Consider the following 144,179-nt stretch of genomic DNA (forward strand, 5'->3'; position numbering starts at 1 on the left):
TGGGAGTGATAACTCTCTATCTCTTAGGTAGGCTATTCTGGAGCTTTCAGCACATGGTTTTGGAGTCGTGGAACAACTGACTTCTAAATTCCAGACCCCGTTTGCTTATATAGGGAGGGTATTCTAGGATCTCTTTTAATGCTCACCTTTTTTCACATGGGTTTATGTCATATGATATCATGTATCATTTAGCTGAAGATTAAGGATGGATGGTGGCAAGCTCATGTTGTAGGAATATGTACAAGTACTTACATAAACAAGTATGGCTTCAAGATTGAATCGGGTTCTGGCCCAGATGTAATCATCGTCAAGCTGAAGGAAAAAGTTAGAAGTGGAGTTTGGTGCAAGGTTTTCCTGTTATCCTTATAATGGTGGACAATATTCAAGGGCTATTTAGGGTGAGCTTCAAAGTAATGCATTCACACTTGTCAAATGCTTTTAAAGAATATGTTTTGAGAATTCTACTTTCATAAGATCTATATGCACATGTAGACCCACTTGCCCATGTGCATGCACACCCCCGCATACCAACACTTGCAAGCACTAAAGAAAACCGTAATTTCATTATTACTTTTGAACATTCATGATTTCATGCCCCAAGTTGCATTATTACTTGTCAACATTTATCACTTGATGCCTCGAATTTGGATATCAGCTTTTGAAGAAGCTTAAAAGGATAGAACTATGGGCATTTAAAACTATAAACTTGAAAGTTCAATGTTACAACAAAAGCAAGTCCACATGTTTCATTGTAATAAGCATAAGAACTAGGCTTGTGTTCTTGTGGATCCCATTCATAGTGAACACACTTTCGTAAAACTTACTCTTTTATCAATTGGATTCCCATGCAAAAACTAGTATCCGTAGGCAGTCTATGAGGTTTTTGCAAATCTTGATGGGGTGCATAGGCTTTGTGCTCTTGACTCGTAGTTGTGTTTGTTCATAAATTCACATTTCTTTGCATTCATCTATTTATTTATGTATTTATTTGGTTAGCTATTTATTGTACCAATATTTTATACATTTTTAGGACATAAATACAACTTGAATTGATTAGCTTCTCACAACAAAAGTATAGATAATCACAAGAAAATATTTAATTTTATGTTTTTTGCTCCTCAAATTCCATGATGCAAGTAAACGCATGCTTCCTCTCGATAAATTTATAAGCCGTATCATTAAGAGGGTCCTAGATAATAGAGTCATCATGGCAAGTAAAAGAATCAACGTAATGAGTAAAAGAGTCATCATACTAAGAAATGGTGTTGAACTTTGCTAATTCCAAGGAATCTTACTACTATAAATAATCTCTTATATGCCTTGGCTTGGTCTTTAATAGGGAAACATCGACACTGCCTATTCAAACACCTACCTCGCCACGAGCACATAAGCATTAAAGATGAGACAAACTCTCGAAAAGATAGAAATGTTGATACTTCAAATCAAGCGTACACTTAATTCATCCTATGCAAAACATCAAAAAGCTATGTGAGCCAAAATACAAGAAGTGAATCTTTGAACATCAAGGCCCTTCAAAAACACCTATAGTGACACGATCGCGCAATTATTAGATATCTCTAAGTGAGACTAACAAACTCTTGAAAAGATAGAAATGGGACACGAAAGAAGAACGACAAAGCATGAAGAGCCACCCAAAACACAAGAAAAGAGAGCCAAAAGAGTGAGAAATGTTTACTCCCACGCAAACATGCAACAGACAGACCCTTGGCCTTCGAACCCAATCGAAGAGTGAATCCCCTCCAGAAAATCTTATGGGCGGCTGTAGAAGGGGTTGGACGCACTTATGCTAAATGATACAAAAGTGTTTCGGATAGATCAGATCGAGATCAAATCGCGTTTCGGATCTACTGCCTTGTCAAATTTTTGAGCTTATCGCGGATTGATCGTATTTTTGCTCAATCGAAGTATGGGCACAAACGCTCGGAACTGAGCCTGTGCGTTCAATTGTCCCCAGCAACTCCCCTCAACACGCGTTGTTTGCATAAACACTCCTGAAAATCTTGAATCACCTGAAAAAATGTCACCAAACCATGATATCACTTGGCATTGGTGTCAGATGTTAGACGACGGGAATCAAATTTCTCTGCAACTGAATATCTTGGGACCGCTTGTCCAAATTCCATCTCAAAAGGGAGCAAGATCAACGACAGGGCTTGAAGGCTTGAATCACAGCTTGTGCTTCGCCATCCTTTTCGTACTCTCGTTTCCATACATCGTGCGCCTTGTCGTACAATCACAGTGAGTTCAAATGCTGAGCAGGTGCCCTCAGAGTTCTCTATTGCAATCACCTTTGTTGTCTCTCACGATTGTCAAGTCTTGTCTGCGGTTCCCCAAACTTCCAACCCAATCGCTTTCTTGCCATTCGATCCTCTCTCCTTCCCTCCCTCGGAGCCCCTCCCTCAAATTTTTGATAGTCGAAGACAAACCACCTCGCATTCAATACCTTCCCTTCAACCGCCGTATCCTTCGCTCACAGCCTGCTGCTGCTGCGTGGCCCTTGGTCAACGTACTCCTTCGTCCTCAGGTCCTCGCGCAACAAGGCAATTTTCATCGTCTTTGCCAAAAGCCTATAGATCAATCTGCTAAACATATGTGCCGGATCTACGCTGTGATTTCAATACAACACCCCAGAGAATGGAAATTGCTTGGCTTTTTGCCCGGTGGCACTGCTTGGATGATTTTTTTGGTTTTAATAATTTTGATTTTAATAAATTACGATGTGGTCGTTTTTTTTTTTAAATTGTGATTTTTATACGAGAAATGAAGGTGTGTTTGTATTTTGTTTAATTTTTAGAGTCGAATAACGTGTAGCACGATGCGAAAGTCATTGCCTTATTATGCACGTATTTATGTTATGGATTGATCCATCCAATATACATACGTTGTTCCACAGTAAGTACTTGGCTATCTTTGGTATGTTGCTCCAAATGTGATCTAATTGTGTTCCATATATTGTTGTGATATGATCGCACTGTAGGTCGTATTTAAAGGTAGTCATAATTTCTTTTAATGTACTTGATTGTTTTGTTTTTTGTATCAATGTTGAAATCTCCTAATAGTATAGCGTTGTTCCCTTTATCGATGGTTGATAATTTTGTTTTGATACGGATAGTTATAATTTCACTTCCAAATTGTGCAATTGTGTTTGTCTATACTTCTATACTTCTATACTATCTATTAAGGAGAGGATCCACGTGCCCTTCAAAGGCTACGCCACGTGGAGACATTTCCACGCTTGGTGAAGCTCCTTGGAGATTTGGCGGAGGATCGGGAAGAGGAAGAGGAAGAGGCAAGAGAGGTTGAGCATCATGATGATGATCCCGGGAAAGGGGGGTCGACGCCACAGTTGCTGAAGTGCAATGTGCAAATCCAGGGCAGACGCAGATGTATAGTGGCTCGCAATGGTGTGTAGCAGTGTTTGCAGCCTTCTTCCTTTGTCTCATCTTCCTCAGCTCATCGACAGTGGCTACGCCTAGCCCAACACAACCGATTCAAAGGTCCCCAAGTTGCCCAAGATGTTCATGCTCGACTGTAGCTCCAGGAAGCAGTTGACAGAATTGGGCAACGACAGCGCCTCCCATTGCTTGAGATGATGCAACAGCCCCAGCTCTGCTGGTATAGATTTGTGGACACCAGCAAAGCTCCCGTCTCTTGGCTACGCTGGTGGTACAGATCCTTGACCTTCTCCATGAATTCAAGCTCCCCTGTGATGTCCAAATAGTCGATAGTAGACTCCACACAGGACGTGACTATTAGTTCTCCATAGAGGCAATAAGGTCATATCAAATTTACATTTGGGCCTTTTTCCTTGCTTGGTTTGCGCTCTTTGCTCATGATTTAAGAACTTCCGTCTTCCCGATGCGGTTTTTGTCCATCATCTACAGGATTTTTGCTTCCGCCATGCTAAAGAACAAAGGAAAGGGAGGCCCCTACACAGCTGAGTAGAAGCCGGGTCTGACTGCAGAGGTCACAAGGGTGGTTGACATTGGCTTGAATGAGGGGCAAGGGCACGGGTGGATGGGGAGCCGTAGCCCATTCGAGAGCTACAACGAGCTTTGTCCAACGAGGGTGATGCATCAAGGGAAGCCATCAGAGCACTAGCCGTGTTGAGAGAGAGAGGGGGGGGGGATATATATATATATATATAAAAAAAGGTAGCCTTAACATATGTATACACCCTAACATATTTGGAGGTCATCTGAAATAAGGCTTGAGATGACATCAAATATTGGAAAAGGGCATTGATGGGGAAAAAGAACAATAGGCAATGTTTTTCATCGCCACTCTAGCCATTTGGGCTATCTTAGGTTCAAGATTACTATGGCACCCTAACCTCACTTTTAAGCACTATTAGTTGGAGGAAATGGCCTTAATGAAGTGAGAATTCATATATGAGGATATCGTCTAGTAAAATGGAGATAGAAACATGTTAAAGGCGTGAAAGCGAGTACTTCGGTAGTTGAGAGTCTATACAAAGGCATCATTTCTCCATAAAGGGGAGCTTAACATGCCAACCATTTCATAATTTCTCTATGACCAATATTCAATCTCGAGGTGGATAATACTGGGGGGGTACTTACCTCCCTACTCATGATCACCCCTTTACTAGCCCATCTACCCTATGTAAAACTAGAAACTGGGACAAGTTCGAGTAGGGGTGACCTTGAAAAGATTTTGTTTATTTCTTTTGCAAAAATTGGTATGTGAGAATGGACATCTATAAATCAGATAGGGGTAGTTGGGGCTTAGGCCATAAGGTCACCAAGATGAACATCTGGGCATGTGCAAATAAGTGTTGAGGACCATTAGGGGATAGATCAATAGGTTGCAATGATACCATGTTAGATTTGGGACAAATGTTGGAAGGCAAGCCAAGAAATTCAAGAAAGTTCTAATTCTGTGATATGGACACAGAGATTGTATTGATCGATCATTTTGCTACATGGATAGTTACATATTTTTTAAGAAGAGTGGTTATATAACCAGTTATTTAGGACACCCATTGTGTGTGAATGTATCTATGGTGTGAGGACTCAATGTCTTTTCAATGAAGCATGCAAACATTGCAAATGTGATCTTTTGGAGATCTTTGCCACAAAATAATGCTCTTTGAAGTTGCTTAAAATTGCATTGCTCTAACAGTGCATCCTAGATTTTCTCTTCTCCCTGATGGTGCAACAGGCTATAGCATTCTTTAAGTGCTGAGTTCGAATTTTCATTTTGGTGGGCAATCTTGATGAATTTCATGAGAGAAAGGCTATAGCGGTCTTTAAGTGCTGAGTTCAAATTTTAATTTTGGCAAGCAATCTTGATGAATTTCATGAGAGAAAGACAGCTTTCTTGCTATAGTCGAATACAGTGGTCACAATGGTATTAGATATTGCAACAGTGATTAACATGATCTCATACGTAGAAGCACTCAATCGAAAAGAAACTTTAGTCACAAGCACCCAGACAAATTGTCATGAGAGACAAAGGATTTGTATTTCAATGTGCATTGGATGCAATAGAGAGGCTAGGTTGCCACGTTTGGTGAACTTGGCAAGCATCTAGGTGAGGAGATCTTGATTGGTCAGAGGTATGGCATGTATGGTGTTGCTCAGCTCAGGGTAGGTATCTCCTCCATGATCAGAGGGTAATCAATTGCACCAGTAGGATGGAGGATACAGAATCTGAAACTCAAGAAGTTTTTTAGATTTTTGTAACACCAGAGAAACATTGGGTTGCCCATGCATCTAAACAAATGCACAATTGTGCACATGCATGCACACACACATAGGCACATACATAAACATAGACATGCACATGCATAGAGACACATGTATAGCCATACCACATGCACACATACATGGATGCACTCACAAATGTCAAGACATACACATGTTAAATACATTTGAAGTGCTTATCCCCCTTCCCTATCGATTTTTTGCTCTTGCTCCCATTGGATGATGGCTTTTGCCCTAGACATGATGAATTTCTGGCATGAAACCCATGGTTTTCACTTGGGGCATTCAAAATTCTACTAAACCATGATGCATAACACATAATATTCCAAGCATTTGAGAGGAATAAAGGTCCCTATAACTACTCAAAATTTTTGCTTCCTCTATTTCCTAAGTAGCACCACAATGAGATTGATACTAAATTTATGGCACAATCACAACTCTCGCAACTAACAAATTAAAGAGATAGAGGGGTCTTGAAACTTGAAATTTTATGTTCTTAAAATTTAGATCCCACCTTGAGACCCAACGGAGTGGGGGTCTCTAGCCCGTCTATGCTTAAAATTTAGATCCCACCTTGAGACCCAGCGGAGTGGGACTCTAGCCTGTCGTAGACGGGTCATGCTACTGATTTGTTAAATGGTGATGCTATTTCGTATCAATGTGCAAGTGGAGCGGTTGTTAATGCATTTGAAATTTGAAGGGAGATGTGTTTCACATTGTTCAGTCTTGGTTTCTTGTAAACAAATAATGTCTGAACTCATAAGTGTTTGAGTGGCTATAATGTCAAGGATCTTGTGTTTAAAGATTTGACGAGAATAGTTGATTCCTTATGTTTGTGTATTCTATTGTTGAGGTTTTCCCATCTTAATCGAGTGACTAGTCCTTGCATTTCTTCATGGACGTCTTTGTCTACAAGGAAATGTTATTGTTGTAGCAGTTGTAGCAAGAACAGGTTTTCTAATTTTTTGACCCGTGATAGGGATGTGTATGTCACACTATGCATTCGAATCCCTATTGTCCATTTGCGATTAATAGTTGCTGTGTATGCATGGAAATTGCTTTGTCTTGTTTCTTTTCCTATTTGTGGATTTTGAAATAAAAAACTGTCTCGTACAGGTTTGGCTTGGTGATTTCTTTTGAATGTACGCATGCAAAGGTCTGCAAAATCTAAAGTTCGCCTGCCAACTAATGAGATCTCATTGAACACAATGAGTTGCACTTGTTCATAGAGATGGATGAGTGTGTCTAGCTTTCCCTAGCCAAGCCTGTCAAGTTCTTTGTTTGTAATGGTAAATGCAATGCAGAGTGAATGGTGAGCCCATTTATGTTGTACGCAGCTTTTCCTGTGTAAGCTAACATTAGCACATGTAGTAATTCGTAATCTATGTTTTGAATTGTTTAGTTGTAAAATCGCATAGTAAACCTTGTACTATGAGCAATAGAAGATATGTTTTCCCTATTCCAGCTCCACCTATTAGGAACAAGTGTATTTTTTTATTTGCTTTGATTCGTTTTCATAACTTAACATCATCGAACAGCTGTCTTTGTTCAAAGTTCAACGATTAAATCATTTTGAAGTATTCATCATTTTGCATGAGTATTTGTTTTTTTAATAGGAATGATGAATTTGTCGTTTAATGTCTTTCGTTGTTTTGTTTTCATGTCTAATGTGATGTCGTATTTGGGAAAGTCGTGCTCTTGTGTGGCTTAATTTTTTATTGTTCTATTGCAATTGTTGTTAATTAATAGACCGTCGCTTGCATTTGTTGTTTGATCATTGTCATCATCTTTTGTATACAAATCCTTATTTTGTATAATTGTTTGATATCAATAATTGTAAGCTTCTTCCCAAGATCCATGTGTTAATAATTTATGGTCCTCATCATTCTTGAAAGGATAGTATAATAATAATTGTTCAGGGTAATAATTATCTGGATCTTTTGTTATGTTGAACTTTACAAATCTTATGATTCTTGTTTTTTTGTTTTTTCGATTGTGTTGTCTTTTTTGTCGTATTCTACAACAAATGTTGTGAGGCAAATGTTGTTCATATTTTCTCTTTTTTTGTATTTGTCTATAATAGTTTGACATGTAATTTCTGTTGATTCAATGGGGAGTTGTTGCAATTGTTGTTTTCCTTTAAGAATGAGAGCTCTATTTTGTTGTTTATTTGTATTTATGAAGTAAAAGTCTCTTGCTATTCTATGTAATGGTAAAGATAAAGTAATAAAAGATGCTAATTGTGCACTCATTTGCTATGCATATTGCCCATTGCTCATAATCTATCCTGTGTGCTATTGTCTATCTTCATTATTTGTCGGAGGCTTGTTGTTATTTTGTTATCCATTTTTGTGATGTATGAAGTACAATGTGTTGTAGCTGAGTATGGATCAATAAGATATTGTATATCCATGTTTGATTGCCATAAGAAACTCATTTCATGATTGAAAGCATTTGTGAAAACGTCTTTTGGTTGTCTTTTTAAGAATAGAGTTGGTTTTGATATTGATGAACATAGTGCTAGTATATATGTTGGTATGCCTACTCCAATATTGTCTATCCATTCAACAAACATCATCTGTGAGTCAGGTTCTATGCAATCTATATTTGTGGGGATGGTTTGGTATGTTTGCTTGTAACTATGCATCATGTTTTGTTGTAGAGGTTCTAGTATCATTGTTTCATGTAGTGGAGGCTTTGGATAGTGGAATCTGCAATTGTTGTTGTTTTTTTTTTTGTAAGTAAATGTGTGTGTGTGTTTGGATGTCTAATATATTTGATTGTAGAAGGTTTTTGTCACATGTTATGTCTTTGTCAATGAAGAAGATGATTTTTTCATTCTCATGAATACCATATATAGGTGCATGTTGTACCCACAAAATCACATGTTCATGCTCGCTTCCTCTATTTTGAATTTCTGTAATGAAAAGTAGTCTGTTACATTTTCAAGTAATTCTTTGTCTTTCATTATTAAATTTAGGAAATTTTGGAGTTTGTGCGTATAATATCTTGCACATGTTGTCGGATTGTCTTTTATCAATTCTCTTAATTCGATGATTGAGTCTTTGTGTCCTGCATGTTTTTTGTTATTGTTTGAATACATTTGTTGTAGATATTTTGTCAAAGGTTCCCATAGTCTCTCTGCACATGAGAGTGTCATAAAAAAGGTTGGGCGGCCCAATTGTCTCATCATTGCAAATGCATCTTTTCTGAGTTTCTCTTTATGATCGGGGAAGTGCACAAGTTCTCCAAGTCTCTGTACCCAATTTTGGATTTAAAAATACCTTCAATATTGGTGCCATTCATAACATCATTTGCATGTATTATTTTATTATGTAGTGCCCATTTACACAAACGAACCCAAATCGATTTCATCACCTGATTGATTAAAACTTTTATTGATTTGAAGACCAGATTTGGTAGATTTTGTGAGAAATGAAGGGATGTGTGTGTTAATTCCCATTTTGCTATGTCGGTATGTTAGTTGGCATTTCCAAAATTTTTTACATGTTCGAAGATGAGTGTTGGAAAGTTTTCTTACTGTGCTTGTCTTGGAAAAAACCCAATGGTCTATTGCCTTCACAAGGAGCAATGTACCCGATGTCTGTTTCATAATCTATGACTTGCTCAATCGTAAATAAGATTATAAATTAGTGTGTCTGTATAGGTATCGCCATTATGTTCGTCATCAGCTTCATCGTTATTGTTGTCTTCCTCTATTGTTTGGTCATCATGTATTATTTGTTGCAAATGTTTAGCCCATTGGTTGTTTATTTTGACGTGGTTAGCTCTGTAAAGTGGTGTTTGAATGAGTGTGTGTAGCGCTTGCATTAAAACATTCGGACGAACTTTTTCGAGGAGGTATGTGCTCTTATATTGTAGTTTTTCCTTGATTCCAAGAATTATGGATGACTCCTCGTTAATGAATCGTGGCAAGATATGCTGCACTTTACTTGTGTTGGACACAACATTAACAATGATGCCTTGCATGTCGTATTGTCCATAGTGTAGTGGTTCTTTGATTTGAGTAAATGCTATTCTAGGGGCAACCAATCACTCTTTGATATCATTTACAAATGCTCACAGGATATGCATGCATGTGTTGGAGTATCTTCAATTGCGTTAATGTATGCACGTACGTACTTTGTAGGAGTTTTGAATGTTTCTGAGTACTTTGCTAATGTTATACAATCATTTGTTGCACGTGCACATTTTCTTTTCTCTGTTGTTAAAGATGTTTTTGTAGTTAGATTTTGCTTTGCTGGTGTTGTTTTTGGAATGCAAGGATGATGGTTGATTTTCTCATTGTCGCCATTGTTTTGGGTTTTAGGCTCCTGTCGATATTAGAATTGCATTGTGGATTCTTTTTTAAAGGTTTGAGATTTTGCATCTAGTAGTATCAATGCGTATTGTGGTTGAAGGAAAATATTCACGTAAGGTATACACTACATTGTTTGTTGAAGTGGAGATATATTTTTTAACAATGTCCTCCAATGTAATCAAGCTTTTGTCCAATGAGTGTTGTTCTTCTTGATTGGTTGTACTGTGCCTATAAAGGTAAACATTTCAAGGTGTTTTATTACAAGTTGTATTTGTTTTGGCTGCTTTGGGAGCTTCATAGGTACTGAAGTATCGTAGTTTATTTTGTCATGAAAATGATAAATTGGAACTGAAAATATCGAACAGAATGTGTTGTAAGAATAGATCTTCAGCACAATAGTAATAACCATCCTCTAGAAATCCTTCAAAGTATTCTTTAGTATTGTTGATGTTCGAGTAAAGCTGCTTGAAAAGTTACGATTCAAAAAATTGTTGTCCCCATTTGTCATGTGCAAATGTAGTTGTTTGTAGTAATTTGTTTCCTTCAGATTAAACCATCTTTTTAAGTGTTGCAGGCATGATATGAAATTGCAACATGTAAAATATACATGTAAATATGCATTTGTTTTGGGATAAAGCTCATAGAAGTTGTTAATGTGTTTCTTTTCGAAGTATTGGAGATCCTTATTTGCGAGTATTGATTTTCCACAACTCGAGCTTCAGGAAAGGTTTAATTATAATATCTTGATGTTTTGGAAATAGGAAGTATGATGTTAGTGGCTTTGGCATTGATGTTAGTGCTAATGAGTTGTCCTACATTGTAGAATGTATGTAAGCACTAATGCATCTGTGTTGCTTGTTTGTATAGTGTGATGCATTTGTAGTTTATTTGTTAAAATGGTTGTTTTTGTCCTCTTATCTTATAGACAATGTAGAGAGAATTTTTGTCATGGTTGCAATTACAAAGTTGCGTGCATGAATTGTTTTTGCTTGTAGGAATATGTTTCAAAAGCATGCAATAGGGTAGGAGAGGGGCTGCTCAAGAATTAATTTCTTTATCACAATAGTATTGAGATTTTGTAGAATTTCCACATGAAGCAAGAGAGTAGGTTGCTAGCATTGTGTAATGAAGCAAGGGAGTTGATCGCAGATATTGTGAGATGGCTTTTGTGATTGTTTTACGAATGTATGCAGTATCTTTTGAATATTGTATGAAAGTAGTAAAGTAAAATGATCAATTGTATTGTAGCATGCTATCTGAAAATAACATGGTAATGAATTTTAATTTAGAAATGTATTCTCGATATATATGTTCTTTGCGACAAAGTGAGAATTTTCTACTTAAAATGTGTAGTGAACTTGTCTTGGAGTATAAACAAAATACTCTAGACAAATCATATAATAGTACGCATTAGAAGCAGGGACGATATCAATGCAATTGTATAATTATATGTTGCAAATGGTTTTTTATGTGGCTATTTTTGCCTATGTGAGTTTTGGAAACCAATGTGTGGTTCTTAAATTTTGAGGTAAGCACAACCAGAGGATCCTCCAATTCATGAGGATCCAGAAGCATCATTTGTGCCTTAAGAGGTTGATTTAGCGAGCCAACTAAATCACGTTGAAGCTTAAGCTATCTTGCAGGCCCAAAGAAAAATGTTGGGAAGGGAGGGGTTGGGTATGTTCCCTACTGGTCCAGTGGATGACGACACCATGCAAGGTGGCCCACTCTCTCTTTGGCAAGTACAAAGGATTTGTCCATTGATTTACGAAACATCTTGTTTCTTCGATTTGGAAATGCTAGAAACAAATATGCACAACCCAAGTTGTCAAACCTGTGGCACAAAACCCCCCTTTCCCACATCCTTCTCAAGTGATTCATAGAGGTGGAAGGGAGCATCCCCAACAACCACCAGCACAAATACCCATATTCTTCAGCAGGTGTATGTCCGCGACATCTTGCATCAACATGTGGATTGGAATAACAAGCATCACCTGTCAAGAACAGGAAAGGGACATCCTGCGTGGAGCGCAAGTGAGCAACAATACAGAACAGAGAGCCCATGTCTTTAAGGCCTCGCGTGCTAACTCCCTAGGGACATTGTGACCTTGTTGACTTGGCAACATTTTCCATACCTCTTGTCAGCAGGGTGTTATTGCCAATGAAGTACAAGCTAACCTTGCATCTCAAGCCAAAGAGATTGAGGACTTGTGAGCATGCGCATACACATTGGAGGCTGAGCTTGCGCACTACAGAGATGCTTTTTGGGACTTGGATACCACTCAAGATATTGACACAATTGATTTTGAGAACCTCACCAATCTAGATTCTCAGGCTGCAGGACCAAGCACTCAGGGAACGGCAGACGTGGGACCTAATACATCTAGCCCCACTGAGGATTTTGTGTACTAATTGTAATACAAACCGATTGTACTTCATACGTAGCTCTATAAAGTTCATCTTGAAATATAATGATTCGAACTAAGTACATAGTGCAGATTAATGTAGTTTAAGTGGTTAGAATTGATTAAGTGGTTTAAGTGGATTTTGTGGACTTTGTAAAGCTAATGTAAAGTTATACTGATCCGGATTACGTGCATAATGTGGATTAAGCAAATTATGTGGATTAAGATGGATTAAGCGATTTAAGTGGATTAAGCGGATTAAGATGGATTAAGTAGTTTAAGTGATTTAAGTGTATTAAGTGGTTTGAGTGAATTAGTTGGATTAAGTGGATTAAGTGGTTTAAGTGGATTAAGTGGATTAAGCGGATTAAGTGGATTAAGTAGTTTAAGTGGTTTAAGTGGATGATGTGGACTTTGTAAAGTTAATGTTGAGATGTTGAAATATATTGATGTGGAATAGTGCACATGATAGCTAAATCAACACTTGCGACTTGAAAATATAAACTTCGATTGTGCATATATGATTGTTCTTCCCTTTTTCTTGATGTTGCCTTAAAAGCATTTGCAAGTCACAAGGTTGGCTCTAGCTATTATTTATACCAAATCATCCAAAAACTATATAATTACTATATAACAACATAACTCGTAGCCCATAAGTCATTAGCTTTCAAGTACAAAATGAGACGAGATGGATATGAGCACATGCGCTTTTCCATCACTTAACATATTCTTTTATCCATCCCCTCACATGCAACATACCAACCTACATATTTAGAGCTTCATCCCTGTGCTTTCAAGTACAAAATGATACAATATGGATACGAGCATATGCACTCTTCCATTGCTTAACATATTCTCCTATCTGTCCCCTCACGAGCAACATACCAACCTACATATTTAGAGCTTCATCCCTTCGTTTTCAAGTACAAAATGAGATGAGATGGATATGAGCATATGGCTCTTCCATCACCTAACATATTCTCCTATCCATTCCCTCATGTCTAACATACAAAACTCTATATTGTATTTAACGCAGGTACAATATCGTCTATCTCTTTGACTTCACTATTATCAGTGAGTAGCTCAAGCTCGTATTCTTCTTCACTAAATGCACCCTCAGCAACTATTTTTGTAGTCAATCATTGCCCAGCAATTCTCATTACATTGGCTTTGCTTGCTTCCCTAGCTGCAACATTGAACTCTTTCTACAATCGTAGATTCCCAAAGCAAAAACAAAATCTATAGCTCCCGGGGGATTCACAAGGGGAAACTTATGATATCACGTGAGTGTACAATAGGGGGGTTTTTTGAGATGAGGCATAAGCTTATACATTAGGGGTGGGGGCCCTTTTTAATTTTTCTCTATCTTAAATTTAAGTTAGGGGGCCTTGACATCTTTGGGGAGGAAGAGGGAGGGGTATAGGGAAATACAAGTTTTTACCCCCTAAACATAAAAATCACACACACATACACATTTGACTAGTGACAATTGGTCATGTACCAATTGCACATGAACTAAGCCTGAGCTATAGCTAAATGTAGGCCATGGTAGGGAAACAAATGAATACTACCCATTGGTGAATATTTGAAGATGGTCTAATCTATGTCATCTAAACTTTCTTATGATGTAATCCAAATAATTGAGAAAGAACATAGATTTAAGGAAGGGGGGGACATAGTCTACTTTTGGTGGTATCCTTATAAGCTTAAATAGGGGTGTTTTATTATGTTACATGGACCGTATATAGGGGGTTTTCTTGAAGTTGATGCACGCAGGTGACGTCCCCCTTGTACTAAGAGTGAATCCCCTGGGCTATAGCTCTTGATGGCTTTAAATGATTGCATCTCTTCGAATAAATAAAATCGTATGCATTAATTTTGCTCACATGCACCCGATGATGCAGCAATAGAGAGCACACATGTTGCAAATCCAATGTCTCTCCACCATATTCCTTCCACCAAGTAGGTGCAATCATCATCTTAATAGCATCAAGATTTTAGGGATCTCCAAAAGAGCCTTCACAGTTCGTATACCTCACTCATTGTTGGTAGGACAATTTGCCTTGATATCCCAAAAGCAAGTTCTTACAAAGCTCTCGAAAGTAGGCTTATGACTTCTAGATTCTGCGATTGAGCATGCATTTGATATTATGGATGTATTGCAAATGAGGCTCCATGCAAAAGGGTGTGCATTTGCTTCCATCTCTTATCAGCTAAATATACAACGTGTTGCTTTTCCCTAGGTGCAAAGTGCACCAATTCTTTAACCTGTTGTATTGCTTGGGACATCTTCCAATACACTTTACCCATAACAAAGGCATCGGCGTCAACCATCCTCAACACTGTAACAAATGGCTCTACACCTTCTTTTATTCTTTCTACATTTTTTCACAATGTTGATGATTGCACAAGATGTACACATTTACTGCTTGTGGTATTGCGTACTGCATCTTTTTTTCGAGCCAATTTTCCCATCGTCTATTAGCAACAGTCTTGACTAAAGCATGATGCACTTCCAACAATCTAGCAAGAACCAGAAAAGAAGTGGAAAATCTAGTTTGACAAAATTGCCTCAGTTGCTTCACAGAGTGCTCTTTGAATACCGCATGCAAGTGTTGATGACTCTTTATAAAACTCACTACAACATTAGCATCTTATAGTACTAGTTGCATAAATGGCAATTGTCCAATATCTTTCAACATAAGTTGAGAGTATGAGCACCATATAGCACCCATGTCAGAGTGGGATACTTTGCCATAATAATCTCACCTGTGGTCTTATAATTCCATGCATTACCTATTACTAACACAATAACATTTTCACTACCACCAACTTTATGAATTGCTCTTTTGTATATTTTTACAATATAAGTTGAAGTTTTTTCTTTTAGAGACGTATCAATACTCTCCAAAAACATTGTTTGGTGGATTTTGAGGAAGCTAGGCTTCTCAACCCTTTTCTTCGGGCAAAAAAAAGACTACAGAACAACGAGAACAAGAACATACCAGGACATTGCCAAGTGGGAGCTTAGGCACAAGGACTGCAGATTTGCACTGTGCATTGAAAGCTTGTTCTTCAAAACCATGAAGGTGCTTGTCCAACAAATAGGTTTCCTCGAGTTGGGTTAGAATGCGCAAGGGCTAGCTCCAAGGAATATGTTTAAAAATGCAAGCGGCACTTGTCGATACAAACATAGAGCAATGCACTCATGAATTGGTTATCGCGACTTCAAATGTTTGCGTACATCTACCGATTACAAGCGTAGAATGAAGTAGAACATCTTCATGATGCTCAGGCAGCTGGGGCCACCGACATTCTTCGTCACATTCTCTGCCGGTGGAGAAAAGATGGGAACCATTGTTGTCTTGCCTGCGCAAGCTCCATAGTAGCGCAGAGAGGGAAGAGGAAAGAGAGGTTCTGATTCAAGATCAGAACATAGTCCGATCAACCCCTGTAACAACCGCTCAGTATTATGCACACAAATTCTATGCCATGAAGACCCTGCTACGCCAGGAAAATAGCATTCTGGGACCCTTGGTAGATTTTTTCTTCATCACTGAGTTCCATAACAAAGGAAGCCAGCATGACTACAGGCTTATATGGTCGCACGGTGTGCCCATGTACGATGGTAGCAACGCAAAAATTATGGAGAAATATGTGGATGAGCACATTTCAATAGATGCCTCACAACTACCATTGCATCTAAGAGACACACAAACACATAGGCATAGGAAAACATGCTCCAAAATAAACAAAAGTGTCGCTTTGGTTTTCTGTGTCTACCTCTTAGAAAGACGCAAGTGCTACTCCCCCTGTATAGCAAGAGCCATGAAGGGCAGCACAAGAAAAATGCAAAAAAGGTTTTTGCAATGCTAGGCAACAACAACCCAGAGACACTAGGCTTCGACAAATTCTTGGCAAAGCTAGAGCTACGTGAGGTGGAATACACATTGGCACTACGGAGCACCATTTTAGAACTGTCACTTTTTTTACGAAGGCATCCTAAAGACAATTATACAAACAACTTTAAACCAACAATATCGACATTGTGGGAAGCAAACAAGGATGTCCAATTTGTAATAAATCTGCATGGGGCGGCATCTTACTGTACATCCTACATAATGAAGATCGGCAAAGAAACAAACAACATAGTAAAAGAGGTAATCAAGCTAAGCATTGAGAACAACATGCCCGCTAATGAGCGCATTCAAAAAGTCAGCAATGCCATACTTAACACTCAACATATCAGTGCACAGCAAGCTGTTTACCTATGTTTTTCACTACCACTCATAGCTTGAGAGTAATGCACATTACATTTATCAAGGGTCTGGCTTGCTTGCTAGTCCATCCATCAAAAGCAAGAGTGCACCCATATGTAGGAATAAAAGCCAATATTTTTTTCTTTAAGCAGTCCATCATAGTTTGTTTAACTCTATCAAGATGATCCATATGCATTTTATTATAATCCAACAAAATAAATCCTAATCTAGCACATGACTTCAAGGCATTATGAAACGTCTCCTCTCATGACATTGAATGGTATACCATTTAATTTTGTCCATCTTAAGTGCTCTTCGTGCACTTGTTGTCGAAGAAAACCATCCTCCATAGATGATTGTTCTCCCCTTTTTCTCTTCTTTACCAGACTAACATTAGTCACATCAAAACTCACCTTTGACCCGCTTGCTAGCAAATCTACATCACCTTCATGTACTGATGCACCCCTCACATTTATTGGTGATTCTCCTTCAATAGTCTAATCAACCTCAACACTCACATTCGGACTTGGATGATTCCTTATCACGGTCGTGTTAACCACTTTTGTTACTTTCTCTAAATATGATTTGCGTAATGAAAGAACATCAGATGGAGTGCATGAGCAAGCTTCAACGTCACTGCCAATTCTGAGAGAATGTTGCTTGATGCGAGTAGAATCACCCATCAAAAACAAACATTTGTGTCTGTATCAACACAATCACCTATTGAATACCTTTTAAAAATCTAGTCAATCATCTCATCCAAATACTGGTTCTAGGCATCATCCCCTTAATAGACACAAAGGCAAGACAATCTACAAATAAGCATGCCTCAAAGACATTAGCTACCTACACATCCAACTCACAATCCTCAAGCAAAAAACGCCGATCAACATCCTACACCTCATGAAATCTAGCTTGCACATTCACCAGCATATCCTCATTAGATGAAGGCATATCCAAATGCATACCAAAATTTTATGCTACCTGATACAATTCATGGCTTGTAACTATAGAAGAATCCCTCACACCCCATCATGGTACTAAATCAATTAAAAAACATGATGAAAATTATACTAAATTAGTATGTGCCCAAGTTACATTCGCATATAGTTCTCTTTACTATCATGCACCTCACAACGAAATGTTTGCCAATATCTCTTCATGCACCTCCCCAAGGGGGCATGGTACACTTCTTTGCAGCCTTTAACCTAGTGCTTTACTTGCAACATCTAGAACTTGATTGCCAACATTGCATCAGCATGCACTATAGTAGGTGGTGCCCCATCACAGAGGAAATAACTGGTTCTTCCAATAGGTAGCTTGGCATAGAATATTCCATAAAGCAACTCATCTCCTATGTTGAACAAATTGCCCCAGCCATCCTTGACTTACTCTAATAGGACTTTGGGTTGCTTGCATAGCACCATGTAATAATCCTCATCATCGTCATTTAAAGGGGATGTGAGCACTACAAAATGGTCAACCATCTCAAGCATGTTTGCCACCTGGTCTCTGTCCATTGAGTATGCTATATTATCCTCTATGGATCTTGCATTCAGTCCATTGATGGGCTCAAGCCTATTTAAGGCCCATGTACCTGCATGAGATAAATTTGTGCACTTGTCCCATGATTCAGTCATGTAGGATGAACAAAAGCATGATCAACCTTTGGTTAAGGCTTGTGTAGGATATTTGTGACTAAAACCCAATATGCAGTGTCTTGACCAAGTCCCTTTGATGGTCTGGCAATCCCATGCTTTAGTCCTATCTACATCCCCCACCTTTACTTCCACAAAGATTCTTTTCTTCACATCTTCTCCCATCTTCCAAGTCAACCAATCCACACCCTCATGAGCATACTATAGCTTCACACCTTTTGCATCCAATTGTTCAATAGTTAATGTATGCTTTGTCGTTGCACCAACACTATCATGTTCTCCCTTGCTATGTCCACCACCAAAAAAGCTCCACATCATCTGAATACCAATCAAAGAGCAATACCTAGTATAGCCAAAAGAGGAAGAATTTTGTTATCTAGCACTTCAAAATGTGCAACATCTTCACAATGATGTAGAAAACAACACGGACCTATTACAAATGCCTTACCTTGCAACAAAGTAAAATGGGTGTGCTGCCTTGAACTAATATGATGCCCCATATGACCAAACCCAATGTCTTTTCAACTTCAGGCCTTTGGACAGTAGCCATTGGTAGTGGAGCATAAAGCAATGCTACACAAATAGTGTGTCATGATGTTTGCCATATAAAATGTAAAAGATGGATTGATTTGTATTCTCTCCCATCCCCCAATAATAGCAAATTTGAACCATGATGGTACATTGGTCATTATGCCAATGCATTGATTGAATTTCATTCTACACTTAAAAGTAGTTGTCTCTACAAAATCAACTACTAACACCATTGGAAAATTTTTGATACTCTCTTTAAATTGAAAGTTCTACCAGTAACTATAGAAGTTGTGCATGGTAAAGACTTTTAAGTGTTGCTCAAATTGTTGGATGATGGTGGATGGATTTGTTTCCTTGTGTACAAGTTTATTTCTTTTATTTTGATTCTCAATGACATACTCATATGCCTTCCACCTTATCAATGCCCCGTTTGCATCATTTAGTTCAAGTGGGCAAGAGAAAGATTTTGGACATTGTTCGTATTTGCAACATAAGAAGTTAAGATTATGTCAATCAACATCCTCTTTCTTTGGGCATACTATTGACCTCCATATTTCAAACACAAAAGAGTAGGTGCTAGTGTAGGCAGTACATGTTTCTTTGCCTGCTAGCCTACAAATTTTGCATAAGTAATCACACATAGGCCCATGCAAAGATGCCGTATCTTGTCTCAGGGCATTCACTCCTACTCACAACAAATCTATCCTTGTATGATAAATGGAGCAACAAGTATTCCTTTCCTTTCGTTTTGTAACACAATATGGCTTAAGATTCTGAAATGCGTGGAAGCCAATGTTTACATCTAGATCAATCTCTTTGAAATTCATGAAGAATTCAGCTTGTGCATTCAATCATCAAACATTCAATTGCAGTGGAGAGAATAAGTATTTATGACTCTTAAATAGTACTATTTAGTACAAATAAAAAGCCTATAGATATACACATTTAGGCATGACACTATGCATATATTTACCAGTAAAACTGCTTGAATTTCATTGGCCTTTCATGAAATTACAAATATCACCCAATACAGTTCAAAGATAGAAAATATCTTTGAAATTCCTCTTTTGATCGTGATCTTGTTACAATGGACATGGTATTCTTGTATTGGGAAATATTTATATTTTTATTAAAGGCCATTGTGCACCAAAAGCAAACGCCTTATATATGAAAGTGGTGCTTAGCTAAATAGTACTAAATATGATAGTGGTACTTAAATAGTACTAAGTCATACCTAGAAAGTAGTGCTAAGTATGACAATAGTACCTAAATAGTACAAATAGTGAAACATGAGCCCATGATCAATGCACGATAGAACACTACAAATGTAATGGTTGATGATTCTCATAACCAATTAAAAATGGCAAAAGTGTAAACATATCACCTCTACTTTCAAATTGGAAACAAAATCCACATGCCAAAAAGCTGTTGTTCCCAAAGAGAATCAATTTATACATGCAAATTGTAAATACAATAGCACCAAAGAGAATCCATTTATAGCATGAAAGCATAACTGTAAATGGTAATACACAAGCTAAATTTTATTCTTAGTAAAAAAATGTAATTTATAACATGCAATTTGTAGCTGAAATAAAATCTACATGCCAGTCATTTTTTGTCAGCAAAAACAAATGTACCATATGACATTTAGGCATAAGAACATACTTGCTATTCTCAAAATTTTCTTTTAATGTCTATCATATATATGAATTAAAAGTCTAGTCTTGTGTACAAAATTCTCCAACAAGCTTCAAAAAGCTCTCCCACAAAAGTGCTTCAAAAAGATCTCCCAAAAAATTTCGCATCTTCAAAAAGCTCTCCCACCAAATTTCACATCAGCAGACACCACAATAGGCATCCCATTTTCTCTATACAATGACTGTTTATGTTTAAAACATGTTATTGGAGAAATAATGTATTGTCTAGTTATATATATTGTTTTTCTAATTGTTCCTATGATATAATAAGATGGAGATCTTGATGGTAAAGAAAGGACAATGTCAATTCAAAAAGTTATGGATTTGACATGCAAGGTGCATATTGGCTACATATTGCTTTAGTTGTGTAATCTTATTAATTAAATGTTTTGCAAGTACATTCAGGGCAAGTGCTTCAACATTTAATTCTTTGAGATACTAGTGATTTGTAGGTTTCTCAAGGGCATACAAGTTTAAAAAGGAAAGATAGAAACAAAAGATCCAAATCTCTTAAATTATCCAATGCACAAGAGGTTCATTTCAATCTTCATATATTGCTATTTAGAAAACAAGAAAGGGTGACATAATTATTATATATTGATCTTATGTATTTTACAATGCTAGGAAGAAAACAACCTAGGTGTCCGAGTGGACAGTTTAGAGGTACATTTTTATTTTATAGCTTTTATTTTCATGAGATTTGTGAATTTGAGATGTTTTTATGCTGCATATAAAATATGTTTTAATATATGCTGAATTTTGTAACGTAGATTAATGATCTAACAACAGAAGATCTAGAAACTACAGCAATGATGCTGTTACAAGAAGATAGTAAGGAGGTGGATGAGGAAAAGGCTATCTAGCACTTCGTCTAGAAGTTCAAAATGATAGATCACTGTAACATGCAGAGGACTTTTGACCTAGTTAAACAACCTGAGGCTAACTGCAATTAAAGACTAGATAAGAGAGAGATAGAGATAATGTTGGAGGTCAGCATCTCCTGATGCCATATGGTTAGGTTAGGTCAGGAGTGAGGACCTAATTGTGGGTGTGTCCACCCTCATGAGGTTAGCCTAGTGTAGAGTAGGTCAAATCAGCCTATGTGGAGGAGGCTCGAGGTCTGATGGGAGTCCTATGGTGGTGCACTACTGCGAGGTCTTCCCAAGAGTGTATGGGCCAAATATGGCTTTGTTTGGGGCCCTTATTGTCCTATTTGCTGCTGCGTGGCAGCACATCATGCTGTGGGGTCTAGAGGGCCTGTGTGGCTACCTTGAGGTGCTATAAATCAACCCCTTGGAGGCCATTTGTAGGCAAAGGTGGGCCGAACTACTACTGGTCGACCACCTAGGCTGCTGTTTGTCCTAGTTGGGGCCCTATATGGCTGTCGAGAAGCCCTCTTATAGGGCAAGAGGGGGTTGGCCACTAGGAGCATATTAGTCGACCCTTTAAGTAGTGATTCAACCCCTTTATAGGGTTGTGTACCAACCCCCATGTATAGTAGGTGTGAGAAGTGTAGCAGATTTGGAAAAAAATGGAGAGAGAGCACACCACACATGTAACTGGTCAGGAGAGGAGAAAGAGAGAGACCAAGAGGAATGCAAGGGATCTCAGTATAAAACCCCTAAATGGTGGGGAAAACGTCTTTTATAGGTGGGCAAAGCTACTCCACAAGGAGATGCCAACATATGAGGGAAGGAGGGCCTATATAAAGGTAGCCTCCCCCTCCATACTCAGTTGCAACAAGGTGGCCGACCCTTGCTCTCAGGGCTAACCAACCATCAAGGTGGGCCGACCCACCTCCAACCTACAAGGGCTACCACAGACAGCCCTATAAGAGGGGTCTCCCCTCCTCCTGTAAATGAGGGTTGCTAGCCGACTGGCCTACCTCACCTTGCACCCCTATAAGGGGCTACCAAGTAGTCTATAGGGGCTCCTCCCTGCCACACATATCTCGACCACCAGACCTAGGTGGTCGACCAGCAGGTTGGCCCATCTCTGCTTACAAATGGTTTCCCAAGGGGTTGGATACCAGCAGATATGCTGCCTTAAGAAGAGCCACATAGGGCCATCACAATGACCTACATAGGCAACTCCAAGGGGTTTGCCACATGGCACAATAATTGCTCCTGCCTAACCCATAGCCTATTTGCATGGCACCATAGACAGCGTATCATCTTGGGCTGCTAAGGTGGCAAGCCATCAGATCTATGAATGGAAGTTAATGGTCCAAGTAACATTGATTTATGCTTGGGATTTGAGTTCTTGAGTATGTTGTTTTGTTATAGATCTTGTCAGACTAACCTGATCTAGTTGTGTTGTGATCCCTTCAGGGCCCAATTTGTAGCTTCATAGGTCACACACTAGCCACCAGACTAGTGCAATAAAAGGCTAGGATTTGAGACCTTTTTCTGCAATGGACCTTAAAATATGGTCCATCTTCATCAACAAGTACTTAGATCCACACAATAGTAGCCATATGTAGCCTCAACAGCTCCCTACTCGATCCTTCATGGACACAACTCCCCTCGATCCTTCCATGGGCATAGCTCCATGCTCAATCCTTCCATGGACATAGCTCCCCTCTATTAGCCTCAACCTTGCAGCAGTCGACTGAATCTCAACCCTAGAGTATAGCCCTTCAATGGGAGTTCCATTATGTAGATACAGCCCTCTTTAATGAAGATCAATATATTGTAAAAAATATATGGTGTTTGCTAGGCCCAAAGCATGAAGAAGACGAATAGTAGCTTAGCATAAACTCCAAATTCATGTCAAATTCAATATGCTTCAATTTATCTATCTTTCTCTTTCAGTTAGCATGTCTTTTAGAAGAGCTTTTTTCTTTGGAAAAATACACAAATATTATAATACCCATCCTACACATTTCTTATCGGTCTTTCTTTCTTCATTGATTTCGAGTGTGTCCGTGAGAACATTTGAAGCCTACACATGAAGACCATTACTTATTAAACTATGACATACAATTGGACTTAAAAATAATCCCAATATCATTTTGTCTAATGCAATTTTACCTGTGGTGGTAAACCATTTAGAAATCATTGAGGAGCCTGAATTATCCTATCACTCACTTTTCTCCTCAGAATTAATTTTGGTTGGGTAACTTACATGTTGCCAGTTGTGTCAAAAATGAAATGGAAGATTAGAACTTCAATAGGACTTAGATTTAGTGTTTACCGTTGTTGACGTTGGAGTATTTATGTGTGGTGATACATCAGTTGTTGAGGAGACATAATTCTCTGGTAATTTTTCTACATTCATCATGATGTTGCACGATGAGCCCTTGAAAACCTACATTCATCACGATGTTGCATGATGAGCCCTTGAAAACCTACACCATATTTCATAATAATAAAATATGAGCAACCTCGCAAGTGTTCGATCATTAAAAAATTTCAAGTTTTTCATCAAATTGGTATTTGGTTTACCTTGGATTTTTTGAAGTATCTGTAAATGGTGAATATTCATTGTCTGAAGCGCTTTCAATCACATTCACATCCTATGCACATGCATAATCATATTTTAAAGCATTAAAATAATCAAACTAATAACAACAATCAAAATCAAAAGCAAAATGTCCAGTGTTTTATCTACCTCGATAGCTTCTCCTAAAATCTGAGACCATGGGGAATCCTCACATGCTAGAGCACTTTCAACAACTTTAGGGTCCTATACACACATCATTTATTATAAGATGCATACGCCTTTGTACACACACACACACACACACTTTTATTCTTTCCCATTTTCATTATCTTATAAGAAACAATCCCAAAAGAAAGGGACAATCAGCCTATAAGCATTAGAAGATGTCACTATTAAGAAGGCAGTAAAATCAAGATATCCCACACACCTTTTTCTTGCTTTTGAAATCCATTTATCATTATTTTGAAACGAAACAGTCCCTAAGAGAGGGATAGCCAATCCCAAGGCTTAGAAAATATCATTATATGATAAGAAGGAAGGATAATCATGATATCACACACACACACACACAAACTCACACACACACATATAGCTCCATAAATTACAAGTAAAAAACAAATTAAATATCTTACTTCATTTGTCTTGGTGGCCTTCGAGATCCACCATGTTTTTTCCAAATATGACTCTGGAAAATCTAAAAGTGACCCTTGCAAGCAACCGGTTTTACATGGTTTAATTTACTAAATCATGCCTACTTTATAACGCAAGGCTAAATCATGTCTATGTTATAATTTACTAAATCATGCCTACTTTATAATGCAAGACTAAAACTATTTACATACCTTTGTTAGTTTTGAAACCTTCTTGTTTCCATTGCCACGTATTTTATTTATAGAGGGATGTTTGTTAAGCCAGATATTCAAACTCAAAGACCCCATCACCTCCAAGATGTGTAGAGCATAGCCATTGACACTTTTCAAGTCCCCTTTTCCATACACCGATTAATTTGGTCAGTAGCTCAAAGTGACACAGGAATCCAAAAGGAGAATTTTTGCCATTTCACACTCCCTCAAGTGAAGTGCATGACTCCTTGTTTCTGAATCCAATGAAGAGAAATGATTGAAGGTATAATCTTGATCGTACAATACACTTCGGTTTCATTTAACCATGGTTAACAAGATGGTGTTTTCATATAGGAGACCCTATTGGAGCATAAATCCTTAGCAAATAAGATGGATACTATGCAAATAAAAAAGGTAGATTTTGACTAATTCATTTGAAGTTTTGCACTTTTTGTATAGGTCAAAGCTCTTGTACATGTAAATTCAATTCATAAACATTAGTTATGCACTATGATACTTTGGAATTTACTTCTTAATTGTTGAAGAGGTACATTTATTTCCCTCCCCCGTGTCATAGGCCACATCTTGTTCCCAACACCAAAAGCACCAACATGGACATGTCATATCAAGATAAGTCTAATCAAGAGATTTTAGAGGATTGTACTGAGAGTATGCAAGTCAAGATTAAACAAGTGGGACACACACCTTGAGAAATGCAAGGGTCTATGAAGAAAAAAGAAGAGAAGAACAAGAAAAGCAAGGGAAAAAATGAAGTTGGAACAAGCAAGAAAGAAGTAGAAGAAGTGAATCTCTTTGAGAGCATGTAAAAGAGTTACAAATCCTTTTAGGATTATGATTATAATAGCTTAAAGGGAGCTTGAAACGTGTAACCATTAGCTTTTATAAGCATCAAGTCACAATGGCTTGGATAATACTTTGGGGATCCCATGCATCGAAGGACACATCATTGTTTTCACCTAACCATGGATCCCAAGTATTAGGGAAGTCCTTGAGTCGGAGAAAAAAAAGGTGGATGCCAAGCGTTACAAGGTCAACGCAGTTACAGACACCACGATACGGGGGTGGGTGCCAACAAACAAAGGTTGGGTTACTGGTGCCTTAAGTCGGTCGAAAAGAAGCTCCCTCCTTTTCAATGAGCTCGCATCGCTTTCTTCGCTCTGACCCTTTGAAGTGCATGGCCCGAAGCCTGAGCATCAGTTTTGAAAATGCAGCTCAATCTAGCACTTGGATGAACAACCTCGAATACCTGCGGGTGAAGCCTCGTGCTTCGAACCTTTGGAAAAGAAAAAGAGAGGCTAGGGACAAAGTCGAACCATCATTCCAAGATTTGCAGTCCAATACATTGCCATTATGTTACCTAGCCAGCAGAGCGCTCCCCTCGTTTCCAAAAAATGAACTGAACTTCTTATTTATGAAGCATCTAGAATAGTGAATTTTCGAGCACTCGACCGATTCCCAATGAAATAATAGAGACTATGCTTTGCACAAACTAAATTGGTGGCAATATTTGCATGGATCTCCATTGTGAGATTTCTAGCTGATGACTTTTTTAAGACTATGAGTTCAATTAAAGCCATTGTAATTATGTACAATGAACAATTTCCACTTCACAAGGTTTTCCCACTGTATTGTTTATAAATTTCTCAACCATATTGATATAACACATTATTATGTATGATGTATGTGTACAATTATGACTCTATTTTGTTATGTTCATGCAATGGGTATAAAACATCTTAGATTTGGAGATCTAGAAACGGTGTTTATCAACACCACATAATACAAGAAATAATTCATTTTCTTATTTGGGTGATATTAATTTGGGGTGCTGTATAATATATGGATTCAAAGACAAATCTTAAAGGGAGGCAAAAAATTCCAAATCTTGGTACTATGATTTATTGAGCATAAGGTTTTACTAGCAAGCCAAATCCATGGCATTCCATTTCTCAATGGTAACCTAGGAAAGTTTAAAAACAAGTCCTATCATTTATCTAACCTTAAGAAAGTACAAATAAAGTAGCTCTTAATTATTTTTTATTTAGAATGATAAATGCAAGATTGTAATTAAAAAATAAGTTTAATAAATTTCTTAATCTTGTTATTAGTATACAAAATGTTATATTCTTCACATTTAGGCTCAAACTTAAGTTAAATTCTCATCAAGCAATTTGTTTAGATTCAACCTTGTTAAGGATACAAGTATGGATACGAGCATGGTACCGATGTTCAACCTTGTGAGTTTGATCATCATGCAATCTTGTTAGGTTCGACCTTTTAAAGCAAAGTAAAAATATATACAATTACAAGTACAATATGCTAAAAGTATGTCCACTTCATTTGTTTAAAGAATACCTTTACAATCACTTTTCCTCAGAATGGTAGAAGGTTTTATGAGAATTTTAAAAATGGCACTTGAATAGGCACCAAAATTCCTAAGTTATAAAGCAAGAAAATATCGTTTGAACCGACTAGGGGTCTATGGAAATATAATTACCTAGATGCTGAGGAGCTCCATCTGCTTGCATCGCTGAGTGTGGGCTGGGCATAAGCAACTGGCGAAGAGGAGTCGTCGACAAAATTCTTGCTTGTGTCCCAGAGCTTGGGTTTTGATCGGTATCCGATCCGATCTGCGAGGACTCCACGAATGTGAAGCTAGCGGTGAGGACATGCTGGCTGAGCTCTGATCATCAGAGCAACAAGGACGATGACAACACTGCCATTCTTCATCTGATAGTGTTAAGCAACACCAGTCATAGTACTATAGTAGGGGAGCTTCATCTGCCAGTGGTTGCAAATACAAAATGGGGTGCATAGCCTCACTTCAGGTTTCACTTGTGGTGGGCGATCCTCATGGGCGAGGTAGTTTACCGTGAGAAGCACAAGCTCGCCATGGCCTCTACATCAAAGTTGGCCTCCCTCCACAAAATTGGGCTCCTCGCATTGCCTCTAGAGCTTGGCAACCAGCTACACTATCTAGGGGTCTAAGATAGCCTATGGGATGTAGTTATTTATTAATGAGATGAGTTTTACACTTTGTTAAATAGAGGAGATTAGAGTGAAATTGGTTAGGGGGTATTATGTCTTCACGGCAGACAGCCTAGGGAGAAGTTTGAGTTTTTTGTGCTATCCTTGAGCCACTTGTCACAAACCTGGGCATTGATTTCACTCAAATCTAACGGTGTGAATTTTAGCTTTATCAATGCTTTTCAAGGTGTGGAATCCAACAGCGATGAATATGGGTTTTACTCTATTGATGATGGATGATCTCCATCACGTGCTTCACAATCCATACTGCCATTAGCATTTTTTCGTTGTTGAGATCGTGCATCATGAGAATTTGTTAGCCTACCAAACCACTCTCGTCAACAATAGCAAAATACTTCAACTCGAGGAAAAGATCGCTCCATGTAGCAAGAGCGCTCGCTTCATTGTTGAGAAGAATAGCCTCTCTGTCACCTCCCTAATTCCTTCAAAGGCACCTAAGATAGCGCTATCAACAATTTTGGCATCCCTCAGTATAGTGGAACCCTCACTAGAAACCTCTGTTCCCAAAGATAATTCCAATGGATGCAAGGATTTTGACTAGGTCCAGTCTCGACAGCATGCCCATTTTCTTCATGGTCATTCATGCGTGATCGTGTTCTCATAGGTTGGCTCTTTCAAATAAATTGCTAGCGTCACTTTGAAAGTTTGGATTCTCAGTAAGCCAGAGCTGCACAGTTGTTCTAGTGGTCGATGACCTTAAATCTCTTCGCTGAGGAGATGGTGGCGGAATTTCGGCAGTAGGAGGGGCAGTAGAATTAAAGAGGGCGATGGCTTCTTGGCCGTCTTTTGCTCGGCCGCAATTGGTTTGCTTTGCCATCGACATGTGAATCTGTGTAAGCAGAGGAGGCCACAGTTCCCAAATCTATGCAATTCGATAGAGTATTGCAAGGCTCTTGTTGCCTACTACCAGAAGTACATGGATGAGCAGTCCAAGAAGGAGAACAGGGGCATTATTGTGAGGTATGATAGGAGGTTGCTTGTCTCACTGACCCTCGTTACTGCGAGCCTAAGAAGTTTGAAGGAAGGTGTGCCCGTGCTCGATTCCAAAAATCTTATCATTGAGTGGTAGTGGGCATGTTTCGCATCCTCTCATTATTCATTCAACTCAAAAACATTCACTTTTCTTTTTTGTAGTCGTCGTCTATTTAGAGCATATGCATAAGTTGTAGTAATCTGTTGAAGTCGTCTCCTCTTTTGGGGCTTCACAACAAACGAGGATTTAGCTTCTAGATTGAGCGAACCTAGCGATGCTTCCAGAGGAGCTTGGGGTAATGCAAGTAACAGCAGCTAGGCAAGAAGACCTAGTTGGGAGGAAGGAGGGATTGGCATCAGGAACCTTTGATGTTGTGGAAGAGGAAATGCTCAAGGCTCAAGAAGCTTGAAAGATGACTGATTGGATTGTCTCGCTAAGAATTAAAACATTCATATTTGGTGCTGTAGTTTTGAAGCTAGAGGTCTACCAGCACACGCACAATGCTACTGCAAACAAAAGTAGTCTCATCTCATCCCAATGCGATGTTCTTTTTCAAATGCTAAGATCTATCTCAGTTGTGGCTCTTCATTGGTTGACCTTTCGACGGCGTTCCTACAATGAAGTGTGTGTCCACTTTTAAATGTGCAAGACGAGATTTGCAAAAGAACCTCATCTGATAATTTCCCCAACCTTTATACTATTGTAAGAGGGGAAGAAAGCAATTGAGACAAGGTTGTAACCTTTTCCTTAGTACTTAATGGAAATTCAAAGAAGCTACAACTAAACGATCAGAAGCTCCGGTTACAAACCATGGTTCACCATTTGAAAGAAGCCCCACTCTTTACATACAGTGCACCACTAGTCAGCCATGCGACTACACTCTTCCTTACTGCGGCAAGAGACAAGCGTAGAGAGATCAAAGGCGAGAAGCTCTAATTCAGGGAGGAAAGCATCATGGGGAACCTAAGGGCAAATTGTTTCGGGAAGGACAAATTGGGGGGCAAAGTTTGGGCAGAGTTAGCAAGGGCAGTGACGTCGCTGAGGCTATTGAGGGAGAACAAAGACACAGAGAGATCAACGTTGGAAGGTCAAAGGTGTGTCATATTCGTGATGCGTAGCTGTAGTTGATGAACGGATGTTTGTTGTTCAAGGCTAGCCTATATGCATTCAAACAAGTAAAAAAGAGTTGAGGATAAAGTAAGGATGAAGTACAAGAAAGGCCTAAGACAATAAGCATTATCTTTTACTGGGTAGCAACCTTTCACAAGAAACTTTATCCTGGAGATGAGCTGAAGAGAGATTCTGTTTGTTTGGTTGACGCTAACTTGAGAACAGTAGGAGATTTTTGATTTGTGCACCCAATGCTCTACACTACAAACATGTCCATGGCCTTAGCCCCATGTTTTACATTGCTTTATTGTAGTATTTAAAAGTTTGTAAATGAAATCAGAATTGCTCACGGTTGAATCTTATTCCTGCCAAATTTGTCGAACACATGAGTAGACTTAGCTGGAAAGAGTAAGTTGCTTCAATGGGAATTTGGTTTGTGAGCCGCATCGAATTGTTGTTTTATCATCAAGGCAAATTTGATAAAACCAACAAATTTGTAAGTCCTCTACCAAATTTGAATTTTAGCACCCTCATGTGCTTTGGTCGTTCTCTATTTGTGTGCACAGGTTAAAATGGGAGTTGTTAGAAAGATGTGGGCTTTATAGCCAACATGCAAAAATACGAGTACGACTATTGACATCCAAGTTATATGCTAGTATCTTATCCATTAGCGAGACTTATTCTCAGCGCTAATATTCTAGGCGTTAATATTCTCGGCACCCAAGGAAGGGTCCATTCCCTCGGATTATAACTCTTTGGGGAAGGAAGCGCACTGCCTCCCCGCCCACACTATGTGTGGTTATAATAATTATATATTATATATTACCATACAAATATTTTTAGTTTGCTTTCAAATTTTCTTATTTTCAATCTGAATTCTTACAACATTTCTCTCTTTTGATGCATGTTCTCGATGCGAGGGAGCAAGGAAATCCAAGCTAGAGGCAACGTAAAAAGATATTGACACCTTTATTCATATGATTATAGTCCATGTGACAATATTATATAGACTACAATAAGGATCACTTATGAGCTCTTGTGAGCATCGCTTTATTCATGTATTTGTTGGGCTTCACCTCCCAAAACACACACACAATATGGCCTAGTCAATAATAAATCACCATCCCTAACATTTGCAGGGAGGATTGGGTCCGTTGTCGTGTGACGTGTCTCATGTCCACATTTTTATTCATTCTCTTTTTTCCTTTAAAAATTTGATAAAATCCTAGGATTCAAGTTCAATTTTGAGTTAGTAGTTATGTGCTCGATGACATAGAAAGGCTACTTGCCGCAACCTAGTTTTTGTTTATGTCGTCTATGAGCTCTTTAGCTTGATCTAATGACTATTTGCTTTTGGGTGTAAATTTGAGTGTATTTGAGCTTTACAAACTAATATGTTTAGCCTAAATGACTATTATTGTTGACTAATATAGTTCAATTCATTTGTTGGGTTAATATGAGGTGTTATGCAATTGGGATTCCTTTGCTGGGTTTTATATGCATCCTTTTTTATAAAAGCTTCCAGAAGTAGGTGTTTTTTTTTTGAAGAATTAGTTTACGAAGATGTGTGAAGAGGTGGGCTTCTTAGTTGAGCTAAAACCACTTATAATAATATGAAGATTTTTATTTAAAAGAAAAAATCGGTTAATTAATTAAGCGCGTGAGGAACGAAGAAACTTCTCTCAAACAGAATTTGTCCAAAGACTTGGCAAAGGGCTATAATGTATTGGATTAAAAGACTAATTAGATGGAATCTTAAGGGAATATTGATTTGAATTGGTCGTCTCCCTCGATGGTGTATCCTCGATTCTGGTGGGTTGCTCACGCTCTTGTTTGCTCGTCAAAGTGTTTGGCCTGTTTTTTATCGTCCACTCAGAGTTTTTCACACCTTCCTGGCTCTCAGGGATTGCTTTGTTACGATCGTTTACTGACTTCAGATGTGCGAAACGAGTATCTTTCCCTTCTTGCGTCTGGCGACTTAGTTCTGGATTGCAAGATAGAGAGTGAGTACAGTGGTAAGGAGCTTGCCCTCCTCTGCATTAAGCACTGGCTATTGGTTAATTGTGATCTCTGCACTCGCTTGGAGAGTTTCTTACGTGCAACTCCATCCTCACGTACGTGTCTGAGGCACTAGCTTTGTCTTCGTCTGAAGATCTCTCGTAATTCCCTTAACTTCATGGGTCCCTTCGAGGCTCGTTATCAGGGCACTTACTCGAGTGTCTATTTCGTGGGGCTGTTCTTTCAGTGAGCCCTTTACTTCTCTTCATCTTCAGATCGCCGTGCATGCGTCCTCAGGAATAACGGTTTTAAAAGGCCTTACTGTGCTCGTTTGAGGAGGCTGTTCGGTTGCCAGTGTCCCTTTCGTCGTCCAGCTCGCTGCCTTTAAGCGACCTTATGCTCTGCTGGACTTGTCCTGGACCAAAAGGTGTTTGGCAACCCTATTGGCACGTTGGCTCTCTTCTGTGCTTGATCTTCATCTGGCCATTGGAAGTCTTGCTCCTCTCCGCTCGCTATAGTTCCTGTTGCTGACGAATACAGATTCTCTCTGTCCTCTACAGGGTCCCGCCTTCCTGGGGTTGTCTGCGACGTTGTTCGCTGGGCAGCCTGCCGGACGAAACGGGGATAAATTCCCTTGATGTCATTTATGCTTGTGGGATTTATCGCCCTTTTTATCCACGTGTCATCACGCGCAAGGGAGCCCCCTCCGACATCCGTTTGCCCACGTCACCCAGGGTTTTCTTGGTTCGCACTGACCGTTGCATTGAGACCTCAATATGTGGAATACATTCGGACGCTTTTGGCATTCTTGAAGCCTAAGCTCTTTCCTTCAATTGCAATTCTTTTGATCTCTTTCCTTTCAGTGTCTGTGTGCACGCTACGATATCCAGTTAGTCCAAAGTACCTTGGAGAGGTTTGGACCACACACAATCCCGATGGTCATAACTCCAACACCCCCCCATGGACCAAACATCCGAAAGAGCAATTCAACGATTGGCAACATTAATGTGACTCCCCAGAAAGGTGTCACTCTTTGTGTGTTGGGTCTTGCACTCTTTGCTTTGAAGTGGGGGGTGGTATCAAAGCCATAATGTGTGTTGGGTCTCACACTCTTTGCTCTGAAGGGGGGTTGACAAATTTCACAAAGCTTGATGAGTATACAGGGGTATTTATATCATCAGTATTATTTCGATTGATATTTAGAAATTTCTCAAAAGAAAGGACTAGAAAACTAAATTTACCATACGATTGAACTACTTCATGACAATTTGAAGCATTGTACTATTATAGAAAATAATGCTTAAAATTTGATTGTTATTGAATCAATATGTTGAATTAAAGTTCAACAGTGTAGAGAAATGGTCTAAACACATATGTTCTGTAAGCGCGCGCACACATCCCCTTTTATTCAACATACATGCGTATGCATGCATGTATACACACACACACACACACACACACATTTATCCAACCTACTTACACCTTTTTAGTCAGATAAAACATCCCCCCCCCCCCTTAGTATATGTAAATTATTAATACCAATAACCCATAAGCTACCCATTCCTTCCCTTCTTCTAAGTGCACTCAGCCCCTAGATCTGACATGGCTATAATTATTAGGTAACCCCCCCTCCCCTTCCTTTCTTTCTCTCATAAACCCCCTCACTTCATGTGCACAAACTTTCAATATTTGCCTATCTTTGCATGTACCCACCCCCCCTCCTAACAACCCTCATATGGTTTCCCCCCCTTATAACCCTCACATGGCTTACATATTTTCTAAACCCAACCTCCAACCCTAACCCCAACCCCAATCCCCCCCTTTCTCCCTTAACTATTTCACCATGTGGAAAACACCCCCCTTGACGGCTGTGCACTCCACTGTCCATGGTCTTTCTTGATTTACTCGTTATCCCCACCATCACCTCTTTATAGCCGAGTGTTGTAATATCTCCCATCATAATCTTGCACCCCTCGTGACTGGGTCTCCTTAGAAGCTTTGCCATAGCCAAACTTCACTTGGAATGATTGCCTCCACCCTCGACTGTAGTCTTTTAGACATCCTGACCTCTTCATGTCTCTTGTTGTCTACTTTGCCTTCACCTCGTATACTACTCTCTACTTGTGTCCCCTTGAACTCATGTGGGTCTTTGTTTGCCTTTTTGCATGGAGTCTTGATCATTGTGGCACCTGATCCTGGTTCCTTTGACTTGGCCCCCTTAACTTGGCTTCTCACCTTCGTAGCCTCCCCTTATTCAGTTACCATGTTGATCAATCCTCCTTCCTTGCAGATCCTTCAAAGAGATTGCAATCCGATTTGCCATTGCTATCATTTTGGCTTTTCCCCCTTGCTCTCAGTCAGCCCTTTGCTACTACTTTCCCTTGCCCAATTTGGGCTTTCTCCATGGTTCAAGGTGTTGGATTGGCCATAACAACTTTAAGTCGATCATAGCATGCCAAGCGCACGGATGTATAGTGTGTAGAAGCAGATTGTGACTTTCCCAGTTTGTTCTTTCACCTTCAATTGATCCAGTGCAGTGTATTGTTTTACGAAGAGTTCTTATGATTTTTGCATTTCTTAGTCTGTATTAACATCATTTCTTGACTTGGCCTTACACCTCCTTGGCTCTTTGAAGTTAGACCACCTTGTTTTACGAAGAGTCCTTATGATTTTTGCATTTCTTATTATGTATTTACATCATTTCTTGACTTGGCCTTACAACTCCTTAGCTCTTTGAAGTTATACCACCTTGTATCTAAGTTATATATATGTATGTATGTATGTGTATACATGTATGTATGGATGTATTTATGAATGTATGTATGGATGTATGTATGCATGCATGTTTATCCGTTCATGTGCATGCGTGTGCACGTGCGTGCGTGTGTGTGTGTGTGTATGTGCGTAATTGTTTACATATCTCTCTCTCTCTCTCTCTCTCTCTCTCTCTCTCTCTCTCTCTCTCTCTCTCTGTCGACATAGTTTTGTTTCTATTTAACTTTTATTATTGTTGCTATTTATTTGTTTGCTTTATCCTTATTAGTTAGTCTCTTTATATCGTTTTGCTCTATAATTTACTTCTTCATAACTAATACACCCCCGTTTTCAACCCCCATATATATATATATATATATATAAACTAATTTATGATAACCAGGGCACCCCCTTTAACTTTAGTATTTACACTCTTTCACCCTATCAAAAAAGTTTTTTGTGACTCCTTGAGTGTTCTTTAAGTGCTTCTTAACTGGTGTAATTTTTTCCCTTTTTGGTTCCTTAGGTTTCCTTTTTATGTAACACTTATACATTTATTTATATATAGGTAGTTATATATATATTGATATACTTTCATATTTTTTATAAACTTAATTTCTTTTTTTTTAACATTTATTTCCTTATTTCCTTCCATAACTGATGATGAGAAGAAAAAGCTAATTAAGGAGGGTAAATGTTTACAAGTTTTTTGAACCTTTTTATTCTCCTTCTCTATGGGCCTAAAAAAACCCCTTTGCTTTTCTTCTTAATTCTTTTAAATTTTATTTGATCTTAGGAGTTCATTCATTTCTAGAATCTGAAATGATAGTTCATGTTCTTAGGTAAAGCAACAACAAGCCAAGGAATACATGCACTACCTGTCTACCCAAACAACTAGTTGGTTTGGTTGGTGATGGGTAACTGGACCCTGACCTCGAAACCTGGGCTATGTGACAGATTTGACATTCTCTTCTATCAAATTTGTGCTCAAACTTTGTAAACGTAATATAAAAAATTTGTACATTTAATTTGAGCTTTAGGTGCCGTGTTGTTAAGGGTTTTTTAAATGTATACACACATACATATGGTTCATTATATACTATTTCATGCCCCCTCTTAACAGGACACATGTGCCACCCCTTTTAGATACATTTATAGATGGATTATGTTCTTTTTTAACCCTTTGTAATAGTCAACACCTTCATGCTATAGTGATTTGCCACCTTTTTTCAAAAGAAAAGAAAAACTTTCCAAGTCACAGCTATGAGCTCTTGGTAAAGACGATGTACTGGTAAAGGGAGGGATGTGTGATACACATTGGTAGATTTTTTTTCTAACAAAACTCGAACAAGAAAGGAACCTCGTACATAATATCAAATCCCTAACATAATTGTAGGGGAGTCACTCTCATAATTTCTGATGGCTCATTGTCCATATTTATTGCTCCTTTTAATCCTAGTAGAAAGGTTTAACAAATATATTTTTGCTTTAACTACCTCATGTTGCTAGGTAAGAAAGCTCACAAAACCTCCAAAACACTCCTAATGAATGGATGAGAGTGGTAGCCATTCACTTCAATAGAATTATGCACATAGAACAATTTAGCTATAGGAGGTGACTTAGAAACCCTTAGTGCATGCCTTGGGCAAATGCAACTAGAATACCTAGCCATTAAAGTTTAAGGTTTGAACGGAATTTCAATGATGTTTGACTTTGAGAACCAAACTTTGAATTTATTTAAAGATTGAATAACATCAAACCCATGACTCCATCACATAATGCTCATAAGTCAAGTGGACTTTTTTGTATTGGTCAACATGCAAGTGCCACTTTGGACAACTAGCAACTTCTCTCAAACGCGATTGGATGCCAGAAAACCATGCAATGAGAGCTCAGTTCTCGCCCCTTCTTCTCATGAATTTTCCAACATTGTTATGTTAAAAACTTGTTGAACCTTGGGACTTTTTTTATCGTTCAACAAATACACCACACTAAAATTTAGCAAGGATCCCAAGTTGCCTAGAGTCTCTCCTCTCTCTTAAATTTGGACAAGGGTTCCTAGCTTTTGATTATGGGTTTCTAGTCAATTTTCAAGGCAACTTCAAGGTAGACACAAAATTACTACATTGTCGATGCTTCTGTGAATTGACAAAGGAGTCGAGCCTATTGAGTCCATCATTTTCTTCATCTTACTTGGGTGGTTTACTTATGAGTATTCAACCCTTCTCTAGAAGTGTCAACAAGGACGTTGTCTTGGAGAGCAACAAAGGCAAGAAAATTTATTTTTGTTAGCCTCAAATGCACTTGATCTCTAGAGACATCTTGACAACTCACTATCATGTTACATTGCATTTGCAACCAATGTTAAGGCAACTCTGAAGGCCCAAAATCTATCTTCTTAAGAGGTACTTGAGGCTATATTTACTCATTGAGCAACAAATCCCTTGGCTAAGCTTACTTTACAAACCCATCAAAAGCCTTGAAAAAGGTCACCATTCCACATTGGGGCGGCAACACAATTGCTAATAAAACATTACTTGACTAGGCCTAAGTTGCGGAGTTACATCGTGTTATAATGGATGGAAGACGAGATGTCAGCTCTTCGACTTATTAATCTTGTTAAGCTCTTGTTACTAGCGCACATACCCCAAATCTCTTTGTTAACAATTATACACTAGGTTGTCATGGTACAACACATATTTTCCTTGATTGTTCTTTGAAGCCAAACAACCCCTTTGCTTTTGTATAAAATCAATTCGTTCTATGAATTTGTACTTCTATTGGATGCAATGGGAAATTTGTATTATTTTGTCAAGAATTGTTGTGAATTCAATATTTTCCAATATCTCTAATGAATGTGGCACATTATGCTCTTGCCCTAACTGGGATGTTTCAAGGCCATCATTTCACACTTACATTTGTTTGCTTTGATGTCTTATGATTTCACTTACATGTGCTTGTTCTCTTGATTACATGTGCTTGTTCTCTTGAAGGTGACAAACCATGCAATCTTTTTTGTGCAAATTTAGTAATGCTACAATCTAATCATCCAAAGGATCCATGTTGCTTATTTGCTAACGCACAAGCGCTCCAAGGCTTTCTTTAGGGACTCTACAAATTTAGGATAACAATAACATTTCATACAATTCATAGATTTGTTATGATGATGTCACCTCTTTTGGTATTTGGCAAAGAACATTCTCTTCTTGAATGATTGTCAAACATAACCATGACTCAAAGAGCGAGCACACAATTAATCCATATGTTCAATTTCGTTGCAATAGAGAGGTCAATGCCTTTTGAAGTATTTTGCCAATAGAAAAGAACTAAATCAAAAGAAAGTCAAGTTCTATACTGCCCTCAGGAAGATCTAAGATGTCACTAGCCTTGTGCTCCATCCTAGCTATCTATGTACTTTCATGAACCTTCGTAATATTGAGATTCCTTTAACATTTTGTCCTTTATCTATTTTTGAGATTGGTACAGTTAATCAAAAGATGCAACACTCTTGATTATTGGCTTTGATTGGTGCATCTTATCTCATAGACTCAACGAGTCCTCATCAAACGTTGCCTCTCTTTTACAATCATAGTGCTTTGCTCGTTTCTTTTGGTATGCTGAGTATGGATCGTGCATGCATGCATTTTATCATAGAATATCAAATTTCCATTAAAAATACATTTTCAAAAGAATAGATCACGCTCTTCTCCCTTCTCAGACGGATAGACAGACATACGTAGCAGCAGCACCAGAGCATGCACAAATGTATGCATAAACTCTTAAGCTGCATTGTTTGACCTCTGGTTATACAGCTAAATCTCCATACATGGTCTTCTTTTCTTGTTTGATCCGTGATTAATTCTACATCAGAACCAACAATACAGCAGACAAAGTAAGAGAAAGGCTAGATATTGCTTCAGAAGGGACAAGGCAAAGAATGAATTGGTTCTGGTTCCTCACCAGTGCGCTAATGCAGCCTGAAATTGAGCTGGAACTCGTAATTTTACAGCCTGTTCACATCCTACTTTTCCCAGCTGTCCGCATGCTGCCATTTGATCATCCCCTCGGCTGTGCCGAATAGATACCACAAGACCTGACTTTGCTATGATATCTCTGAAAGCTAACATCTGCTTTTCCGGACTTCGAAGAAAAGATGCTCCACTATGAGGGTTATATGAAATAAGGTTAACTTTACATGGGATACCATCAACCAGCGTAACCAACCTGTTGGCATCCTCCACACTGCAATCAAAACCCATATAAGCATTGATTGGACCTGCAGTTTCTGGTGGAAATTGCAATAGAGAACTCTCTGTCTCTATTTTCCTCCCTCCCCACCACCTCTCTCTCTCTCTCTTCCCCCCCCCCCTGTACATACGAAAAAAAATTTGCCGTACCTTTAGAAGTAAGAAAATTGGAGGTATTCATGTCATTAAAATATAGTATTTGGAGTTTTAACAGAATTATAAATGGAATGCATGGGCAGGGAAACAGATATTGGGGCACCCTCACGCCACAGAATAAATACAGGAAGGCACACCTTGGAACTGGGACATGGGGATCCTTTTGTGTCATGCTGTTTGGTTTGGTAATTGTTTCAGCCACATTTCAAAGGTTCATGTGCCAGGTGCTCGAACTTTACTTTGGAAAATTAATGCGGGTCTTCATAGATGAGTTTAGCATCTATAGTTCAATTGGGAAGGAGACGATTCCTTTGGCTTTGAAAAGAATAGATGATGCCCATGGGAATTTGAACCCCACTAAAGGCAAAGGATGGGCATGAGAAGGGGACTCATGATCCAAGGGAGCAGGGACATCAAACTCATCTTTGAGGAAAGAGCTAGAGGGCTAGCTTGCAGCCTATGCTGTAACAGCTGCCAAATCAAACACCACCTGAAAGAGAAGAGCTGAACATCTCATTAATGCCTGGAGAGGCCAGGAGGTAAGGCAGAAAGCATCCAATGCCGACCCTAACTATTTAAGAGTCATGAATGTTTGCAAAAAGGGTCGTGGAACTTTTCGGCTCCACATCCTTTTGAATTTGTTGCAAATTCGTCTTTTGAAAATAACCATGTTCTTACGGCCAATGGGATGGAAGAAGGATTGGCTGAATGGGTAGCCATTCGCCAATCTTAGGTGGAAGACCAGCTTGAAAACTTTAGAAAGTCTGCCTGTCACTTTTAAGCATCATCAAGAAACGCCAAACAAGAGGAGAGGTAAAGTGCAGGTAAGTACATCAGCAAGAAGACTGAAAGGGTGGAAAGATAGAAAGAGAGCCTATAAACATTTTGGAAAAACCAAAGGGTCTATGAGCTGAATACAATAAAACATGAGGTGTGATGGGTTGGCAGCAAATCCGACAGTTTCCATAGCTTCGAATTAGAGCAAGAGACAAAGTATTGCACGTCTTCCTTCGTATGGCAATGCCTTGTTCGAGCTGTTGGAGACCATCATAATGCAAATTGGTGAATCCATGCAAGACCTCTCCCCCCTCAAATCCAGGGCACCGAATCCAGAGGAGGGCGCTGCTGGTACTCTGCTATACGACCAAAGGATTGAATGCGCTTTAATCCTTCTGAGACAACAGGTTATGCAGCTGGCACTCACGGAGGCTCTCTGGACTGAAACCTACGACTGTGCACACAGAACGTGTCCTTCAAACTATGCTATGTTGCTCAAACTGCACTGTTGCACTCGATCTGAACTGTCTCACTTGAGCTGTAGTGTTCAGTGCACATTTCGCTGCAGTCCCCGACTGAGTTTGATAGACAGTTATGGAAGAGCCTTCAGCCTTGCTCGAAATCGACTTGAAAAGTCGCACTTCATTCAGACCAGAAGTTTTCAACAGTGTTCTATATCTAGACAACATAGCAGGTCCTATTCAAGATGACGGTAATGTGTCCTGAGATATGCACGCTGACAGGGTAATGCGTTAGTGATATTGCAATATACATACCTGAAGCTCCACATGAAGAGTGCAAAGAAGAACCAACCTACCAAAGGAGTAAACGTACAGAAGAGGAGGAGGTTACACTTCGTATTCCTCCAAGCTATAATGACAATTTAAATGTCTCAAGTCTAATAACAAACAGATCCATGCAGATTATATGGACACTCGCTCCACAGCAAGGATGATACGTCCAGAAGAAGCCCAATGAAATGCAGAGTGGCTACTCCACAGGAAACTCTATGATGCTAAAAAAACTGCAGGGGATGGATCAGAATAAAAAGACTCATAACTTGCTGGTTTGTTAATGCCACATTTCTTTTCAGGCTCTTGCTAACTCAAGAACTGAAAACTTAGTCTCTCTACACTTCAAGCATAATGCAGATATTTTTGCGTACATCGTCAGCTCTACAATCAAGTGAAGCTCATCTAGCTACAGTGGCATGAATATATCTTGACAAGTGTTCTTAAATTTATCATTTATGATAGGATAATAACTGTGTTCACCGTGTTTCTGTCGATGACTCCATCTTTCAGAAAGAAGACTTTATATATATGCATATTGTTATGTCATGTGATAGCTCTTCCAGGGATCAACCATCAGGCTGACCTCAAAGAAGAATAGTTCAACTCTTCAGTTGATGTTTAAAAGAGTTCCTGCTATCATTGACATTATGAGTGAATGTTTGGACCAGCATGATCAAGAATGGTGCTATCCAAAACCCACTGTGGCACCTACTTTGATGAGATGCAATACACTTTGTTTCTGGGAAAACGACAGCTATGCCCATGCTCTTTCAGAATATTCAGGGCATTTTCTTCACGTACTGATTAAAAATGCAGACATTGAGCTATTGCTTTATCCATATGTTCATCAAGATTTGTAAAAAACATCTACTTGAGTTATGTCATGCTTTGTAGATACAATGCCAGGAGGAAGACTCACATCTATGTACTGCACAACAGATTTTGAAGCAAACTGCTATAAACACAGATGACAAAACAGTTGCACAATAGCAGACACAAGTACCTGTCATTAACTCCTGCAAGTAGAACATACTCAAACAACACCTGGTAATTTTTCTTTGCAGATAGCTCCTCTTTCAATACACCTAGCAGCATACTCAAATTATACTTGCGGTTGATAGGCATAATCCAGTTCCTGACCTGTAATAATGAAAACTGATCAGAAAGCAGCACGCACATTTGCATATTTGGCATGTGGATGGTAAGCCTGAGGTCCCAACACACATTGACAAAGGAAAACAAGAGGAAGGAAAGAGAAGAATGAGCATCCAAGGATGTACTTCTTGTGGCAAATTCCACATAGTCAAGTCAGCAAGACAATGAAGCAAGTAATGGAAAAATAGAATAAGAAAAAGAGCTGAAAACAAAAAATAAATACCTCATCAGTAGTGGCGTTCAGGCTTACAGCTAGTGCACAAGGTAGCTCTTGACAGAAACGCCGTATCTGAGGCACAAGCCCACTTGTAGATACTGTTACCTTTTGAGGGCTAAAATGCAAGCCATGCAAATCAACCATGATCTCTACAGACCGTAACACATTGTCGATATTGTGCAGTGGTTCCCCCATGCCCTGCATAGCAGAGGGAACAATCAAACACTCCTTAGGAGTCATCTCATACAGTAACATAAGAGAGAAAATGAAATGAAGAGGCTCTCCCTCTCTCTTTCTTTCTCCCTCTCTCTCCTTTCCGACTTCCTTCCAGCAGTCCCCCACCTCCCTCCTCCCCTCCCTGCCTCCCTTCCTGCTCCCCCCGACACCATTCCCAGCCCCCTTCTTCTTCCCCGATTCCAGCCCTCCCTCTTCCCTTCCTGCTCCCCCACCTCTGAAGGGTCGATAGATGAAAAGAGAGAGAGAGCAAGGTACAAAGAGTCGCAAGAGTCTTAGCCATCACGTCAACTAGGATAGATGAAAAAAGGAGTACAAGGTACTTGTACCTAGACCTAGGACTAAGTGTCCTAGGTGCCACATAGGACTAAGTGTCCTATGTGGCCTAAAAGGCACTAACACTACAAGTGCCTATATTTATGCCTACAAGGCACATACCATGGCCTATAGGGCATTACTAGAACCACCAGGAGATGGCCTACAAACCCCCCTCCATGGGATGGGCTGAAGTACTCTGGAAACGTCTCAGAATACCTAGTATTTTCTGGTCATGGTGGCACATGTTCATCCAAAAGGATATAGCCACCTATCAATGTACAAGGGATGTCACATCATGTAACAAAGGGAACCAAGTGTAAAGCCTGTCGAAAGAGTTCGAACTTGGGACGAGGAAGTACCTTTGTAAACATATCTGCTACGTTGTCCTCTGTGGGAAGATAGGACAACTCTCTGTCTCCTACTAACAACCGCTCCTGAACATAATGATTCCACAAGAGCAGAAGCTGAATGTTCAGCAAAGATTACATCTCTACTGACAATAGTCTTCCCAGTATTTGGTTGGTATAACCAATACCCTCTGCTCTCCTGGCTGTAACCAATAAATTGCCTTGTCATCAAGCTTATGTCTCAGCTGAGATGGTACATGAACATATGCAAGAGACCCAAAAACTCTCATGTGTGAAAGTGAAGGCTTCCTGCCTTTCCATGCTTCATAAGGTGTAACAGTCTTCAATGCCAGTGTAGGTGATCTATTCAGCACATAGTTGGCACACATTACTGCATCAAGCCAAAATTTATTGGGCAAAGACTTGGCCTTAAGCATGCATCTGGCCATCTCCATTGTGGACCTGTTTTTCCTTTCGGAAACAAGATTCTGCTAAGGAGTGTAAGGAGTAGTGCATGAGTGAATAATGCCCCGTGAAGACACAAATGCATCAAACTCCTTTGACATATACTCTCCTCCCCTATCTGTGTTGAGGGTGACAAGCTTGCATCCTGATTCATTCTCAACCATATTCAACCACCTCTGAAAGCATGAGAAAACATCAGATTTGGCTTTTAAAGGATATACCCAGCAATATCTTGTGAAATCATCAATGAGAGTCATGAAATATTTGTACCCCCCAATGGCATTAGTCCTCATTAGAGGAAGAAGCATCAGGAGGAGTACCCCCTGCATAGGGACCAGTAGTAGAGGCAACCACTGTAGCATTGCCTGGCCTCAGATCAACCCTAGAAACGATATTCCACAAATGCTTTGCAACAAGAATATGTTTCATGAGATAAGACCACATCGGATAGTTGGTGCCATCCAACTTATCATCTTCACGAAGAACACCAAATAGATCTTCATTGTTCCCAGCCATAGCAAATGTGATACCCGGAAAAAGATCTAAAAAACCAAAAGCCTCAAGGCTATCACTGCAAAAAGCTGGCTGTCCAAAAATGACAGCAAATATCTGCAAATTTCCAACCCAAAACAAAGGGCAAATGCAGATCTAACCCAAATGTGACTGTGGCAGGCAATGTTCACTGCAAAAACAGCAAATCTGGCAAAAGCCCCAAATTTAATGAGGGCAAATAGGCCAAAAAGAGGGCAAATGCAGAAAAGCCCCAAATTTTGCTGAAATTTTGCAAATGTGACCCAATGTAATTTGACTGAATGTCCTGCAGAAAAGACTCAATGTCTGAAAATCTGACTCAATATTCTGCAAATGTGACTCAATGTTCTCCAATCTGACCCAATGAATTGCAATCAAACGAGAAATTGCAGATCAAATCCCAAAAGAAATAGCCTCAAGGCTTGCAACTGCAAAATTAGGACTGCTGTCCACAAATTGACTACAAAAGTGCACCTGTCCCAAAGTATAGACCTCAAAATATAGGCTTTCCAAACTGTTGAAAAGTTTGATAAACCTTCAAACAGTAAAAGCAAGTTAAGGACAACAAAGATCCTCAAAAACTTCAAATTTTGAGAGAGTCCACACAAGCTGTACGGACAGCTGTTCTATACGGAACAGGTACGATGCAATTGTACAAACATACAGTGCAGGTCCAATGTAGGGTGAACGTACAATTGTACGGATCAGGTACTGAGAGCAGTACGGTACCTTGTACGGGCAAGTACGTAGTGCAGGTACAAATTTGTGCGGATGTATTGTACGGAGCAGAATGTACGACAGAAGTATGGACATAGGTACGTGAACCCAATGTACGGTACGTGAATCCAATGTATGACGCAAGTACGGAGACTGTACAAACCAGTTACTACACCTTCCGTACGCCTGTACGGAAGATGTACTACGATGCATGTACTGATGTGTACGATGGCTCAGGTACGGAACGCTACGGTTGCTGTACGCAACGCAAGCAAGATGTACGACGCAGGTACGTACAAACTGTATGAAAAAGGTTCTCAGGAAGAAAATTTGGGCTCTGATACCACTCAAGGGTCAATAGATGAAAAGAGAGAGAGAGCAAGGTACAAAGAGTCGCAAGAGTCTTAGCCGTCACGTCAACTAGGATAGATGAAAAAAGGAGTACAAGGTACTTGTACCTAGACCTAGGACTAAGTGTCCTAGGTGGCCTACAAGGCACTAACACTACAAGTGCCTATATTTATGCCTACAAGGCACATACCATGGCCTATAGGGCATCACTAGAACCACCAGGAGATGGCCTACAACCTCTATTCCCAGCCCCCCCGCCTCTATTCCCTACTCCCTGCCTCCTTTTCCCAGTCCGCCGCCTCCTTCCCCTGGCCATTCTGCTCCAAGAAAGGTCCCTCACTGTGCCTTTTCAGTCCAAGAAAACCCTCTCACTGCAGCCCCAAAGCTTGCAAAAAAAACAGCAAAACAACATGGCAGAAGGAGAGAGCAAAAGGTGAAAAACTTGACTACCACGTGGGATCGCCCCGCATATTACTGATTTCTCTATCTCCCCACCACCATCACCAAGAGCGGACCACACTTTTCTTAGTGTTGCCATCCCCCATCACACAACACCCACCATGACACCACCCACACACACTACATATCATGACATCCACTTCAATCATAGCCTCTCTCCACACGTCTTACAAATCTCGAGGACATTCCACTGCAAGAAGATCAAGCCACTCTAATCACCCACTCCCTTCATGAGGCCGCCTTGCACACTTTCACACACACCACCTCCCACTCTCCCATAGCCCTTGGCTTAGTACCCTACAATAGCTGGTATGATGACGAGTGCAAGGCCTTACACCATCAACTCACATTCGTGACTATGCGTCATCTTCCGAGCGAGGCGGAGACAATACACAATTATCATCGTCTCGTCCGCCGTGGAATTTTCTCGAGCGACGAGTCCCCCTTTTCTCTCACCGACACCAATCCTAGCACTCTTATGCACACACACTATACGACATTCCCCACCGGCCAACACCTGACCTCTCACAGCTACCCTGCCCCACCTCTTGCCCACTAGCAGACATGCAGCTTTGAACAGCCAAGCCAAAGATCATAAGGCACTACGTGCTGAATACATTGCATATGCACTAAGTACTATGGCCATGACCTTGGCAAAGCTTTTCCACAAAGCAGTCTCCACGGATTTCCCCCACACCTGGAGCCTTAACACCATCACTTCCATTCACAAGGCAAGGGATCCCATGAGCCTGAAAAACTTTAGGACCATTATGATCGGGCATGTCATGTCCAAGATCCCTTAGTGCTCGATACACACAGGTCAAGGGACTCATAGCTAATGGACAAGCAAGCTCCCATGCTAATCATACAATTCTAGATCACATCCTCGCACTCTGAGGAGACTACAGCACGGAGATAGAAGGTTCATTACTGCTTTGTGATTTCCCGTCAGGCTTTTGACACGGCGCTGAGAGCTCACCTCATCAAACCTTGCACGATCTGGGGTACACCCAGGCGATCATTTGAGTAGTCATGGCACTTTATGAGAGGGTCTCAGAAAGGGCTCACATGGCTGCAATTAGTTTGTCCACTATCATCAGCTTTGTTTGGCCTCTACATCGACGAGCCTGAGACCTTCATTGGAACACTGGGACTGACTCTCCTCGCCTCTAGTGACACTTTGGATGCACTGCATACTTTCCATGAGACATATAATCTTAAGGTCAACCTTGGTAAAAGAAATTCAACACATCTAGGGCAGCCATGCACAGACAGCTAACACCCTAAATGGGTTACCATCGCATCCTACACATTTGGGAGCTCTTTTCTCTTGCCCAATTTTCACAATAAGCCCAATGATGCATACCCGACTGAGCTAGGGATATGCCGCACTTGCTAGGCTTGAGCGGAATTGCTTTCACTCTCATTTCTAGGATCCCCGAACCAAGTCTCTTCTCTTTGAGTCCTTGGTCTACCCAGCAGGCATGTATGGTAGTCCTTGCTAGGGACCTAATCTATCATAGGTAGACTGGGCTCAAAGGAGAGGCTAAAGGTCCTCTTCTAGTCACAGGTGATCCATAGTATGCCATTAGTTCCACACCAAATCATTCTGGCTGAGTTTGGGATCCCTCCACTCCAGCTCCACGCAGCGAGGTGATGACATACCTTCACCAAGTCAAAGATTATGGTTCCTCAACCTCAGGCCGACACAAGTTACCATGGCTTGCCCTATCTACATGCATGACAGGGTGATCAGAGGTATTGGTATGCACATACATATAGCTGGTTTGAGAGCCTAGGACTCCACATGGAGAGATTGCTTCTCTTTTAGAATAACCTTGAGTGCCCCTCTATCCCGCTCAATTATAAAGAGGCTAACCAGGTTATTAGGAGGATCTCATACAGCTACACACATACAGGACCTGGTTAGCCTCTAGCGAGCATCATGTGAAGCTCAGCTGGAGCGCTTCATCGACCCACCAGGCTACACACGTCTCCTACTCTTAGATGACCTTGATCGGGTAGTTCTGTGTTTCCTTACACCAAGTACACATTGAGACTGGATGGGCTGAGTGTTACCTCCCCATCTATGAGCCCCCAGATGAGGAGAGCATGGGGAAGGTGCACAAAGAACGGCTTAGACCAAGGGCAAAACATGTTACTAGGAACAACAGCAAAGGTTGCTCAGGAAAAGAAAGGGGAGGACCTGAAATGGAGGCTGCAAGAATATTGCAACGGGTCACACGTACCTTTTGGACCACTGAAGGAGCTGATCAGGCCACACAATCAGGTCGGAATCATGCAGATCAAAGTCATCTGGAGCTTTCAGGCTTTCTGGTGCCTCAATTTGGACTCCCACCATTGCAACAGGGGGTCCAGATCTACAGCAACAAGTCTTCACAACAGGCTGTCTAAACAGCAGCAAGGGAGGATGGCATCAAGGGAGACTTGTGCCTCGCCATTGGCAGCCAACACAGCAGTAAGGAGGTCAACGATCATGGGAGAAAACACTGCCTTTCGATAGGCTGAATAGAGCAGCAAGAAGGTGTGTTTGCTGGGTACCATTACGAAGCCCACACAAGCTCTGGGAGAGCAACGCACGCTCAGTGTTTTGAAGGTGCCACAAGGAGATAGGGTCCATCCTTGGACAAGAATATGTTACTGTTTCTCTTCTCTCTCCCTACAGCATTCTTCATTTACTGTCTGTACCTACTATGTTTTGTAATAGTTGTACTAGGCTTTTTTTTTGCATTCTTATCATTTAGCACTCAGCAAGGGCCTTAGTGTGCCCTTTGCTTCAGCCCACAGTGGCTTGTATGGGTTACATATATCTTGTATCTTGTCTCATAGACCCGCGAGGTCTCCTGAAGACGTTAATACAACTTTCTTTCTTTCTTTCTTTCTCTACACTAGTACACATCATGGAAATAAGTAGGATTTGAAATTGACACTGTCATTTCTGGGCACAATCTTGTTTCATCTATCTTCCGTTGTGGAGAGCATTGGTTGTAGCATGCAACCTCCTCCACTCTATTTTTTCTAACATGGTATCAGAGCCCTGAAGGAGATTCACAAGTATTAGGAGCTCGAAGGCGAGAACCTTGGGAAATGCAAAAATCGACTTTTATGTCTGAAGGATAGGTGCCCTTCATAGAAGAAGGGTGTACACTCCCTAATCCCTTCATTTCCTCATCATGTCCAGCAACTAGACTACCCATTTCCAACTTCGTGGAATCAGGTAAGGTTGACTGAAGTAACTACCCATCATGGAAGATGAAGATCCAAAGTCATTTGGTGGTTTGGACGAGTTGGGAAATCAACATGAGTGGAGCTAAAGCCATAGGCTACCACAAATGCGGCTAGAGTAGTGACACCAGCAAATCCATCTCGTAGTGAGGGATTAGAAACTGCGTGATGCAGAGGCCCTTGCCATTACCAATGGCACAACTACAGATTCAGTCCTCTTATATATTCAGCTTGTGGTTACAACATTTGGTGCATGGACCATCCCGAAGGACATGTACGAGGTGAACAATGATGCAAGGATTCTCGACATCAAGATAGAGTTTTATAGCATGCACATGGATGAGGGGGACTCAATTTACGTGCACATCACCAAGATGAAGGTGGTGAGGGATCAACTCTCCGCGGTTTGTCAAAAGGCGGATTCGCCAAGGACAGGCTTTTGCTTGGCATGCTTCCTAGGAGCTACAAAGGGTTTCTTACAACTATGATTGCAAGGCAGTGGTCTGCACCGGTAACCTTTGCTTTTGTAGGAGGAAGCTTAGGAGAAGAAATATGACGTGTCCAATGACAAGGCCTTTAATGTTAAAGACAAGATCAAAGGCATAGGGAAGGGTAAGCCCAAGAAGAATGGCAAGTATGAGGATGATGGGGACAATTTGATGGTAACAACGAGGAAAAAAGAAAGAACCAAAATAATTTCTTCTACTATGACCAGCCAGGACGATTCCTCAAGGACTGCAGCAAGGAAAAAAATATTAGAAGAAGATGCAGGAGTCCAATAAAGAATCAAACGAGATGAGACCACGGCAGCCGATGTGGTAATCACTGAGGATCTTTTCTTGGTAGTAATTCCTAGTGTTGCTGAGGTCGATCTTGGTACTTCTAGAGAGGAATCAACCTTTGTGAAGGTGAAGGGAAGCAAAGTGTGCTTAGATTGAACTGAGTGCATAGCTAGTATCACTTGCATGAGGGATGTCTCTTTGAAAGGACCACAGGAGTCAAGGTCAAATGGACGCTCGGATACTAAAGAAAGCACTGAAGGATTACACAGGGAAGCTGTGAGTGCCTCCATGACGTACATGGCTTGTTTTAAGAACAAGCAATCAAGCGGGTTGATCTACGGGTATGTATATTCTTTATGTATCCATTTAGACCTTAACAGCATGCTATGGGCAGATTCTTTTGCTTAATGTTTCTTAGATTGTGATAGATTGGAGCTTCCTGAAAGGCAGAGAGGGGGGAGACTTGGTGCTTGCATGCAGGTTGCTACAAGGTGGATATGGTGAACCTGTTGAAACCTTCATGGTGGAGAAAGGACATCTACAAGTGGAAGGAGTATGCTTACCTCCTTGAGAGCTCATAGGGAGCTCATGGTCCAGCTTTTTGGAGATACATTTGGGCTGGCGAATCTATGTGAATCAGCCACTGGGGTCTCATTGCTCAGGTGGTCTACTTGGCTGCATACTTATCCAAAGTGGAGACAAGTCAAAACAGACCTCAGAAGCACGGTGCTTGGAAGACTCTAGGCTGTTCGTTAATTATGAGGGGGCATAGTTGGATGATGGTTGCACCAGGTGTGCTCAAGATCACAAGCAGGTTCGTGACTGAAGATGGTGGTGCCATGGACATGTGGTACTGCCACGATTGTACTTTTGTACCACGGTGGTTCAATTGCAGACGATCAGACCTGGAGGAGCACGAGCTACGGATAGAAAGACCAATGAACAAAGACGAGTCCGAATTGATCCAAAGGCTTCTCCATGGGAGCTAATGGAGCATCTACATTGACATGTGAGGATTGGGAGGGTGAGATCGGAGTAACATAGACACTCCCCATCTGCGATCCCCCAGATGAGGAGAGCATGGGGAGGTGCACCAAGAAAGGCCTCCAGAAGCAGCAGCAAAGGTTGCTCAGGGAAAGAAATGGGAGACCTGAAATGGAGGCTGCAACAACTAGTGGAAGGCTGCACAGCTCACATGTACCTTTTGAAGCACTGCAGTAACTGATCAAGCCACACAATCTGGTTGGAATCATGTGGTCAAAATCATATGGAGCTGGACTGACACGTGATTGTCAGGTGACTGCTTTTGGGATGGAGTGGAGCTGGCCTGCAAGCAGCAAACAGTCATTAAACTCGGCTTCTACAAAGATCATTGCTTACGGATAGTAGAGGGGTCTACCAAACCACTTGGATACACCCACATTCATCTCCCACATGCATTGAGGATCTCAATTGAACAATTCCGAATATCCTCACATAGGCTATGGGTAAAGAGAAGACAGGGAGAGGGCATTCCATGTGACAGACGGATTTCTGCACTTTATTTGATATGCAAGAGCCTGAGACTGAGGATCACTTTGCATTCAGATGCCATTGTCCGTGGACGGTACCTTTCCTCACACATGACTTTTCTAGTTATTGGTGGTTTGACTCCTACATTGGCTCCACAAGACATGAAAGGATATGCTTGGGTCATAAATTCTTACTAGATTGGTCATGGAAGCTGTAGTCATCCTTGTAGTTTTCAAAGGTAATAAACACACACAAGGGTGCATAGGACATCTTTACGATATTAGTATAGATGTGCAACATGTCCCCGCCTAGCTCTTTATGACTTCAATAAAACAAGCATAGCCCTTGACGAAGATGCATTGTTTTGATGAAGGATATTGGGTAGGTAGAGTGCCCATAGCCATTAACTTTTACTATTTAAAAAATGCGAATGATAAGAAATCATTCATAAGGCTTTCCCAAAATCTAAAATACCAAAAGAGAAGACGAATTGGATTTGTAGCGGTGGAGAGATGATGAATTGAAAGGGGGAGAGAGAGAGAGAGAGAGAGAGAGAGAGAGAGAGAGGGAGGGAGGGAGGGAGGGAGGGAGGGAGAGAGAGAGAGAGAGAGTGGCTAAATATATGGAAGATTTGAGAGAAGGAAATACATCATGATTTTTCTTCCGTATCGCCTTTACTTAGACCTACCTCAGGGCAGGCCAAAAATTATAGGAAAAAGGTGTTGATAGCCATTAACTATAGAAGAGAATGGGAGAATTTAACTTGTAGAGGAAAAGGATGCTATGTAGAATCAGCCTCTTCTAGCCTAAGTAAATGACAAAGAATATGGCTTGTAGCCATCATACTTTTGAAAAGAAAAACATTTCACAAAAAGGGTAGAAAAAACTTGGCTGCACCTAGCACAAACACCCTTGTAATCCCTCATGGTAAGCCAATGTTTATTTATACTTAGTCCCTTCCTTTTGATTCTAGGGAGACATGTAAATCAAAAGCATAGGTACAAGCTATTTAATATATTTGGATAATGCTCATTTAGGGTTGTAGCAAAAAATAACATTAATAAAACCCCTTATTTAAGAACTCCTTGTGTATTTAAGATAAGTATTTTCCTCCGCGAAAGTATTTTTCCTCCGCAAGAGGATACTTCGAGCACGGAGGCAGGAGCAGACTTTTTCCTTGGCTGATCCCTCTCAGAGCTCTATCACAAAGTTTTTCCAGCCAGATCACATGGACACCCACGGGACGAAGGCCTCGACATGACCGTGACCTCTGACCTGTGACCCGACAGCTCAGATAGAGGGTTGACACACATATCACACTTGGGGACATCCCCTCCCTGTTAAGAGTCGGGTCCCGCTTGACGAGGGTCACAGTAGCCTTGGTTAGACGCAAAGCTATGACCAAGAGACATGCCACAGCTACACCTTTGAGTGGCCGACAGCACTCTATCCCCATTGCCTCATCCACCCTGATGTCCCGATGTTGATGACGATGATGATGAGATAGTCGACTGCCGACATGACTATGTTGTAATTAGGATTTAGTACTGACATTTTGCATTTTTTGCATTTGCATTGGTGTGGATGCTCGATTTAGCAGCTCCACCACCACAGCTCGTTTGTACCAGGTTTTTCACAGTCTCATAGACCCATCAGTCTTCCGAAGACTTTAATAAACTCTCTCTCTCTCTCTCTCTCTCTCTCTCTCTCTCTCACACACACACACACACACAAAGGAGCTGAAACAAAATCCCAAAAGGTTTTCCAAAAATTGCATGGCCACAAACCTTGAGATAGGAAAGCACATTGGGAAGCCATGATATGGTTCGTCCAAAGCCGCTACAAAAGGGATGGGAAAGAGAGTCAACCACGACTACATTGTAAAGGCAACAAACAACATCATAATGAAGGAAGATGTGGGTAAGGGCCTGAAAAAGCTATCCAATAGAAAGATTCTAGACATGTTGCACTCAAGCTGAGGTAACATGACCTCGAAAGGGCAAGTGGACATTTTACTTTAGAGGACCGACTTTTGTATTATATTTTATTGTGCTTGTTAAAGGAATCAATGTCAAAGTCCTTGGTGAGGGTGAATTGGCACTAACTAGATGGTTCTAAAGGTCAAGGGCCTAGGTGCACCAAAATTGTAATTGCCAAGGGGCAAACGGAATTAAATTGTACTTCAAAAGAGGAGTAAATGATGCACTCAAGGATGGCCCTAGAAATGTGACATGTGGTAAGTGTACCCATCTAGGGAACTGTGGGCTTTGGTATGTAGCATGCAAGAAGAGCACACGTTGGAATTATTCGAGCTTGCTATTACAGAGATTTGGCTGGGTGGATAGTAAGTATGTCATTGCCCGTGATAGTTTGTGTTGGTCGATCAATCCTTTTTATTTGGTATCAGAGCGCAAGGTAGCGCATGTGATGCACAGCTTGACGGAGGTAGTGTAGGACAAACGAACTTGAAAAGTAGAGGAAGAATAGCGGTGTGGAAATCATAAAAGAAAAAGGATCTGGTTATTTGGTGATCAGAAAGGGAGCAAACAAAAGTGACCAAGGAGCTTCCTTTCCTTATTTAGATTTTGATTTGGTTGTGTTAGGGAATTTCTGAGTCTTTTGATTGCAGCAATAGGTATTTCCAGTTATTTCGTGGTGAGGAATTTAGGGAAAAGTATTAGTGGTTTGCAGCTTGATATAGCAGTTGTCTTAAGCATTTGGAGTTTGCAGTTTATAGTTGGAGGTTGGGATTTCCAATTGTAAATGCAATTTCAAGAAGTTTTTAATTTAAAAAACCCAACCAACCCACGTAGGATTAAACCTTTTAGATCTAAGACTCTATGGATAAAGGCAAAGCTGTAGCAATGGAAGTTGAAGAAGAGGCCTCAAGGGTGGATCCCGTAGAATCGGGAGTCCCGCCAACCCAGCAGGTGTTGCACCCAGCAGATAGGATTGCTTTACAACAGATTTTGGCTCAGCAGCAACTGCAAGCAAACTAAAGGCAATCCGAACTTAGAAAAATGGTTCACAGTATGTCGACAAGACCATAACGGGAGGCTAAAGGAAAAGCTCCAATGGAGCCTGAAACCAATGTTCATACGGTCGAGCCTAGGAGGGCAAAAATACCTAATATTGCCAATTATAGGCTAGAAAAGTATTCTGGTCGGAGGACAGACCGTAGCTCTAATGTCATAGAAGCATGGTTGCACAAATGGGAAGAGGCTTTTGCCATTTGTCAAATCAGGAATGACATGAAGAAAATCCATAAGGCCAAGCATATGTTTAATGAGGCAACGGATAGATGGTGGATTAAAAAGCGAAGGGATGGCATCCACTACATGGGAAGGGTTCAAGAAAGAATTTTGAAAACATTTCTTACCTCCTGACGAAGCATCCCAAGCTTGGAATCAGTACAGAAACCTTTGTCAGAGAAATTTGCCAATGGTGGCTGAAACACTGATAAATTTAGAGAATGTGTAATGAAGGTTTATGAACCTCTTTCTCAGTCGGTACAAGTAAAGAACTTTATTTTCAGACTGAATGATAGGATCAAGGTGGAAGTTCGGGCCAAGTATGTGAACACTCTAGATGAAGCAATTGCCATAGCCTTGAACCATGAGGATGCCAAAGGGAACAAACCAAGTGGGCTTGTGCACGCTGGGACTCGGTGTGAATACCCAAGAAAGAGTGGGTCTAAGAAGAAGTGGATAAGCAAAGGGAGTGTCTCACAGCCTAGCGGCCAAGCCAAGCAGGCAGAGCCAACAGAGACTCCTAAACCAAGCACCACCATAGGGGTTTTAAAAAAAGTAACTCCAATGGCAGCCCAGGCTTGGTCAAAATCTCCTTTGACTCCAAACAAAAAGAGAAAGCGAGGAGAGAAGGCTTGTGCTTTGGATGCCTTCAGTCTCATCAATGGAAAGATTGTCCATGGAACAAGGATCGTCCAATGGCTGAGATGGTGATCTAAAATTAAGGGAGTCACAGAGCCCGACCAGATGCAGATTCAACTAGCGATATCTTCTCACAGGTCAATACTTGTTTTATTGTGTGTGTATGTTACTAAGTTAATAAACAGTGCACCTAATAATATCCTATTGAAGCCCGCAGCAATGGGGTATACAGCTTATAGCAATACGTAGACTTCGAAATGACCAAACTTGCTCACGCAAATATAGCCCTAGGGAAGGCTTGGCATCCTAAGAAGAATACAGCCCTTGATTGGAAAAAACACATTTATCAATTCAAGATGAACGATGTGCTATATGTCTTAAGAGGTGAAAAGGATTCGTCTCAAGGACCGTTAGTTTCCGTAATGGAAGTTCGATAAATTCAGGAAGAGTTTTTGTTTCTTTGTTCAACATTTGTTGAGTCGATTGACGGTCATCGACTAGTGCTGCGCTACCTAAGATGGGGAGAAGGCCAAGTTGGTTGATTAGACTGCAGAGGAGTTCTCCAATTGTTTTAGGGATGAGCTACCTTATACTTTTACCTCCAGAGCGGAATGTTCAACATAAGATTGAACTAATCCCAGGGGTAGAACCTGTAAATAGGCCTTCCTATAGTTCGACTTTTACTAAAGAAGCTAAGGTGCGAAGGCAACTCGAAGAATACCTCAAAGCTGAGAGATTCAGCCCAATTTCTCACCTTTTGCTTCGCCAGTGATATTGAAGAAAATAAAAGATGATCCTTTCCGTCTCTATATAGATTACATAGCACTGAACAACATCACTCTTAAGCACAGGTATCCGATGGCTGGGTTGAAGACTTGCTAAAAGCATTACATGGAGCCATAATTTTCAGCAAGATAGATCTTAAGTGTGGCTACCATCAAATCCGGATTAGAGCCGAGGATGTGCATAAACCACTTTTAGAAGCAGATTTGGACATTATGAGTTTTTTGTATCAAGCAAGGCTGTCCCCTATTGCCAACTCTTTTTGTCTCTTTATCAACGACTTGGAAGAGTGGATGAGAAAACACAGCAAGGAGGGTGTCCAGATTGCAAGATATGCTCTAATACTACTTATCTATGCAAATGATGTAGCATTCTCCGCAAAGAGCATGGAGACCTTGCAAGCACATTTGGATGCACTAAGAGAATCCTACAGACACTCACGAATGCAAGTCAACATAGACAAGACAAAAGTAATGGTGATTGAGACACATAATAAACAAGTTGAATGTCACTTTAAAGGAGAGCCCTTGGAAACAGTCAACACGTATAGATACCTAGGACTAGATCTTATGACTACAAATGGAATGCATGTGTGGAGAGGAGGATTTTGGGAGACTTGAAATCTTTATATAGCTTCCACAATAGATGCAGGAAGGGACGTTTGTGGAATTGGGAAATGAGCAGTTTCTATATACCATGCTAGTGCAGATGGTAATCCTTTACGGTGCCCATCATGGGCGCTCGAACTCTCTATGATCTGCTGGGAAATAATGGAAACTTTACCCAATAGGGGAGTTAGGGGTTAAGGCACAGACATCCTACCCCATCCTACTAGCTGAGATAGGCATGACACCTCTAGAAGGGGAGCCATCATATCCATTCAATAGGATACCACACAAGGCAATGAAAACTACGCAAACCACGGGATGGCACACAGAGGAAATGAAGTGGATGAATCATGGGGTATAACAGCTGCGGATATACCAGAAGATGAATGTGAAATGAGGGAGATAGTGATGCAAAAAATGCTACAGAAACTATGAGAACACCCGGGGACAAAAATGCAATTCTACAAATAGGAAACTAACTCGATGGACAGCTACGGAATGCGAAAATACCTCGGCGAAGACATATCAATGTTTAAAAGGCATCTAATCTGCAAAATCAAAACAGTCCGGCAAGTGGATGGCCCTAGATCACCAAAGAAGAAACAACCTGCAAAATCTGCCCCATAGGGGAGGTTGAAAATGAGCAGCATGTACTCCCAAGATGTAGAGCATATGCACACATCAAAGAAGGTTATGGGGATAGCAGATACGATTTGAAAAATCTACTGAAGCAACCATCCAAAAGGCTAGGAAGCTACTTAAAGGAGGTTTTGGAACACCGCAACAAGGTACTAGGACCAGCACACATGCTAGCCCAACAAGTACTCACATAGCAAGGTTTAATATTTTCTTTCACTGGATGTAAGGGGTCACTATTAACAATAGTGATCATGAAGGGTCTCACGTAGACTTTAATACCATCATATCAGCTTGCTCAACCACAAACACCACCTTAAGGGATAGTCCATATGGATTGATTAGTCTATATGCCCAAAAGCTCAAGGAGCTTGAAAAAATCAGAAAAGAAAAAAGGGAAGGAAAAGCATGCATACATGAAAGATGGTAAGGCCGTTATCACAAAAAACAGTAACAAGCATAGGGACTCGAGACCCTCAAGGAACATAGGAGGATCGACCTTGGATAAGGTCATCACACTGGAAGAGGAAATAGCTGAGCAGACATACATAATTATAATGATGGAAACATGGGAGCACAGAAATTCAAGGACAATAGGAGGATGAAGATTTGGTGGAATAGCACGTTACATTCAATGACCTAGGAAAAAACAGTCAAAGTTGTAACACAAGATCCAATAAACAATACGTGTGGATAGAAACAATGCCAAGGGAAAGGAATATAAGATTGGCAGCATGCTATTTTGCACCCCCACAATCACCCATCTATGAAGACATAGTCACATATCCCGAGAAGACTCCTTCATGCATTTAGGGGAAGATATAGACAGATTCTCTAAAGATAACTTGCAGGAGATTTCAATGCATGAGCAGAATCAATGCAAGGCACTATAACAATGAGGGGAGAGACCCCATATAGATGAAGTGGAAGACGACAATAAAGAAAGAAGAGTATGGAAAAGGACATCAAATGATGCCCAAGAATTCACCCATATGGGAAGGTAACTCCTTACACTCTATGGATGTAGTATGTAATGGCACATAAAATTTCCAAAACATGTAATTTTTCTTACCATAATTGTTCAATAATTCTTTGCCATCTTGCTATCTCCCCCTTTATAGATTGGCACAATCATACTGAGCTGCCATTAGAGCCATATTCATAAGCCTGGTTAGCATTTTCTTTGTCTTCTTGCCCCCCCCTGTCAACATTTCAGCTATTAGCCCTTGCGTGTCTAGATCTTTCCCATTAGCTAGCTTTTTTAGGCCTTTATCCACATCTTCCTCAGTTATGATTGCATTTGATGCTTTGAAAGTGTAATTGTGTTTGATTTTCATTTCCTCATTATTTCGTAAAGGCTTTTGACAAACCATATCATTTCCTCCCATTGTCCTTTCTTCTCTTGAGGTTTGTTGCCATGCGAATTCTAAAAGAACTTTCTGGGATTTATTTCAGATCCTCAAAGCTCTCAAGCTGCTTGCTCTTGAGACTTATTCCTCACTATCTATTCATATGTTCACTGTTTTTGCTGTTTCTGCTCTCTATTTGCATCCTTACAATCCTGGTCATACCAGTGATTACATGGCATTCCCACAATCCTCCCCTTGCACGTTTGAGCTGTTGATAGCAGCATATCTGTTATGTATTTGCTCATTCTTGACATGTAGATGGTATTTGTCCATGTGCCATTGCTGCCTCTATCTATATATGCAATCCATTCTTGGGATGTGTGATAATTTTTTGTGTTTTCACGGCAAGTAGCTCCACCCTTTTGCTCACGGTATCAGGTTTTTCTTCGGTCTCATAGACCCATCGGTGTTTAGCATACTTTAATAAGCTCTCTCTCTCTCTCTCTCTCTCTCTCTTTCTCTCTCAGCACATGCAAGTGCGCAATATAAGCATAGGAATTTTATGAAAACGAAAGAGAAGAGGATTTCAAGGATGAACCATGAAGACAACGTTTGTGCTAGGACCAATCTCATCAGCATACTTCCGTTGAGCAATAACAAGCTGCTCCACAATTTGTGCTGTGGTTAGATGCCTCTTCAAACCCATCCTGCATATACACAAGACATGAAGGATCAAAGAAAGTTTCTATCTCTTTCCCTTTATAAACGCACAACAATACTCTTTGTTTTCTCTTTTCTTTTTTTCTTTTCTTTTCTTTTCTTTGTTTTTTACGTGGGGTGAGGGATGGAAGAGGGCATATACATCATGTAACAAATTATATGTTACATGGAATGTCTTACAAAGTTGCTGCGTGCCCATATCATTTTAAAAAAAGGCTACTACCTTAACATGCCAAACTATTGATAACCATGCATGCTTAGACTTTCACACTCTGTTATGTGCACTTATCATTATAAATGAAAAAATATTGGAAGGTTAAAGTGTCACCAATTGGTATTCCTCCCAAGAAATAAAGAAGAGTCTTTATCAAATCGACTATGGTCAAAGAAAACTGACTTTGGTTCACTAGAATAAGTTTTATTACTTTTGCTTTGCATTGGTAAAAGAGAACTGTGGGGACGCCCATAAGGGACTAGGATTAGTCCAAGAACTAGGAATGCATGCATTTCACTAACCTTTAATGGGTTAAAGAGTTGGAATTTGTTTGTGCCATGTGTAGGACCTAAGAGAGTGCAAAAAGGACCAAGAGTGGGGAGAAAAGTGCAAAAAGCAAGTCCCACAAGGCTCAAAAAGTAAAGACAAGGGAGTGCCTCATTAAAAGGAGGGCCCACAAGATTAAAAGGTGCCTAAAAGCTCCAAAGCACCAGATTTAGAAGGAAAAAGACTAAAAGCTTGGCTTTTTGTAAAAGTAGCTTTTAGAAAGCACGCCCTAGCTTTTTGCTAGGCCCAATCTATAAAAGAAAGGCCCCAGGCCCCCCAGATTCATTCAAGAGTTGTACTCAGCTTCATGCTCTTTTCCAAGCCAATTGTACAAAGTATTATTCTATTGCGCAATAAAGACTTTTGGGGGGGTCCATCCCTTATTTCTGGGCCCTAGTGTTGCCCGTGCTGCGTCTCCTTCTTCTCTCCCTCTGTTCTATCGCAAAGAATCTTTGAGATAAGTGCTGCACTTCTGATTTTCAGATTTCAGTTTGTGTTCTTTAGTTGCCATCGCGAAGTTCTTGTGAAATATTGCAAAAATATTGCGTGGAAGTAGCAATCTCTATTCTTTCTCTCCCTCTCTCAATTCGTTTTGATTCCCAAAAGAAATCTGCTGCTGCTCCTATTGGCCATGTTATTTATTGCTTCCTTTTTATTCAGATTTAAAGATGGAGTTGCAGCCAAGAAGCCGAGGGGAATACAAAGCCCTTGGAAGAAGCAATCATTTCAGAACTATCTCTAGTCCGGCTTGTGAAGTCAAAGAAGAAGTAGTCAACTCCAACTAAAGGGGCATGGATTCGCCAAGAAAGAAGGACATTATAAGTACCGGATGGGAAACTTCTCTGAGTGTATCTATAGACATTATGTTGCTTCTTAGGAACAGAGATGTCAAGAGCTTTGTCATTCCAAGGAATTCGGACAAAGAATATTGATATAATTGACAATGGCATCAAATCGAAAGGACTCGGGTGGGTTGATCATAGCAAGAGGATTATTGCATAGCACTGGCATGGAAAATGCTTGGATAGAATAACCAATCCCAAAATCAGATTCCCAGTGCTCTTAAAGAGCAGAAAACGCCAAGAAAAATAAGGACCTATGGCTGCCCAGTGCTCTTAAAGAGCAGGAAATGCCAAAGAAAAGCAAGAATCTCTGTGCAGAAGGCAATTTTTTTAGATGCAGAAAGAGGGGCGTGTGGCTACCTAGTGCCCTAGAAGGCCAGTTGGCCAAAAGGAGCAAAGAATGCCACAAGACTGATCTAAGTCAATGATCAGAAACTACCAGATTCCAAGATCCACTTTAGGTGGAAGAGATGGAGGAGACCCCAAAGGCAAGTTTATCTGCGGGTATCTTGCCAAGTACCAAAACTATTAGGCAATTGATGCCAAGAGAGGAGGTATACCCAAGTTTTACACCTATATCAAGAAGCTTTTCAATTGAGGACGACTAATTAGAAGCCGAGGGGATGTCACCAATTGGTACTTCTCCCAAGAAATAAAGAAGAGTATTTATCATATTGACTATGGTCAAAGAAAACTGACTTTGGTTCATTAGAATAAGTTTTACTACTTTTGCTTTGCATTGGTAAAAGAGAACTGTGGGGACGCCCACAAGGGACTAGGATTAGTCCAAGAACTAGGAATGCATGCATTTCGCTAACCTTCAATGGGTTAAAGTGTTGAAATTTGTTTGTACCATGTGTAGGACCTAAGAGAGTGCAAAAAGGACTCTTGCACCCACAAGATTAAAAGGCGCCTAAAAGCTCTAGAGCACCATATTTAGAAGGAAAAAGACTAAAAGCTTGGCTTTTTGTAAAAGTAGCTTTTAGAAAGCACACCCTAGCTAGGCCTAGTCTATAAAAGAAAGGCCCCAGGCCCCCAAGATTCATTCAAGAGTGGTACTCAGCTTCATGCTCTTTTCCGAGCTAGTTGTACAAAGCATTATTCTATTGCAATAAAGACCTTTGGGGGGGTCCATCCCTTATTTTTGGACCCTAGTGTTGAGCGTGCTGCGTCTCCTTCTTCTCTCCCTTTGTTCTATCACAAAGAATCTTTGAGATAAGTGCTGCAATGAGACTACAGATGCCCTCAAAAAAATTATTACAGGGAAATAGGGACTGCAACTGTCACCACAATGTAAATATCCTAAGTCAAAGTACAGTTGACCATTTATCTGATCATAATTAAAGATTTTTTATATGTGTTAAGTATGGTCAAAGAGTTCTTTTAATGGTCAAAGAATTGACTACGGTCAAAGATACTTGACTCCGATGTCACGAAGAAGTGAAGTTAGGAACCGTGACTTACTTTGGCTTAGGGGGCTAGCCCAAGGGAAGAGACACTTTCCAGGAGTCCCTAGGTGCACACACTAGGCCTACTTGCTAGGGGCAAGGCAAGGTTTAGAGGGGTCTTAAAGTTAGGCCCAAGGAAACCAATGTTTCATTGGTTAGAAGGGGTTAGGATTTTAATGTGAGGGGCAAACCAATGTTCCATTGGTTTGCAAGGGTTAGAGCTTTAATGAGGGGGCCACGTGGCATTCCCTCATTCACTACCTACCACCTCTCCTTTTCTTACTCCTCTCCTCAACGTTACGGGAGGTTTTTCCTACGTTTTTTTTTGGAAGGAAAAGGCACGCTTTCCAAAGCTCCCCGCTCGCATTTCTTGGGGTTTGTCACGCATTTCGAGGCAGTTGTACAGACCGCATGTGCTTCATCAAAGGCCTCGTACGGAGTGTACAGCCCATTGGTGCTGCTGTACGAGACCAAGGCAGATTGTACGGCCTTTCAACGCATTCTGTACGGGATCTTTCAAGTTGTACGAATCCCAAGGCTGATTGTACGGAGTTCCCATCGCTGCTGTACGGGCTGTTTCACGACTCCCAATGCAGGTTGTACGGATATTAATCTGCTGGCTGTACGAACAGATGCACGTTTTTCTAGGCTGATTGTACGGAGTTTCCATCACTGCTGTACGGGCTGTTTCACGACTCCCAAGGCAGGTTGTACGGATGTTAATCTGCTGGCTGTACGGACAGATGCACGTTTTTCTAGGTTGATTGTACGGACTTTTCACATGCTGTTGTACGGGATCCAAGGTGGACAGTACGGGGGATTTGCCTGCTAGTACGAGTGATTTTGCTGGCTGCACGGGCGTTTCTTTGCTGGCTGTACGGACGTCATTAATGCTGCTGCTGCTGCCCGGATTCCAAAGGCTGCTGTACGGCCTGCTCAGCTTCCCTTTCCTAACCGTGATCCTCTTGCTCTTTCTCTCTCTTTCTGATTCCAGCTTGTAATCCCTCTCCGTCTTCCCCTCTCCTAGCTGCCAGTTCCTCTTGCTAGCCTCAACACTGGATGTGTCGCTGCTAGAGGTGTTTCGGAGCTGGATTGAAGTCAGCTGAAGCTGGTTTGAGTTCTCTTGTCACTATCCCTTTCATGCGATTGCATTTGGTGATTTTTGGAAGCTTGTTGTTGTTCCGTTTGTTGTTTGGAGTTTCCTCTGGACCTTACAGGCTTAAGCAGCCACTCAGTTACAGAGGGTGTCCCGACAGTGTATTGCATTTGGAATCCTTGAGACTGCTTGAGCATTTCGGGAAGTGTCTGGATGCTTGGTCACTAACAATTGGTTGCAGTCTTTGTGGAATGCTTGGATACGGTTACAGTTGGTCAAGGACAAATAGTGGATGCCTTAGCTTTGCCTTGGCACTTGGGTGCTAGTGTGTGCACTAGGATGGAATGCAGTTTATAGCCAAGGTTTGGCTTGGACAGTGGAATTGCCCGTGGGGCAGAGCACAAGGGAGAGCCCTTGTTGTATGTACCAATTTCATTCCTAAAGAAATAAATAAATACCGGAAGGGGCGCCAAGTGTTTGGGGCCAATGTGGTGTCTTGTACTGGGTTTCATTGAGCAGGGGCACTCTAGCCTCCATCCACTTATTTCTCAAGTTGTTTCTAAGTGGTATTGTTTAAAGTTAAGTGGTTGGAAATGATGCAATGTGGCTGTGAATAATGAAAGTGCAATGCAAGTTATGGTCTACTGCCCTTTAGGAAACTGAAGGCCGGTTACAGTGGTTCCATTGCCGGGATATCACCATCTTCCTACAGAGGTGAGCCCTAGGAGTAGTGGGTGAAGAAAGCCCCATTGCATTTTTTGTTACAGCCATACCATCAGCAATCATGTCGCACTGCGAGAGATCACTGACTATCTCCGAGCAGGAAACAGACAGCTTTGATGAGGAGCACAATACCAGTGAGAGTTAAGAAGAGCAAAATGATGAGGGACAGCATGTTTCTCTCGAGCGTGCCACTGAGCATTCGCAGGACGAGAAGGATGAGACAGAGGAGCTTGATCCCAATGCCCTTTTTCAGTTACAAATGCAAAGCGCAGTGGGAGCCCTGTCATAGCTGCAACAAACTTTCTTGGAGATTATGCAAGCTTATTCTGGTGGTAATGCTCCTCCTAGAAGCAAAAAGCCAGCTGAGAAGAAGCAAACAAAGCATAGGCGTGTATCTTTCAGTAGACAACCACCAGAGATGCCCACAGTCACCCCTGTAGCAGGTAATGTCAATACTTTTCATTCAGTTAATCAAGGACAGCAAGTCCTTCCTCAGCCCATGAAGCATCCAGGATATTTTGGCAGAGGATCGGTTTTTCAGTCAATGGTGGGACAGGCCACCGAAGGGCTTGGTATGCCTGGTACATACTTGGGTAGTTTCCAGCCAGGAATGCAGAATTTGCAGCAGCATATGGAGGGTGGAATGCCCCCTGTGAATGCCAATATGATGTATGCAAACATAGGGATGCAGCCCGGTATGCAGATAGGGATGCCAGGAATGATGAGCAACACTTGGAGTGTGCCACAGATGCAAGGAATGGGATCCGGAATGGTCAACCCCACCATGGGCACAGGCGATATGGTACAGAATATGGGATCCACGATGCCTCCACCATATTTACAGCCCCCATTTTATGATAATCTTACTCCCAAAGGTAAGCTGAAAGATTATAAGGAGGGAGGGGCAGCTGTGAAGTTTGAAACCTTCAATGGGATGCAGGATAGATTGAAGACTCTGACATTTGTGCAACAGTTTGATGCTACTTATTCCGGTGGTCATTTCACAGAGTCTTCCAAGGTACGAAAGGCAGCCACCTTCTTGAAGGGTAACGCACTCCAATGGTGGACCAATTTGCTTTTGCAGGGTAAAGCCCCTAACACTTGGATTGAGTTCAAGCAAGTTTTCTCATCTGCTTGGCTCACCACCACTTTTGAAGTGGATATAATGACAGCATGGCATAAGCTGGATGCCGCAAACTGTAAGAATCTTGAAGAGTATAACAAAAAGTTCTGGGAGGCCTTATTGCCAGTCAGCTTGTATAGGACCGTATCATTGTGTGAGCAGGTGGAAAAGTATTGTTGTGGACTGCCAAAGGAGCTTCATGACTATTGCACCAAGACAAAGGTCTCCAACATATCTCAACTGATTGAGAATGCTACTACAGCCTATGCTCTCATGCAAGGGATGACTCCAAGATTCAAAGGTAAGCAGCAGGATGACTCTTTCACGAAAAGGAAATTTGCCAAGCCCATCAAAGTCAAGTTTGATGTGGACCAGCGACCTAATAGTAAGCCCAGTACCAAAGAGAGATTGTCTCCTGAGGAACAGCAAGCCCTATTTGAAGCTGGAAGGTGTTTCCTTCGCAAAGAAGAGGGCCATCAGGCCAAAGATTGCCCCAATCGTAAACAGAAACAACCTATGGGAGCACAAGAAGCGAAAAGGGACAGCCACGCGCGCTAGGAGATTTGTTTTCCTTTGGTAAAAAGCAGTAAGATTGGGATTAATATTTGTCACAGCCAGAAATTGGAGAGTCTCCTCTTTCTAGGCTGCTTTGTTATTTGCAAGATGTTCATTCCCTGCTAGCTTTGCATGGTAATTTGCAGGATGGTTCTTCCCTACTAGTTTTGTTGATTTTTTTATTGTATCAGTCAGAAGATGGAGAGTCTCCTCTTCTAGGCTGAATGGTAAATTGCAGAATAAGTAGTCCTTGTTACTGTTGGATTGCTCTTGTTGCCCGGCATGGCTAGAGCAGCACATCCATGTATCACATGCCTGTTTTGGATGCTCTTGTTGCCCGGCAGGGCTCGAGCAGTAAATCCATTTCGTACATGCTAGTTGGTTTTTGATTTGAACCATGAGGCAACAGTCCAAGTCTAGCATAGATGGGCTGAACCGATTCAGCTTTCGGTGATGCAAGTCTGCAAGGATATCGAGTACCGGCATCTATGTTCCTAGGATCCATTATTGTGCTGTGTGTGTGCTTCAAATCATTGGAGGCAAGTAAACTAGCAGATTTCACTCAGGGTGGTATAGTCCACTCAGTTGTTGTGCTTTGAGCTGACTTCGGTTGTAGCTCCTTCAGGCTCAGCAGAGCATAGGTCTGGAGCATTGCCTGATGCTCAAGAGGGGGGTAGTTCCTCCACCCCCTTGTCAACAGACAGGCTCACGGTATCTAGAAGTCACTTGGTGACACTGTATGTCTCACTCGAGGTATTGTTTGCTGACAATACATCTACTACGGGACTTCTATGATGAGTGTACTAGTCACTCCACACGGATGATGCATTGATATATGGATGGACACGCGTGCTCTCCTAGACCATATCATCATTGCTGGTGGTTTTTGTTTATAGAAGAAAACTTGATAGTTTGCTGTTTCAAGAGGAGGGTATGTCACGGGGACGTGAAGTTAGGAACCGTGACTTACTTTGGCTTAGGGGGCTAGCCTAGGGGAAGAGACACTTCCCAGAAGTCCCTAGGTGCACACACTAACAGCTAGTGCATGGTGGAGTGCACAGACCACAGATGGGTCAGCCCCAAACAGGTGGAATGACTTCAAGAAAGCCTTCTACCAACAGTTTATGCCTAAACAGTTTAGAGATCATGTTCTTCAAGATTGGGACAGTTTGCATATGGATGCTGGAGATACAGTGGATGTGTACAACCAAAAGTTTTGGGATGCTTATTTGCAGGTTGCACCTTTCAAAAAGATCTCCAAAGGAACCCAAATGAGAAAGTACAGAGCAGGTCTCAGTCCAAGGATTCACGCAGTAGTGAATGCTTTGGGGGCAAAGAGCATTCAAGACCTTATGCATTCAGCTTCAGTAGCTAGTCTTGTGCCGTTACAAGATCCATCCACAGTACTATCCTTGCATGCAGGACGTGCTAAAAGAAAGAAAACTGATTTTTCAAAATCAAAAAAGAAAGAGTACCCCAAGGTTGAAAAGAAAGGGTTTCAATCTCAGAAGCTGAGGGGTACTCAGTTTTCAAAGTCATATAAAGGTGAATCCCCATTCACTCCTGAACAGATAGCTGAATTCCACCGAGATGGGAAATGCTTTAAGTGTGGGAAAGAGGGGCATATGGCTGCCCAGTGCCCTGAGAAGCCTTCGGGTTCTAAGGAGCAGAAAAAGCCACAAGTACCACCAAGGCCAATGGTGGGAGTAGTCCCAAATGTTTCGGGTAGTATCTCAGACCCAAAGGAAAAAGAGCTTTTGCTATCATGGGGAAAGATAAGAGATCAGCAAGCATTAATCCTATTTGATCTAGGGTCTACACACAATTTCATATCTGAAGATTTAGCCTTGAGATTAGGGATAAAAACTGAAGAGCTAGGCAGAGCTCTTGATGTTGATCAAATGTTTCAAGGGAATCCAGTGCAAGTTACTCCTTTGATTGGAAAGCTTCGTGCCCATGTGCAGAGCTATGTAGATCGGGACGACTTCTTAATCTCTCCTCTCAAGCAACATGATGTTGTACTTAGTACACCGTGGTTCCATCGAAAGGAAGTAACAATAGAATACCCTAAGAGGGTGCTAAGTTTTATCCATAGGGGGGAAAACCAGCCTTTAGTTGCCAGGAATAAAGGGGAGACTATCCCCATTTATCTGATGTTACATGTGGTAAAGCAATAAAGTCTGCAATATCCGCGTACATGGTTTTTGTAAAAGAAAAAGAGAATGATATGCATGCTGAAATGAATGATGCAAACAAAGATAAATTTCAGTTTCTTGTAAACTTTAAAGATTGCTTTTCCGATGCTTTGCTAGGGGAGTTACCCCCAGAGAGACCAGAGGATCATCAGATAGAGTTAATGCTTGGTAGTGAGCCACCAAATAGACCACCTTATAGAGTCAGTGCGATTTGGAGAGAGGAAATTATGGCTCAGGTGCAGGACTTGCTGTCCAAAGGGTTGATTCAGCCCAGCTCGTCTCCTTTTTGCTCACCAGTACTTCTAGTACAAAAGAAAGATGGTTCTTTTCGAATGTGTATTGATTATCGTGCATTGAATAAGATGACCATCAAAAATAGATTTTCGATACCACGCATAGATGATGTGCTTGACCAACTCAGAGGAGCAACAGTTTTCAGCAAGATAGACTTGAAGAGTGGCCATCATCAAGTCAAGATACAACCACAAGATGTGCATAAGGCAGCTTTTCGCACTACATTCGGGTTGTATGAATACTTAGTGATGCCTTTTGGGTTGACAAATTCCAGCCACATTCAATAGAATGATGGATCGCATCTTCCGAGCTGCGATATCAGCAAAATGTCTGATGAATCTCCTATAATAGGAGCAAAGTTCCAAAAAACTACGGACTTCATGCACAGTTTTCAGCTTAGGCCATTCTTGGATGGCTCGGATCTTTGCAGGATCCATCTGTATCCCATTCTTGGATATTATATGCCCCAGATAATGGATCTCTTTCAAAAAGAATTCACTTTTCTTGCTATTGGCAAAAAGCTGATGATTTCAAAGTTCTTGAAATACCAAAGCAAGATGTTCCCTGTGCTCTTCTTCTGTCTTTGAAAAGATTAGGATATCATCAAAGAAAGTACCCATGAAATGCCTGTACTCTCCATTACATGACCTTACTAGGAAAAATGCAGCCTTCACATGGGGAATATCACAAAAGAAAGCATTCAATACACTCAAGGAGAAGTTGACTACAGAGCCTATTCTTGTAGTCCCGGATCTTTATCAACCTTTTGATGTTGATTGCGATGCTTGTGGAGAGTGTGTTGGGACTGTATTACATCAGAATGGACATGTAGTAGCATACGAGAGCCGAAGATTGCGTGACGCTGAAAGATATCTAGGAATCTATGAAAAAGAATTGTTGGCTGTAGTTCATGCTGTGAACACATGGAAGCACTATCTTTTGGGTGCAGATTTTACTGTTAAAACAGATCACCAAAGTCTGAGATATTTTCTAACTCAGACAAAACTTTCCGAGAAGCATATGAAATGGGCAAATATGCTGATATAGCAGCTTGTAACATCTATAAGACACCCTGTTCTCAGATTCTTGGTGATCTTTGGGTGGCTTTTTCAAATGTTTTGGCAAGCATTGCTCAGATCTGAAGAAGCTTTTTTTTTTGGGAGCTGAAAAAAGTTATTTATATATATCTGCAGTAAAAGATTCTATTAGTAGTTCCTGTGCTCTACATTGAAGCGTTTGCCATCATTGTTAAACAGCATATATGATCTACCTGTCAAAAAATTCCATACAGCATTTATGCTCTATACATTTCAAGCATCCTCATCAAGAATTTCAGCTTCATTCTGATCCTGCTCTTGGTTCTGCGTGTATTCCTGCACAAAATCCTACACATGAGCCTGCATCTCCTTCAGAAGTTAAGCATGACATTAATTAAACTTTAGTACATCCTAGGTCAGCCTTGTTTTTCTTGTTGAACTACATCATGAAGTTTTCTTCAGTATTGGCTAAAACTTTCACACTGGAAAAAACTGTTCTGGCAATCCAAATGAGCCAGGTTGCATGTGCTCTAATGTAACTCCAATGCTCCTGTTTGAGTTTGAAAGCATCCCCCAGCAAAATAGCTTTCCAGCTTGATGGGTCACCCCTAGTTGAATCTATATAATTTTTCAATTTCTTCTAGCATGAGGACAAGCGATAAATAGATGAAAGATATCCTCTTTGTGCCCCTGACATCTTTTATGTTTGCCATCACTCTTGCCAATCCTTTCCCCTCTAAAGTTGGACCACACAGCTTTATGCAGGATCAGCTAGAGACATGGACGTTTTCTCAAGAATGTCCTTGTGCCAAATCCTTAGGAATCTTCCTTTCCGATAGTAGCTATTCTCTGACAGTTTCCATCTCAAGGTAAGAATAGACTTCCTCTGTCTTGGAATGAGAGTTGGGATAGGGGAAAAAGTGAGAGCTTCCCACCCAATTGAACTCCTTTCTGTAGTCAAATACGAGCCCCCTTTCCATTGAAAGCTACTACGCCATAGCTCCACAACTCATCACTAGAGATTAATCTTGGTTGGAAAGCCTAAACTCTCCTTATCTTAGGCCAAGTTTTCCATCTGAATTCATCCGCCAGAGGTGCCCCCAGCACTGCAGACCTTTTCTGAACAATGCCATTCAGGGCCCTGGCCTCGAAAGTAGTTGAATCATTGCAGCCCAAAGGGATCTCCAAAGAAGGCTACCCTTCATGCTGCAAGGTTCAGGGTTACATAGGGCTGAGAGCAGAGGGTACTTTCTCCATTTCGGAGCTCTCATTGGTCTGACATGTGAAAAGTTCCTCATCAAAAACTGTACCCACAATGTTTGAGAGGTCTCGTATAGCCTTTATGACCCAGGAAGAGAAAAGTTTATAGGCTCCATCTTGGATATCAACCACATCCAACTCTCTTTCACTCGTAGGCTTGGTACAAAAAGACCATTTTACCAAGGAGATCTTTTTCTTGTGAGAGACACCTCTGACCTGAATTGTCTTATCTAATCCAAAGAGAGGGTCACCGGCAACATAAGTAGAAAATGGCGACTGGATAAATGCAATGGTTTAAACAAGTCTTCTCCCAGCAAGATTTGCTTGGTAGCCATCTATCTTTCTCGTGAACTTGTTGTCTTTCATTGAGGCCTTAGATCCCATTGGTATCCCTAATAGTCTAAAAGTGATTCCCTTTGGGAGTTTGACACATCCTATTTAATCTAACATTTCCTGATCATCTGAAAGGAGGGTGCAGTAACCTGTTTTGGTATGGTTGATCACTGACTTTGGCAGTGCACAAGATGTTCAGACATTTCAAAGTCCCAGAAACATGCTAGTGGGATAAGTAGGCTTGGAGTGTACTTTTTTATTTATGAGGGTCACATCAAGGATTGTGATTAAAATGCCAAAACTAATAACTCATATTACTTCCCTTAGCTCGTACAAGCATGTATTAATACCAAGAAGTATCTTGGGTACTAGAACTTCACAAACTCCTGCAAATGACACATATCTTGGAAGCAGCCCTGTTCATTCAAGGTACATAATCGCAATGAAGAGTCCTTTTTGGGGCCACAGAATCCTGAGAGCTTTTATCAGCAATGGACATCTCGAGGAATAAGGAGCAGTTCCCTGGTGTATCCTTATAGTGGCAGCAGCTACTATTCATTCTTTCAGATAACCAACGTTTGTGAAAAAAAAATGTTTGCAAGTTTTGCAAATTGAGTGCATTTCATTCAGCTCTTGCAGCATATGAATCCTGATAGGGTCCCTATAACTGTCACCTAGCTCTGAAGAGGCACCATTGATTTTAGAAGCTTGCCTGCCAGTATAGCAGAACTGACAATTCATAGCACATCCAATTTGGCTGGAAACACAAATCGTCACACGGCCTCTAGGACCTGGAATGATCACTGTCTCAATCATTTCTCCATCATCAACACTGAAAATCATCTGCAAATGAAACAATCCGATGCCAGCCCAATGAAAACCAGAACAAAACCTTAATAAGCGTCAAGGTTACAAAGTAATAATCCAGATTCAGAAATACAGCAAATTGTGTCGCATCGCAAAGTTAGAAACCCCATTCAGTTTTTTAAAAATTGACCTTTCTTGTTCCATCTGCTGCTGTACGGACATCTTCCAGAGACAGAACATTGAATTCTGCTGTATCTCTCAGTACATCTTTGAAAGACTTATTAAAGCCTGCACTCAAACCAATGCACGCAAGAAGAATTCTTGATGGCTCAATACAAGCTTATGGGTTCCAGCACTACATCTATTGCAAGCCTGAATTACAAAGGTGTATGACAGCATTTTACATATGCACAGAAGTCAACATGTTGAAGGTATTTTAAGTTGAGAAAACCGGATCTCGAGAATATGCAGAGATGTTAATGAGCGTACAAACAAAAATCAGCAGGAAACATATTGCAAAATCCCAAATATGGATGTTTTTTCAAAGAGTAAATGGTCAAGGGTCTAAAAGGCAGAAAAAAGAGTAGATAAGATTTCTGATGACAAATGCAGTAGTTGTCCTTTGTAGGCCTCACAAAAATAGAAGGGAAAACAACACTTGAAGGAAGTTACGTCATTGCAATCTCCATTGATAATCCTATAATAAAGTTTAGGCTTATCATCACCTAGTCAATATGCAATTGCCAGGTGTGAGGTAGATCATCTGCTTAGGAGGGTGCTGGACCAGTGCTAGGGCAGGGCATAGTCATCGCTATCTTGCCAGGGTACCACGTAGGTCAGGGGCTTGTTTCCAGGCCGGGACAAAAACTACATGTGGGGCTTGACTGCCGCGTCAGGCCGCCCCAACAGCCAGGGTCGAGCTAGGTTTGGGGCCAGTTTGGCCACCCAACCTGCCTCAGGTTACACCGACAAGACTGGTCGGGTAAACCCAACCAGACCCAACCCACCTGGGTCAGGTTAGGCTGACCTGCTGTTTGGCCAGGTCGGCCTGCATAAGCTGACTGCAAGGGGTTCACCCCTATATATAGGGCCCCCTTGCCCATCCTCATTTCATCTTGTACTCGAAGTTATTTCTCAGCAGTTCCATGCAAGTTTTTTCCTGATCTACAGGTGTCGATTGTCTCCCTCCATTGCAATTATCTGCTGTTAGAGTTTGCTTGGTGTGCTCTCGGTTTGCTGTTCGCATTCCGCTGCACTTTTGCATGGTATCAGAGCAAAGTCGACTAGAAGCTGGGACCAGGAGAGCATTTGGAGCAAGCAACAGTTCGGTTTTCTTTGCTGCTGTTCGGAGGTCATCAAGGGACTGTTGGAGTGTGCTGCTGAGAGGTCTGGGCACATCAGGTGTATAGAGGCAAGGCAAGGCGTGTTTGGGGCTGAAGGTGATTCTATGAGAAGGTGTAGCAAGGCGTGGACAGCAAGAGCTTGGTACGAAGAAGCTGAAGGCAGCAAGCAACAGAGCAGCTTCCTGCTCTCTTCTTTCCAAGCCTTCTATCTCCATTTCTTTTCCCACCCACCCTCCCATTCACAAGATCTACTTCTCTCCCCTTTGAGATGGCAAGCTTACTCCAAATGGCCCAGAAACAAGTCAAGATCTCCATTCTACCACCTTTCCCGTTGAGCATCAGTTGGATGGCAACAATACAGAATTTGGAGAGTGATGATGTAGTCTTTATTTCAGTCTTATAACTTGGCTGACTTCATCCTTGGGGGCATCAACAAGCCAAATCCGCTTGCAAAGCACCTTGGGATCCCCTTGCAGAGCAGAAGGAAGCTAAGAACTTGGCCCAGCTCTGGGATCGGGTAAATGCATATGTCCATTCCTTTATTTTCTTGAATTGTAATCCTCAAGTTATCAACCATGTCAAGCACGCGACGCTCACCAAGGGGATATGGGAGAACCTGGCGTCCCTCTACAATCAAGTCTCCCCAATGAAGAGAGTCCCCCTCGAAGTGTAGATGAGAGTGCTGAATCCCACAAAGTTAGCAATTATGCAAGAGCTTATCAACAAGCTCCAAGCACTTTAACATGAGGTTCTCCAGGCAAGGAAGGAGACCTCATTCGAGGACATGGCCATCACACGATTGTCTCATCTTTCATCCTAGCACTCATCCTTCTATTCTTCTCTTATCACTAATGGGAGGTTGAACACTCTCACGTGGGAAGAGCTTGTGCCAATGGTGCTTGACAAGGAGGAACGTTTTCAAAGTCCTCCACAAGGATGAGATGCAGTGGCTTTGGCTCCCCCACAGGACCAAGGACAAAGCAAAGGTAAAGGGAAGTGGAACTCATACATGTTATCATATGACATAAAACTATACTAGAACATCAAAGAAACTAACTTTTTACAGCTTTGAACTTTCCATTTCAGCTTTAGAACTTTGAAAAACACACATTTGGAATGTTTTGTAATCTATAAATGCTTCTGTAAGACATTTTCTGAGCACGGAAACACCCCACTCCCCCAAAAAGGCCATTCCGTGACGTTCCAGTTCCCCCTTCCTTCACCGATCTGATTATGAATGGCGTTCCTTGGTAACTATGTCTACAGGTCATGGATTCTTCATCTTCTTCCGGAGAAGAGGGAGTTGCCCTCAAAATTGGTGTGACTAGGAAGTGGATCCTTGATCGCGATGTAACTAGACATATGACTCCATCCCTAGCAGAGATCCAAGACTTGTGGCTGAAGTCAGGCGATGCCCCTCAGCAACAGTTCTACAATTCCAGTTTGTGGAGAGGAAAGGCTCGAGATCATTTTGGATGGCAAAGGGGGAAAGCATCCGTCCAAGGTATTGTTTGTACCATCACCAGGCTTTCAATTGTTGTCAGTGCACAAGACATGCCAAACTAGCAAAAGGGTTCAATTCGATGAGTATTCTATGGCCATTTGGGACATTTCACAGGACAGGAGGTTTGGGCCAAAAGAGCGGATCATGGTCTTTATAAACACTCGGTTCCATCTTCTCTCACCAGTGGACAGGATGGTAATGAGTGGAAGTTGGCTGCAATACACCACAATGACCTATTTGGTATCAGACAATGGATGGCTTGCCAGGTTGATGGCAATTCACAGGGATACTGTTGTACCTAAGTATGTAGGGAGAGGCATATGGAGTTCAATACGAGGCAGCTTCGTGACCACAGAAGTCAATCCCCGTTGACTCAAGTGGACCTATGTAGATAACACAACCTCCCAAACTCCTGGAATCTAAGACCTGCCAACAAACACAGAGAAGCGACCGTAGAAACAACAAAGATGGGTGCACACTAGCTCACCACCCAACCATGATGTCCGCGAGGAGAAGGCTCGAGAACTAGGGCATCCCCTCGAGCCACAATCTAAGATGCTAGCACATCTCCCAACTAACCAGCCTACCACCAGGATCCAGACCGGCAATTAAGAGCTAGGCTTGCTTTGACTTGCGCACTTAAAACTGAACCCCTAGGTTCTTTATATATGATCGAGTCCAATGAAGCTAAAAATAGCAAAAACCCTAATTCGAACCCTAATCTATCTAAGCCCTTGCAACTCGACCCGAGAATCGCCTGCCTAGCCTCGAGCTAGTCCTGTGCGCCTAAAGCACACGTCAGATACGGTCCATGCACATGGCATACTCCCCCTCCTCTAAGAACTCACTCCTGAGTTTATAAGAAAGTCCAGAAACTCTCTTTGAAGGTTCATCAATGTCTCCCATGTAGAATCCTCCTCATCACGAACCTTTCACTTAGTCTCGTATTCAGTGATCATTCTATTTTTGACTTGACGTTCACGAAATCCAAGAATACTTTTAGGTTCATGCAGTATGAAGGTCAAATCTTCGACCTCTATAAGTTCTTGAGGAGTTACCAACTGATCCGCAGCACCCAATACTTCCTTTAGTCTACTGACATGGAAAACTAGATGAACTCTTACATTAGGAGGCAATTCTAGTTCATATGCAACTTATCCAATTCTTCTTTTGATCTGAAATGGACCACAGTATCTGAGGGATGACTTCTTAACCTTACCAGTACTTAGGCTCTTAGATTCCTTGAGAACTCGTAAAAATACCATCATTTCTTCCCAAAAATCTCTCGGAGAACGATGTCTATTAGAATAAAATCTGCCCAATCTTGGGTACTTCTAATATACTCCTTAGCAAGATTGCAACATTTCTTGCATATCTTGCAAGAATGATCTGATAGCATCATTTTTAATTCCCTTGAGTCCTATGATTACCCACTTACGTTGAAATCCGTACATAAGCATAAAATGATTGAAACCTATACTTGAATGCTTTGCATTGTTATAAGCAAATTCACCATGGGTAAATATTATTTCCATGAAGACTATCTCTTGGAAACATATGCCCAAAGAATGTCTTCCAAAACTTGGTTGACTATTGTTGTCTAGTCATCAAATTGTGCATGTTCAGAGGAAATCAAACTAAGAGTATTCAGCATATGTTGGAAGGTTGCGGGAGCATTGGTCAAACCAAAACGTAATACGAGAAACTCATAATGACCATGACTGGTCCGAAAGGCTCTCCTTTCAGTATGTTTCACATAAATGCAGATCTGATGATAATCGGTATGCAAAATCAATCTAAGTGAAATACTTCACTCTTGCCAATCTGTCAATCAAGTCATCAGATGCAGACCTAGGGAGAGGATACCTATTTTTGATTGTCACTTTATTCAATCGTTTATAATCAACACACATTGTCCATGAACCATCCTTTTCCTTTCTTAAAAGAACAGGGGCATCCCAAAGTGATTCACTTGGGCATATGTTATAAGGTGGAATACTAACAGGTCAAGTGCCAAGAACTAAGTCTACTGCCCTTTCTAGAGGTAAACCTTCCGACACTTGGGCTGGAAATACATCTGAGAATTCATTCAACAACTTCTTTAATTCTTGGTGTTCATACACGCTTAAATCACTTTTATCAATTACCGAAACAACAAATGAAGAAAGCGGAATCAAAACACACTATACACATCATAAGAAGAAGTTTCCAATATATTTCGAAGCTGCATCGTAGATACACTAGGTCCCTCGGAGGGATGACCATTATCATAGTGGATAGATATGTGGGTGTCCAGATTGGTTGTAAGACTCCCAACCAATTTGGACATTGTGGGTTTTAAACCACTCTATGCGCAGTAACACGTCACCATGATCCAAGTGCATAACGCAGCACATCAAAATATCATCATAGGCTTGAATCTTGATTGGAAGGTCATCGACCTTGCAATTCCAAAACTCCTTCCCTGTCGGAAGCTGCATCTCAAAGGTGTCATGATCAACCCCAACTTCTGCACAAGTTTGTAATTCACAAAATCGTGAGAGCTGCCCGGATCAAACAGAATGTGGACTTGTTGATCCCTCACATCTCCATAAGCTCGAAAAAGGTCATGAGGGCCAAGCAATTTATTATTAAAAGAGCATTTATAAAATAGAGAGCAGGTATTGCAAGGAACCTTTCTTTCTTGGACAATTGGACTTGGTGTGACCCTGTTCCTTCTCTGGTCTCCCAAATGCAACCCCTTGACTCTATAGCTGCGTTAGTTGTTCTGCATAAGGAACATCCTTATGCAGAACAACTAACGCAAAGGCCCTTCGGTTGTCCAGTCTCAAAGGCCCTTCGGTCTTCAACGAAGCTTTTTGCAAAGGCCTTCCAATCTACTAGACCACAAACATCATCATACCCATCCATAAGGTAGGCCCTTCGAGCACCCGCCCCATCTTAGTACTATTACGGCATCTCGACGCCATGCCACTTTGCATCACCCACGAGTACATCCTATGGAGAGGAGTCAAGGATGAAAGCTATAGATTTCTAGTTCTTGCTCTCCGTTTCTTTTATAGTTTTGCTGAGTGTGCTAGACACCCATAGTTCTGCCCTTTGGTTGGTGTGTCTCACGCTACATCCCTCCAACTGCCATTTTTGCTCAGCACTTCCTTGCTTGATCCGTCTTCATATTGTGTTTGACTATTTGTGTGTATGTGCCCATGTGTTTGACTATGTGTATGGCTGTTTTTTGGTTGTAGCATGTGTTTGGCTAGGTGCCTTGATTGGGGTAGGTTAGGTTAGGTCAATTTTGTTTACTTTTTTCTCTCTGTGTGTGTTTTTTTTTTTTTTTTGGGGGGGGGGGGGTGTGCGTTAAATACAATATAGAGTTTTGTATGTTACACATGAGGGAATGGATAGGAGAATATGTTAGGTGATGGAAGAGCCATATGCTCATATCCATCTCATCTCATTTTGTACTTGAAAACAAAGGGATGAAGCTCTAAATATGTAGGTTGGTATGTTGCTCGTGAGGGGACGGATAGGAGAATATGTTAAGCAATGGAAGAATGCGTATGCTCGTATCCATCTTGTATCATTTTGTACTTGAAAGCACAGGGATGAAGCTCTAAATATGTAGGTTGATGCCAAGACACTAGAAATATTGAAAGATTATGTGGAAACTTTATAATGTTCCCAACCATCCAAAGCCTGACCTTGAGGATATCCCTTGTCCCACTGCCTCCACGCTCTTCACTAGAGCTTCGGAATGGCAAAGCCAATGATCAAGAGAGCCACCAATGAGAACTCGTAACCCGTGGGTGGGGAGTAGTTGCTCCAATGCTAGCCGAATCTTGTTTTGCTCCTTGAAAGAGTAGTTTTTTGCAAAGTCCACCACTAAAACTACTCTCTTGTTGGCTAATGGATTTTCATTTTTAGGTGTAAAGAAGCCCAAATGGTTCAGAGACCACATCTGTTTTGGAGGTATCTTCTACCTCTCCCTTGGTAGATAGCTGAAATCCTTCCCTCCTTGTGGAAAGGTGACACATTATTTTCTCTCACAACACTTTTCTTCCTTAATGTTGTTTTCATGTCTTTATCATGTCCTAGCTTTGATGGTCATTCAAAACTTTGAGAGGGGCTATTCCCACTTTGGATTTATGTATGTTGCACTCTCTGAAGGGAAGTACTTTTCCAAAGAGGGGCGTTGACCCATCTTTATCCCTCCACGTGTACAACTTGTGTATGAATTCTATTTCTTAATGCTTCACGGTATTTAAATTTATTTTGCGACTCTTCCAAATAAAAATCAAATCTGTTATATTAAAAAGGAGCTTGTACAAGTCCTAAGCGCCCCTAATACCCACACCTGAGAGTAGCTTCTGGCATTACATTGAAGCTTATGCCTACAAGGCAAACGCTGCATGACAGTATCTCTAACAGTTCTGCACAAGGAGATATTTTTGTGGGTATCGCTCAAGGTTCTTGCCAGGCCCATTTAGGTATCTAACCATTTGGCAAAGAGCGGGCCCTTGAATTGCTTCCTTGACCATGACAAGAATACCGTTCACTGGATGAATTCAGCACTAACAAGCTGATGGTGCCGCAGCCACTTGTAGTCCCTGTCTGATCAATCTCTACCAGCAGGCATATCCATAGGCAGAAATCTTAATTTCAATACCAGTGTAGTGATCAGTTAACCAAAATTAATCTTCATCTTCTATGCACTAGACATAAAAGTGATCGTACAAGGGGGTGGGGGCCAGATGAGGTATTTACCTTCTAGCTCGTCTACATTTTGGGCCCATTTACCATTTCCATACAGCGATCTCCACAACATCATGGCTTGACTACTCCTGTGACCAACAGATGTGACCCATGCCTGTGAAAATATATCGAATTTAGAAAACTGTACAGCATTAGCTGCATATTAGCAATCCTACAATGCAATTTCACAAAGAAGATCGTTTATAAGAAACACCAACTTGTTATGAGTCATGATGTACCTGCAAAATGATGAATTGAGAACTATAGAGTAGAAATGGTAGCAAAAATAATGACACATTATAGGTCACCTTCAAGTTATTCCAAAATGTACTGAATCTCATTTTAATTTCTGCCTACCTCAAGCTCATTATATGTCATGCCCTTCAATAAGACCTTGCCATCTGCAGCTACAGTTGGAATGGCTGGTTCTGGGAAAATAAGACAGTCCAATTGAATTTGTAAATTATTGTCAAAATCCTTCAAAATTTTGTGGGAGAATACGAAAGACGAAGTTGAAATTAGAAGGCATCCATCCAATTAAAAAATGCACCAAACATATCCAGAACAATAACATGCCCCCCCCGGGCCCGCAACCACCTGCAGCAGGTCCAATAAAAGAGATCTTACATAAACATGATGTTTAAATAATGGAAATGTTGCTGCATAATTGAGAATCCATGATTCATGATCATCCAGATATGAGTTTAACCTCAGCGTGTTGCACGTAAACAACCAACATTAGCTCCAGACCCTACCCCTTACCTCCTTCATACACAATAGAAAGCCTAACCTCAAGAGATGAAGGCCTTTGCAGGATGTACAGCCCAGTTCAGGGAGCACTTGTGTGGCCTGCACCAGTTAGAGGAGGGGGATGGAACACAGGAAATATGGGCGTGAACAGGCCAAAGTGGTTGATGCAACCAGAGACCCCTCCTATGTAGAGGGAGGGCCAAGCATTAAATTCAAGTTCCCCAAGTTCTTATTCACAGCAGAACAATATTTGCAGTCCCATGATGCAGTATGCAGGCCTGTGGCCCAGATAATAAAGGGCAAGTACTGAGATAGTGACTCTACTTAACTTCAATTGAAGATTAAACACATTCCAAACAAAAGCACTTACGTATCCACATGACTTGCGACTACTTCATGTGAGCTTATGCTTAAAAGTAGACAAAATGGGACATCATCTCAATTAAGCAATAAATTCACTGCTCGTCTTTAAACCCAGCTTGCATGGCACCGTTCACCATAAACATCAGGGTACCAGACAGAGAGGACTCCAGAATTGCAAAAGTGTGCCGGTCAACTAGTAGGAACTTCTTGTGAAGCAGAAGGACCCATCACTGACCCAGTGCTAAGCACAAGTTTTAGGCAGAATGGGGCACTCTCTATGCTCAGGGACCCCAGCAAGTGCACCATCCTCTAAGCCAAGTGTCCAGGTGTGGCAGCAATGCCAGGCCTTGATACAAACCATAGGGCAAACTTTGTGGCAGTGCGAGAACACCATTTTTCTGTAACACCAATGCTCCTTACAATACTTGTACAATCTGCACCTTCATGTTTGTAATATTTTGACCCCCTTGTTCACACAATAACGTAAGCCATGTAGATTAAAGCAAGATAGGGTGCATTTAGATATCCATTCTGGCTCATCAAACATATACCCGAGCCAGGAGATTCTAGATGCCCCATATTTCACCTCACCAAATGACACGACCCCAGCACTCCTGAAACCTCTGATCTGCAAGCAGACACAAGAACACACCAAGCGTGAGGAAACTGAGCGGGCTGCACCCAACCATGGCATCTACGGATGCCATCCCGAATCAGGAGATGTCCCCTCCAAGCCACGAGCTGAGCTACTGGCACGAACTCCCAACCAGATCCTAACCAGCCTGGTGTCCCATACCACCAAGTGGCGCTGTGAAGCCTAGGATCTGCTGCTGGGCCTTGGGCTACGCTATGATGTAGGCACGCGTCCGCGACTCAATCCAGGATCAGACCTAGCACCTAGGAAAGAGACTTGCTCCCATCGGCTCTCTAAGAACTGAACCTCTGGGCCCCTTATATAGACTCGGGCCACTACCCTCCCCACTCAACCCGAGAATCAAGCCTGCCTAGCTCTAAGCCTCCCCAGGCTACCTGAGCTAGTCTTGTGTACCCAGTACATGTCGGATACCCATTCGTGCACATGACATACTTCCCCTCCTCTAAGAACTCACTCCTGAGTTCCCTAAAAAACCCGGGAATGTCCTCTGGAGGTTCTGTAATGTCTTCCATGTTACATCCTCCTCAACACGATCCCTCCACTTGATCTTGTATTCCGTGATAGTTCTATTACGAGTCTGTCTTTCATGAAATTCAAGAATACTCTCAGGTTTGTGTGGAATAAAAGTCAAATCTGTAACTTCTATTATTTCTTGAGGAGAAACAAGTTGATCGTCCACACCCAGTAACTCTTTCAATCTACTGACATGAAACGCTGGATGTACTTTAACATCGGAGGCAATTCTAGTTTATATGCAACTGGTCCAATTCTTTTAATAACCTTGAACGGACCACAGTATCTGGGGGATAACTTCGGAACTTAGGCTTTTGAATTCCTTGGGAATACGCAAATATACCAGAGAACTCTCTAGGTGAACGATGTCTATTAGCATAAAATCTATCCCAATCTTGGGCACTTCGAATAGACTCCTTGCCAAACTGCAACATTTCTTGCCTGTTTTGCAAGAATGTCTTTGCAGCATCATTTTGGATTCCCTTTAACCCAACCATAACTGGTGACTTAGATTGAAACACGTACATAAGCATAAAAGAGCTGTAACCAGTACTCGAATGCTTTTCACTGTTATAAGCAAATTCTATCATAGGTAGATAATCTTCCCATGAAGACTGTCTCTTAGAAACATATGCCCGAAGCATATCTTCAACCAATTGGTTGACCTTCTCTATACTGCCATCAGATTGTGCATGATCGGAGGAACTCATACTTAGAGTAGTTTCCAACTTCTCAAAAACAAGTGTCCAAAAGTTACTTGTAAACTTCGAGTCCCTGTCGCTAACTACGTCAGAGGGCAAACCATAAAGCTTAAACAAGTGGTCCACAAACTCGTGAGCCAGCTGAACAGCTGAAATGGTTGTTCTAGAATCTAGCCATTTTTGTCAAACGGTCCACTATGACCCAAATGGAGTAATGACCCTTGCACGTTCTAGGCAAACCGGTAATAAAATCCATGGAAATACTTTCCCATTTATTACCCAAGATTTGCAATGGCTGTAATAAACCCGCGCTTCTAAGGCATTTTGCCTTAGTAACCTGACAAATCCGGCAACCTACCACATAGTTTTCAATAAATGCACGCATTTTAGGCCAATAAAAGGTATGCTTCACAAGAGATAGAGTCCGATGTATACCTAGATGTCCAACATCAAGAGTATCATGACACTCCAGAGAATCTTGGATCGAAGATCCGAAACATCTAGCACACATATCTTTCCATTCCGGAACAGCAAGCCGTTCCTAATCATCCACTGACCTCCCGCCACCTGTACTGTAGGTGGCACAATCCCTGAGTCCTGGTCAACCATGGAGCTCCCATCCTGACTTTCTGCCAATAAGAACTGAAATGACTATCAGTTGCACAAAGCCCTCTCAAGGATTGAAATAGGTCTGAGGATATTTCCGTAAATGACATAGCATTTACAAACTTGACTCAACTTAAGGCATCCGCCACACTATTCAACAAACCCTTTCGATAACGTATTTCAAAATCAAAATCTTGCATTAACTCTGCCCATATAGCCTTTCATCCCCTCAATTCAAACCCGTCACACACATACTTGATTGACTGGAGATCGGTCAATACAAGAAACTTTGAACCATACAAGTAGTGTCTCCAAACCTTCAGAGCATACACAACTGCATAGAGTTCTTTTTCTAGTGTGGGCCAACGATATTGGGTGTCGTCTAGCTTCTTACTCTCAAAAGCTACAGGTCTACCTGCTTGGAATAAAGCTGCCCCAATAGCAAAATCGCTCGCATCGGCCTCAAAAACATAAGACCACGTAGGATCGGGTAATGCAAGAACAGGTGCTTCCTTGATAGTTAACTTCAAGGTCTCAAAAGCTTGTTCAATGCATCATTCCAAGAGATCGGCTGGGTAGGCCTGCGTCCACGACCTTTCAATATGTTTGTCCAGGGTGCCGTGATGTGTGAATAATCACGCACAAACTTCCGTAGAAAAACCGTGAATCCTAGGAAACAACTGAGAGATAGGCCATTCTAAAACCTTCTGGATACGATCCAGATCAATGCTAATTCCTTCAGAGCTTGTGTCATAAGTAAATGATCTCCTTCATAACGAAGTAACATTTACTCATCTTGGCATAGAGCTTATGCTGTCTATGATGCAGGCGCACATCCACGACTCAATCCAAGATCAAACCTAGCACCTGGGAACGAGACTTGCTGCCATCGGCTCTCTGAGAACTGAACCTCTGGGCCCCTTATATAGACTTGGGCCCCAAGCGCCAAAAATAGCGAAGACCTCTAACTGGTTCGTACCCTTGCCACTCAACCCGAGAATCAAGCCTGCCTAGCTCTAAGCCTCCCCAGGCTACCTGAGCTAGTCTTGTGTACCCAGTACACGTCAGACACCAATCCGTGCACATGACACCAAAGGCCACTGCTCACATGAAACATGAAAGCCCCAATCGGTCCCACATCATACAAGTAGATAACACCTACCCTATAGGCAGCTAATATGGCTCCCACACCTGTAGCATCCTAATTGGTCACTTATAGGTAAAATAATCCAGTTCCTGGGAAGGGAAGAAAGGGTGGAGGGGGAAGGTTGGTTGACCCTCTAGTGCTACAACGATCAACCCTAGTGGTGAATAGCCTACATTCATATTGTAATTACCCTTCAGGGACAACCAAGTAGAATCCAAGAAGACCTTTGCAATTGTTTTTATGCAGGTTTCGGTCTGCACACAGCAATAGGAGTCACAACTAACCCGTACAGCAGTATGGACCTAGACAAAGAAAAGCATACATAAATATGTTTTGGAATGCCACAAAAAAATGTGGAGAAATTTTTATACCTACAGCGATACCTATACAATCTATACATCGACCCCTACAGTTCTGAAAAAACATCTATGCTCCTATCATCCTAGGGACCAAATTGACGTTAAACATGCAGCGATGAGTATTTTGAGGCAATACAAAGAGAGTTTTGGGCCTGTGTTTGCTGCATTTTGTGCATATTTTAACTTCTGTTCAGCAAAAACAGCTTTTGCCATCCTTTGATTTGCAGGCACCCATTCCAACTTAGTTACTTCTTGCAGATTTCAGCACTTAGTGGTGCCATTCTGCATCTTTACAATCATAGTGCATTCTTTGGACTGTTCCCTTGCAATAGGCCATGGGATAAAGTCAGCCTTGACTAATTAATTGAATGGCAATCACAACAATGAAGCTCCCTCCAAGATCTCAATGGAGAACTCAAATGTGATCTTTCTTTGGTAAATTCGTTTCCAGAGTATATCTGATCTTATCTTGCCTTGCTCAATGACGAATCGCTGTTTGAACTGTCCTTTGCTTGCTGTGGGGTGTTGCTGTTTGTGAACCCCTGTTCTATAGCAATACAAGCAGGGGAGGATGGTGCTGGCTGAGGGAGCAGAGGACGCTGTGCACGAATAGCCCTCATGGTCGTTTCGGTAGGTATGGCAGTAGACTATGGCTGTTTGCACAATTTTGGTAGATGTGCTATTCTGGCTGAGCAGCGATGGACTTTGGTAGTTGGCAGCACCTCTTAGTCTCCTAACAAAATCTGCATGCAGTCACATGCAGAGTCTGGGCCCCACTCATTGCTTATGGCTTCATGGAGGTTAGTTAAAGGCTGGAACTGTACTCGCTACAACACCTGGCAGTGCTATCTTTGGTTCGTGGCACACATACAGCTGTGGCTGCATGCAAAAGCAAAGCTGAGGCAGCATGTGCCCACCTTTTGAGGCTGCATGCCTAGAAAGGAAGGTGCATGTATGATGTCTTTTGGCCTAGATGGGAGGTACTAGCAGTTGCGACAGCTAGAAGGGCTTTTACTTTTTCCCCTTCGTATGTGTGGCCTCTGATTTACAAGCATGTGTTGCATGTTAGTCTTATAAAGTTTCCATGAGAACTGAGCTGAGACTTGCATCCGGGTTGTTTCACTTTATGGCTGCATGCATGAGTTGTTGGGGTAAGTATGATCAAGGGCTTGCTCTATGGTGCATGTGTGCATCTAGGGGAGTCACATGTGTGTTTGTGTGTGTTGTAAAGGCACATCAAGTGCTATGATGTGTCTAGTGTGTGACCTAAGTGATGATATAAGACAAAGGCAATCCCACTGATGTAGGGATCGATTCCCACTGATATAGGGGCTGATTGCCACTATGTAGGGAAGGTATTACCTTCTCCCCCTTTCTATAAGAGAGAGTCCTCTCTCTTACAATCATAATAGAGATCTACCATATTGCTTTCATTGTGCTCTCACACCTCTTGCAAAATGCATCTATTCTATCCTACGGGATCCTACAAATGGTATCGGAGCTTTAGGTTCTAGATCTAGCCTAGTCTAGCATTAGATGCTATCTCTAGCATAAACTACTAGTTTCTCATCTTCTCCATTTTCCTTCTTCTTCCCCAAATCTTTGAGAGCTCTGTTCTCTGCCTACAAACGACCATTGCCCAAACCCTTTGAGCTGCAAACTCCTCACGTATGGGCCAACTTCCAGCTGCAAGCATTCAGAGAAATTTCGACTGTATGCGCATAGGAAAGATGCGAAAGAGATATAGGTAGCCAATAGTTCTAGAAAGTAAACTTGTAAGGGTCGCAAGTAGAGAAAGGCGACTTTGGCACATACAACAAAGGGTGGCATCAAGCGATGTAGTCTATTGAAGTGTAGGGGCAGCCTTGATGGCTTAAAGTTATCCAAAAGTACAAGTAAAATTACTTTTAGAACTAACGTGAGCTGTTAGGAAAGGAAAACAAAATGTTTGGTACTAATGGATGGTCTAGAGCATGCATGCAAGTGCATGCAACCCAGCATGCACTCATGCACACCACAACTCCTATGTGCACTCATGTAGGATCCAGTAGGATAGAATAGATGCATCTTGCAAGAGGTGTGAGAGCACAATGAAAGCAATATGGTAGATCTCTATTATGATTGTGAGAGAGAGGACTCTCTCTTATAGAAAGGGGGAGAAGGTAATACCTTCCCTACATAGTGGCAATCAGCCCCTACATCAGTGGGAATCAGTCTCTACATCAGTGGGATTGCCTTTGTTTTACATCATCACTTAGGTCACACACTAGACACATCATAGCACTTGATGTGCCTTTACAACACACACAAACACATGTGACTCCCCTAGATGCACACATGCACCATAGAGCAAGCCCTTGATCATACTTACCCCAACAAACCCCCCCTCGAGGGGTTGCCTTTTGCAGTGTCAAGGATACATCTAGTCTCATAGTTTCTCATGCCATCTCATGGTGGTCAAGGATTAATCTATGGCTAGGATCTCATGCTAGCAAGGGTTCCCAAGGGTGTGAGGTTCACAGAAATGGGATAGTCAAAACACATATCACATGGCCTATATCATATGGTGACAAGAGGTATTTACATAACATATTCTTTTTGGAGTACTACTCCAGGCAGAGAACCTCAAAATTTGACCAAGTGATGATAAACAAAAAAGACAAAGTGCCTAAAAAGCATAGTCTTCATTTTCTTCATTTGTTGATGGAGTTCTTCCTTCAAGCATAATTGCTTTGTTGTTGAAGTAGTCCTTCTTGTCTTTAGCTTTTTCTTTTGTAGACTTCTTTCCATTCACAACATTCCATATCTTCTTTTTCATAAGCATAAACTTGGCTTTTGTTTGCCGAGTATGGAAACTAGTTCCATCTAACTTCTCAAAAAAGGTCTTAGCTTCCATAGCAAGGTCTTACCCGAGGGCAATGTCTAGTGCCTCACAAGTGAAAATATGAGCAATAAAAAATAATCCTTCAAAGTACAAGCATTTAGTGTAGCAAAGACTTGTAACCAAATTCCATACTACAAATCAATGATGCTTTCACTTGCATGCTTCATAGAGGTGGCTAAATGAAAGTATTCCAAGCAAATCCAAGTATAGCAACTTAAAGGAAAGCTATAGCCACAGTTGTACTGATGCTATTCAACACTTTAAAACATCAGAAATGCTAAAGTAGCATCTACTGTAGCATCAAACTCACAACATTGTCAAAACTATCCAAAACAGAGACCAGAACTTGGAGGGTGCAATTCTCACAGCTCATAGCTCTATTCAAGGGGATTTTTATGCAGGAAGAAAGGCCTTATACTAGAGAAGGGCTACAAGCAAGGGCTAGGTCGCCATAGCCAGGCTTGAGAAGACAGACTGGTTTTTCGTCGTTGTCTCTTGTCCAAATGAGCTCAGATTTCAGCAGCAGCTTGCCCTCAGTGTCGTCCAACACGTGCTCAGAGGAATTTGCAGATAGGTAAGTACGGAGGCGGCATTGCGCGAAATTTCGTCAGAGAGTGTGAGTGTTGGCGTCTGCCAGTTATTTTGTCCAGCTAGAAAGCCTCTGTACTTCTCCTAAACCTCAACCAAGCCTCCTGCTCTTGAAAGCTTGTGGTCAAGCTCTTGCCCTCTAAAAATTTCAGATCGCTCAGTTTTTGTGAGGAGAAAAGTGCTACTGCATTTGCATTCTCCTCTTTTCATCCTCTCTCTCACGAAAATCTCCAGGCATGTTGAGATTTTGCTTTCCATGGGTAGAGATGCATGTGTTACACACGCATGTAATCAGATTTGTATATTTTTTATTCGGAATCTCTTCTGAAAAAACAACCAAAAGAACCACCAAGCCGGTAACAACTCCCAAACCTAAAAAGGCTAAGCAGACATCAAGGCCTCTTGCATAGAAAACTCGTATCGGTTTGCTAATATAGGTTTATGCTCAGGCGAAGGGACTATGCTTTAAGTGCGGCAATCCTCGTCACTTGTCATATGGGTGCCCTTTAAAACGTGGTACGGGTAAAGCGGCAATTCACTTGGTTAAGTCTAGCAAGTAATCATCTTCACATTGCTACTCTTGATGTCTTTTCTTGTAATTCAAGTTGTAAGATTATGCCATAATATTCTGACGTCTTTTCAATGGAACTTCCCTATGGTCTCCCTCCTAGGAGGAATGTTGACCATAAGATCAAAGTTGTGCCTAGTGCACAGCCTGTGTTCAGGCAGCCTTACAAGGCTAGTCCATCTACTGAGGAAGATGAAATTGCGAGGCAACCTCAAGAATAACTCCACCTAGGTCAACGGCAACCTAGTAAGTCACATCGGGATGCACCAGTGCTACTAATTAAGAAGAAAGACACGTCCATGCACTTGTCCATCGAGTATTAGGGTCTGAGCAGACTCACAATTCAGAACAAGTATCCTCTACTGAGGATGGACAATCTCACCAATCGGCTCTGCAGAGCCAAGTATTTCACAAAGATCGATTTAAGAAGGGGATTTTAAAACAAGCTATCACACATTTAAGAAAGATGTTTATAAAACCACAATTCATATGAGTTCTTAGTGCTTCCATTTTAACTCACTAAAATATGCCAGCAACTTTCCATCGTCCATATCTGGGAGAGTTGGTTTTGTGGTCTTTCTAGATGACATCTTGATTTACAGCAAGACTCTTGTAGAGCATGGATGTCATCTGCCGATAGTGATGTCTATACTTTGACAAGAGTAGTGCGAAAGAGAATGTGAATTCTTGATACAAGAACTAAAATATCTTGGACATGTTATTTTAGTTAATGGTGTCCATATTGAGAAAGGAGAGAGTTTATTTCGTGAACGCTTAGCTGAAAAGCCTGTGCATTTTTCACACTTTCTTAGATTGTGAATTTCTTTCAGACCTTTGCTAAGGTAGCACTATCCCTGTCAGACTTGTCTAAAGGGGTGGAAAGATAAGTACGCCCATGCTATGGACTGGGAGCTTGATGCATGTTTCAAGATAAGCACTGGCCCATCATTTCAGACGACAATCCCATTCTTCCGAGTCTTGAAAGCTTACCCTTTCTTCTTCCAAAAGCAGATGATGGCTATAATGTGGGACACTACCTTTGGGGCCAATAATTCATCTTTTGATAAATGGGTCAGGACAATTAAGAGAACTCAATTTCTCCTTAAGGCAACGAGCTCTTTTTTTATTGGGAAAAGTCTGGTCCCAAATAAAAAAGTCTGGTCCCACACTTCAAAATCTCCATATTCAACTTGGTTTAAATTATTTTAGAAAATCAGGTGTCTGCTAAGTGTGGTAATGCAGGTTATAACAATACGCAGTTTCCACTGGATATCACGCTGAACCCTATCTCCAGCCAACCCAATCTATATCAGAAGAGCCTAACTAGCAATCACAAGCTTCAATACACTAAGGTATTAAATGACTGACACCCATCTCCTGTCTGTCTACCTTGCAAGGATATTCGGAGCTGGATTTTGCCAATCTTTCGGTCTGACCTTCCTCACAGACGTCTAGAGCTACCCCTTTCATTTTCTCTTCCATTCCTTGCCTTCTCTTGGATCTTGTAATTGTAGCCCTTTTTCTAGCGTCACTCTAACTTGTGAAATAAGCGAAGATGGCATGTACAAGCGTTCAGGCTTATGTATTTAACTACCAGTGTACATAACTGCATGGTGACTTCACCTATGTGATGGCAATATATTGCTTGTGTAATTTGAATTGTAGACACGACTGGCAGTTGCGTTTCTCTCTCTCTCTCTCTCTCTCTCTCTCTCTCTCTCTCTCTATATATATATATATAATATTCGCACATGCACATTACAGAGACGCACAAGTTCGCATCAAACGAAGTTCGCTCGCGCAGTCTAATGTTGGAGAATCATACCGGTTGCAAGGTGGAGGTCCGCTAACTGGCATGTTGCAATGAGCCGAGAAGAAGGTGGCAGGCTTCCTAAAGTTGTAATGTAGGCTTTGTGACCCAAAATCCCGAAGGTGGACCGCAGAGCTGCCAGTGCAGCCATCGCTATGGCCAACAACAGGCAGCATGCACTTATACTATGCATCCATATCGAATTTAACCTATGGAACTTGTCCTTAATCAATTGGTGTTCATGAACTTCACATTTCACAAGGTGGAGGATACCAAATAGGGCTCCCCATAGAACTTTTCTATTAGTTGGAGGAGGGGGGGCATAAGAGTGTAATGAAGCTTAGGATAATATGAATTAATGAGAGGGCGGTGCGTGGATTAAGGTGGCGAGATCGATTAACTATCTCGAGTCTTCTGCAGCGCCCCCTTCTCCAGAAGATTCTAAGCGTCGACCTTGGGCAGTTATAAAGACCAGCCCCCCCACAGCAAGAGGGCAAAGAGGGGGAGGGGGGCAAGGGCAGAGAAGGGGGAGGGGCAGCAGCCCTGCATGGCATGCAAGGCAAAGAAGGAAGAGGAGAGTTGCCCTATGCGGCTTACAAGGCTTGTGATAGGCTGCAAGGATTGATCTAATAGGTTAATCGCAAAATTAAGGCGACTGGAGGTGTGAGGAGACTAATTAATTGATTTTGGAGCTAGGAGCAATTAGGAGTGGCTAAAAGAGACTAATTAATATCTGAAAGTAATTGGTATAACCGGTCAATTCATAGCTGCCAATGATATTGCTACATATTTTGCTTCAGTAGTTGAAACACTAGCATTTATTGTCCCAAGAGATTAATGGCTCAGAGTACCTCCTTGTGAAATTCTAGTTAAGTTGATGCCAAAAATCAAGAAATTCACATAAAACTATATTACAAGTAGAGCATTGTGTGCAAACCAACTTTGACTTGTCCTATGCCCATAGTTCTCATGAGGAGATTCTCTCCTTGTTAGCATGGTACTTTGTAATAGTGTTGATTCATAATCAAATATGATCATAACAATGACATGATTTCGATACTATAGGATACCACAAGATGACAGCTTATGGCAATTAAACTATTGCCTTCGACATGATGGTTAGTAAAACATAAGATCAGTTTACTTGCAATTTTGGCCATGTGAAACTCGAGGCACATAAAATCAAGATTGGCTTACAAAACCTACCAACATCCATTACCAAAAGTTTATGTAATCTAGTAAAGGGATCATCTTTGAACTTGTTCGCTGCTTGCTCTCCACTGCCACCCCTCCCCCCACCTCAGCTCCTCGCCTCCCCCTAACTTTGCATTTTATCTCATCCCCCCTGCCCCTTAGTTCTCCTTTTCTCCCTTTCTTTAGGGCTCGTCGTAGGTTTGCCCCTTAGCTATGGTTTTTGGTTGACTCATTGCTACTGTTGAGCACCTTGGAGCCGCCCATAGTGCTTGGATCTAGGTCACAGGTGTGCCTTTGCAAGGCGCCTTGGTTCCCGTAATAGCTGCCCTTGGTTCACGAAAATTTTCCAATCCTTTGGACTCTAGCCCTGAGCACTCGCATGAATTTTGTGCCTGGAGCATCAGCCTTCTAACTCCCTTGCATGCCCTAGCATGCCCTTTACGATGACTGCTCTCGCGATGAATTTTCTAAGGCCTTCTAGGTTTGGGGTGCTACGTGGCTTGTGGCTCTCTTATAGGAGCCTTTTACTATTTGATCAGCTCCTTGGGTAGAGGTCTCATGGAGTTTTTTTTGAAGCGCCTTTCTTGTTGGTGGCTGGCCATGTGTGGGTAGCCCCCTTAGTGCTGAGAGAGGCCAGCTCTTCTCAAGTCCTTTGGAGAAGAGTTTGTAGCCCTCTTTCTGAGGCTTCTAGTGGCCTTTTTCAGCTCTCTTTGCTTTCCCTTTTCAGGCTTTTTCTAGCATTTGGAGTAGTCTTTTCCCAAACTAGAGGTTGGCCCTTTTCCTTTCCTTTGCTTTTTCATCCTTCCCTTCCTTTAAGCAGGAGATGAGTTTTTTTTAATGTCTTGGTGGTGACCCTTGGTCTAGCTAGAGAGGTTCTCATGGCAGCACCCTCGAATCCCCAAGCTGTTAAGGTTCCTTTCTCTAGCAAACAAACAACAGGTGAAGCAAGCAGTTCAATCACTTCAAGACAAGGCAACCCTCGAGGAGATAGGTGAGAGATTGGATTTAGGTGAGCTTGGCACTAGAAGGGGACCACATTCAAGTAGTCACCATCTATCGGGAGAGGTGTCTTCCTCCTCCACCTAATCCCCCAGCCACCACCCTATGGCCACACTTGGTGTGCCTCTTTCCCTAGTACCATAGTTTCATAGTTGGATTCAACCCGCCACATACCTTGCCTCCTTGTGATGCTTTCATTCCCGAGGCTCTCATCGGAGGAGTATAGGGCCATTCTTTCTTCCATCGGATGGGTGTTTGGTACAGTTTTGGAGTCTTGCACGGAGTATAGGGCCATTCTTTCTTCCATCGGATGGGTGTTTGGTACAGTTTTGGAGTCTTGCACAGAGTCTACAACTTTAGTTGTGGCAGATGATGGTGTCCCATGGCTCAAGTTGGTTATAGGAGCCCAAAGTCCCTTCCGGAAATGATTCTCCTTGAGACCCTCGAGGAGGGAATGCTTCAACAGAGTCTAGAGATAGCCGGGTTATTAGAATAGTGTCTTCGCTTATAGCTAGATGAGCCACTTAGGTTGGGACTGCGCTAGAGATCAGAGTCACCCCCCCTCCCCCCATAGGATAGCTAGAGATAGGAGGGGGAGCCCTATGTGGATAGGACCCAGTGGATAGGACCCAGCGGCCCCATAAGTAGTAGTAGCAGTAGGAGTCCCAAACCCCCTAGGTGGAGCCCTCCAATGGAAAGTGGACTAAGGTGGGAAAATGAAACCAAGAAAGTGGGACTTGAAGAACCATAGACAACACGCTAATTGTAGGAAGAGAGCAAAGGCAGTCTCTCACTCCAGGAGGTTCAATCAAGAAACACCTCTTCCAAGAGGATCAATCAGGGAGCCCTTCCGTAGGATTCTCACCACCTTCGGAGGGCATGCCCTTCATGCCTCTTGTAGATCCCCTTGATATAGAGGTTTCGAGCACCTAGGTACCCTTGTAGCAACAACAATAGTTTACAGGAGCTTTTTGGTGCTTTGGTGGCTATTGCTCTTCCTGCCTACCTTACCATGATAGTAGAGGAAGAGGCCCAGTGCTCTCAGGCAGTAGTGCAATAGCGAGCTTCCTCTATGGTGTTGATTGATGCCCCTTCCCCTCACCCTCCACCCCTCCTTCTCTGGCCTCGCCCCCTCCTTGCTCTCCACTTCTCCTTCCTTCGCTCACCCAATCTGCTATTATCCCCTTGTCACTCGCCCCTCGTCCTCCCTCCACCTCTTCCCTTCCCACGCCAGTAGTATGCTCACCCACATCTTCCTCCTCCCGTGCTACTTCTGGATCCAAGTACATGCATCTCTCCTCTGCCAAAGCAGATACACATCTCCTTGGTACCCTTCATGCACCTCATGACACACTTAATTGCCTCCCAATGCCTCTTTCCTGGATTAGCCATATACCGGCTAGCAACTCCCACAGCGAATGCAATGTCTTGTCTAGTAGCTATTATAGCATACATAAGACTCTCAATCGCTGATGCATAAGGAACCTTGGCCATCGTGGCCCTCTCCTCATCTGACTTGGGACTATCTACCTAACTCAATTTCACATATGGAGGCAATGGAGTACTTACTGCCTTCCCCCCCTCCATATTGAAACGATGCAACACTTTTGTAACAGACTCCTTCTATGAAAGCCAAAGGAGTTTCCTACTTCGGTCACGCATGATGCACATACCAAGAATATGAACTGTAGGTCCTAAATCCTTCATGTCAAAGGCCTCATGCAACTTGGCCTACAATGCATCCAGCTCATAAGTGTTCTTGATGGCCAATATCATATCATCCACATAAAGTGCCAGGAGTATTAGGCTATTATCCTTATCCATTTTAGTGTAGAGGCAATAATCAATCTCTCTTCTTTTGAAACCTTGGGACTAAATGAAAGCATGAAACTTCTGATACCATTCTCTAGGCACTTGATTATGGCCATGGAGACACTTTTTCATCTTGCAAACCAAATGCTCTTTGCCCTTTTCTTCAAAGCCTTCAGAATGTACCATGTAAATTTCCTCATGCAAATCCCCATGCAAGAAAGCTGTCTTGACCTCCATTTGCATAAGCTCCATATCCTCTGCTGCCACAAGTCCAAGTACAGATCTAAGTGTGGTCATCTTCACAATCGGAGAGAAGATCTTATCAAATTCCACACCCTTCTCTTGCTTGAACCCTTTAGCAACCAAATGGGCCTTGTACTTAGGCACATCATCACCTGTGACCATCTTGTAGACCCATTTACATGGCAATTCTTTCTTTCCATGTGGCAAAGAAACCAAGTCCCAAGTCTTATTCTTTATGAGTGAACTCATCTCTGATTGCATATACTCCCACATGCACTATTCCTCATGCATCATAGCCTCTCTGTAGCAAGAAGGCTCCCTGCAATTAGTAAACATCACATAGTCTGCCCCTGGAACAAGTCTCTCATGCGGTCTAAACACTCTAGATGATCTTCTCAAGGGCATTTCAGCTTGCTGTCCCACCTGCATATCAGCCACATTTGGCTCATCATTGCCACTAATAGATGATCCATCATCTGCCCTTGATTGTGTACCTGTGGGAGTACCTGGTGGCACCATTTCCTGCACATTCGGTGCATGGACAGCTTGCTATCTATCAACATATGCAGGTGCATTCACATCTTGGAAAGTGATTCTCCTCATTTCCACATCCCTCATGGGTGTCATGCATCTTCTTCTCATTGAAGACCACATCATGGCTTCGTATAAATTTCTTTGCTTCTGGATCCTAGAGACGATAGCCCATCTCTCTACTTTCACCATAACCTAGAAAGACGCATTTCCTAGACTTAGGATCTAGCTTCTTGCGAAGCTCTTTTGGCAAATCTACATATGCCTCATACCCAAATATATGCAAATTAGAGTAAGAGGGATTCTTGCCACTCCATGCCTCTTCAAGAATACCACCATCCAAACTCTTACACTCTAGCGAGATGTTGTGTCTTTCTCACTTGGTTTAGCATGGTTACACGCTCTCTTTCTTTTCACAAGCAGAGGCGCTGGGCTATTTTTTGCACTCTATGGCAATAGGCCCCCTAGAAATGAGGTTCCTAATTTGACAAGAGGAGGAGCTGCCGAGCTTAGAGTTTGCAAGTGATATAGCTTTTTATGTGGAGGGATCGACAATGAGTCTTGAGATGGTCAAGGGGGCCTTGGGTATCTGTTGTGAGGCCTCTGGGGCTTGGATCAACTAGACCAAATCTATTGGCTTCTTCATAGGCATAGAGGAGGTCTAAAAGGTCCAGGACTACGGGTTGTTTTTGGCTTTTAATGGATTCTGCATGAGGTCAGACAGCGATATACATGAGCTGCTAGGTGGGTACCAACAGAGCAGCAGATTGTCCTGATTCTAGAGAGCATTCATTGCAAGCTTCTATACTAGAGCTCGGGCAAACTGTCCCTAGCAAGAAGAGCACTGGCAATCAACAAAGTCCTTCTTGCCATGGATTGGTACATAGCCTCCTACTGGTGCTTCCACTGGGGGTGCATGGGGTAGTTGAGATGCTTGGATAAGAGCTTCCTTTGGGTAGGATTGATGGCACTCATAATAAAACAAAGCTAGAGTGCATGGTAGACTATGATCATGCCATAGGCATGAGGAGAACTAGGTATCATTGATCTAGAGAGGTAGATCACCCTCCTAGGTTAGTGGTATGAGGTCTTACTCTAGGCGTAGAGCCCTAAAAGCTCCTCCTCCTGTGGGGCTCTTGGGAACAATCCTTGCACAAGTGATAGTGGCAGCAATCCCATAGGTGAATTTTTTCAAAGGCTCCCCTAAGAGGGAAGGGCTCCTAGGCTTTTTAGGGTTTGGCAGCATTTGGCTAGGGGACTCATTCAAGCCAATGCTTCTTGTAGGGAGGAGTTTGAGAGGTAGCCACTCATGTGGCACCAAGAGGTCCAAGACTTAGAGGGATGTATGCTAGGGTAACAGACGCACATTGGTGGATGGGTGCAGTGGGATAATGGCCCAGCCAAGTCGGTCGAGGTTTGGAGATAGCTCCCTTGGGATACAGAGGCCAGGGTGCACGCTCCCTCCTCCTCCTCCTCCCTCCTCCCTTGTCCTCCTCCTCCCTCCTCCCTCCCCCCTCCTCCCTTGTCCCTCCTCCTCAACCCTTAAGGAGACTAGCTCTCCACTCCTTAATCCTGGACTCCTCCTAAACCCTGCAACCCCCTCTGAACCTTAGAACTCCTAGATAGCTCTCTCAACCCTATCCCCTTTTCGAACCCTACAACCCCCTTCTAAACCCTTGAACTCCTATGGAGGCAAGAGGAAACTCCTCATCGGGGGCTCCAAAATGGTAATAAGGGAAATCGAGGGACTGTAAGTGATCACTATAACAGATCTTCAAGTCACAAACACAATAATAACATCATAGATGAACCCATAACCGGTATATTTCATCAACCTCTCAATTGCTTGCAACATCCCACGCTCTCTAGAATGCACTATGTTCGAAGCATAATATTCACAAACATAATAGGATCAAAAGTTATTGCAAAAATAGTGACTATTTCTTTTTTGGGGAGGTGCAACTGCCTTTTTTAGCTGCATGCTCTTTACCCATGCCTTTACTGGCCTATCTATCATGCAAAATATGACCTAAGATGTACAATAGTATCAATTTTTCCTAGTTCCTACTACTAGTAGTTCAAAATTGGGGTCCTCAAAATTTAACCTATCAACGTATAACACACACACACAATATACTTGAGTGTGTAGTAAAAAATAGAATTCCACAAGCACTAGTGAACAAATTCCTCAACTCGAAAGTAAATTGAGATTTGAGTATGGCAAAAGTGACCAAAAAATGAGGAACCAAAGCACCAATGCATACAAAAACTTTATCAAAAGGGAATCACTTGATACCTGCAACCATCCAAGTAAGATACAATTCATTTAAGAAACAAGGGAATTCAAGTGTCGTAGGCAAAGCATGGATGTTATAAATTTCCCAAATAAGGCATAAGTAAACATTAGTGACATGCTCATTTGCCATAGTAGCAATAGTAAGTGGAGCTAGTCCTTCAAACTCAAGGGCAGTCATCATTGAGCAAAAGAGTGTACCAATAGGTATATGTAAGAAGGCCTTGCAAGAGAGGAATGCTGAAGGGAGTGATGGAAAACTAACAAAAAGTCATTGTTGCATCAAGAAGTCGATGGTATACTTGAGTGTTTCCCCAAGGAAGGGTTGTAGGAGCCTTGAAAACAACCCATTATGCTTGTACATATGCATCATCCATGAGTATGTGAATAGCGTGATTGTGCAATGCTAGAGAGTATACCAAATGAATCCATTCTACCTATTTATGAAATGACCAACATGTTATATTAATAGTGGTAACAAACGGCAAATATGCATGGTGTTCTTTTTATTAAAATATAGCAAGTATGAGATTTTTTTAAATGCTATAAAAAAGAAGGGTAGTACTCAAGGTAAACTACCTTGGATAAAAACACCACAATTGGGCCAAATCTTGAAGCCAAGCCTTACAAAAGGTTTTTTGGAAGTACAAAAGGGTACTTCTAAATAACCTTACAAAAGGTTATTTGGAAGTACATAAAAGGGTAAATAAAAAAATACATAAGATATTGTTGTAGGTCAAAAGGCAACCCACTATCCTACATGCACTAGGTGGAGAAGAAGGGTTGCTAGTTTGGAGCACTAGGCTTCAATGCCTAGTGCTCTCCAGTATCTAAGAGGTTGATAAGGTCCCTAATCGAGAATGGAATCCAAGGAAAGGAGTTGTTGTGGAGGAAAGCTTTAACAAGTCACCAAAGCCTAATGCATTCAAACACATTGAAATAAAATTATTGGACTAGAAGCTTGATTGCACCAACAACAATAGTCAAATGAATGTTATAGTAGCAAAGAGTTGGCTTGATCTGGGAGACAATAACTTTGTGGTCCAATTAGAAGGCCTATCACTAATCTCAAAGGGTAAATTTTTGCATTTGTCATACTTCTTCATAGAGGAGGAACCATCATAGATAATGGTAAATTCCATGGATAAGGGTGGGCATGGTAACCTATAAAGTGATTTTCTTCTATGCCTTTGAAAGATGTGTTTGAAAGATCAATTCCTAGCATGGGGGGATATATACAAAAAGGGCTTTTGTCAAGATGTCAATGAGGAAAGAAGATGAAGGGATTAGCTATACTGAGCCAAAGGATGTCATCATAATATAAAAAACAAAGTCGACATGCTATATTGGACTAGAGGATGTCATCATACTATTGGAAAAAAAGTTCACAAGCACTCAAGATATACTGGTAAATAGCAAATTCAAAACATACCTTAATTGATTCGTTCATGTGATCCTTAAGCTTATATATGGTTTGATGTTGTAGCATTTATAGTAACTACAATGTCATACCAAAAGACATTTGTATTGTATTGTACAAATCAAGTCATCATGGATATCATCTTGCACAAATGTGTTTGCTATTTGTCTTTGCCAATGGTAGTAGAATAGAGAAGAGTTGTGAACCCTAGGCTGTTGTGGTGAGAGAGGCTCTCCCTCGTTGCCTCCCTTGCTTCCCAATCTTTCTTCCTCTCCATTTAGGTTTTGATTGTAGACATTGGAGGGTTGTGCATCTCTGCCATCAACTATGGTCTAGAAACAAAATTCGGGGGACTATGGGAGTTAGTTTAGGCGACGTTTGTCTTCAGGCCTTGTCTTGGGTTTTCTTGCCATCAATAGTAGCAATGCTTGTATGAGTTTCCGATATCTCTTATTCGTGTCATGCATGTCATTGTTTTGTGCATGGTGTGTGGTAGGCGCTACTTGCTCCCTAACTATGTTCTACTGCATGTTGGAGGATTGGCTCTTGAATGGTGGTTCCTACACATCATGCTGAAGCAAGATGGTCCCCCTTTTTGGTTCAAGAGTTTCTTGCATGACTCAAGCAATGCAATTGCTTGGCAACTCCTTACTTGAGCTTTAACAAATATTTTTCAAGGAGCAGCTAAGTTTTTTCTTGTTGTTTTTTAGTGTGTTTTGGGAGGTTAGGGATTGAGATTTACATCTCCCCCTCTATCGTCTTTTTGAAGGATGTTTTGTGGAGGTTTGGGATTGAGCTATTTCTCCTCCTCTACTGTAATGATTTTGAGTAGAATATGGTGCTTTTTTGGTTGTAAACATGTTTCGGTCCAATATTGTAGCACTTACAAGGAATTAAAGTCATCTTTTCAAGATGAAAGATATTGACACATAATTTCACTTTTTATCTCAATATAGCTGCTTATAGGAGTCATGGCCCTATTGTGTTAGTTTTTGCTTGCATGAATTATGTGCCCCCTTTGCATTTAGAGCCAGAATGTTCCTTGAGACTAAGGAGGAGATGAGGTTTTGCATAGCACGAAGGTGAGGTCTCACGGGTAGGGTGTAGTTTTGGCCACCCATTTATAATATGCTTGAAAGTTTTAGAGGCAAGCAGCATTGCCTACAAATAGAAATTCCAAAGTTCAGTATTTTGGGTGTAAAGAGAGTGCTTTCTTGTATGTGACTTTTCCAACTCCTTTCAATAAAGTCTTTTCACAAATCTCCACATAGTAGAACATCCACTCCACCAAACGATTCCATGTGGTTGTGTTTAATTTCTCTGAGGCGTAGCTCGTAATGTGTTGTGGCCAATTAAGGACATTTCATTGAAAACCACTAGTTCTAGGTCTCTATATAGTTGTGATAGTTCTTGCAGTTTTTCAGCGGAAAGGCTTGTGTAATGTGATCACATAAGAGGTAAGTGTAGACCTGAATGAATTGTTGTTCCTCCTATATTGAAAGATGCTTTCCCTGTGTAGGCAAGCAATAGAACTTTTGGTAATTCAATATTGGTTGTTTGCTTGTGGGAATAATATCTCAATAATTGTTGTACCATCGAAAGTAGAACAAATGTTTTACCAGTACCAGCATTGCCTATTAGGAAAAGGTGTTTTTTTTTTTGGGTTAATTATTTTCTTGAGCATGATATCTTCAAAAATTAGTCTTTGATCGTTGTTTAAATCTCGTATTTTATTAAAGTGTTCATCGTTAGAGATGAGCTTGTATGATAATAAGGTTGAATTTTGTTGATAATTTTTTTGTTTAGTCAGTGACATGTCAATTGCGATGTCATATACATGAGGGTTCTTAGGACTAGATTGGCTATACGAAGTTGTACTCCGATTGGAGGAAGGTGTTGATTTTGAAGGAAATTTAGGTAAAAGTTTGTTGAACTTGTCTTTATTTTTTATGATTGTTAGTTTGTTTTGGTTGTATTTGTCATGCCATGTAGTGATTTGTTGGTCGAGCATTGGCTCTACATTGTGGTATGGTAGAAATAAAGTGCATAGTTCTCTATAGTACTCCTCAGGATCTTTTGTTTCACTGTAGTTATTGTAACGTATTATCCTCGATTTTTTACTTTTTTTCGCATTTGTGCTAGTAATTGTGTAGTTGCTTGTGAAAATGGCCAAGCAAATGTCATGAAGGCTCACTGAGCACTTCAAATACTTTGTTTTTATGTCGTCAAGGAAAATGTTGGAACTCTTGAATCGAGTCATTGGAGTTGTTCTCTACGCTTGAGTAAGAATGTATGCTTCTGCATGGGGTTTGTGTTAATATATTGATATTGTCTTGAGGATGTTGATAGCAGCAATGACAAAGATAGATAAACTGCTTGTTGTGAGCTTATATGTTGAGTATTCAAAATTGCATTTCCAACTCGTTACAAATACATTTGTTTGCTGCTGCACTTGTGTTGATGCTTTGTGCCATAGCTTCTCTTACAGCATCTGTTGTCTTCTTATCTATTTTTGTCATGTAGGATGTACAATATGCTACAACTCCATGAGGATTGAGTATATATTGAACATCAGTGTTCACACCACATAGATTTGAAAAAGTTCGGTTAAAATTGTTAATAAATATGTTTGGTTTTCTTTTCAAGAACAAAGTCGGTTTGGAAATAGATGCTTGAATAGTTTCTAAGTATTGTTCTTGCCAGAGTGAAAGACTTCGTAAGAAAGTTTGATAGTCCAAGGTTAGTGTTGTGTCTTCCAACAAAAAAGACCTAATGCTCTTTAATTTTTTTTCAGAGTGCTATTGATAGATTCTTGTTGTAGTGGCATTAGTATTTTTGTGCTTTCCATTGGAGGACGTGGAAATCCAAATCTACATCTTTGGTTTCTCTTGTAGCATGTTTTGGTATTTGTAATCTGCAGATGTTCTTAGGTGATTGAAATCACAATATCCTATGCTTGACTAAAGAAGCTTCCCAATGTTTGTATCCATTAGTGCATCCTTTACTGGTAGATTCCTTCCTTGCATTTGTGCTTTACGCATACGTACCCAAGAGGATGAATGAATTTGCTTTACGAGGATTTTCATTATCTTCAAGAAAAGATTATCGATTGAAAGAGCAAAGTGCCTATCAATGCTTGTTAATTCCCAACGTGCAATAACTTGATAGGAAGTACATTCATGAATATTATATTTTCTAGGATTTCCAAAGAATAGCTTTGGAAAAGCTAGTTCCTCACAAAATTTATCTTTGAAGAGACTTAGTGGAGTGTAGATGGGTTTGTGAGTAGATACAAGGAAAGATTATGCCATCATAACATAGGAAAGGGAAGCTTGTTCCAAAAAGGTTGTGGAAACAATTCATGATGTCCACTACTAATGCACGTGATGTTGAAGAGTAGTGAACCATATTTTGGATGCTTTCAATTGTTAATGCAACATCTTTGGACATTATTGTAAGCATATTCCAAGGTGAATTAGTAGATGAAAAACTTGATGCAACATTCTCAAATAGCATTGTCAACAATTGTTGATATGTTAGACATGGAAAAAAGTGTAGAAGACAAAATAGTACATTTGTATTGGATGACTATTTGACCATAAAATCTACATTTGTAGACAATCTTTTCATTTGAAGAAGACATTCTAAGTCCATGTTATGAATTGTTTTACAAACAACAAATCAATTTAAGATCAAAACATCTCAATTGTACTAATAGAATTGAATTACTTTGAAGGAATGCTTGCTTTATATTATCTTGAAACAAAAGAAAGTACATCATGCATTTGCCTCAAATGCAATTACAAATCCCAAACTGTTAATAGTAAAGCTTCCACTAGGCTTAGAACTACTAAGCTTGTCGCGTGCCATCATGAGGTCTTGCACATATAGCTCAACAAATCAAACACTCATGGAAAGCACAATGTCAACATAAGGGCCACAATGCGCACTAGTACTTGCTCCTCGCCACGACGAACAATATCTCTAGTGATGCAAGGAACTTGTGCAATAGTTTAGGGGCCCTTGTAGGAGAAGCAATAAGGGTGAAGAAGATCTCAGGCTAACTCAAAATTCTCCACATGCCTCACAAACATACTCAAGCAAATCTGCGTTGATGTTGGTGAAGTGTAAAATCCCAAAGACCTGCAATGAAAATATGTAGAATTTGTTGTTACAAGATTTCAAAGAAAATTTCCTAGCAAAAAACTAACATAATGTTAGTCACTTTAGTCCCATATCCAAGTCATGCTATTTGGGTCATGAAAGCTTGCTTTAAGCCATCTTTGATTGAACCATCAGGCACATTAGCCAAAATGGTAAAATCAAAAACACAAATTGTTCCTTTCGCTTTTAGAAAGGACACATTCTTTAGCACGAACATCACCACCCCTTCATCATTTAAACTCTTGTACAAGTTGAGTAAGAGTACTTTTTCTTTCTTTCACAAAAGACAACTACAACATAAATAAGAAAAAGTTGGGCTAATGGAAATATGACTAAGTCAAAGCAAAAAAAGAATTATATTCTACCAATTAACTTACTGCAGCTCTATCTTCGTCTCTTGGTCCATCTGCAACTATGATTTGGTCCACCATTCCTTCATCACTTGCAGCTTTGATAATAACAATGGCAATTGTTCCCATCACGTTTGATATTGAAAACTTGGCAAAGTTAATCATCTCATTTGCCCAAGGAACATAAGTAGAAAGGGAGTGATCCGGGAGTAAATGAAGATTGCCCTCAAAAGGTTCCCCTCTGATGATACAAGCGGTGGCATTAACAAGAAGGGAAAACTTTGATGTACCTCCCTCGGTTGGTCCTTTTGGCACAACACTGGCACCTTCCACCCCATAGAATTCCCCAACTTCCAAGAAGTTTACAAATTGGTGAATGTAAGTGGAAGGTACAAGTAATGTAACTGTATGTGAACATAACTTGTCTGTGAGATCTCCCTTCAAGAAAGTAGGATATTTTGGATTGTTGACTTTATATGTGCCATATTTGCACAATAATTTGCCTTCAAAGACAAATCTATGAGGTGCACAATCCAATAGTTGGCCTATCCCTAGAGATATTAAAGAGTTACCACCTTCTACAAAGTTTTCTTTACTTGGAACAATAGCTTTTGCAATGGATGCAAAATTATGCGGGGATGGTTGCATTTTACTGACATCTTGAAAACCATTGTATGAATCTACTTCATCACAATCTTCTTTGCATTGAAGTTGCTTGCTAGTTGCAAATAAGAAATTGAATGAAAATAAGATTTCTACAATTAAAATATATCCCAAAAACAAATTGTAATGTAATTTATTTCCATTATTCAAATTGTAAGAACTTACTTATATGGATTGAAACTTAATTATTCCAATCTTGCATCTTTTAACATTCCAATTGGTTATTGTATTGCTAGTTGCACGTAAATTTCTAAATAATTTCAAGTAAAAGAATGACTACTATCTCAAGAGATTATATTACTTTTCCAAAGTACTTCTTCTATTTGTCTACCACATTACCAAATTATATATTAACTAACTTGTCAATACATTTCCCAACAATAACAATAGGTTGCAAATTTATGAAATCATTCCAGATTGTTCAAGAGGAACTCAATCAGAATCAACATTGATTACTTCATGAGCACTACTTCTTGGAGTGCAATTCTTTTGCTCCACTAATGAAACATGCATAGTCTTAGAGGAACGTTGAATGCGAGATGTGATTGTTGATTTAAAACTAATGCACTCCAGGTTCTCTCATAATAGTCTTTTCTATGAATTCACAAAACAATTAAAAAACACCAAATCAAAATTAAATAAAGAGGATATATATAAAAAATCAAGTTAGATATTCACCTTGAGCGTATGCCTCTTGAGCGACCTCTTGAAAAGAACTCTTCAAAGAACGGCAAGGAGCCTTCGTGATTGGAGAATTTTTCAAGAGGTTTTCTTTTGGAGGTTTGCTTGGAGATGCAAGAAGTAAGTTTGGCTTTAGAGAAGGTGGAGATGCAATTTCCTCAGCATAAGAAGAAGCTAAAATAGCAGGGATTCCTAAAAAAAAAGCAATAGATTCTATCAAAATCAACTAAGGACTAAAGTATATTAAATAAAAAAATTTGCAATTCCAACCATCAACTAAGTTCAAGAAAAACACGAAGTAAAAAACATTAAAGAACTCTATCTTTCTCTTTCTCCTGGTCGCTGTCCAATTGTATTCACGTGCACAGGAGGGAGGTGAGTTGTGTAGCACTAGGACAACAATAATCTACAAGGAATAGGAGTAAAACTGTAGACGGATTGAGAGGTAGTATGCAGGGTTAATGATAGTACGCAATTGCTGTGGAGGGCAGACAGTATGCAAGCAAACGAAGCACTTGGCTTCAGATTGTGTGACAGTGTCACCAACAGTGCATAGCTTCACAGTGGATGAGATTGTGTAACAGTGACATTCAGAGTGGTGTTCTCGTAGCACTTGAATAAGCAGAGCATATGAAAAGAGTATGTTAGAAGGGTTGAGGCAAATGGCATGCACTGGAGAGGGACGCAAGAAAATGAAACTTCAATAGAATGTGACACGGTACCCATAGTCGTGACACATAGCGTGTCTTATCTCACCTCATCGAAAACCAAATATCCAAGGCAAACAACAATCGAAAATTGCATTTTGGGAAGAAAATGAGATTCGAATTCAATGGACATTAGCAAAGTCATCAACTACCAATACAAATAAGAAAGAACGTCTACTTTGAATACAAATCAGAAACGAAAAAACGTAGTTCTTTCGATTAACTAAGCGGGATTGCATATAGAGAAGGAGAACTGTACTTTCACCAGGAGCACGATTCAGTAAGTCGAATCCAAATAGGAAACGTAAACTAAAACCTAAATTGTACTCTCACTGGGAGTTGGTAGATTTTCATTCAGAGGCTCGTCTGTGTTGTCTACAACAATTGTAGTCGATGGAGTTATAGGTGACTCACAAATTCGAGGACAAATTTTGACAAGACCTGCAGCCAACGAACACGTTAGAATAACAACAAAAGTTAAAGAAAAGAAAAACGCTGGAAGCCAAACGAAGAAAACACATGTTCTCTTACCTTTCACAAAGGCACTGCTATCGGTGGTGTCCATGTATTCAGTGGAAACATCCATGTCAAATCTCTCAATCTTACAGAAGCAGACTTTACAAGTACGTTACGAGAAAGTGAGAATTGCTTTATAGCCAAAATTTGCAGAGTTCAATTGGCAAGGCCCTCACCTCCTACAAAATTAATAACATGGGACATGCACACAGGTAACACTAATCACTAACCAAGAACATGCATCTCTCATGCAAATGAATCACTGATTTGACGACGTCGTTGTTCAAATCCTATCTGTAATCGCAAATCTGCAAGGAATAAGCTGCATTTGATGCATGCAAGAGGTACATGCCGGCGTTGAAAATTCTATAGAATCTGCATCCTATTTCTCCAATCGGCAAGTGTAATTGCATTGGTGACAAGTTCATCTTGTTTCTCCAGGCTTTCATGCATAGAATCCATGCTGATGTTGCATGCAGGTGTCCTCGACCAATTCTCTAGGCTTTCATGCATAAAATGCACGTAGATGTTGCATGTAGGCGTCTTCGGCTGTCGCAAATGCCAGCTACCTCTGCAAGTCCACTACCGCCATGGAAGACAAACTTCTTGTAGAAATCAATTCCTAATTAAGATAGGCGTGGAGTAGAGGAGTGCAAAGCGGATGGGAGAGGTGAGTAGAAGACTGGAAAGGAGAATAAAACAGGTGTGGAGCAGAGGATGACGAAGCAGATGGAAGAGCATAGTAGAAGACAGGAGAAGAAGATGAAAATGGCACAAATGCCATGACAATTCCAATTTATTGAAGCCAATGGCCGTGTGTCACATGGAATACCAACAATTACAATTTCCTATGAAAAATAATAGCCAATTTCTGCTTTGCTGAATTCCAACCGATGCTAAGGCTACCCTGAGGGCAGGCCAAAGAGAGGATGAGCATCAATCTCACGAGGGTGACTTGAAGATTCAAGGGAGGCTTTGATTGATTAGAGAATCGAGAATAACATTGATAGAAAATATTTTTTATTGTGAAAATATTTGCATTTAATTTAATTATTGCAAGGTGCAACTTGAAAGGTGAAATCCTAAACTTTGTAGATTATTGATGCTTTTTTGGATGATGTGTTTTTTTCTAGAGCCTTATTGATGTCATTGATGGAAATATAGACATTATTTCAAGTAATATCGACCCTAATATCGACAAACACCAATATCAATGGTATGACCCTTAAATAAAAAACCGAGGAAGGAGTGTCGATGATAAGGTAGTAGTGATGTGTGTATACCCACCCATGCTTGCCCATGGTGAATCCACAAAGAAGTTTTAGACAGATTCACACATTATAGTAACATCATGAGCTTGATTAGGGCAGGCATTGTGCACCTAGCTAGGTGTGGCTAAGTGCAGGAGGCTTCTAGCCTGCCATCCTGGTGAGGCACTTCCCTTCTGCAAGGCACACCTAGGTAGGTGCATGGTGCCTCCCCTATAGAAGCTCATGATGTTGAACACTCTAGTTTCCACAAGGGAAAATGTCCAATAAGTCTTGTGTGTGTGTGTGTGTGTGTGTGTGTGTGTGTGGAGAGATATTTGGGAGAGGTATAGGGTTTAGGGATATGTGAGCTTTTTGGGCAGATGGGTGAGGCTCAAATTGAAGAAGAAGAAGATAAGATCTTTTGAAAGGCCAATAAATATTCAAGTTTAGGGTTTCAATAGTTCTCTCCCATTTTCCGAGTGTGAGAGCCATACAACGGCAGAGGAGCTCCCATCGTCTTCCTCATCTGAGCTCCCTGGCTATGGCGATGCCCTCCTCTTCACTGTAGCTCCATCTGGTTCTTCTCCCCTCCTCCCTTCTTTTGCTCCCCCTCTTTCCCCCATTTCTTCCTCCATGGCTCCCCTCGCTGATTTGTCCCTTCTCCATTCCATCTCCTCCATCTCCCTCGAGAAATTTCACTCCGGATCTTCTGCCCCTTGCTTGTCGCTTCGCCCCCCCCCCAAAATCCGTCGCTTCCCCCCCGTCTCCGCTTCCGGCTCTGCCTGTGAGCCCCTCGAATGGAACGACTCCGGCTCCAATCCCCTCCCCGGCTGGCTCCAGGGCGTGTCTGGGAACCTTGCCTCCTCGCCTCTCTTGCTGCCCTGGAGAAAGTCTTCCGAATCTGCTGTGGCTTTGAACCCCGGAAATTCGCTTGAGGAAGCTAGCGCGGTTTCCGACGGAGAGTCGCCGGTTTTGCCGATCACCGAACATTCCGCTCGAGGAGATACAGAAGAGGCCTTCAAGTTCCTGCTACGTGCGCCCTTTACCAAGGAAGCCGAAATCGCCAAGATTTTCAGTTTGATTTTCGATCTCCTTGGTAACGCAGGACAGCTGCAGGATTCTTTGGGAAACATGCAATTTTATATGGAGTTCCTAGTTCAGATGGCTTTTTTTATCACTTGCAGGATCTTGGGACTTGTCCCTGAAACGGATTATGCAACAGAATGTGACTGCATGCGGCAGCCTCAGCTTATCGCTCCTAATGTCCTGCGAGCGGAGGGGAACCTCTCTGAAAACGTCGAGGGGAACGTTTCTGAAACCGCTCCCAAGAGCTCGTCCGATACCGTTCCCAAGACCTTAGCTGATACCGCTCCCACTGGCAATAGATGGGAAGACAAAGCAAGGATCCGAAGAATGATGGAAGAAAAGGGCATCAAGAAGGAGCCAGGGCAGAGTCGGATTGAGATAAACGGCAAGATGCATGTTTTTGTTGCAAATGACAGGTCGCATCCTCAAATCAGGGAGATTCATAGATATTTAGACACACTCCACAAGGATATGAGGGAAGCAGGTTACGACCCTGATACCCGCTTTGTACTACACGATATATCAGAGCCTGAGAAGGAAAGGGCCCTTCAGTTTCACAGTGAGAGGTTAGCTATGGCTTTGGGGCTCATGATGACTCCTCCAAGGGCGACTCTCCGCATTGTCAAAAATCTTCGAGTATGTGGCGACTGCCACACTGCTACTAAGTACATTTCCAAAATTAGACGTCGAGAGATAATTGTGAGGGATGCATTCCGGTTCCATCATGTCAAGTTTGGGGTATGCTCCTGTGGAGACTACTGGTAACGTGGGCACATCAAGTATGAGGTGCTAAATGTCAAGTGTATCCGACGATGGTTTGAAAGGTTATTTCTAAGATAGGAATGGACTGTCTTAGTGTCATTTCTATGCGATAATATACATGCTTGTATATTCTGCGTAGCTTTTCTTTTTTGATTTCAAGAACAATTTCCTCGAACGATTGGAAGGTCTTATTTTTCCAAATTGATGTCGTGTGGAGTTAGAGGAATCATTTTGTGTGGACTTTTTTAATTTTGTCAAAAGGACAGCTGAATCAGTTGGCGTAGATAAGAAAGCCTGAGTGTCTTGCGATGCCTTACAAAACACATCTCGTCCAGTGGAGGAAGTCTTGTCTTGTTGGTGGAGGTAGTGGAGATGTTGCACTAGGTGTGCCTTACCCTCAGATATCATACTAGGATTTGACATTGCTGAATTAAAGTCAGTGTCCCATCATCTGGAGCTTCTATCTGAGCTTGTATGAGCTGTAAGGCAGTTGTGGTGGAATTCTCATATCGTATGTTTTGCAGAGGTCTGGAATGTTTGGATACTGTGAACACGTTGCTTTGCTGTGTCTTGATTCCTACTGTCTTTTTAAATGCTAGTGTGTTTTTGACTAAACAAGTTTTGAAATGATGGTGTTTTTTAATGGTTTTTTTTTTGTCTACAAGACATTTCCTCTATGTCCATGTCAACTGCATTTTTTACTAGAAAAACTGTATCCAACTTGGTGCTAGCCTTCTCCTTTAGTGCTAGCCTTCATCATGGCTGAGTCTGCCCTTCACCTCCGGATGCCGACAGAAACTCAGTACGAAGACTTTGTATAAATGGATGCTCAAGTATGTGTGGGTGTGTGGATTTGTATGTGTGAGAGCATATTTTTATACTATGGTCTACACCCACTGTTGGGCCCTGATGACGTCAGTGGGGATGTCATAGTAGCTAGTCCCTGCTATGCATGATGGAGTTTATGGTTTTCAACCTTGTGAGTGACTATCATGAGATTGAAACTGCACTATGTTGTGTTTTTAGAGGATGAGTTTGGGAATGTTCCTGGATTCATCTAGGTATATGTATCCAACTTGGTGGCTATGCATCTGATGATTAGACGAACAATGACTGAAACTCTGGAGATTTTGTGCTGCAGACTCTAGAGCTATAGGATTCCAGGATGGTATGAACTGTGGTTATGTCTTGAGTACTGTAGTAAGCAACCCATTCTAATGTCTATTTCCATTTGCCTGGTTGCTTACTGAGCAAATCGTGTGTGACTGCTTTTCCATCTAGGCTTCATCAGCATTGATGCAGCACGTTTGGCAGGTGGGAGGTATGTAGGTGATACAGTACCTCATCATATCGTTTCATCTTGTGGATAGACTCTCTCTCTCTCTCTCTCTCTCTCTCTCTCTCTCTCTCTCTCTCTTTATATTGTGTGTGTGTGTGTGTGTGTGTATTCTTTCCCACTAGATAAACAAGATTGGTGCTAAGCTTTTCCTTTCTATGTGCAGTGGGCTACTGGTTTATAGGATAAATTGCCGGAACATGATAAGCATGAATGGTCGGGTGTCTTGCCTTGTGAGCCCTGCTTCATTTTTGAATAGTATTTACTGTGATAGGGCATTCAACCGTGGATTAAGGTCAATGTCTTGTAACGTTGTGAACTGAATTAAGTGAGCTGAGCACATGGGTCAATGAAGGTGCCTGTACAACTAATCGTTATTTCAGAAATTGTGCTTTAGCTTATGATAATTATATAGAAGGGGTTGTCTGGAATGTCTCATGGTGTATTGACTTGTTAGAATTAAGTTTTTCCAGAGGACTTCATAACAAGCTGTGCATTGTGCTGACTAGCAGCATGACCTGTCTTTGACAGGTAGAGCTGGGTCTAGACATTATATTATACGAGTAGCATGACCCGTCTATGACGGGCTAGGGACACCTTGAAATAGATTATGCATTTTCTAATGCATCCATTGAAGGAACTTGTTTCAATTCATCCAAGCGTGAGGGCACATAATGTAGTATCGAGCTCATTGAAGCATTTGTTGAAGTTTTGGGACATTTCCCGATGTCATTGAAAATTCTACTGTGCTTTCTCTTTCAGATCTCCCCCCCCATTATGTACAGCCAACTCTCTCATCCGATCACTTTTGTCTCTAATGTTCAACAAGCTCACTACTACTCAAATTGCTCTCTTCAAGAATTGTCGAGATGCTACATGCTAAAAAGAATTCCTCTTGATTGCCCTTTCCAACTTAACATCACACCCACATCCCATGCCTACATAGTTCCTAGCTCCCTACGATCTCTCACCACATTGCACCTAGTACTATGTGGTTCTTCAAGCCTTTGTTCTTTGTTCTTGTGGTCACCCATTATGTAGAATGGAAGACATGTTAACAAAGCACTATCAAACTTTTGCAAGAATTCCCCTACCATCCACACTACGTACTCAAGGGATTCCTCCTTACTAATGCCATGGAGTCACTTTCCCTCAATACGTCGACATAACATGAACCAATATGTTAAGCTTGGATACCCTCACCTCATCACACAATTTTGGATGGTACTACTCAACCTCCTCATGATCTACATTTTGTTAAAGGCCATTATCTTGGGCCTCAAGATTTGTGGTAGCTTTGCGTTCAACTTTAATTTGATTTAGTGGGTGCCCAACTTTGTTTCGAAGTTCTATTCCTTGCCACCGCAATGTATGTCATTTACATCTAGGTGTGTCTATGCCATCAATTATGCTTTCTTTGTACTTGTACCTTCTCTCCTTTTATGGGATGCTCTAAGCGATTGAGGCCTCATGTGACAACAACATAAGGAGGTCCAAAATTCAAAGCTAGCACCAAATCCACAACCAAATCATAACTAATGGTTCACAATCCACATGAGCTTAATCGCCTTTGGTAAGAAGCCCAAATCAAACACTCGGGAGCTCCATCCTCCATCTAGTAATATCATGATTGATGATTTGGGACACTCCACTCCCCGTGCTACTTCTAGTGCAATCTTGACCTTGATCTACCATGGCAGAGCTCTTGTTCCCCCTACTCCTTCTGCTCTCTCATCATGTGACCATGTAGCATCCCATTCGGCATGAAATTGTAGACCAACATAGATCCTCTAATCTTCTTCGTTCACAATACTACAAACAACCACATAGCTTCTTCGCTAAAGGTTTCCCCAAGTACTTTGGCGCAAAGAAGAGATGATTGACTCACAAATGCTCTGCTCCTTATCTACAAGGTGGATGTAGAATTCTATCCACCTCACCATCCTCACTGGAAGGGCAAATTTTGTAGTTGTCATCATGCATATGATGCTCCTCTATGAAGGAATCGAGAGGGGAGTTCATGGTGGTAGCTATGCTTCCCAGCAAGAGATGATTCCATTTCAAGACATGACAACCGTCCGAAACCTCAAAGCTCCTCTACAACAATTCTCCATTCTATGCACCATCTTTGAGAGACTATTTGCTACTGCTGCTACCTCAAAGCTCTATTACTTTAATGAAAGGTGCACTGCCATAGATTACAATGAAGATTCGGTTAGCCCATGTTTACCGAGCACCTGCCTCTGGTTTCTCAGTTTTGTTGCATGTTTTGCGACTTTAAGTAGCGATGAATCATTTAGGAAATTTTGGCTTTTGTTTGCCGTATGCTTGCTTTGAAGGAGCGATGGAGAAGCTTGAGATCATCCTGAGCTTCAAGAGGTTGATTTGTAGACTTTTGTCTTACAAGCTTTTGCAAATTCTGGCATTGACAACTTGTTCCAAATGAGGATGTCCTAACCATCATAGAGAGCTCAAAAGAAGCACGAAGAACTCACATTACACAGTCTGCTTGAGCATCTATAGCAATAAAAAGAAGACCTGTCACACCTGAATTTAAAAAGAGACTTAATACATCTATTCGGCTATTCATTTGTGAACTCCTGGAAGGTTCTGTTGATCTTTTTTTTACCATACTTGATAGTGTGGCATCATCAAACATAAGTAGAGGTCGTGCGCAAAGATAGTTGTAGTGGCCACTGTTGTGTTGCCAAACCAAATATACACCCTTTATCTCGATCGAAGTGATGCTAAATGTTGTTGCACCTCCATGGATCAGATCCCCAACTATAGCTCACTCATCAGAGAAGGGTTCGGTTATATAAAAATCTCATAGTGGCTCAAGTTTTTGATCTATTTCGAAATTGCCTCTTTCGAGTGCACAACTTTCTTCAATAGTCCAACTTCCACAAACTTTTCTACAGCCCAACACTCAGTATCAAGCTCCTCCCCATTCATCTCTCTACCATAGACAACCAATTATTATCAATTGCATTAGCGATAGCTAAAGATTCAAAATCTTTTGCGTTCATCTCCTGCTTCTACTTGTGACGGTGAGCATAAATAGTTAAAAGTGATCAAAAATCGATTGACGGGGTTTCGATCTCAAAACTACACCCTCCTTTGAGAAGAGTGATCGACAATAATATTTTGATTCGCCAATCTTAAAGCAAAATCAGAAGAAGTTATATGCCATGTAATGCATCTTGTCCCTCCACCATCATCGAATCATCTTCGGCTATGACATGAAATCTTGCACCCTCGAATATGCCTACTATAAATCATTTTATCATTCCAAGATCCAACGCCTTAATCACAGTTGCTCATCTCCCTTTCCATCGCAATAGAATAGATTCTTTTGAAGAAACTAAGAAATGCCAGTTGCTTTACAAACAATGCCACTTCCTTGGCACTTGCCATGATGGAGAAACCCCTCCCCTCTTCCCCCTGTATCCCCCACCCCACCGTGCGCCACCTACTCAACCCTCCCCTCCCTCATGCGCCCTTCCTGTTAATGCAGAATGTCATTGTTGCTCGTCAATCACTGCTCATAACATTTATGCAAAATTGAGACACGCATCCAAGCCGACGTAAACATCACCAAAGCTTATTACCTAACATTTGTAGCCTAGTTGTGAGGATGGAAGGGCAACTCGATGGAGTCAATCATCTGGTTGGTCATTTTGAAATGCGCAAGGAAATTTTGCAAGGTAACGGAGGAGCCGGTGACATCAGAATGATAGGGTAGGCATGCCATGTAAAGGGCCTAAGGTGTGCAAGGAAGGGTGGTGCCATCACTCGCAACATGGCTCATTCCCTCTCTTCTCTCTCTCTCTCTCTCTCTCTCTCTCTCTCTCTCTCCTTCTCTCTCTCTCTCGCTCTCTCTCTCTCCCCTTATTCTTTTCTCTTTCTCTCTCTCTCTCTCTCTCTCACACACACACACACACACACACACACCCTCCCCTTCCTCCGTTGGTTTGGCCACTTGCTCATTAGATCTCCCCCTGACAACCCCCCCCTCTTCCAAACCCCTCTTTCAATTTCTCTCCCTAGTATTTCCCTCTTTTCACCCACTCTCCATTCATTTCCCTCGCATTTCCCTTCTTAAATGTTCCCTTTTCCCTTTATTTCCTCTTTATTGTCTTACTCTATTTATTACTTTTTAATTTCCCCTTTTCCTACTTTTCTTACTTTCCTCCTTTTTCCTAGTTGTCTTTATTTTCCCAATTTCTCAAATTTCCCTAATTATTTCCTATTTTTCTTGATTATTTCCTAGTTTCTTACTAATTTTTTTGCCTATTCTCTATTTTGTTCTAAGTTGCTAGTTTCCTCTTTAATTTTCTCCCATGAACTTCCATGACCTTTCCACTCCCTACTACTCCTCCAATGAGCTTGCCACTCACGACTACTCCTATTTCCTTACTAATACTTCCTTATTTTTTCATTTTTCATTTTTTATTGTTTTACTTTTTCCTAACTTCGCTCTCACTAACTAAACCCCCCTTCTCTCTCTAATTAACTTGCACTCTAACCACTCCCTAACTACCCTATAAAAGTGATGCTGGCCAGGACTTATCCACTTCTATACAATTTCCACAAAGTCATTTCTACAAAAAGGGCCCACTGCTAGTTTTCTTTATAAACAGGGATTCACCGACTTGTACAAAGTCCTATTTCATTATCTAGCTTTGCTCTTTTGTCTTTTCACTATGCAAAGGGGTGTTGTAAAATCTTCCACACACAGGTCGTTTCCCTTGCAACTCTGGGCGATTGCACATACTACACTTAAGTCATTGAGGCCATTTTGGCTCCCTTCTTTAACTTGTTTTTTATTTGTTTTATTTTTTCTAATAAACATCTTTCTAATCCCTGTCTTGTTCTTGTAGAATCATTCATCAGATGTCACACTTCAAATCCAAATCTCTCTACAGCCCTACTCTAATTTCAGCTCCCACCTCCCAAACAGTACATTTAAGTCATTATGGCTTTTTGGCCTTTTGACTCCTTTCATGTCTCTTTTGAGCAACACTATTTTATTACACTTACCTTGTTAAATTTTTTCCTTTTAATATAAAACTCTTCTAAACTAGATTATTGTCAAAACTATCCACTTCCTTTTCTTGCCTAATATTACTATAACCACAACTTACCCATATATCTGTTAAACCAATTTGCTTCCATACTATTTACCTACCTCACTCAAGCACTTCTCTTCCATTCCTTTTCCATTACTTTAAATTGCACTTCCCAATACTTCTTATTCTCTTCGGGTAGACAGTAGGTAATGTCATCACACTACGTGATGACTTACTATATCACCTAGTGTGTTGTATCCTATTGGGGCAAAGATGGGTACACACACACACACACACACACACACACAATCCTTTCCTCCATTGGTTTGGCCACTTGCTCATGAGATCTCCCTCTGACAACCCCCCCCCTTCTAAACCGCTCTTTCAATTTCTCTCCCTAGTATTTCCCTCTTTTCACCCACTCTCCATTCATTTCCCTCGCATTTCCCTTCTTAAATGTTCCCTTTTCCCTTTATTTCCCCTTTATTGTCTTACTCTATTTATTACTTTTTAATTTCCCCTTTTCCTACTTTTCCTACTTTCCTCCTTTTTCCTAGTTGTTTTTATTTTCCTAATTTCTCAAATTTCTCTAATTCTTTTCTATTTTTTTCAGATTATTTCCTAGTTTCTTCCTAATTTTTTCGCCTATTCTCTATTTTGTTCTAAGTTGCTAGTTTCCTCTTTAATTTTCTCCTATGAACTTCCATGAGCTCCCTACTACTCCTCCTATGAACTTCCATGAGCTTGCCACTCACGACTACTCGTATTTCCTTACTAATACTTCCTTATTTTTTCATTTTTCATTTTTTATTGTTTTACTTTTTCCTAACTTCGCTCTCACTAACTAAACCCCCCTTCTCTCCATAACTAACTTGCACTCTAACCAATCCCTAACTACACCAAACTAATTCCTATCCCACCAACTTACCCCCTTTGAAATTTAATTCCCCCCTTAACCTCTAAATTAATCCCCCCTCGGCCCTACTGCACTAAATTTTTTCCACGCCAACTAACCCCCCTTGATGGTTCGTCAGTGACTGATCATTGCTTCTCTTCCCCCTGACCCCGACGGCTACCCTCCTCCTTGACTACTGGCCCTATTTAAGACCTACCGCATGCCTCTACTCACACCCATCTTCTCTCATATATACTTATCCTCCCAACCCCCCTTGTTAATTTTTCTTTCTCGTAACCCCCCTCCCCCCCCCCCTATTTTCCATTAATTTGTTAAAATCCCAAACCCCCTTTTTTAAAATTAAATTATTCTTTACTACCTTAGCAGAAGAAGAGCACAGGGAACATCTTGCTTTGGTATTTCAAGAACTTTGAAATCATCAGCTTTTTGCCAATAGCAAGAAAAGTGAATTCTTTTTGAAAGAGATCCATTATCTGGGGCATATAATATCCAAGAATGGGATACAGATGGATCCTGCAAAGATCCGAGCCATCCAAGAATGGCCTAAGCTGAAAACTGTGCATGAAGTCCGTAGTTTTTTGGAACTTTGCTCCTATTATAGGAGATTCATCAGACATTGTGCCGATATCGCAGCTCCATTACATGACCTTACTAGGAAAAATGCAGCCTTCACATGGGGAATATCACAAAAGAAAGCATTCAATACACTCAAGGAGAAGTTGACTACAGAGCCTATTCTTGTAGTCCCGGATCTTTATCAACCTTTTGATGTTGATTGCGATGCTTGTGGAGAGTGTGTTGGGACTGCTGACTTTGATTAGAGATTGGATCTTTCCCTTACATTAAGCTTGGAGAGAGGACACACTTTTAAGGAAAGGGCAAGAAAATTTATGGAAGGTATGATATATTAGATTAAGTTGTAGCACGAAAAGTTAAACACTGAATTGCATGATTAATACTCGATAACCATCAAGCCTTGTTGTAGATATGATGACCTTGATGATAGGTGGCGTGCATAGACTTGATGCTCCAAAAATACTAGCTTCAAGTATTTGATCTTGGAGCCAGGATCAAAATTGAGTGAAAATGTAATGGCAGAGCTAAGCTCTCTTAGCTGATGTCTTCATTAGGTCCTAATATTTGACTAATACCCAACCAAAAAATTTTGACCGTCAAGACATTCATTTTTCCATTTTATCTATCATAACCAAAAAAATTCAAAATTCCATAGGATTTTGACTGGCTATTTTTGAAAGTGCCTTTCTTTAACCACCCAAAATTCCAAACTCTACATTGCCCTAGCCAAAACTTAGGCTTATGATGCTTCATGAAATGGATTTGCTACTAAGCAAAGACAGAGAGAGAGAGAGAGAGAGAGAGAGAGAGAGAGAGAGAGAGAGAGAGAGTTTCAACTTGTCTTTGATGAAGTAAAAGCCTCATCGATATATGAAGGAAAGGCTGTAACCAAGAAGTTGGTCACCTTTCTAAGAAATAATAGAGTACCAATGATTTTGTTTTATATAGTTTTCCAATAGCTACAAATGAGCTCCCAAATCCACAAATTTGTGAGCATAGAGGTTTTGCATGAGTATAAGGGCTTTATAATTGAATCATTTATATGATCACTTGGGTTTTAGAATCATCACCAAAATTATGTTCTATGAAGGATGCTTTTATCCATGGTAAAATTGTAATTTTTTGCCTTTGTTGAGAAGATACTTTGTTGGTGCAGCTTTGCACTTCTCGTAATGCCAAGTCGTCATTGATGAAGCCTCCCTTGAAATTTTCTAGAGGGACTCCCTCTTTTTCTTCCTCAAAAACCTTTTGTACGCCTTAGGACTACCTCTTTTCAGACTCGAGTCTAAAAACCTTAATATATCTTGAACTTTACAATTTAAAGGATTTGATATTATGAAAGAACCTTTGACTTTTACATGGACATTTTTCAAAGCTTGCTTCTTTGTCATGACTCATCACATGGCAAATCGACCAAGGTTGTTGGGGGAATTCGGAGGTCTAGTCAGAGAGAATTCCATGAGCCCTCAAAGACCACAAATATGAAGCTTAAAACTTGCTGGTGCAAATATGCGATTACCGGGTAGATAAAAGCATAGAGTCCTTAATACAAAGATACCATAAAGTGAGCTACTATTATTGGGTAGAGAGCTAGAGATAGTAAACTGATCGTGCTACAACTTATGAATTCAAGGGCTATTATAATTAAAGAACTTTCCTTGATCACAAAAAGGCCCAAAGATGTTTGAAAATTGTTGCAATTTTATTAACATGGGAGTGGGGATCAATGCTGCTATTAAATCTTTGGAAGCCTTGAGGACCTCAAAGACTAGTTGGCACAACTACGAGTAGAGATGGAGGATGTCCTTTGATTTGTTGTTGAGAATGACATGAGGCGAATAGTTCAAAATAAAGGCTTTTGCATTTAAAGCTCCTTCTTCACAATTGCTTATGCAAGACTTGATCACACAAGCTTGAAGTCCCAAAGGTTGGTGCAAAGAGACTTCTCTGCTAATACTGCTAGTGATTCGAATTTGCGAGTGCTTCCTTTCCTTTGAGGAGCCTTTGATTTTTCCACCACTCTTCCCAATAGTAGCACAAGTACCTCCTAGCTCTTTCTTCCTCTTCCCAATTAAGTCTAGAATGTAGCCAAGATTTGATACCCTTGAAACCAAAAAGGGAAGTTTTTTAATACTCACAAAACACCACTTGGGAAAAATGAAATAACCAAGGCACAAGGAGATAGCGACAATGAATTGGGTACAATCTCCCCCCTTGGATCAGTGGCTCACGCTTCATCTAGGATATTTATAATATTTCATTAAAGCATAAGGAGCCAAAAATTATTCCTCTTTTCCAAAAGTAAAGGATTACATTGATTGCCTTTTTACAAAGCATCTTTGGGCTCACTTTATCCATAATGATTTACATCCCTTACTTTTTAAAAGCCACTTTGGGCTTGCTTGATCAAAAATGGTTTATGTCTTCTACCACAAAGATTGCCCAAGGTTTTACAATATCAATGAAATAAAAAAATTGGCCCATTGCCATATACTATGCACCATGTGATGGCTCAATCGGTACCCTCACACTAACTCCAATCCTTGTGATTAGTTCTATCACTTGTACTAAGGCCGCCAATTACATTAGTTATTAACAATTTTTTGAGCGAATCACCAAATCAATCAACCCAACATAAATGCATGCAAAGTACAAGAATCAAACATAACAACAGTAATACTAGCAAGTTCAATATTAACATGGAATCACCCACAATATCGACCATCTAGCATGGCAAATCACAGGTTACTTAGCATCCCAACCAAAACAAACAAAGCATCCACTAAGAAACCCACCATGTATGGTGCGTTCCTATGGAATACTTTGCCATAGTCATTATGATTAAAATGAAATAATATCCATAACAAGAAATATCAAAAATACTATTCTGTAACAAAACCTAATATTTTTTCTCCCTAAAGTTACAGGTGGTGTTGAAGTCCAATATGTTGATTTCTAATGGATTCTCCATCAAACAAAAGCTTATAATAAGTCCGATTAGGGAGAGTTCTCATCCTTTTCTTGACATCAGTGACATTTTCACTAGACCTAGACTTCTCTCTTGAGAACATAATTATGAAAGTATATCTAGAGCTGGTCTAGAGTGTTATGCTATATGATCTATGAAATATGTTCTTAGGCTCCATTTATTACAAGTGGATCCTGCATACACATGGTTAAAATTTCATATGTAGTGTATTGATCATTTCCTTTTTGAACATTTAGTCTATCGATTTGAGCATTACAATTGGTTGGTCTCCTAGAAGTTCCACTCAATGCAAAATCCGAGACCATTCTTCAAATGAAAATTTAAGTAAGAATCTAGTTACAAAATTACTAAATTTATGTAGAAGCACTATTGGACAAAGAAAAAAAGATGTGAGTGCAAGTAATATTAAAGCAGAGCATGCATTCATGGTCTAAGAGAATAGCTTTCACATGTAGTGAAAGGAAAGAAAAGTCTGCAAATAATTATACCTTTGGGAGTTTCTAGTCAAAACAAGAGAGGGGCGTTCATATGACATTAGTAATATGGAATGGAGGTTCATATTTGCCAGGGTGGCATTTGCTATTCAAGTTGATTTGTGTATTATTTCATTTTATTATTGGGTGGTTGTTTAGTGTGACGTGCCATGGTTAGGCTTTGTCCATCTGGTTCTTTTTTTTTAAATATGATTTTTTCTAGCTACCCCTTTGAATGTGATTTCTTCTAGTTACTCTTTCTTGTTCATTGACATCTCCCATGCTGGGCTCTATCTTTCCCTAGTATAATTGGTTGGTTGCGTGTGTGTTCATGCAAGTGCATGCATGCTTGGGGGGGAGAGAGAGAGAGAGAGAGAGAGAGAGAGAGAGAGAGAGAGAGAGAGAGAGAGAGAGAGAGAGAGAAGCAAGCAAATTGAAAGAAGTGAGTAAGAAACCAAGCAAGTTATCTACAAGAGAAAATAAAGGATCTGGAGATTAAGTATGCAAATGACCAAAACAAGTGTAGAACTAAGCTCCATCACCAAGTCATTCTAATTTAGAGGACATTGTTTGAAATATAATGTGGTTATATTAGATATGTGATTATATAGATATAAGCAGTGTGTTGAATTGACATGTGCATTGTTTTATGCATGTAACAAACCATACATAGGATGAAGAAAATTCTAATGTGTGTTCAATGCCTATAACCATAACTACACATATTGTGCACACTTTTGTGCATATTTATAGACTTTTACTGATGATCAAATTTAAAGGGGATACACTAGATTATAGATTTATTTTTTATTACTTTCCTATAACCATTTAGGGCCATAATGCGAAAAAATATCTAACACTACCTTTGCACTTTTTAATGCTTTTTAACCACTTTTCACTCCTTTCCTATAACTATTGTAAGGCCTTCTGACTACCGCTTCCAAATGATTACTTTCCTTAAATGGAAAAATTCTCTTACACTACCTTTGCACTCTTGATTGATTAGCAGGGGGTGCTCCCTCAACTAGGAGCTTTAGCAAAGCTGTTGGTATCCTTGGCTCTAGATGGACTCAATGATGATGACATATGATCACAAAATTTGTCTTGCGTAAACTTTAATTTAAGAATTGGACCAAACGAAAGTCCAAAAATGATGAATATTGTGCTTCGTGGTTTTGAAAGCTATCTTTCAAAACAAAAATTACACTTGCTATGAATAGTGCCATGATTAAGCATTATAATTAATCAATCTTCCTCAAAACAAAAATTAGAGTTGCTATAACAAATTACTTGCCATGAATACTATACTTTCTATGATTTATCAAATAGTTGAGCATCCAATTCTATAGAGTAATTATGTTTCTAACAACATCATTACATGATTTCCCCTTTGAGAAGTGGTGTACATAGATTACTATGTCCATAAGAACATCAATAGACAACTTGCTCGCTTGGAGAGGTGGTGTACATATAAAATACACCATTTAAGTACAAAAACAAACTCATAAACAATGTTGATGCAAATTAATGAAAGCCAATAAAGGGATAAAGACAAACTTATAAATAGTGTTCATATACATCAATGAGAGACAGAAAAGTGATTGCATTATTTTGATATTTCTTTTACATGGAAGTTCTCATATTCTACACTTCCTCTACAGTCTCCTAAACCTTAGTCTCTCTACTAATAGATCCTCATTTAATAGCTACTCTAGACAAGTCTGGGAGGTTTGAGTTGCGGGCTCATCAATGCCCTCTATAGGTTCTACTTCATTGTTTGCCCTACCTTTTCTACTTCCCTATCCTTCAAAGGGACTTTAGGTGCCCTTCTAGGTTTTAATTCTATCTTTTGACTTCTATAATCTCCCCTTTCCCTTTGATGGGAACAACAAGGATCTATTCCTGATGCTGGCCTTCCAAGTGATCTCGAATCTCAATGGCTCTTTCCAATACTTGATTTGCCTACCTCTTCATGTACATTTTTCATAGCTACTCCTCACTAGATCTAGATGTAGAGCTACCATCCTTATCACTTGAGATAGAGTTAGAATTATTTGGTTCTCTATCTTCCATCCTAGCATATTCATCCTCTTCCACTTCTCTTCTTGCATTGATGAGATTATGTGCCTTGTCTTCTTTGCTCCCTATCTTAAGCTTAAATTCTTATTGAGGTGCTAGGTTGAGCCCTACAAGTCCTGAAGCTACTTGTATAGAGCCTTGGTGGACAATTTTTTGACCTGTATCTTTCCAAGCACCCACTGGGTGTTCATCGCCTCCTTGGTTGTAAGACAGTTTGTTGGCTAGCCCTCCAGAATCCTCTCCATGTCTGCTCTAACCTCCTCATTAGTAAGGCGATGCTACATTCAAAGATCCTCCACGATCTTCTAATCCGCTTTGCCACCATCCTAGGAAGCTATTACAGATTGGGATGTACCGGCTGCCACACAAGAGATCCGGTCATTTGTGGATTGGGATGTATCGGCTACCACACAAGAGATTCGATCATTTGTGGGTCTATGCCAAGCCAACAGCTCACACATGGACAAATTTTCAAAACTTGTAGCACTTTTTACAGATTTTCTCAAGGGAGTGAAGATGTGTCGCTAGAAGATAGCATTGACCGACAAAGCTTTGGAATATTTTCATGCCTTGAAGAAGGCAAGATTGTTCGTGCTAACTTCTTACTTAGATTGAAGGATCTTGGTGATCAACTCACATCAATTGGGCATGAGGTCAAAGAAGAGAGACTAGTCCAGCTTGCCATCAATGGGCTTGGACTAGATTATGGGCAGTTTGTGATTGCATTAGTCACTTGAGATGTACCACCAACATTTCAACTCATGTCTGACATCCTCATGTAGGAGCGATTGAGACACGGTCTCCAAATAGATTTGAATTATCATGACAGTGACCTTCACAGCAAGAGTAGGTGCAAGAGGGTAATTCGTAGGAAAAGGCAAGCATTTTGGATGCTCTAGCAATCAAGGTAGAGGTTAGTACTAGGGCAGACTGTCTCCATCTTTCTCAACTTAGAGTCATAGTCCTCCTGTATAGAGGGGGACATGGAATCCCAGAGGTAGAGGTAACTCTGCAAGAGGAGGAAACCAGGGAAGTACTCCTAGACGTGAGGGAAATTGCAACTATTGTTGGCATCCCAAGCCATTTGAAACCACGATGCAGAAAAAAACAAAGGGATTTAGGCATGCAAACCAATCAAACAAGTCTCACAACCCTCCTTGAGGCAACCATCATCAATGGCAATCCACCCACTATCCACTATGCCTATGATGAAGACAACTCTTAGGACTATCAACACAGAGTTCTCATATTGTAGTCTACATCTCAGACACAAAAGGATGAGAACACATGGTGGTTTGACTCAGGTGTGAGCAACCACATGATAGCTAAGAAAGAATGGTTCTCCTATCTCCATCCCATCTAGAACCCAAGAGAGGAACACAGTGGCCACGTCATAATTTTGCACCCTTTTTTTCCCCCTCCACATTGATCAAGTGATAAACAAAGAAACCATCATCCTCTCATACTTTGGACATATCTTTTATGCAATAATATTGCCAATTAGTTGATCATACGTAAGGCATAAATTAAGGTCCTCTATGTCCCAAAGTCTTCGAATTGGTTTCTAGTCAGTAACATTCATGAATGTCAAGCCATATATGGGGTATCTCGCATGTCTAATTAAAACATGCATATTGTTATTTTTTAGTGAATTTGTATTGTAGAGAGGAAATTTATTTAGATTATGCTATGAAATCATGCTCTTTTGGTATTGAAAGTGCATTGTTTACTAATGTACACTTCTCTAGAGAACAATTTGTACTATGTTGATCTGTTAGCATATGACCAAGGTAAAAGTTTGAAAATTAAATAAATCTAGCAAAATAATTTGTATGAGACTTGTATTTGAATAATTACATAGTCTATCCACTATTAACCATGAAAGCCCAATGTAAAAAAAAGAAGTAGGCTTTAATCCTTGCTTTTGTGAGCAAATCTTGGTTAGCCAATTGAGGAGACAATTTACACTAATGTCCTTGTCACTTTGATGACAAACTAGGGTGGTTCTTTTTTAATTTATTATATTTTAATTTTTATTTAAATGCAAAATGCATCTCCACGACACTAGTTAACTTGGCTTGCCATCTTGTTGTGAAAATCTTTTTTTTTTCCCACCCTATGGGAAAAAAGCATCTTTAAATTGTAGCAATTGGTTTCATATTATCTCCATATTATAACATATTGTCTTGATTTTAAAATTTATAGTTTTGCACTCAATAAAACTTCCACTGATTGAAACTCATGTTAATCCTTAAAAAATTTATATATTGAATAGAGAGAAAGAGATCAACACTATGGAATCAAATACTCACATTTTTGGTGTAGCTATGTTAGCCATCAGTTTTCTATAAGACCATATTTTAGTTAACTTTTATCTTAATTTTCTTTAATCAATTTACATCTTAAAAGGCCACATAATTTTAAATGGTACCTTAGTGCCATTAATTCCTTAGTTCCATTTTAAAAGGCCACATAATGTTAAATAGTACCTTAGTGCCATTAATTGCTTCAGTTGAATACCTATAACAAATGTCCAAATAGTGATGTGAAAGAAGAGTACTCACATTAGCTTTAGTGGGGAGGTGAAAATGATGACACTGAATAGCAATGTGGAAGAAAGCTAATGACATCACTAATTAAAGCCTTAGTGTGGGAGGAGGGAGTGATGGAATTGAAGACACGTGGACTTTGTAACGGCCACTTACTGGCCACTTATTACTTCATTGTTTGTGATATAAACCTTAATTTGATAGCTATAGTGTGGGAGGCTGAGTGAGTGATGACATAATACATGGAATAGCAATGTGAAAGAAGAGAAGTGACATCACTAATTAAAGCTTCTATTGTGGGAGGAGGGACTCATGGCATTGAAGACACGTGGTGGAACGTGTATAAGAGTCACTTATTACTTACTTCAATGGTGTAAGCTTATTACGTGGAGGAATGTGTAAGTGCCACTTATTAATTCAATTGTGGTGACATAAACATAACATTAGGAGCGTGGTGAGATGGCATGATTATATGTTGATTAATGCGTAAGTGGGGGAGGAAAGGGATGCACTAGGGGGACAAGCATCACGTCTTCAACTACTCAGACTATGGGGAATTGCTCCCCAAAACAAGAATCTATGAGAACTTCTCAATATTCATTTGTATATATATCCATGTATGGAAGCCCTTCCTATGCATATGCTGATTCAAAGAATAAGCTTCATTTATATTGTCTATGGCGAATCTTCAGCTTCATCTCCTCTGCCTCGCTCTTCTCCTTCTCTCCACTGCTAGCACCACCCTGTGTGCTTCTTCCAATGCCTGTTCTCAACAGGAATCCACCTACCTCATGCAATTCATGAGCTGCTTGCCCGCCACCCGTAGTGCTACCGTTGCCGTCCCACAAAGCTGCTGCACCCAGTTCAAGCAAAACAACATCAGCCCCGATTGCCTATGCGCCACTATCACCTCCCCCGCCGCCCAGGCAGCCGGCGTGAACCCGCTTATCGCACTCACCATCCCAAAGCGTTGTAATGTCACTCCGAGACCAATTGGCTACAAATGTGCAGGTATTACGAAGCGTTCGTATGTGGGTCAACTTGTATCACAGAAATGGGACTTCGTAGAGTGTAGAACTCTTATTTCTCACGACACTTTGTATGTGTTTTATTGATGGCATGCTTGGATGCTGCAGGTGGAACAATGCCTTGAACTGAAAACGGGTGACGCTTTCGGGAAACACGTCGAATGGCATACGATAGTGGATTCTCGCTTACCTTATTAGTATCTAAAAGTGTGTATGAAGGTGCAAGTCGAGCTCCTTATTATGATCTTATTACGACGCTTGTACTTTCTCACTTTCAAAAATAAGATGAAATAAAAGATGAGGTGAAGTACCCTATTAAGATTTTTAGCCGACCGTTTCATTTTGAATCTATGGTGAAGTATTCGCTAAATTCAATGTGCGTAGTGAAGCTCTCCAAATGCCAATTAAGTTACGTTCTAGTTGGTTTTGTTTTTAATCTTTGACGTACGTCGTATATCATGTGGCAAATTCTCGTCACAAAGAGGTCCTTGGGCTTAAGATCTAATCTTAAAAAGCCTTAAAATATGGTCAACCTTCCAAAGTTTTCATTAGGTTAAACATCTCATGGATCCCCTTTAAAGTAACTATGTTGCGATAGGTAGCCTTTCCGTCGTCGAGCTCGTAACTATTGACTCGAAACTTGGATCGTAGCATTTTATGAAACTTTTAAAGGAAAAAAGGAAATGAGTAAAAATGTGCACATGAGACACAACAGAGGGTCCATTAGGACCCAATCATCCCTGTAAATGTCAGGTGTGGTGATTTATTATTGACTTGGCCATATTGTTTGTGCGTTTTGCGAGTTGAAGCCCAACAAATACATGAATAAGGTGACACTCACAAGAGCTCATAACTGATCCTACTTGCATTCTATACAATATTATCACAAGGACAAATTCATATAAATAAAGGTATTGATATCTTTCGATCTTGCATCCAACTTGGATTTCCTTACTCCCTTGCATCGAGAACATGCATCAAAACCAAGGAATGTTATAAGAATTCAAATTAAAAATAAGAAATTTTGAATGGACAAGCAATTGAAAATATTTGTATGATAATATATAATATATAATTATTATAACCACACATAGTGTGGGCGGGGAGGCAGTGCGCTTCCTTCCCCAAAGAGTTATAATCCGAGAGAACGGGCCCTTCCCTATGCACCGAGAATATTAGCACTGAGAATAAGTCTCGTGAATGGATAAGATACTAGCATATTACCTAAATGCCAATAGTCATAGTCATAATCGATTCACCGAAAATCCCGCAAGTGCCGCACAAGGTGGAATTCCAATTGTCGTCATCTTTTGTTGATTTCTTTGCTCTTGGACTCATCGTGATCTTGTTGCAGAGCTGATTGGGTTATGGCCCAGCACCATGGCGGATAAGAACATCAAATTGCAGCTCACGATTAAGCACTGAATCATTGTAACTTCCAGCTTATAAGATCGACTTGTCTCAAAATCAAAGTAACATCAATAATATCCTCTTTGCCATAGCTCCATTAAATAGTCCCTTCAAGAACGTTATTCTAAAGTCTCAATCCTCTTGCTCTCAATTCAAGGAGTCCATAATAGAAGCAAATGCCAGGAAACACAGCCTCCAACCTATTTTCTGATTTAGTAAGCTGGATGCCAGATCGGCAATCACCGGGACAAAAGCATATAGGATACCAGAAAGAAAATTCGAGCAGAGCTCTATGTCATTTGAGCTAGCTCTAGCCGATGATTGATTTGTACAAAAGATGTAGTGTCCAGCATGTGATTTATTTGTGGAAAATCAGAGTGCTATTAGTTTGGCATTCCCATCATTTAACCTTTCTCTCAATTGAAATCAGAGAAGCAAAAAACCTTTTTCACTGAACCAAAATTCAAATTAATGGACATGCGCATGAACTTTAACAGTAGAAACTTGTTCTATGAGCTTCCAAAAGGATGATTATGAGTAGAAACGAATTTATGTGATCCAAAAATTATTTTTAACAATCATTGTGTCCTCAGCAGCCAAAACCCCCAAAAACAACTTTTGAATCACTGAATTTGGACACCCAGAGCGGTCAAAACGACCAAAACAGGTGCTAAAAAATATTATACAAAAGAAATCACATTCTTTTGTACAATGGTCTTTGTTGTCTAGCTATCCAAATCGCACTCTTTTGTACAATGGTCTTTGGTGCCTATTTGGTCGTTGTGAGCCCTCCACGTGTCCAAATTTTGCACCAAATTAATAAAAATTCATTTGTTTCCTTGGACATAGTTTATGAGACACTGACAAACGAGAGAGGGAACTTCAAATGTCAGCGTGTCGAGCATCTCTAGAGAGAGAGAGAACTTTTTTTATAATTAAGAAAAGCATTTCCAATGTAATGTTGGCCTCTCTCTCATTAGAGGATCTCTTTTTTTCATCCAACCTACCCAAAATCAGCTTTGTTTTTCCTAATGGGACCCTCAACTATTGTTCAACATCATCATCAAACTTGCTACTTGCAAGGAGAGCGGCTAGGGCTGCATCTCATTTTATCAAATGAAGGGGAGAAGATGAAGGGTCCTTAAGTAGAAAAGCATACTAACAGAGAGAGAAAGGGACATTATCCATGGCCCTACCTAGAGTTTTCTTGAAGTTGTCACTTTGGCCAAGAGGGCTCAAAACTTCCAATGGGGCCCATTGGTGAGGGGGGGTAGCGATCGTGGCAAATTGGCCATGGATAAGTTTATCAAAAAATTGAAGAGAGGGATCATTGACAAGAACGAAAGATATCAAGGTCAACTCCAGATGGATTGTCTTGCAGAAGGTAAGGTAAATATCATCTCCTAAGACATGGGAATCAGTAGGATGAAATCCACTGGTCAAAGGCATCTCTAAGGAAAGCCATGAGTGTGGGAGGATGTTAGGAAAGACGAGAGAGAAGGTTGTGGGAGTAGTGTGAGAAGATGAGAGAGAAGCTGTGAATAGTGAAATGTGAAAATGAGTGAGAAAATGATTATACTTTACATATTGTCCTAAAATACTTTTATTTGAAAAAATGTTTTTTTTAAAAACAAAATATAATCTCTCTCTCTCTCTCTCTCTCTCTCTCTCTCTCTCTCTCTCTCTCTCTCTCTCTCACTCTCTCATTACTCTGTGCCTCTCCTTTCCTCCCTATGTCTCTCTCTTTCTTTGTCTTTCTCTTTCACACTGATTGCTCTCTCTCACCCACCCTTGCACACCCTATCACTCTCTCTTTCAGTTGTCATCCCCCCCCCCCTCTCTCTCTCTCTCTCTGATTACCCTATCCCTCTCATTTCCTCCCTATGTCTCTCTCTTTCTTTCTTATTCTCTTTCACATTGATTGCTCTCTCTCACCCAACCTTTCACTCTCTCTTTCAATTGTCATCCCCCCCCCCCCCTCCCCTCTCTCTCTCTCTCTCTCTCTCTCTCTCTCTCTCTCTCTCTCACACACACACACACACACACACACACACACACACACACACACACACACACACACACACGCACGCACGCATGCACGCACGCATGCATGCATGCATGCACGTGCACGTGCATGCACACACACACATGCACGCACACACACACATTATACACATATCCACACAGTTTCATAATTATAAGATTTGTCAATTTTTCATTCAGTCCATAGAATCTAGAGGTGCTAATGATTAAATCCAATTTTCATAATAAATGAAAGATCACTTTGTATTATTAGAAATATCGGTTCATACATCTAAAAATGCATCATGGCTAAGCCTCCTTGCTGAAACACTCAGGGTCAAAGAAACTAGATATTATTAATCTCTAATCTTTGGGACAAAAAGATGGACCCCAACCATCATGTCTCTATTATCTCTAGAGTATGTGGGGGCAACAACTCTTACAAAGGATGTTTATATGATCCCCTCATGATCCCTATATATAACTTTGTGATTATCAAGTCTAAAATAATAGTCTTGGGGAGGACTTGATGTTGTCAACTACATTTCTTATCTGATAAACTGCATGGTCCAATTGCGGTCCACTCCTCTTCCCGCTCCAACTTTAGATCCAAATAACTTGCCATGAAATGAATATCTCGACAAGCGGACTGTGAGTCCCATCACATAAATCCTCATCCATCGCTTCCCATTATAGGTTTTTTCATCTAAACTTTCTATATGTGAAAGATATACAAAGATTTTGCCTTCCAATAAAATACATGCAAAAAGTGAAATCTGTCAATAATAGTATTCATTAATATTTTTCTTTTTTATATAAACAAGAATTCTTAGGTGTACTTACTAAAGTATCACATCTCAAGTGTTCAATTGACATTGTACTAAGTCTTCACTATAGGGTGTTCTTGTTGTCTATCCATTGTCAAATAATTCACACAACCAGTCTAGTTCTAAGCTCTTGCAAGTAGATGTTATCTTTGTTTTCCTCAATTTTTTACAATTAGCAAAGAAATCAACGAAGCATGGGAATTGAAGAAACCAACTCAGCCTACAATTTCTTCCACTAGTTGTTGGCTTGTGTAACATTTCTCGCATCACTGAACATTCTACTGCTTCGTTGATCTTTGTGCTTGGAAGCAACCACTTTGGACTATCAAAAGAAGGCAAGGGAAGAGATTCTAATCTTCCATTTGATTCACTGATCTTTGTGCTTGGAAGCAGCCACTCTAGACTATCAAAAGAAGGCAAGGGAAGAGATTCTAATATTCCATACTGGCCTTCTTGATCCGGCATGATGAACATGCAATCTCAGAATGAAGGACATGCAACACCCGAGTTATGCATGTTGCAGGTGTGGGGGTTAAAGGTCACTGTGCCTTTACCCCGGTTATGTACAATACTCAAACACATATATAAATGAATGAAAAAGAAGATTAGGGTGGTTCTGCATCCACCAAAACTTGTGGCTCTCTGTCTCTCTCTCTCTCTCCCTCTCCTTCTTCCGTTCTTGCTTCCGTTGAGAGCACTCTCAACTGGTATCAGAGCCCGGGTGATCTAGCTGAGCATCCGTGAATGCTTGAAGCTCAGCAACTCTGTGGGAGGAAGGAGAAGCTCTGTGGAAAGCTTTGTGGGTGACTTTACTTGCATCCGAGTGTGTAGAGACCTTGGATGAACCTTTGGAAAAGTCACTTTGGTTTTGCGAAGTGGTTTTGAGAGCCTGTTAAGAGTTTTCAAAGAAAAGTCGTTTTTTGAGCTTTTCCCTGTTCCGTTCGATGACAGAGACTCTGTATTGACTTGTAGAGGCAACTATTGCTTGCTTTTGATGTCCACTTCACTTCAGGAGCTTGGAAACACCTTCATTCTTGAATCTGGGATCATTTCAGTGGATTTCTGACTCACTGTGTCAGTTTCTGCGTTTTTTGCCTGGGTGTTGGAACTCAAGTTTGGAGCAACCATTTGCAGATCTGTTAGTTCCGGTGGACTCAGGAGGTCCTAAAACTTCTATGTTGCTCATCATTCGTACTCCGATGGAGTTTACAAACAGCTCTGTTTCCAAAAACGTTTTTTAGTCCGTGTGTTGGACCTAGTGATTGAGACCACAGTTTCCAAAACTGTCTGTCCCATTGCGTTCCGGACGCCCAAAAACCCCTACTTGTCAGTTCTTGCGCAATTCAGTGGAGGATTTTCAGAGTTATAGATCTCTGTGTATTCGATTTCGTCTCTCTGTTATGCATTTTTCATTCTAAGGTTTTGAAACCTTAGATTTATGCCACATGGCAGTGGATAAGTGTTGACTCCCATTTCTCACTCATCAGTTGGGATTTTGGAGTTCTGGTAGAAGAGAGATATTTGCAGATTTTCTTGTTGATTCCGATTATGCAATGGCGCCCATGTTTTGAAGCATCTCAGGTTCTATTTTCAGTAGCGGTCATTACCGTGGGACTATGATTTCTTGAGCATACCTTATGCAGATCACTCTAGTTGTAGTTTGAGCAGTGTGCGCTCATTTGTGGTATGCATTGGGTTGTAGTGGATGATTTATAGGCCATTTGGATGCATTACGGTCCTTATTGGATTCGCTGATAGGCCCAAATTGCCTTGTGGGATACTATTTTTTATGGACGCTTTGCACATGGATGCTATTTTATGTTGAGGGACAGCTTTGACACATTGCAGGTGATGCACTGATAGTGCTATGCTCTCTTGGATGACATATTATTGATGCATATGCCAGTGGACGGTGTTTATGCTTGAGTCATTTGGCACTTATTGGCATTTTCTTTAAGGCCAGATTTGCTCATATGGATGCATGTATATGCACATGAGTCAGATGCATCTTTTGATGCTTTGAGCTTTGAGTTTTGGTGATATTTCACTCTATTGTGGCATACACATTTGGGTGCACCTGGTATTTGGTGTGATTCTCCCTTGCAGGCACTAGCATTTGGGATTTTGTTTCATTTGCATCATGGCATCCTCTTCCATGTCTGAAAAGGAGTTTTTCAGCATTCAAAAGTTTGATGGGACAAACTTTTCTTTGTGGAAAGAACAAATAAGGAATGTGCTTATTCAAAAGAAGCAGATTAAACCCTTGGCAAGGATTGAAGCTAAGCCTGCAAATATGTCTGAGGATGATTGGAATGAGTTGGATGCATTAGCAAAGTCTACTATTAGACTTCATCTTGCAGAGTCAGTTTATTTCACAATAGTAAATGAGTAGACTACGGAAGATTTGTGGAAGAAACTGTGTGCCACTTATGAGAAGGAAACTGCCTCTAATAAGGTTTACCTCATGAAGAGGTTGTTTGAGCTGCAGATGAAGGGGTCTCCATTGCTTCTCACTTGAATGAATTCAATATTATTTTCAGCCAGCTTCAGGCTCAGAAAATGAATTTTGATGCAGAGACTAAGGCAATATTTCTCTTATGTTCATTGCCATCCTCATGGGATACCTTCTGTACAGCTGTCAGTAACTCTGCACCTGGTGGAGTACTGAAATTTGATGATTTTGTGGGTAGCTTGTTGGCCGAGGAGATTAGACGGAAGTCTATGGATGGCAACAAGCAGGATGCAGCCTTAAATGTGCAAAGGGGCAGATCACAGTTCAGGGGGAAGTCCCAAGAAAGAGGGAAGTCTCATAGCAAATCCAAGGCACGAAACATTGGATGTTATCACTGTGGCAAGAAGGGCCATATGAAAAAGGATTGCTACAAGCTAAAAAGAGAGCAAAAGGATAAGAAAAAGAATGCAAATTGGGGTGCAAATCAAAAGGAAGAGAGTCCAAGGGAGGACAAAGGAAAAGTGAAGATCAAGGAGATCAATGCAGTCACACATGATAGTGACAATGACGTTCTCTTCATGTCTAGTTTATCTGCAGAGTTGCTTACCACTTCAGATGATGCATATTCCCAGGATTGGATTTTGGATTCTGGTGCTTCATTCCATGTTACTCCCCATAGGCAATGGTTCTCCACTTATGACAGTGGAAAGATAGGTTGTGTGCATCTTGGAAATGACTATGCATGTGACATAGTGGGAGCAGGTGACATAAAGTTTTCTTTTGCAAATAAGTCTGCATTTGTTTTGAAACATGTGAGACATGTGCCTAAGCTGACCAAGAGTCTTAATTCAGTGGGTCAACTAGATGATGCCGGTTTTCACACCACTTTTGGCTTTCAGACTTGGAAAAATCAGAAGGGCTCTATGCTTTTGGCCAAGGGTGCCAAGTGTGGGACTTTGTATCCCTTACATGTATCAGGGGTATTTGATCATGTTGTTGCAATAACCGAGCAACCAAGCACTTCTTTGTGGCATTGCAGGTTGGGGCACATGAGCCAGAATGGAATGAAACTCTTATGTCGTTTGGGTTATGTACCGCATTTGAGTTTCTCTGATTTTGAATTTTGTGAGCATTGTCTCTATGGGAAGGAGACTAAATCAACCCATAAAAGAAGGGGAAATAAAGAGTTTGAAATGCTTGATTTGGTGCATTCACACGTATGTGGTCCCATGCCTACACGGTCATTAGGCGGGGTTGAATACTATGTGACATTCATTGATGATGCAACTAGGAAAGTGTGGGCTTATGCTATAGCTCGAAGAGTGATGTGTTCCAAGTATTTCAGAAATGGCTGGCCTTGGTTGAGAATCAGTCAGGTAGAATGCTTAAATGCCTACGGACTGACAATGGTGGAGAGCATCTCTCTCATGACTTTCAGCATTTCTGTGATACACGTGGGATTAAGAGGGAGCTCACATCCCCTCGTACTCCAGAGCAAAATCCAGTTGCAAAAAAGATGAAACGTACCATTCAAGAAAGGTTGCAATGCATGCTTTCCAATGCAAGTCTTTCTGGTGGTTTTTAGGCTGAGGCAATGAAGACTGTAGTGCATGTGATCAATAGATCACCTAGTAAGAGTTTGGATGGCAGTATTCCTGAAGAGGCATGGAGTGGCAAGAAGCCCTCTTACTCTCATTGGCATATATTTGGGTGTGAGGCATATGCACATGTGCCAAAAGAGCTTCGAAAGAAGCTAGATCCTAAGTCTAGGAAATGCATCTTTCTGGGTTATGGTGAAAGTGGAGAGATGGGCTATCATCTCTGGGATCCAAAAGCAAAGAAGATCATACGCAGCCATGATGTGGTCTTCAATGAGAAGAAGATGCATAAGGCACCCATGAGGGATGTGGAAATGAGGAGAATCACTTTCCAGGATGTGAATCCACCTGCATATGTTAATAGACAGCAAGCTGTCCATGCACCAAATGTGCAAGAAATGGTACCACCAAGTACTCCCACAGGTATACAATCAAGGGTAGATGATGGATCATCTATTGGTGGAAATGATGAGCCAAATGTGGCTGATATGCAAATGGGAGAGCAAGCTGAAATGCCCTTGAGAAGATCATTTAGAGTGTCTAGACCGCCTGATAGGTTTGTTCTAGGGGTAGACTATGTGATGCTTACTGATTGCGTGGAGCCTTCTTGCTACAGAGAGGCTATGATGCGTGAGGATCAATGCAAGTGGGAGTATGCTATGCAATCAGAGATGAGTTCACTTATGAAGAATAAGACTTGGGACTTGGTTTCTTTGCCACATGGAAAGAAAGCATTGCCATGTAAATGGGTCTACAAAATGAAGGTCACAGGTGATGATGTGGCTACGTACAAGGCCCGTTTGGTTGCTAAAGGGTTCAAGCAAGAGAAGGGTGTGGACTTTGATGAGATATTCTCTCCGGTTGTGAAGATGACCACACTTAGATGCATGCTTGGACTAGTGGCATCAAAGGATATGGAGCTTATGCAGATGGATGTCAAGACAGCTTTCTTGCATGGGGATTTGCATGAGAAAATTTACATGGTGCAGCCGAAAGGCTTTGAAGAAAAGGGCAAAGAGCATTTAGTTTGCAAGCTAAAGAAGAGTCTATATGGTCGTAAGCAAGCCCCTAGAGAATGGTATCAAAAGTTTGATGCTTTCATTCGGTCCCAGGGTTTTAGAAGGAGTGAAATTGATCACTACCTCTACACTAAAAGGGTTAAGGATAATAGCCTGATAATCTTGGCACTATATGTGGATGATATGCTATTGGCTAGCAAGAATACTTATGAGCTAGATGCATTAATCTTGGTATGCGCATCACACGTGATCAGAGTAGGAAACTCCTTTGGCTTTCACAAAACGAGTATGTTGCAAAAGTATTACAGCATTTCAATATGGAGGGGGGGAAGGCAGTGAGTACTCCATTGCCTCCATATGTGAAAGTGAGTCATACAGATAGTCCCAAATCAGATGAGGAAACGGCCATGATGGCCAAGGTTCCTTATGCATCAGCAGTTGGGAGTCTTATGTATGCTATGATAGCTACTAGACCAGACATTGCATTTGCAGTGGGAGTTGTTAGCCGGTATATGGCTAATCTAGGAAAGAGGCATTGGGAGGCAATTAAGTGCATCATGAGGTACATGAAGGGTACCAAGGAGATGTGCATCTGCTTTGGTAGAGGAGACATGCGTGTACTTGGATACACAGATTCAGACTATGCAGGGCATGTGGATAGTAGGAGATCCACTTCCGGTTATGTGTTCACCTGTGCAAGTGGTGCAGTGTCGTGGATGTCTCGCACACAGAAGTGTGTTGCTTTGTCTACCACAGAGGCTGAGTATGTTGCAGATACAGAGGGTTGCAAGGAGGCTATATGGCTTGATCGGCTAGTGGGAGACTTGGGGATTCATACAGGTGTACCGACATTGCATAGTGATTCCATGAGTGCTATTTAGCTAGCACGGAATCCGGTCTTTCATGCAAAGACCAAACACATTGAGGTCAGGTACCATTTCATCAGGGAGGTACTTGAGGACAAGCGCATAGAGCTTGTCAAGGTTCATACAGATGATAACCTTGCAGATATGCTGACAAAGAGTCTACCTAGTCAGCGGTTTGAGTATTGTCGTGTATTGATGGGCATTGGATAGTATGCTCATTGGTTGTTCTCCCTTAAAGGCACATTGTCCTTTAAGTGGGAGGTTGTGGGGGTTAAAGGTCACTGTGCCTTTACCCCAGTTATGTACAATACTGAAACACATATATAAATGAATGAAAAAGAAGATTAGGGTGGTTCTGCACCCACCAAAACTTGTGGCTCTCTGTCTCTCTCTCTCTCCCTCTCCTTCTTCCGTTCTTGCTTCCGTTGAGAGCACTCTCAGCAGGCCCCCATTCCTTGTAATTAGATGGAGACAAATTTGTAAAATAAATGCAAGGATAAGAAAGTGGTGTCAATGTCCCTAGCTAAATGCAAATACTTTAAAGCATGACCCGAATACACTGTGAAGTACTTACGATTGGGCCTACGATATGGAAGGCCTACATTCAGATGCATGCATATGTTTGGATGAGCAAGGAGTTAGGACATGTTGGATATATATGCCAGCAACTATCTTGTTATGTTGGGAGCCTTTTTCAAATCCATTATTCTACCTTTCCAATGTTTGGACATGTCTTACGAGCCACTTTATAACACCCTGGATTAGTAGGTTGCATTGGGATTAAAGAATATTTCTTGTAGAGCTAAGGAATCCATTCCTCATGCTTATCCTTGATGTTTTTTAGTATAACAGGCTGAGGTACCTCGATATTTTGTATTTCCCATCTCCATAGTCCCTGTTCCATATGATTAACAATAACTCTCATCCTCTCTCTCCTCACCCATAAACACTCCAGACAGGGAGACACCCTCCTTCTAGGGAATTTCAATGCAAGGACGAGGGATAGGCAAGTGGGCTTACTTGCTTCACATATGAGAGAGACCCCCACATGATGCCAGAGTTAGATGCAGTAGAACTTGGGATTCGGAGACTTTCTGCAGATACTTCACATGTGACAGCATACGGGCGATTGCTTGAGTTGAGAGCTGTCCACGACCTCATCATCTACAATGGCCTTCAGAGATGGCCATCATCTAAGGGATTCACATGCTTCCAACATGGAGGCGGGACTAGCACAGTGGACTACCTACTAGGCCCATTGGCTTTTGTCTCACGGATAAATGACCTCACCATACCCCCCCTCCCACTTGGAGCCGACCACTCATATCTGGCCTTCGATGTTCTTGCTACTACACCAGGCACAGGGAGAGTTCCCATTGCTACCCGTAGCCAGATCCACTTAGACCTCGCCCATGCCTCAGCCACTGTTATCACAGTGATATAGGATGCTGCCACCAGATCCTTTCCTACGACCTGATCTTCATGGGTACGAGATGGGAAGATGCCTCAAAACCCCTGGTTTGATGATGAGTGTAGAGAGATGCGAGCCCACCTCACATGGGAGCAAGCCTTTGGTCAGTTGATGTCACATGAGGCACATAGGATCTTTTAGCGGTTGACACGCCGCAAGAGATGAGCCTTCCCCACACATAGGATGGATGAGATCGTCAGATCAACCACTGGGACTCCTCTCAGAGGGGAAGCCACCCATCCCCATCACTGATTCGGGCGTGTGGCACACTTATGCATGCTCGTTATATGATGTCCCAAGGCAAACATCGCTAGACATGTCGTCTATGCCCAGGCCCACTACCTATCATCTATTCACTATGCAAAATGAGCAGGCTGCACCTCGCCAGCTCCACAACCGGAAAGCACAAGATCACGAAGGCCTTTGGACAGAGCACTTCACACATGGGCAAGAGGTCCTAGCACCGATCCTTGCATATATGTTTAACCTTGCAGTTTGTCACAGCTTCCCACCAACATGGAGCACCACTACTATCGTACCAATACACAAAGCAGGAGACCTCATGGACACCGGGAACTATCGCACCCTCATGATCGACCAAACACTAGCCAAGATCTATGGATCGGTACTAGAGAGAGAGATCAGTAGTCATACAAAGGCACGAGGGCAGCGAGCACTAGGGCAAGCAAGATTCAGGAGGCAGTACTCTACCCTAGACCACATTTTCACTCTGAGGAATATCATTGAGGAGGCGAGGTCTAGACATCAGAGAGTCTACACATGCTTCGTAGACTTTCGAAAGCCCTTCGACACTGTTCCACGATCCTGCATGATCAGGGGACTACAGGAGATGCAGATCCTAGAGATGCTGATTTGGGGTGTGATGAGATTGTATGAGTCAGTCAGAGCTAGGGTCCATGCCCTAGGTGGTCTATCGGATTGGGTCGAGAGCACCACTAGGGTGAAGCAGGGCTGCCCTCTCTCACCAACTCTCTTTGGACCCTATATTGCTGAGATCCCATCTTTCATAGATCGCCTAGGTGGCAAGGGCTCATTACTAAGGGATCTCCTCATACATATATTGTTATATGCTAATGATATAGTCCTTATATCCTCTTCAACGGAGGGGCTACACAGAGATCTGGAGGCATTAGAGGTGTTTTGCAGAGAGATCTGATGGTCAACCTTGGGAAAACTAAGGTTATGATCAACACCTCACGAGTAGTGATTCACTGACTTAGTTTCACCTATCCTGGTGAGTCAGTGGAGATAGTGCAATCATACACATATTTGGGAGCAGTCTTCACAGGACCCAACTTCATGGTGAAACATGCAGCCCAAGCACGGCTCACATGAGGGTGTAGTGCTTTGGCTAGACTAGAGCGTTAGTGTTTCTAGGCGCACTTCAAGGATCCACCGATGAAGGGTTGGCTTTTTGACACATTAGTGTGGCCGACTATCATGTATGCAGCACCTTTTTGGAGGTGCGATCTTCCAAGGACAGACTGGAGGAGCTTTGAGCAACTACAGGTGACGATGGGATCCAGGATGATCCTATGTAAGCCCTCAGTTCCACATGAGATAGTACAGGCAGAGTTCGCCATGACACCTCTCCAGGTTGATGCCATCTTTCTAGATGACTCGCAAAGAGCGGGGCAAACACATGGTATGCATGCATATCTACATGGCTTGCTAGGCACGGTATCCAGATGGACACGCTTCCCCCCTTTCAGTACAATATGGATGCACCTCCTGAGTCGATCTCGCAAGATGAGATCAACCGTATCATACGATTAGATCTCCTCGAGATTCACACATCCCGAACTTGGGGGGGGGGGGACCAGGAGCTCCCCACCAAGACCTAGTATTATTACGGCCACTTGCTGAGAGTATCAGAGGAGGGATTCATTATCAAACCCCAGTATCTCGAGGATAGAGGAGTCTCTCATGCACTGAGGATTGCCATTGGTCAGATGCAGGTTTCGTCCCATCAGCTGAGGATCGAGGCAGGGAGAGCAATGGGTATACTTAGAGAGTAGCGAGTCTGCATGCTATGTACACTGGGGGCAATTGAGATGGAGGAGTAGTTTCTTTGTGTTTGCCCAACCTACTTCAAGATTTGGGCATGCTACCACTATCTCTACGTAGAGGGGAGTGGCTTTGGTCCTTTGTCACGACTAATCCATTTCAATGACTAGGTCTATATCGGGCTTTATCTGATGGAGATGCAGTGACACAGAGAGACGCTTCTACGACAGATCAGAGAGTAGCAGGGCATGGCAGACCACTACAGGACATAGAGGGTGACCGGGTACAGCGGCACATCACAGAATTCTATACATTTGAGTTAGCCCCCTGACACAATGGAGTGGAGGAAGAGGAGCTAGCCGATATGAGAGCAGTCTGGATGAGCAGCCGGCACCGTACCACCAAGAGAGGGGCGCAGAGGCCACATGTGCGACAAAGAGCCCCCAGAGTACACTCTATTGAGGTCTAACCTATCACAGGGGTCACTCTAGACATAACCCAGAGAGTCCAGAGAGCGAGGAGACCGTGTCCCCCACCACAGCGTGAGACTCGACAGACGTAGATACAAGACATCTTCGCAGCCCACAAGAGAGCCATCACTATACCAAGCTTCGGTTTCGTCCCAGCACCTAGATCGATTGATTGATATGGCCCACTTTGCAACCGTAGTTGACTTGATTATGATTATGATTATGATTATGATTCTGTTAGCATAGACTAGTACAAGAGAGCCATCTTTATACAAGCTTCGGTTTCGTCCTAGCGCCTAGATAGATTGATTGATATGGCCCACTCTGCAGTCGTAGATGACTTGATTATGATTATGATTATGATTCTGTTAGCATAGATTAGTACTTAGCAAGGGTCCTAGCGTACCCTTTCCTTCAGCCTACTGAGGCTTGTATGAGTTTGCTTTTCTGTGCACTTTGTCCCATAGGCCCGTGAGGCCTCCCGTGGACGTTAATCTCTCTCTCTCTCTCTCTCTCTCTCTCTCTCTCTCACACACACACACACACACATATCCCCCTCAAACAATTCAAAAACATAGGATTTTGAAATACAATCACTTTCTCTCACGCTCTCTCTCTCTATCTCTCTGCTTCTCTTATCCCCCTCAAAGAAAAGTACACACAACAATTCAAAATACAATATCTGTCTCTTTCTCTTCCCCTACCTCTCTCTCCTTCTCTCTGTTTCTCCTATAATAGAGAAGCAACAACTCCAAAAATAGGGTTATAGCTTCAATATCATCTACCTGTATCTCTCCCTCCTCCGTGCCTTTTACAACAACCATATAGACAAATTGTCAAATGAAAACTTATGTACGTAGTAAAGAGACATTTTTTAAAGCAAATTCACTTCATTCCTTGAAAATATGTATTCTTTCTTCTGAAGTTGATCCTTTATGCTTCAATAAGACTTAGAAAGGGTCAAAAATGATATAACACCCATTTTTCGTCCTCCTCCTTCTAAGCAAAGTTAGGTCGAATCATTAATTTCTAAGAGAGACAAGAACAAGTGGAGAATAAATGGAAGAGAGAAAGAAGTATAAGAGAAGAGAGACGAACAGATCTTATTTTTTCTCCAAGAAATTTTCCAGGTAGATGACAAACGTGAATAGAGAAGTAGGCAGAAGGAATTGTGAGTATAGTTCTAGTTAGGAGATAGATGGATAGGAGGAAAACAATGAGGCCTAATATGGTCAAGCCAGGTCCGCCAAAGGTAATATTTTATTGTGAAGCACCAATGACGTTTGTATGGGTATTTTGGAAAAAAAGTGAAATTACCCTAGATTTGGGGCCTCTATTACAAAGAAGTCCACATGGCATAATCTCCTTGATGCATTCCACATTCCCTTAATAATTCTCTAAAAGGTCCCCTTTTGAGTCCAAAATTTCAAAAATGCTCCATTGGACTATCACAAAACCTATGAGCAACCAAGCACGAATTATCTTCTCATATCATGCTCATGGAGCCTACTTAAGGCCATATAGAGCTTTCCATAAACTGCACACCTTGTCTTCTAGGCCCTTTTGAACAAAACCATGAGGCTAGCTGACATAGACCACCTCATGGAGATCACAATTCAAGGACATTTTGATATCCAACTGATGCACATTCTGATAATGATGGACTACCATAGAATACACTTGGTGGTTGTCATTATGAGAAGTGAAAGCTAAGGTCTCATCATAATCTATGCCGTTTTGTTGTGCATAGCCCTTTGCCACAATTTTGGCTTTGTAGCGATCAATGCTATGTCCACTTTCTTTTACACTTGTAAACCGCTTTGTGCCAATAGCTTTCTTACCAAAAGGCAAGTCAAGTAAACCCAAAGTGCCATTTTTCAAAATGGAATCATGTTTGGGCTGAACAACATGCACCCAATTTTGATCCTCTTTTGCTATATTGAATGAGACTAGCTCTTCTTCATCACAAAAGATTTCATAAAAGCATGATTAACATATTGCCCCGATGCATGGCAAGAACTAGCACAAGTCCACCTGCCAAAGGACCCACTGAATTGTTGTCTTGCAAAGTTTGTAGCAGCCAACGAGGCATTCAATGTTTGCCTTAATAATGGGCACATCATTAGGCATACCTAGCTGCTATAGGCTGATTTACAACACTTACCGTCTAATTTCTAGCCATAAGCTTAGTGTGCCCAATACATATAAGTGTGTCCCTACAAAGTGAGGAGAGTATCGAACACATCCAGTGACCGAATCGTGGGCTATTTTGTGCATTCAAGAACGGGCGGAGATGAATTCTCCACAAAGACCACATGTCTACTTACCATAATTCGCTACGAAGCAAGATGGTAGTCGTGGTACCCTTTACTCTCAGAATTGTAACCCACAAAGATACACTTCATTGCCTCATCATCAAGCTTAGAACGACATTGCTCAAGAATAAGAGTATAAGCCAAGTGTCCAAAGAAATGCATATGAACTATTGCCATGCCATTTTGTGAAAGAAGTATCAATTTACGAGGCATTTGTTGAACATCTACGTAGAACACATCCAACTATGATGCGATGCACACATAACAAAAGTTGTGAAGCAAACTTGGCCTTCATCATACACCATGCCATCTCCATACAAGATCTATTCTTTCTTTTCTGCCATACCATTTTGTTGTATTGTATAAGGCACAATGCATTGATGCTAAACTCCCTTTTATCAAGTATACTCTGAAACCTGTGGACATGTGCTTCCCCCTCTACCTACCCATGGAATCTACAATTTACATCCTAACGTATTTTCAGCCATGTGATCAAATTGCTTGAAACATATGGACACCTTTGATTTGTGCTTCGTTATCATAGACCCAATTGAATCTAGAAAGATAATCAATGAACATGACAAAATAGTAGTAACCTCCAATAGATGGCATCCACATTGCACCACATATATCACTATGTATAAGCTACAATTTTTGGGCAACCCCTCACTGCAAAATCCTTAGGGAGAGGTTTCTGATGCATTTTGTTGCCCAATACGCAACCCTCATAGGGGTACATCACGTGGCAAGCAATGATGCACAAGACTTGATTGCAATAAGTGTGGCCACAATACCAATAAAGAAGATAAGCCACATCCACAAAAGGGATAGAATGCACTCCTATGCACATGGGAAAAAGTCTATGGAGGAACAAAGTACCTAGCGTTCACACCTTTACTTGTGACATAACACTATCTACAAAGGCAATATTTGTAATTAATAGTGCTATATAACAAACTACAATTTCTTAATTTAAAAAACTTACATGAGGCTTGCATTTTCAATTGATGCCTTAAGAGTGCACGTAATGTTAATAATGTGATTTGATGTTGTCTAGCAACTCGAGTCTCTAATGTGATAAGATTTTGCACAGTGGGAGAGAACTACTATTCCATAAGATAGTTGCAAGTTCCTCTATTTTGTTATAATTGATCACCTATATATTCTACTTGAAGCTCCATGTCTTGACTTGATTTCTCAAACAATGTGTGTGTGTGTGTGTGTGTGTGTGTGTCAGAGAGAGAGATGGAGAGAGAGATAGGATGAAGAACATGGGTCCCACGTAAATGTCCCATTTGACTTAGTCTAATATATATCCCTTGTGAGCCTTCGCAAGTTGGAGGTCAACAGGTTAACACATCTAGGACAAAACTAATTCAAGCTCGAATGATAAGCATCTTTGCCTCAAGATCGAAGGCATGGAACTTTTCTCCTACACTATTTCCAACCACACAATTGTTAGATTGAGATTCTTTGCAATCCACATAGTCCATGCGCACCTCACTGTCTGTGCCATATCATTTTATTGGAGACGAGCATCCATATTGATGCACTCTTTATTAAATCTAGGCATGCTTAACAATTTACAAGAGCTCAGATCCAGCTTCTCAAAGACCAATTGATAATCGTTAGAAAAATACAGTTTACAATGATTGTAGCATGATTACCCTCGGAAAAGCTTGTACATTCACTGGCTTGAGATCCGGTTGTAAGAGTAGCTCCAAACCTAGCACAACCAACAATGAAGCATGACATAGCTTGAAAAACTATAGTTTCCAACAAAAGGCGTAATGTGCACATAAAGCCTAACTTCTAGGCGAATTCTCATGGAATGAGGCTAGGAATCAGGTTGTTACAACTAGCAAGACTACAAACCCTGCAAAATGGTTTGATTGTGCAAACGAGGAGGAATGTTGTGGCTATTTTGAAGGGGTACATGGAAGCTCATTCAACTTCGTAAACATTGTCAACACAATCACTTCCATCACCTTCAACACAATAAATGGGCAAGAGCAAAGGAAAATTCTAAGTCATGGCATTGCCACAGAGACAAGCAAGAAATTTGTGACAGACTTGCAGCCACTAAGGGAGCATGGGTAACACAAGATTGCCA

The 144,179-nt window shown here is 41.2% G+C and overlaps 4 protein-coding genes across 4 annotated transcripts in view; 2 read left to right on the forward strand and 2 right to left on the reverse strand.

Moving 5' to 3' along the window:
* Positions 1–38,222: 38,222 nt before the first annotated feature.
* LOC147897437 (Radical SAM superfamily protein) lies at positions 38,223–90,193 on the reverse strand. The gene is made up of 10 exons (XM_087380451.1): positions 89,915–90,193; positions 79,313–79,383; positions 78,968–79,070; positions 71,547–71,644; positions 71,262–71,392; positions 58,981–59,089; positions 42,161–42,352; positions 41,786–41,922; positions 38,769–39,050; positions 38,223–38,669 (listed from the first exon to the last, which is right to left on the reverse strand). Coding segments are annotated over exons 1-10 (1,302 nt in total). The 5' UTR covers positions 90,093–90,193; the 3' UTR covers positions 38,223–38,668.
* Positions 64,537–65,433, forward strand: LOC147897438 (uncharacterized). The gene has a single exon (XM_087380822.1). The coding sequence runs from the start codon at positions 64,537–64,539 to the stop codon at positions 65,431–65,433; it is 897 nt and encodes a 298-aa protein (XP_087236948.1).
* Positions 90,194–107,183: 16,990 nt separating the features above from the next.
* On the forward strand, positions 107,184–108,745 carry LOC147897439 (pentatricopeptide repeat-containing protein At4g16835, mitochondrial-like). The gene has a single exon (XM_087380454.1). It carries the CDS (start codon positions 107,356–107,358, stop codon positions 108,571–108,573), a length of 1,218 nt encoding a protein of 405 aa, XP_087236580.1. The 5' UTR covers positions 107,184–107,355; the 3' UTR covers positions 108,574–108,745.
* Positions 108,746–143,467: 34,722 nt separating this feature from the next.
* The window catches only part of LOC147897440 (metaxin-like protein), a 51,233-nt gene continuing 50,521 nt past the window's right edge, over positions 143,468–144,179 (reverse strand). Inside the window, exon 6 of the mRNA XM_087380381.1 lies at positions 143,468–143,792. Coding sequence (XP_087236507.1) covers positions 143,710–143,792 — 83 coding nt within the window. The 3' untranslated portion in view covers positions 143,468–143,709. The remainder of the gene's footprint in view (positions 143,793–144,179) is intronic.

The sequence above is a fragment of the Dipteris shenzhenensis genome, chromosome 10, assembly GCF_047967505.1.
Source record: "Dipteris shenzhenensis isolate YYH24624 ecotype China chromosome 10, Dip_SZ_1.0, whole genome shotgun sequence".
Lineage (NCBI taxonomy): Eukaryota > Viridiplantae > Streptophyta > Polypodiopsida > Gleicheniales > Dipteridaceae > Dipteris > Dipteris shenzhenensis.

Bases quoted from the DNA above. Each gene is read 5' to 3' on its own strand.
- LOC147897438 (XM_087380822.1), top strand. From the start codon at position 64,537: ATGGGCACAGGCGATATGGTACAGAATATGGGATCCACGATGCCTCCA.
- LOC147897439 (XM_087380454.1), top strand. From the start codon at position 107,356: ATGGCTCCCCTCGCTGATTTGTCCCTTCTCCATTCCATCTCCTCCATC.
- LOC147897437 (XM_087380451.1), bottom strand. From the start codon at position 90,092: ATGCATAGTATAAGTGCATGCTGCCTGTTGTTGGCCATAGCGATGGCT. The intron at 79,071-79,312 runs GTAGGCAGAAAT...ATATTTTCACAG, and splicing joins TGACATATAATGAGCTTGAG to GCATGGGTCACATCTGTTGG. The intron at 39,051-41,785 runs GTACTTGTGTCT...TTTTGATTGCAG, and splicing joins CTTGCAGGAGTTAATGACAG to TGTGGAGGATGCCAACAGGT.